The sequence below is a fragment of the Thalassophryne amazonica genome, chromosome 4 (assembly GCF_902500255.1).
Source record: "Thalassophryne amazonica chromosome 4, fThaAma1.1, whole genome shotgun sequence".
Taxonomy (NCBI): Eukaryota; Metazoa; Chordata; class Actinopteri; order Batrachoidiformes; family Batrachoididae; genus Thalassophryne; species Thalassophryne amazonica.
The window spans coordinates 57,822,955-57,964,765 of record NC_047106.1 but is presented as its reverse complement, the minus strand read 5'-3'; the positions used below and the strand labels follow the sequence as shown (position 1 = coordinate 57,964,765).

At 41.6% G+C, this 141,811-nt stretch overlaps 2 protein-coding genes across 3 annotated transcripts in view; one reads left to right on the top strand and one right to left on the bottom strand.

Moving 5' to 3' along the window:
• Positions 1–20,493: 20,493 nt before the first annotated feature.
• Positions 20,494–104,109, top strand: ssh2a (slingshot protein phosphatase 2a). 2 transcript variants are annotated; one of them, XM_034167940.1, is made up of 15 exons: positions 20,494–20,685; positions 42,801–42,844; positions 84,728–84,840; positions 87,151–87,215; positions 87,635–87,756; positions 88,788–88,853; positions 89,228–89,293; positions 91,039–91,233; positions 94,334–94,427; positions 94,583–94,711; positions 94,912–94,958; positions 95,108–95,254; positions 96,549–96,749; positions 96,828–97,722; positions 101,869–104,109. In XM_034167940.1, exons 1-15 carry the CDS (start codon positions 20,623–20,625, stop codon positions 103,564–103,566), a joined length of 3,945 nt encoding a protein of 1,314 aa, XP_034023831.1. In that variant the 5' UTR covers positions 20,494–20,622; the 3' UTR covers positions 103,567–104,109. The 2 variants fall into 2 exon arrangements, with proteins under 2 accessions (XP_034023831.1, XP_034023830.1); XM_034167939.1 differs by lacking the exons at positions 20,494–20,685; positions 42,801–42,844 and adding an exon at positions 70,467–71,006.
• Positions 104,110–124,411: 20,302 nt separating this feature from the next.
• ankrd13b (ankyrin repeat domain 13B) overlaps positions 124,412–141,811 on the bottom strand; it is a 219,567-nt gene continuing 202,167 nt past the window's right edge. Inside the window, exons 12-15 of the mRNA XM_034167937.1 lie at positions 140,118–140,306; positions 139,233–139,399; positions 124,919–124,995; positions 124,412–124,759 (exon numbers count right to left, since the gene is read on the bottom strand). Coding sequence (XP_034023828.1) covers positions 124,558–124,759; positions 124,919–124,995; positions 139,233–139,399; positions 140,118–140,306 — 635 coding nt within the window. The 3' untranslated portion in view covers positions 124,412–124,557. The remainder of the gene's footprint in view (positions 124,760–124,918; positions 124,996–139,232; positions 139,400–140,117; positions 140,307–141,811) is intronic.

The following is a 141,811-nucleotide window of genomic DNA, read 5'->3' as shown; positions in this document are numbered from 1 at the left end:
CTGTGAATGTGTCCGTTCTGTGCGAGTGGATGCGTACGTCAGTGTGCGCTGTTTGAGGCGTTTGGCCTTTTTGTGTGTGCATGCTGTGATGTGTGTATACTGTTCTTCAAATGTGTGCGTGCACGCGTGTGTGCGTCTGTAATGTGACCTCTTGTCTTGTTGACTGCTAAAATATCTCATGAAGGACGTAACCTCCCTGTTGCCTCTCTTGTACCTCTCAAGCTTATGTACGATCTCTGTCTGTCAATAAAAAAATTGTACGACAAATATGCCTGTATAGAAAAATATATACCTATAGAAAATATATGTCAACTAACAGATAATAAAGCTATATGGAGATGATATTCCTGAACAGCTGTGGTTGTTTTATTCACAGAAGGCTGACAGCCAAATTGTCTTTTTACCTGTATCTTGAAAATGTGTTCTCGTATTTATCTGTAATGATGCATTCAACATATTTTATGAGTATTTTTAATCACCACTGTCAACACGCCATCCACTGAAAAACTGGAGTGTTTTCAGGTCATGTAAAAATAACAATAATAATCTGAGACTTTGTGGAAGATTAATGAAATTAAGTACAGAGGAATGAAAATGGCGATTGTTGTCATTGTTGCTCTTTATAAGTGTGGTCCAACATGTTGTAAGAGACCAAATGGAATTGGATAATTGGATACTGATCTGTTTCATAACTGTTTTTACCCTTCTCACTACATCATCCACCTACCCAGTCAACCATCTGTCATCCATCTATCTCTCCAGCATCCATCCCTCAACCAGCCGGCCAAATAGCCAACTTATCTAACCAGTCAGCCAACCACTTAGTCAACAATCCATTTATCATCCAGCCACCCAGCCATCTATCCCTCCATCCATCCATCATCTATATAGCCATCTCTCATCCACCAATCCATTAATTTAGCCATCCATCATCTACCTATCCTTCAGCCAACCATTGACCACAGTCATCAATCTATCTATCATTTAGCCATCCATCATCCATCCAGCCACAATTTTCTATCCCTCCATCTTTCATCTATACAGCCATCTGTCAGCCCCCTTGTCATTAATCCATCCATCATACAGCCATCCATCATCCCTGCAGCAGGTCATCTATACATCCATCTGTCTGCCAACAATCTATCCAGTCAGCCACCTAACCATCAATCCATTCATCTTCCAGCCATCTATTCCTCCACCCATCATCTGCACAGACATATGTCAGCCAGCCATCCAATCATCCATCCAGCTATCTATCCCTGTATTCATCATCAATACAGCATCCATCAGCCAGAAATCTAGTCAACCTACCAACCAAAAAGCTATCATCCATCCAAACTGATGCCCAAGGCAAGATTTTATCTGGTGCCCCTACTTCACATCTAGTTAACCATCAGTTACTGTGCTCATACACTTATACAGAAATGGCATAGCTTGTGTCTTGTTTATTTTATGAACCAACAAAAAATACATACTGAAAAGAGTAAAAAAGTATCATAATACATATTATAAATGCAATTATTGTATTTATAATGTGAATTATGACATTCATGACATATTTAAACAAAAAATGTTTAACTTTTTCAAAGGTTTCGTTCAAAAGTCAAATGTGTCTTTTTGTACCACAGACACAGTTTACCCGTGTCGTTAGACTATGTGTCGTTGCTTTTTGTTGTCAGTCTTGTGCAGTGGTGTCAAAAGTACACACATTTGTTACTTAAGTAGAAGTATAGATACTGCAGTTTAAAAACACTGGTAAAAGTTGAAGTATCAACTTGACCTCTTTACTGAAGTAAAAGTGAAAAAGTATGTGCTCCAAAACCTACTTAAAGTATAAAGTAACCTTAAAAAAAAAAAAAAAGGGGGGGTAGATGACACTATATGAATTGAAAGCTTAATTTAAAAACTGATTCATTCTACATGTGGCCCAAGACCTAAAACCCAAAATTATCCCCCAACACCACCTGCATGCAAATGTTTCAATTCTAGAAGCTCTGAAATGCAATCTGGGACTATTCCAGACAATAAACTGGAGTAAGTGCAGCATCCATTTAGTGAAGGAAAAAACAAACAAAAAACCCCACAACTTTCCTTATTCAAATTCATTCCAGTAGTATTCTGCTGTTACTAGGATGCAGCAGTTTTCTAGTTTGGCAGATAGTTCTGGAGGAAATCACTGAAGAAATTAACAAATTGAAAATATGGTTTGACCGAAACAAACTGTCATTAAATAAGACAGGGATGAAGTGGAGGTGTAAGAGTCACTAGGTGTTCACAGGAAACATTTATTTATGTATGTATGTATTTATTTATGTATGTTCATTGTTAGTTGCTTTTATATTTTCTGTTGTGTTTCTATTCAGGTTCTTTTTGCCTCTTTCTCTAAAATTGTATATAATAATCATTAGATTATTAATATATAAAGAAAATAAATTTAAGAAATATTACAATTTGAAAACAAATGCACCCGAACGTGATGAGAGCTGCAGTTGCTTAATGCTAAGTTTTAACATTGAAAATGCCATAGACATGCTAACGCGTTAGCATCGCTCCCGTTTTTAAGTTATAAAATACATCTATCAGCTATTTCAGAAGACCATAACAGGTCGGTTTAACATAGAATAGGTAAATAATACTCACAGAAGTATGCTCTTTAGGGTTTTACCGGGGGAAATTAAGCAAAAGAAAGAAAGAATAAACGAAGCAATAGGTCGAAGCATTGCTTCAATCTGCGAACCACTGCTTCGATTGGTTCACGGTTCAAAGCAAAGCCGCGCTGCAGAAAAGTTGATTACAGGCGCACATGACGTGAAATATATATATATATAAACATTAAACTGAAGCCAAGAGTAACGAGGCTGTTTGTTTTAAAAATGTAAGGAATAGAAAGTACAGATACTTGTGTGAAAATGTAATGAGTAGAAGTCAGAAGTAGGCAGAAAAATAAGTAATGGAGTAAAGTATAGATACCTAAAAAGTGTACTTAAGTACAGTAACGAAGTATTTGTACTTCGTTACTTGACACCTCTGGTCTTGTGTTGCCTCAGTGTTTTTCATTTTCTTATTCTTCTTTCCTTCTTTTCCTGCCCTGAGCACCAGAGGGGCTTTGGTCTTTTTGACATCATGGCATATTACAGTACTGAACTAAGAATAAGATGATCCTGAAATACTTTCTGAAGACCTTTTTTTTTAAAAATGAAATGTTTTTATTTGAAAGTAATGTTAATAAAAGCACAATGAATACAACAAACAGTGGTAAAATGAACAGTCAAATGTGCATCCTTTGGATCCTCCGGTCATCATGTCAATCAATCAATTACACCCCCCCCCCCCCCAACTCCCACCCACCAATGGGAACTTTTTTATGGAAGCTTTCTGTACATGCAGGACTTTTTAGATTGGCAACTCCTCAAAAGATGTTCATAGAGTCCCTTGAAGAAATAAGGAAAGCAATTTCTGAGATTTTAAAAATGCTTATAAAAATACCACTGTGTTGATGGCCAGAGACAAATAAATCCTCACAAATACAACAGCATCATTCCAACCAGCGTTTCCTGCGTGCTTAGACCCTAGTTGTTGCCAAGTAAAAGTTTGTGGTCTGCGACTGCTGTGCACTCTGGGAACAATACAGATGAATGCTCTCTTCATTAAGATAAAATCACGCCGAGTGGAATTTGAGCAATGAAAATAAAGTGGGCCCATTTTTAAACTGAAATGGTAGGAAGGAAATGAATCCGAGGACAAACAGATCATCAAGTAGACAAACATGTGGCCAGCAGACAGGTCATCAGGCTGGCATCCCAGTTGATAACTCAGGATTAAGAAAACCCCAAGAATAACATCTTGGTCACATCAAAGGCAGGAGCAGGAACGATGTGCCAGACGTTGGCAGCCTCATGAACATGAACAGGTGATGTGCTGGGTCAGAGCCAGAATCAGTTGCAAATGAGACGTATCAGCCCTTGGCTGCCGTGTAGCCAGAAACAAGGGCAGGTGCAGGTGAAACACACCAGCCCTCAACCACCTCGTAGCCAGGAACCACTGAGGTGTGCTGACCCGCAGCCACCTTGGACCCAAGAACACAAGCAGGCACGGGTGAGGTGCACCCAGGAACAGGAATGGGTCAGAGGCTCTTCTGGGGACTGTGGAGGGAGCTGTATGGTTACCAGGAACCACAGTGATGACTGAAGTGCTGGAGGTGTTTGCAGCTGCAGTGGAGAGGTGGTTGTGGAAGAGCTGCTTAAGAAAAAAAAAATCCAGACCAATAAGTGGCACAACAGACGTGCTCACAACACAAACAGCAGCCTGCCTGGAGAACTTTTACTGATGGACTGTTCAGTTTTACTGCATCGTGATACTCCACTCTTTATCTCTACCTGGTCGGCACAGCTGAATAAGTTATTTATGTACTTTATTCATTATTTTACTCTTACTCCAGCTATATTTTCATCGTTTATTTTATTTGCATAGCACTTAAGAGTAGAAGTCAGTTGAAGCCCTATGAGCAGAAAGTTCTATGTTGTTAGTACTGTGTTGTGTTGTGAAGACTTTGCACATTTATGTGTTTGGGTGCATCTTCTAAATTTGCAGTAGATGTGTTTAAATTAAATTATTATGTGTGCTGAAGATTGCATTTGTATTCTCAATGTTTGTAAGCATTTTTCGATTTGTAAGAAGATTTTAGTATTTGTGTTTTCTGAGAGTGCAAATGTTGTCTTCATTACCTCCGTCAATGAAGTTCGAGGAGGTTATGTTATCGCCTGTTCAATTTTCAAGGTCATAGGTTAAAGGGCAAAGTCAGGAAAAATCTTGGAAAATTGGAAAAATCCCTATCGTTAACACAGAAGGAATTTTCAAAAATTCAGAACTTTGTCAAAAAAAGAAAATTTCTTTCATATTTGAGAGCGTTATGTAGAATGGTATCCTTTATCGACTGACAACGTTTGATCTGGATCTGATCCAGATTACAGATTTTGTGGACATTTGAATTTAACATTGAAAACCCCATTTAATGTATATTTTACATTATATCTCAATCAAATGTGCCCCAATCACTCTCATATTTGAAAATGAAGTGCAGACTGGCATTCGGTATCACCTGACAAAGTTTGATCTGGATCTGATCCGGCTTGTGGATTTTGTGAACATTTGAATTTAATATTGAAAAGCCCATTTGATGTACATTTTGCATTATATCAAATCAAAAGTGCCTGTTGTGAAAGTGTCGTGACACGGACCCACAACAGGGGGCGTTAATGAACGGACAATGGATAAGCCAAAAGTAACAATTTAATGTTGTGAATCGCACAACGACGTACAGACAATAACAATATGGTGGACTGTCAATCATACACCAGATGACGTGTGGGCAAGCTCGAAGATAGACGACGTCTGGCAAGAGAAGAGCCGGATCCCACACAGCTTCCACCACCAACGGATCTGAAGAACACCGGAGCCGCCAAGCCCTGCGCCCCAGGTGGCCGCTGTCTTCAGCAGTCAGACCCAGTACTGCTGGCAGAAAACAGAGACAGTCCTGATGAGTGTGAGTTCGCACACTCAGTAATCCCACAGTCAGTGTTCAGTAAAGGAGGGAGAACCTCCACCTCCAATCACACACTCGTGCAGCTCCTGTCTAACCACTTATCTGATTGGAGTGTGAAGCGAAGCCGTCGCTGATCACACCAAACGCCAATCCCACAGATAAGGCAAACACCACAGGATAACGGCTGCAAAAGAAGTTCAGATTATTACTCAACGTTTTGAGTCAGCAGAGAAAAGTACCTGAATGGTAGCTGATTTCTCGGCGAGGAGGTGGAGTTGCAGTCCGGCCTTTATGGTGATGGTGATGATGATGAATGAGTGACAGCTGGTCCTGAGGATGAGTGACAGCTGTCACTCCCAGTGGCTCTGGCGCCCTCTCGTGCTTGAAGCCCGCACTCCAAGCAGGGCGCCATCTGGTGGTGGTGGGCCAGCAGTACCTCCTCTTCAGCGGCCCACACAACAGTGCCTCAATCACTCTCATATTTGAAACTGAGGTGCAGACTGGCACTCACTATCACCTGACAAAGTTTTATCTGGATCTGATCCGGATTGTGGATTTTGTGGACATGGTAAATGGACTGCATATATATAGAGCTTTTCCATCTGCATCAGATGCTCAAAGCACTTTACAATTATGCCTCACATTCACCCCAATGTCAGGTTGCTGCCATACAAGGTGCTCACTACACACCGGTAGCAATAGGGGATTAAAGGCCTTGCCCAAGGGCCCTTAGTGATTTTCCAGTCAGGCGGGGATTTGAACCCATCAACACCTTAACCACTAGACCATCACCTCCCCCAAAAGCCCATTTGATGTACATTTTGCATTATATCTCAATCAAAAGTGCCATAATCACTCTCATTTGTGTCACTGAGGTGCAGACTGGCACTCTCAGTGAATAGACAAAGTTTGATCCGCATCTGAACCATATTGTGGATTTTGTGGACATTTGAATTTAATATTGAAAAGCCCATTTGATGTACATTTTGCATTATATCTCAATCAAAAGTGCCTCAATCACTCTCATATTTGAAACTGAGGTGCAGACTGGCACTCACAATGAATAGACAAAGTTTGATCCGCATCTGAACCGTATTGTGGATTTAGCGGACATTTGACTTTAACATTGATTTATATTTTGTATTATATATTAGTTCTAACAGGACTTTGACCTTTAAATTTTTTCCAAGGTAAAAATTTGTGGAATTGGAAACTCGTGTTGGCAGAGGTTTGCGCTCTGCGAACGCAGTGCTCTAATTTAGAAGTCTTGCTGCCCCATCATTCACTGTAGGTGTAATATTATGCGATAAACCTGAAAAACTGCTCTAGAAATGGTCATGCATCTGATTTTTTTTTCTTTTCTTTTTTTAATCTGCAGCTGTGCAGAGAGACAGAGACAAAAGCTCGCTCACTCTGAGCCGTAAGCTGATGTACAACAGATGTGCAGCTATATGTGTCCAGAATTTACATCCTGAGGTTGAGGAAAGATTGGTGATATCATTTCAGCAGATTTTCTTCCCCTTGCTTTGAGGGGACAGACATGAAAGTCAAAATGGACGGGGGTGTTGTTGTTTAATTGCAATCTGCTCAGATGCACACAATTTCCTCTGAGCGCCCTTCTCGTGGCTGATTGACACATCCCGTGTCTTCCACGTGTGTCTTATCGCTGTGGATCTATATTAAACAGTGCAGCGTGTCCCTCCACCTCTGCTCCATGTGTCGTCTCCGCCGCTGTCTGCCTGCCAGCGTCCCTTCTCTATCAGGCGTCTATCGAGGCCTGCGGCTCATTTCATGTTGTTTTCCAACCCTCGTATCGTTTTTATCGTTAAATTTGGGCGAGCCGAGCTGCGGCCAACGTTTTACTCGAATCTGCGCGGGTCTCGTGTTGCCTGTCTGAACTGTGATAGCCTCGCTGCTTCACTTTGACTTTCCGTTCCACAGAGAGACGGCGGGTTTGACATATCTTTTAACTCTCTGTCCGTCTGCTTCCCCTCAGTTCTCAGTATAAACATTTTTTGACAGCAATCCCAAGGGTCACTTTTTTTTTTTTACAGTAAAATCCTGGCATTTACCTCTCTCCTCCTCACTTTGTCTTCTGGCTCCCTCTCCCCTTTTTTCTGCTGATCCCTTGATACTGCTGCTGCCTCTGAAGAACAGGAAATGAAACTCTTTTTTCCCCTGCACAATCTGTCGCTCTCTCCCTTTATCAAACGAAAACCTTGAGCCCCTCCAGTGGCTGTCTCTTGCTCCCCTAATGAACTCATTTTGCACAAAGGCAGAATACCATCTTATCTCTGCAGAGCGGCTCCTCTCCTCTTTTCCTGACACATAAACACTCTCTCGCTTTTCTTCATTGCTTGTTTGTCCCACAAACTTAGTTCATATAACCGATGCCCAGATCCACTCGATGAGTCGTTTAGTCATCACAGGTGATTATAACTAGAGGGGGTGGACTAATCTGTTAGCTGTCACTAGTACAAACACAGGGTCGTCTTGTTTGGTGCTCAGCAGCAGTGTTGAGGTCATTACTCAGAAAAAGTAATATATTACACATTACTTACTACATTTAAAAAATGTAATGTATTATTTTACTTCTTTACTCTCTGTGGAAAATAACCTGTTTCACTGTGTGGTTGTGACACTGCACGCGCTCTGATTGGCTGATATCTGGTCTGATATGGGAAAATATCAGACCGGTAACCATGACAATGGGTCTGGAACATGTCTCCCATTTGTTACAAATCAGAAAGCTAAAAACGATTAGAAAAACCAAGTCGGACATGAATATACCACATAAATATCTAAACAGCATCGTTAAAAAAAAAACACACAGATTGAAAGGTTACCAGCTTATGACCCGACCATCTGTTAGCAAGTTCTTCATGGAGGTGAAGCGAACAGGTCTGACTACAAGACCAAAACCATCAGCACCTTTCATATTTGGGCAATACCGTAAGTTGGTGTGTTTATATTGGGTGTCCCAAAAAAATATGCAATATTTTATCAGCTAAGAAAATGGTCAAAGCATACGAGGTCTGTCCATAAAGTATAGGTCCTTTTTATTTTTTTCAAAAACTATATGGATTTCATTCATATGTTTTTACGTCAGACATGCTTGAACCCTCGTGCGCATGCGTGAGTTTTTCCACGCCTGTCGGTGACGTCATTCGCCTGTGAGCACTCCTTGTGGGAGGAGTCGTCCAGCCCTTCGTCGGAATTCCTTTGTCTGAGAAGTTGCTGAGAGACTGGCGCTTTGTTTGATCAAAATTTTTTCTAAACCTGTGAGACACATCGAAGTGGACATGGTTCGAAAAATTAAGCTGGTTTTCAGTGAAAATTTTAACGGCTGATGAGAGATTTTGAGGTGATACTGTCGCTTTAAGGACTTCCCACGGTGCGAGACGTCGCGCAGCGCTCTCAGGCGGCGTCATCAGCCTGTTTCAAGCTGTAAACCTCCACATTTCAGGCTCTATTGATCCAGGACGTCGTGGGAGAACAGAGAAGTTTCAGAAGAAGTCGGTTTCAGCATTTTATGCGGATATTCCACTGTTAAAGGAGATTTTTTTTAATGAAAGACGTGCGGACGGGTCCGCGCGTCGGCTCGCAGCCGCCGCGACGCTCCGCCACAGGAAAAACACCTCTGTTGGAAGCCTTAAGGACAAGTTGGAACATGTCCAGCTGTTAAACAATTTCTCATATACTCACTCCACTGAAAGCCATCAAAAGCCGCCTGGATTTTACAAATGGTTATCAACACGGAGGTGTTTTTCCTGTGCCACCGCACCGCGCCGGCTGCGTCCCGACGCGCGGACCCGTCCGCACGTCTTTCATTAAAAAAATCTTTAACAGTGGAATATCCGGATAAAATGCTGAAACCGACTTCTTCTGAAACTTCTCTGTTCTCTCACGACGTCCTGGATCAATAGAGCCTGAAATGTGGAGGTTTTCAGCTTGAAACAGGCTGACGACGGCGCCTGAGAGCGCTGCGCGACGTCTCGCACCGTGGGAAGTCCTTAAAGCGACAGAATCACCTCAAAATCTCTCATCAGCCGTTAAAATTTTCACTGAAAACCAGCTTAATTTTTCGAACCATGTCCACTTCGATGTGTCTCACAGGTTTAGAAAAAAATTTGATCAAACAAAGCGCCAGTCTCTCAGCAACTTCTCAGACAAAGGAATTCCGACAAGGGGCTGGACGACTCCTCCCACAAGGAGTGCTCACAGGCGAATGACGTCACCGACAGGCGTGGAAAAACTCACGCATGCGCACGAGGGTTCAAGCATGACTGACGTAAAAACATATGAATGAAATCCATATAGTTTTTGAAAAAAATAAAAAGGACCTATACTTTATGGACAGCCCTTGTATGTCTAGGAAATAAATTTATGGCTGGATAGAAAGCTGAAAGGTTGACGTTTTTCACACCAATGTCAATATTGGCCCTGCATTTGGTCAGTCTAGCATAAAGTCACTGCACCTGTTTGACACTCTTGGTCTGGTGCCAAACTCAATGATTTTTGTTCGCTGTAGTATGGTTAATCTTGGCATTTTCCTGAGTCTTGCTTGGCATCAACATAAACGTCAGGGTCTCTACAAGTAAAAAAGAAACATAAGTGATTAAGTTTGTAGCATTTAAGGGGCAAACCGAGTGTTTTAAATGTATATTTTTTGGGACACCCTATATAGTAGCCATATCATAAACAAATTATTAACCTCCCTTGCTCAGTCTGTACAGGATTATCAGACCTCTATGTTTTACGCTCGGCCCGTACTTACACCTCGGTGTGATATTTTCCGTACATACCTCGTGCTCAGTTAATAATCCTTTAACATTACATGTTAATTTTGCATTACTCAGAAACATCAGCAACCAGAAGAGCCTTTTCAGCCACAGACTGCTTCTTCCCAAGTGCAGAACCAACAGACTGAAAAACTCCTTTGTGCATCAGGCCATAAAACTGTACAACTCGTCACTCAGAGGAAGGAGGAGTAACAATTCAATTCAAAAACTTTATTGAACCCTAAAAGGGCATTTCATATCACAGTAACAGGAGGACAGAGGACGGGAAGGAGAGGAGCAGTAGTAGCCAGTAAACCGGTAGCGAGCAGTATTTCTGGTATTTATGTATGTGTATTCATATTTATATTTGCAAATTGTTTTTTACTTTCACTTTTGATACTCTGTGTGCTTATTACCTTGTGTGCTGCTATACAATGCTGCTGGAACCTCAGTTTCCCTGAGGGAGTCTTCCCAAGGGATCAATAAAGTTCCATCTAATCTAATCTAGACTATAGCTCTCCATTTTTGCAACTTTACAATATTGAAGAGATCCTTTTCTGTTTAATTAACCATCATTAAGGCCTGTGGAGCATTTAAGAAAAGACTCTCACTACTTCGTACATGCAGACATACACACACACACACACACACACACACACACACACACAAACATTTACTTCAGGCAGTTAAAGCAATTCCATTAAGTGTTTTGATTTTCAGATGGACAACATGTGAATGAGTGAAGTTCTTTTAATCCATGTTTTGCATCCACCGTTATATATGACTTTTATACCTTGAAAGCTTGGACTGTTCCTTAATTATTCCATCGAAATGTATACCAACAATTTCTCCCGTGCTCTGCTGTTGTTGTGAGCGGAAACTAAGTTACCGGCTCACCAGCAGTCACGTTCTCAGGCTGCTTTTCATGCTGCGTTCAAGGGAAACTACACATTTTCACACGCAGGGTAGTGTAATTACTGAATTTACAACAGTAAGGTGTTTCAGACAAATGTAATGTGATTAGAGTAACGTTACTTTGTAACGTTTTGCACCCAATGCTGCTCAGCAGTTGACTACATCAGATTAATTTTTTCCACTCTCATTCCAGATTTATCTTCCTGGATTAAGAAGCAAACTGGATGTTGATTTGGCAGAAGTTTGACACCAGATGCCTTTCCTGAAGAAACTCCAGATGTGCACGGAGAATGGCGTATGGGTGGTTTTGAACTGGGAACCTTCTGTTTCAGCAGTGAGAACATGAACGTGTTATGCACCACCATGCTGCCAGATTACCATTTGTACACCGTCACTCTGTTTTCAGGGGTCATAAATAATTGGAGAGTTGACTGATCAGCAGTGCCAGGTGTGGCCTGTTACCTCGTTATTCTGAGGCAAATTAAACCGTGTCGGCATTGTCTACAGAAGGCCTCACGTTGACTCCATGTGGTGAATTCGTAATTGGTACACTGTAAACATGAATGTTCAAACTGATGAAAAAGATTAAGTAGTGTAAACTCAAAGTTTTACAAAAACACTCTACTAACTTAAATATTTCATGTTTGTTTAACATGGTCTTGCTTTTTGAGTAAATTAAACTCAGAATTTTTGATTAACTTGAACTAATTGCATATTAAGTAAGCAAAACTTCAAAGCATAACTTAAGCACAACTTAAAAGAATTAAGTAATTATATATGAAAATATTTGAGTTGACTTAATGAGCGCTTCAGCAGAGGTGACAGCCAAGTGGTTAGTGTGCTTGGTTTCGGTAGAGAAAGTTCCCGGCTCAAACCCCACCCCTGCCATATGTCTCCATGTAATGTAGAGTTGTGTCAGGAAGAACATCCGGCGTAAAAACTTGTACTAGTTCAACATGCAAGATCCACCACAGATCTGCTGTGGTGACCCCGAGTAAAAAAAGGTAGCAGCCGAAGGGACTTACTCATATTTAATGAACACTTTCATTTAATTGTAATCATGAGGTACAAGTAGCATATAATCAAAACAGCTGAACAGCTTGGACTCCGACAAGGACGGTCGCGTTCCTCCCCTCTCCTCTCCTCCTTTCTGCTCTCTATCTCTGCTCCGACCTTCAAAGTCCCAGCTTCACAAGACTGTGAATTCTTCAAATTATGATTTGGATTAACTATGGAATTGATCAACTGGTCTCTCAACGCCATTGACACCATTTGTTTTCGACAAAGGAGATCAGGGTTTGGGGACCCTGCGTGCCCTGATGGAACCTACCCAGCGGGCTTTGCTCTCGATGCCTGAGAGAATGGAGTGTGACAAGTGGCTCCACTCTCTGTGGAAGACGTTGAGAATTCATTCGTATTCGCTTTTATGGTGGGAGGTTTGGTGCTGATTGGTTTGTGCGCTGCCCTGACCCACAGGAATATTAGCAAGACGGCTGCTTCCAGAATTTTGTCCCCTCATCAGTCCGTCATAATTAATGAGTTGGGCAATGCTGTGTAATCTCAGACTGCGTGAACTCTTGAACTCAAATGCAAAATGGATTCAATCTTGGAGCAAATCACTACATTGCAAAGGAATTGTACTGCTGAGGACCAGAGAATATTCTTCATAAATTTGGACTCTCGACGGTCAGGGGTGCAGTAAATAGAATTCTGTATCTCTCCGCCAAACATCAACATGGCAGCCTTATTGGCTCCTGAAGGCCAAATTCCCTGCTCTTCCCCCAGAAGGATCTACAGCCTTGGTGAAGGAATTTGCCCCCCCCCTTCTCATCTACCCCCCAGCCTGCTGTTGCCTAGCAACATCAGACTTTACACACACGGACAGAAACTGTCAGACTTTACACTCACACGGACAGAAATTGACAGAAATTTAACTCATCTGCACACGACGAATGTCTCCCTCCCTCCATCCCTATTACCCCCCCCCCCCCCCGTGTCTCTCCACTCCTCCACTCCCCCCACCCTGGCTTCCTCCTTGCCACCTCGAAGGCAGTGCAGTTTTTTACTGCTGCAGCCTTCAACCCCCAGGCTGGGTGGCGTGGGCCCCTCCTGCTGCGGCCTTCACCCACTTTGCCTCAGTTCGGAAGACGGACTACTTCAAGTTCAGTGCACATAAACAATGTCAAATGTACGAGGGCTGTCCATAAAGTATAGGTCCTTTTTATTTTTTTTCAAAAACTATATGGATTTCATTCATATGTTTTTACATCAGACATGCTTGAACCCTCGTGCGCATGCGTGAGTTTTTCCACGGCTGTCAGTGACGTCATTCGCCTGTGAGCACTCCTTGTGGGAGGAGTCGTCCAGCCCCTCGTCGGAATTCCTTTGTCTGAGAAGTTGCTGAGAGACTGGCGCTTTGTTTGATCAAACTTTTTTCTAAACCTGTGAGGCACATCGAAGTGGACACGGTTCAAAAAATTAAGCTGGTTTTCAGTGAAATTTTTAACGGCTGATGAGAGATTTTGAGGTGATACTGTCGCTTTAAAGGACTTCCCACGGTGCGAGACGTTGCGCAACGCTCTCAGGCGCCGTCGTCAGCCTGTTTCAAGCTGATAACCTCCACATTTCAGACTCTATTGATCCAGGACGTCGTGAGAGAACAGAGAAGTTTCAGAAGAAGTCGGTTTCAGCATTTTATCCGGATATTCCACTGTTAAAGGAGATTTTTTAATGAAAGACGTGCGGACGGGTCCGCGCGTCGGGACGCAGCCGGCGCGGCGGCACAGGAAAAACACCTCCGTGTTGATAACCATTTGTAAAATCCAGGCGGCTTTTGATGGCTTTCAGTGGAGTGAGTATATGAGAAATTGTTTAACAGCTGGACATGTTCCAACTTGTCCTTAAGGCTTCCAACGGAGGTGTTTTTCCTGTGGCGGAGCGTCACGGCGGCTGCGTCCCGACACGCGGACCCGCCCGCACGTCTTTCATTTAAAAAAATCTCCTTTAACAGTGGAATATCCGGATAAAATGCTGAAACCGACTTCTTCTGAAACTTCTCTGTTCTCTCACGACGTCCTGGATCAATAGAGCCTGAAATGTGGAGGTTTTCAGCTTGAAACAGGCTGACGCCGGCGCCTGAGAGCGCTGCGCGACGTCTCGCACCGTGGGAAGTCCTTAAAGCGACAGTATCACCTCAAAATCTCTCATCAGCCGTTAAAATTTTCACTGAAAACCAGCTTAATTTTTCGAACCGTGTCCACTTCGATGTGTCTCACAGGTTTAGAAAAAATTTTGATCAAACAAAGCGCCAGTCTCTCAGCAACTTCTCAGACAAAGGAATTCTGATGAGGGGCTGGACGACTCCTCCCACAAGGAGTGCTCACAGGTGAATGACGTCACCGACAGGCGTGGAAAAACTCATGCATGTGCACGAGGGTTCAAGCATGTCTGACGTAAAAACATATGAATGAAATCCATATAGTTTTTGAAAAAAATAAAAAGGACCTATACTTTATGGACAGACCTCGTATATGTGTTGTCTTTAATTTTGATGTGTGCCATTATTACGGTAAACAAGTAATAATTGTGGATTAATTGCTGTATCTTGTCTGAGGTAATTGGAGTATAAATGTAATTGCCCCTTTTTTGGGATCAATAAAGTTGTCTGAAGTCTGAAACTTTTAAGTTCTGGGGAGAATTGACTTTTAAGTTTATGAACTCAAAACTTTTGGCAACCTAAGGAACATCAGAAGGACTGGGAGACCACAGGAGATGATTTCTAGGTGAAGAAAAAGTCCTTCACAACTCATCAATTCCAGAAGAGTCTGAAGGACGTGTGCACATCACTGTCCACATCCAAAATCATGAAACACTTTCATGGATATAAATATAGAGTGTTTTCAACAAGATGCAAACCACCAATAACAGGATGAGAGTTTGTCAGAAAATACCTTTTTTAAAAATTTTACAGTTCTAGAAGTGCCAAAAGTTGAGTGGGCGTGGCTAAATTACACTTGAAATCAAACCTGGTGGGCATGATCACAACAGACATCTGAAGAGAAAAAAAAAGACTGCGCATTACACCTGAGGAGGGCGCTACAACATCACACCAAATTTCATCATCACCTTCTGAACCAGCTATAGAATAAAAATTGTTATTATTAATATTTTTTATGCAGCCACAAGCCAGGTGGAGAAGAGGAAATCCAAAGAGAAGCATTGTGGATGTTGTTTGTTATGTATTTTGACTATTTTCTTTCAGTTACTCAAGATCTGGTGTCTCTCTGATGGTTCGTCAGATCTTCAGCATTTGGTGACAGAAAAGCGATGCTGTCATCAACATCCATCCATCCATTTTCAATACCCGCTTACTGCAATTAAGGGTCACGAGAGGGATGGAGCCTACCTCAGCAGTCATAGGGCGTGAGGTGGAGAACACCCTGGACAGTCTATCACAGGGCCACACATAGAAGGACAGACACATTCACACACCTACAATCAATTTTGAGTCACCAGTCCACCACGCATGTCTTTAGGATGTAGGAGGAAGCCGGAGCACCTGGAGGGAACCCACGCAAACACGGGGAGATCATGAAAACCACACACAGGAAGGGCGGGAAGCGATCCCACAACCTTCTTGTTGTGAGGCATCAGTGCTAACCACTAATCCACCGTGCCGCCACTGTGATCATCAATGAAACATCAACTTTTATTTAGTTTTATCTCCCTTTGACAAGTTAAACATGTTGAGGTCTCACGTTAATCAGACTTGAATTACCTTGTTTTAGACCATTCACTGCTTTAACATTTCCCATAATCCCCCTGGCGACCCAGAATGCACCACAGCGCCAGCAGAGTTCCGGTGTTTCAAAGCCATCAATTCAGCGAGTTCATGATCGATTATGATGATGACGCGTTCTCCCAAGGTGAAAGGGTTAGAGGAGGTGTCGCACCTGTGATGGACTTCTGCTGTGCCCCGATGTTGTCTTGTTGTCCATACTTCACGAGGTGTGTTTGTGCCCAGAACCGGAACTCTGCTGAAACCGACCTCTCGCGTGAGTCACGGGCCGTGATTCACAACTGCAAAACAGCACATAGGTGTCCTGGATGCTGTGTAAGACACACCCACACTGTCTTTTTCATTCTAAGAAACCAACATTTCTCAACATTTTGCACCCAGTGAGTCAAAATTCCTCACTTTCTCCAGAAATGTTGGTTTTCATAATGCAAATTATAGAGAACAAATCCTACTTTTTTCTGGGTCAGGCTCAAAATTTGTCAATCGTCCCTTGGGGTTCCTGCTCCTCCTCCATGTGGTGGGAGGAGCATACAAAGCAGAAGCTGGTTTTCATTTAAAAAGATGGATGCAAAAACATATTGCTTCTTTGACACCTGAGATTTTCCTGTATTAATTTGAATAAATGCGTTGCCATGCATTTATTTTTCTCTATTTTTACAGTACCTACTTGTTTTCTGAAAAAGGTGTCTGACACCTTTAATGACTAACAGGAATCTCTGGGGCCCAAATATGGCATCAAATTTAAAAAAGAATATAAGGTTACTTAAAATCAAAAGATTAAGTCAGTTTGAAATTAACAGTACAACACAGCAAAATAACAACGCCTTCTTTAAAAGACAGTAAAAAAAAAAAAAAATCAGTCTTTAAAAGGCTGAATATCAGTGAAATCAATCAACAGCAGCAATAAACTGCACAGTTCCATCAGTCGAGGAAAAAGTTCAAAGCAAAGAAAAATGCTCATTATGGATGGGGTTATATCGCCTCCTATTGGTAGGATAAAGTATTACGTGATACATGTGCTTGTCTTGACCCCAGTTGGCCACTAGGGGAGCTAGAGCTCCATGATAAACAAAAGCTAAATGGAAGCAGATCTGAACAAAGCAGCATGTCATTAAATCAGTCACATATTCATCAAAAAGACTGAAAATCATTTCACTGTGCTTTTTAATATCTACATTGCACATTTTAATGATGTAACTAGAGCACCGCGCTTGCAGAACGCAAACCTCCGCCAACACTAATTTCCAATTCCACAAATTTATCCTTTGGAAAAAATTTTCAAGGTCAAAGTCTTGTTAGAAGTGACTTTTCATAAGATAAAATATAATACAAAATAAAGATCAAAAGGGCTTTTCAATGTCAAAATCAAATATCCACTAAATCTGCAATACAGCTGCAGCTCAAACGTGGTCTGTTCATTGAGAGTGCCAGTTTGCACCTCAGTGTCACAGATGAGAGTGATTGAGGCACTTTTGATGGAGATATAATGCAAAATGTACATCAAATGGACTTTTCAACATTAAATTCAAATGTTCACAAAATCCACAATCCAGATCAGATCCAAATCAAACTTTGTCAGGTGATAGTGAGTACCGGTCTGTACTTTACTTTCAAATATGAGAGTGATTGGGGCACATTTGATTAAGATATAATATAAAACATATATTAAATGGGGGTTTCAAGGTTAAATTTAAATGGCCAAAAAATCTGTAATCTGGATATCTGGATCAAACTTTTTCAGTCGATAAAGGATACCAGCCTACATAACGCTGTCAAATATGAAAGAACTTTAATCTTTTTCACAGAGTTATGAATTTTTGAATAATTGTTCACTGTTAAAGATTAGGATTTTTCCCACTTTCTAATATTCTTCCTGACTTTGACCTTTGACCTTGAATCACTTCTTTCTTGCCTATCAGGATATGAATGTTTAGTAAAAAAAAAAAAAAGAAAAATCATAACGATATACGAAAAATTGTGGTCTCCAGGCTGTTCACAAACAGACAGGCAGAGGTAATAATCATCTGTGAATGTACAGTAGTACAGCAGGTAGAGGAATGGCAGAGCTTTAAATCCACTAAATGTCTCACATGTTGTTGCCTCTGTTTTGGACAGAAATCCCTGAAGTCTGCTCTAATCCTAATTAGTCCATGAGGCAAAAGCCAATTTTTTACCCAAATGGTGCCACTGAAAAAAAATAAAATAAAATAAGGGGGGTGAGTGTCTAAAAAACAAAATAAAAAAAAAAACAAAACATTAAATCTGAGGGAAATTATCATGCTGCATGAATAGATCATTTCACTTGACAAGATGTCTTGAATTAAGATTGTGAAATCTACAAATAAGCACAACAAACACTTAGAAAAAAGTACACTGGTACACTGCAAATTATTTCTTGCTGAGATTAAAAAACTTAAATTTAGAAGTGGTAGATAACTTATCTTGTGTTAAAGGGTTAATTTGTTATTTTAAGTGTTTGTTGTGCTTATTTGTAGATTTCACAGTCTTAATTCAAGACATCTTGTCAAGTAAAATTATCTGTGCATGCAGCATGATAATTTCCCTCAGATTTAGTGTTTTTATCTTGTTTTTAGACTCCTACTCCTTTTTTTTTTTTTTTTTTTGCAGTGTAGTCTAGCCTCAGTAATGTATTGCTGACTCTGCCAGGGCGGTAGATGTTACCACGTAGGGGGTGAATGAAGAATTACACAAACACATTGAAAAGTATACCACAGTATGTGTCTGATCATAGGGATTCCAAAAATGTATAGCTTGGACAATCTATGACTGAATGTTATAGAGTTATGGAGTAAAAACAGCACAAATGGTGATAAATGTCAACTTCAGTCTGTACAGGGATCAAAAGTTAAAGTTGCTCAAATTTGAGTAAAAAGTGATGCAAACTATTGATTGAGGATTAATAAATAGAATCAAATGTCTGGTCTTCAAAGGTCTCAAACAACATCAAAGTCCATTGGATTCTATGACATATGGCATACATTATGCTGTAAAGCGATACATAACCATGACAGATGGTGCAACTATTACTTTTTAAGACCCAGGACACGCTGGAGGGATTATAGATTTCCCAGCTGTCTTAGAACCGCCTCTGGATACCTCCTCAGGAAGAGTTAGAGGACTTGGCTGAGGATCGGGAAGTGTGGGATGAGCTGCTTGGTCTGCTGCCACCATGACACAGGCCTGACAGGCAGCAGAAAATGAATGAATGAATGGAAGCTGGTAAGTGATTAATTTTGAGGCATGCTGTGGCAAATATAGTGAGTAACAAAATGTTCTAACTGTAACTAGTGTCAGTATTGACAACTGACACTACAGACCTGTGTGAAAGGTATCTGACTTATGTCGAGAGATGGATTATTTAAGTGTGGGGAGTCACCCAGTTTTAATCAGGTCAACATGAATCATTTGTGTGATATTACAGAGAAGAATTAATCTACTATAACCTCACAAAGGATTAACTTTTTAAGATATCATCAGATAGATGGTTATTTTTGACATATGGAGATAGACCGGTTATCTGCCTGGGTGGTTGCCACCAGGACCCAAGGTGGTTCTGTGGTGCTGTGGTTGTGGCAATACCACACTTGACATAACTTGAGAGCCAGAGCTTCCTGTTTTAATGTAGCACTGTGCAATGAAGTCAATTATTGTCCGGCAATGAAAAATGGTGGTGTTTCACCACGTCACCTACAGTCTGCAGCCAACCCCCCCCCCCCCCCCCCCCCCCCACACACACACACAGTTTTTCCAAAGAACTGACCTCTTTCTTTCCTTGTGACATATGTCACAGATGCCTTGAACAAGCTGTTTCATGATGAACTCTTGCATGTGGCATAGTAGTTTGTGCGTGCACATGCAAAATCACGTGGACTTAATGGTGTTTAGAGTCAAAAGTCAATCACATTTCAATCTAAAAGGTCAATAAAAATCTGTCTTTGCAGAACATGACCCCTTTAATATAAATTGACTCATGGTCAGTGACAAACTGACTGTGGCTGCACCAAACTGAAGCAGAGCATTAAAGATCTGGAAGTCATCAATCATTATGGAATCATGGCTGCCTGGGTGGTTGCCACCCAGGCAGACCGGTCAATTCCTACATCTCCAAAATACCCATCTATCAGCCGCAGATGAATCGTGGACGTCCTCTTGGGCCTTGGCATGCTGGATCATGCACAAAGAAACGGGCCACATGGCTAAAATGTCGACCACATTGTGCCAACGGTCGTCACTGGTTACGAGTTGCTACCATCTGGCCACATTTAACGATTTCTGGGGGAGCGTTTCCGATCCGCACTACTCCAGCTCAGGTGGGGGCGATAATGCACCAAAAAGCTGGTCTGCCCACTGTTAATAATTTGTAGAAGAAAATCGGGTTTTATTTTGAAATTTAAAATAAAAAAAAACACCTTTGTCTGTTGATGTTTGAATGTTGTAACTTGACGTCAGTTGATAACCAGCAGCAGCGGCTGCGCGAGCGCGGCTGAATTTCTCCCCAAAGTCATGCGGTGTATCTCCGGGCTTCTCTTTTACATATGAACGAGGTCTGAGCAGTATCTGCCGGGATGGCACTGGTCACCGTCCAGCGGTCACCGACACCGAGCACGACCTCCAGTCCGAGCGTGTCTGTGAGTAACTGCCCTGCTCAAGGGTTCCTGGGTGCAGCCGGGGTGGCTAACTTTAGCCGCTAACATCAGACTGTTTTACAGAGAGATTTTTACCCGAGTTATTAACTAATTCTCTTTCACATGATGTAAGAGTAGCTGTGAGCAAAAGTTTATTTCATCCTTTTCAGTTAAAGATACTGTACTTTGCGTGTCACTTGGTGTTGCCAGATATGGAAAGAAACAAGCAGCCATTTTTTTAAAACAAGCAAATCGTCGTATAACACATTAATTATGTAATTACGTAATTTTTAATATGGTATTAGATACACACACACACACACACATATATATATATATATATATATATATATATATATACACGAGGTCTGTTAGAAAAGTATCGTACCTTTTTATTTTTTTCAAAAACTGGATTTGATTCATATGTTTTTACGTCAGCCAAGCTTGAACCTTCATGCGTGAGTTTTTCCACACCTGTCGGTTGCGTCATTCGCCTGTGGGCAGGCTTTGAGTGAGTACTGCTCCACCCCTCTCTTCGTTGTTTCATTGCGAGGAAATGGCGGAATTCAAAAATTGATGAAACTGATGAATCGAGACAAAGGAACACCTCCGTTTCGGCGTGTTAGAGGACAAGTTGGGACATGCCTATCTCGGCTTTCAGTGCTTACCAGTCGAGTGAATATAAGAGAAATTGTGGAGAGCTGGGCATGTCCCAGCTTGTCCTCTGGCACTCTGAAACGGAGGTGTTCCTTTGTCTCGCTTCATCAGCAAATCCGTCGTGACGCGCGAAGCCTCTGCGCGGCTTTCCATGACAAAATCTCTTGTTAAAAGTGATAACCAGAGAAATTGCACACGACGGTCCCGGCTCCACACAGCGATCCGTTTAGAAATGATGTGGTGGTTTCTGCCTCTCGATGGTGGCTCGGAGCGCGCCGCGCCGCGCGCCATTGTGGGCCGCCCTTAAAGCTGTAGTAACACTTCTTATTCTCTGTGAAGCCTGTAAAATTTTCACAGAAAGCCAGATAAATTTTTGAATGGTTTCCAGCTGCCTGTCTCTAACAGTTTCTGAAAAAATTCTGATGGAAAAAAAGCCCAAATCATTACGCCATTTCCTCGCAATGAAACAACGACGAGAGGGGTGGAGCAGTACTCACTCAAAGCCTGCCCACAGGTGAATGACGCAACCGACAGGTGTGGAAAAACTCACGCATGCGCACGAAGGTTCAAGCTTGGTTGACGTAAAAACATATGAATCAAATCCATATAGTTTTTGAAAAAAATAAAAAGGTACGATACTTTTCTAACAGACCTCATATATATATATATATATATGTATGCCAGAAAATTATATGAAATCTAGGCTTCAATCTCCCATGTGCCTTCTGGTAAACTAGATTAAATTTCACATCTTTTTTTTAAAAGAAGGTCCTGTGTTCTAACTTCTGGTTATGTGACACCAAAAGTTGCATGATGCCAAGTTTCTCCAGTCACTACCACAGAAGCTTATAACTCCTGTCAGTTGTTGCCATGGGTGTCTTGCTGGCTTCCCTCATCTCTTTCTTGTGCACTCACTCAGGTTTTTGAGGACTGTACACAGATTTGCTGTGTACCATACACTATCATACAGCGTGATTGATGTAAACAAAGTGTTCATGTACTCCTCCCAGACTTTCAGAATTTTTTTTAAGTGGCTGTAAATGTGATGATTTGTAGTAACAATCCTTACATAATAGTCCAATTATTGTCTTCGTTCCTACTCTCACCTATGGCCATGATGGTTGGGTTGGACAGCTTTGTTGTGATTTGGCGCTATGTAAACAAAATAAATTGAATTTCATTGAATTGGGTTGTTGGGTCATGACCAAAAGAACTATATTGATGGGTGAATTGGAAGGAGCCATCTGAGGTGGTTTGGACACCTGGTAAGGATGCCCCCTGAGCGCCACCCTAGGGAGGTGTTCCAGCCACGTCCAGCTAGGAGGACACCCCAGGGAAGAGCCAGGACTGGGTAGAGAGACTATATCCGTGCTGGAGCTGTTGCCCCTGAGACCCGATCTCGGATAAGCGGTTGAAGATGTATGTACATAATAGTCCAATTACTTACTGCCGTTGAAAATGGATGGACTATGTACAAAAATGGCTGTTTTTCATAATGGTTAAATTTTAGGCTTATTGTCACATTGTGCCATGAAATATGGCCTAATTGTACATCTGTGTGATTTTACCTTTCACTGGCTGCTGGTTATTGTAGTGGCAGTGATTGTGTGTTGGGGTGGGGGGTCTGCATGGAGAGCAGGTTAGTGTAACAGGCCTGTCAGATGCTGTTACAAGCAGTGGAAGTGTCCCCTTTTCCGTTCCAAGCCCCCACCCATCTTCACTGCGTTTTTGATAGTGACTCCCCCTCTTGACATGAACCTTGGATGAGCTTGCGTGGCTGGCATAGATAAGACCTGTGTTCTCATATGCCTTCACCCTAAACTAGATAAATAAGATGGCCTCAGGAGAAGGATGACGACTGTTCTGTCAGACCTCACACTTTTATAAAACTTGACCAATGGCTGACAATTCAGATCTGAGTGTTTAACACAGGAGAGGGTGCATGAAGAGGTCAACCACATGCAGCAGAATGTAGCCGCTTATTTTGGTCTCTGGACCTGTTCCCTGATAAATACCAAACTACTCCCTGTGCTCATAAAAATATAGATGAGTGGGCGGGTTCGTCCATTCCAGTCAGCTTGTGTAAGCAATCACTCAGATATAGTAAATACTATCGTCTTGCAGTTTAGCAAATTAAAAGAGTACATCATGAAAATTAAGTCATTAGATGGTAATAAACTCTGATGCACCAGAGCAGTGGAAAACCCAACTATGTTTTGCCTCTGTACCATATATGTTCCATAGTATAAGTTGCAGGGTTTTTTTTTTCTTCTTCTTTTTACTAGTTTGGGAGGTCCTTTGTTTTATACTCCAGTGTGACTTATATATCAAAACCAACCCCCCCCCCCCCCCCCAAAAAAATCATGTATTTGTTCATAATAATAAAGCATATAATAATAAAGCAATAAATCAATGCATTAAACAAAAGAAACTCCAATAATGCAAGTATACTACAATAGACAAAAATTCCAAATTAAAGTGCTGATGAAAACGTATTTCTTGGCGTGTTTCAAACTCTGTGGGTCAGCAATACATGTTCATCTACATCAAATAACAACCCATATGTTGTCCGTTGCACATTTATTAGTCAGTGTTGCTTATTTTTTGGAATTTAAAAGTCTTTTTGGCACACACCACAAGATGAGGGGTTCTTGTGAAAATCTACTTTTCAGTTTTCTTTCTGTTTTCTTTTGTCCAAACTGTATCAAATAACAGCCAATATGTTGTCTATCACAACTTTATTTGTCCATCTTTTTTATTTTTTAATTTAAAAATCCTTGACTTAAGTAACAGCACACACTGTGATGTGCATATGTGCTACACTGCGCTCCTGTCTGTTGTTAACCTCCAGGGAAATGCTGTGTTAGAAACTGAGTTCCATATACAGAAAAAAATTGTGACTTACACTCCAGTGAGACCTTTGAGAGACATTTTTTGGCAGGTGCGACTTACTGCATTTTCTGGAGTGTAAGTCGTGTTTTTTTTTTTTTTTTTTTTTTTTGCTAGTTTGGGAGGTTCTACGACTTATAATTTCTGGACTAAAAACCGCTACTTTTTTCACACGCTTTGAACACTGCGGCTTTAACAGTAATGTGGCTAATTTATGGATTTTTACAGGCACTCTCAGAAGACGAAATACATTAATTGATGTTGTTAATTGATTTCCTGAAAGCTGCGCTCCTCGTGCAGTGTAAATTCACACATAGTGTAAATATAAGGTCTTACCTGTTCATTTTAGTGAAGAAAAGTCCCTCTCCGGCACTTTGCGACACAGTTGCGCCATCAGATCAGCGGAGCGGAGCCTTCTCCCCCCACCCTTCCCCACCTTGTCTTAGCGCAATAAGTAGAAAAAGTTACAGCGCCTCATTAATGTCTCATTTACCACAGACTCCATCCGATCCTGGCTGCACACGATGAAATCTCAAGAAAAAGTTAAAATTACTCAGTTCTCCATATGGAGCAGAGACACCGTGTACACGCTGGATGACGTGCGTGTCAATATTTACGGGTAACACTTCAGGGAAAAAAATCATTTCCGGTATGTATTTAATTAAAAGTTAAAAAAAAAAAATCTGTCTATCATCTTTCTGTGTAAATATCTCATTTTACAACAGGGAGACCCGCAGCTTATAGACAAGTGCGGCCTATTTATGTACAATTTATTTTTTCTTTTTAAAATTGGTGGGTGCGGCTAATATTCAGGTGTGCTCAATAGTCTGGAAATTACAGTACTTTGGATCCCGAAAAAGTACACATTCCTTATTAATTGTAATAATTATGACTATTCCCAGGAATGACTGGGAATCCGGAGTAGATCAGGAATAATTAGAATGACTTTCCCAGGAATCAAAACACTAAACAAAATAAACTCCAATAATGAAATAAAAATGGCAGTAAATGGTAAATGGACTGCATTTATATAGCGCTATTCCATCTGCATCAGACACTCAATGCGCTTTACAACAATGTCTCACATTCACCCCGATGTGAGGCTGCAGCCATGCAAGGCGCCCACAACGCACCAGGAGCAACTAGGGGATTAAGGACCTTGCCCAAGTGCCCTTAGTGATTTTCTGGTCAGTCTGGGATTTGAACTGAGGATCCTCTGGTCTCAAGCCCAATGCTTAACTACTAGACTATCACCTCCCCGTAAAAAGGCAGTCATAAAAAGTACACTACAGCAGTGCACAAAAATCACAAATTAAAAAGCTGATAGTACAGAAAAAGGGTACAACATATATCAATCAATCAATCAATCAACTTTTTTCTTATATAGCGCCAAATCACAACAAACAGTTGCCCCAAGGCGCTCCATATTGTAAGGCAAGGCCATACAATAATTATGGAAAAACCCCAACGGTCAAACGACCCCCTATGAGCAAGCACTTGGCAACAGTGGGAAGGAAAAACTCCCTTTTAACAGGAAGAAACCTCCAGCAGAACCAGGCTCAGGGAGGGGCAGTCTTCTGCTGAGACTGGTTGGGGCTGAGGGAAAAAAAACAGGAAAAAGACATGCTGTGAAGGGGGGCAGAGATCGATCACTAATGATTAAATACAGAGTGATGCATACGGAGCAAAAAGAGAAAGAAACAGTGCATCATGGGAACCCCCCACAATCTACGTCTAAAGCAGCATAACCAAGGGATGGTCAGGGTCACCCGATCCAGCCCTAACTATAAGCCTTAGCGAAAAGGAAGTTTTAAGCCTAATCTTAAAAGTAGAGAGGGTATCTGTCTCCCTGATCTGAATTGGGAGCTGGTTCCACAGGAGAGGAGCCTGAAAGCTGAAGCTCTGCCTCCCATTCTACTCTTACAAACCCTAGGAACTACAAGTAAGCCCGCAGTCTGAGAGCGAAGCGCTCTAATGGGGTAATATGGTACTACGAGGTCCCTAAGATAAGATGGGACCTGATTATTCAAAACCTTATAAGTAAGAAGAAGAATTTTAAATTCTATTCTAGAATTAACAGGAAGCCAATGAAGAGAGGCCAACACGGGTGAGATATGCTCTCTCCTGCTAGTCCCCGTCAGTACTCTAGCTGCAGCATTCTGAACCAACCTGAAGGCTTTTTAGGGAACTTTAGGACAACCTGATAATAATGAATTACAATAGTCCAGCCTAGAGGAAATAAATGCATGAATTAGTTTTTCAGCATCACTCTGAGACAAGACCTTTCTGATTTTAGAGATATTGCGTAAATGCAAAAAGGCAGTCCTACATATTTGTTTAATATGCACTTTGAATGACATATCCTGATCAAAAATGACTCCAAGATTTCTCACAGTATTACTAGAGATCAGGGAAATGCCATCCAGAGTAACGATCTGGTTAGACACCATGCTTCTAAGATTTGTGGGGCCAAGTACAATAACTTCAGTTTTATCTGAGTTTTAAAAGCAGGAAATTAGAGGTCATCCATGTCTTTATGTCTGTAAGACAATCCTGCAGTTTAGCTAATTGGTGTGTATCCTCTGGCTTCATGGATAGATAAAGCTGGGTATCATCTGCGTAACAATGAAAATTTAAGCAATACCGTCTAATAATACTGCCTAAGGGAAGCATGTATAAAGTGAATAAATTGGTCCTAGCACAGAACCTTGTGGAACTCCATAATTAACTTTAGTCTGTGAAGAAGATTCCCATTTACATGAACAAACTGTAATCTATTAGACAAATATGATTCAAACCACCGCAGCGCAGTGCCTTTAATACCTATGACATGCTCTAATCTCTGTAATAAAATTTATGGTCAACAGTATCAAAAGCAGCACTGAGGTCCAACAGAACAAGCACAGAGATAAGTCCACTGTCCGAAGCCATAAGAAGATCATTTGTAACCTTCACTAATGCTGTTTCTGTACTATGATGAATTCTAAAACCTGACTGAAACTCTTCAAATAGACCATTCCTCTGCAGGTGATCAGTTAACTGTTTTACAACTACCCTCTCAAGAATCTTTGAGAGAAAAGGAAGGTTGGAAATTGGCCTATAATTAGCTAAGATAGCGGGTCAAGTGATGGCTTTTTAAGTAATGGTTTTAATTACTGCCACCTTAAAGGCCTGTGTACATAACCAACTAACAAAGATAGATTGATCATATTTAAGATTGAAAGCATTAAATAATGGTAGGACTTCCTGAGCAGCCTGGCAGGAATGGGTCCAATAAACATGCCGATGGTTTGGACGAAGCAACCAATGAAATAACTCAGACAGAACAACCGGAAGAGAAAGAGTCTAACCAAATACCGGCATCACTGAAAGCAGCCAAAGATAACGATACATCTTTGGGATGGTTATGAGTAATTTTTTCTCTAATAGTCAAAATTTTGTTAGCAAAGAAAGTCATGAAGTCATTACTAGTTAAAGTTAATGGAATACTCAGCTCAATAGAGCTCTGACTCTTTGTCAGCCTAGCTACAGTGCTGAAAAGAAACCTGAGGTTATTCTTATTTTCTTCAATTAGTGATGAGTAGAAAGATGTCCTAGCTTTACGGAGGGCTTTTTTTATAGAGCAACAAACTCTTTTTCCAGGCTAAGTGAAGATCTTCTAAGTTAGTGAGACGCCATTTCCTCTCAACTTACGGGTTATCTGCTTTAAGCTACGAGTTTGTGAGTTATACCACGGAGTCAGACACTTCTGATTTAAAGCTCTCTTTTTCAGAGGAGCTACAGCATCCAAAGTTGTCTTCAAAGAGGATGTAAAACTATTGACGAGATACTCTAACTCCCTTACAGAGTTAGGTAGCTACTCTGCTCTGTGTTGGTATATGACATTAGAGAACATAACGAAGGAATCATATCCTTAAACCTAGTTACAGCGCTTTCTGAAAGACTTCTAGTGTAATGAAACTTATTCCCCACTGCAGGGTAGTCCATCAGGGTAAATGTAAATGTTATTAAAAAATGATCAGACAGAAGGGAGTTTTCAGGGAATACTGTTAAATCTTCTATTTCCATACCATAAGTCAGAACAAGATCTAAGATATGATTAAGTGGTGGGTGGACTCATTTACTTTTTGAGCAAAGCCGATAGAGTCTAATAATAGATAAATTGCAGTGTTGAGGCTGTCATTCTCTCAGCATCTGTGTGGATATTAAATCGCCACTATAATTATCTTATCTGAGCTAAGCACTAAGTCAGACAAAAGGTCTGAAAATTCACAGAGAAACTCACAGTAACGACCAGGTGGACGATAGATAATAACAAATAAAACTGGTTTTTTGGGACTTCCAATTTGGATGGACAAGACTAAGAGACAAGCTTTCAAATGAATTAAGCTCTGTCTAGGTTTTTGATTAATTAATAAGCTGGAATGGAAGATTGCTGCTAATCCTCCGCCACGGCCCGTGCTACGAGCATTCTGACAGTTAGTGTGACTCGGGGGTGTTGACTCATTTAAACTAACATATTCATCATGCTGTAACCAGGTTCTGTTAGGCAGAATAAATCAATACGTTGATCAATATTATATCATTTACCAACAGGGACTTAGAAGAGAGAGACCTAATGTTTAATAGACCACATTTAACTGTTTTAGTCTGTGGTGCAATTGAAGGTGCTATATTATTTTTTCTTTTTGAATTTTTATGCTTAAATAGATTTTTGCTGGTTATTGGTGGTCTGGGAGCAGGCACCGTCTCTACGGGGATGGGGTAATGAGGGGATGGCAGGGGGAGAGAAGCTGCAGAGAGGTGTATAAGACCACAGCTCTGCCTCCTGGTCCCAACGCTGGACAGTCACAGTTTGGAGGATCCAAGAAATTGGCCAGATTTCTAGAAATGAGAACTGCTCCATCTAAAGTGGGATGGATGCCGTCTCTCCTAACAAGACCAGGTTTTCCCCAGAAGCTTTGCCAATTATCAGTGAAGCCCACCTCATTTTTTGGACACCACTCAGACAGCCAGCAATTCAAGGAGAACAAGCGGCTAAACATGTCCCTTCCCGGTCCGATTGGGGAGGGGCCAGAGAAAACAACAGAGGTCCGACATTGTTTTTGCAAAGTTACACACCGATTTAATGTTAATTTTAGTGACCTCCGATTGGCGTAACCGAGTGTCATTACTGCCGACGTGAATTACAATCTTACCAAATTACGCTTAGCCTTAGCCAGCAATTTCAAATGTCCTTCGATGTCGCCTGCTCTGGCCCCCGGAAGACAATTGACAATGGTTGCTGGTGTCGCTAACTTCACATTTCTCAAAACAGAGTCGCCAATAACCAGAGTTTGATCCTCGGCGAGTGTATCGTCGAGTGGGGAAAAACGGTTAGAGATGTGAACGGGTTGACGGTGTACACGGGGCTTCTGTTTTAGGGCTACGCTTCCTCCTCACAGTCACCCAGTCAGCCTGCTTTCCGACTGCCCGGATCTGCCAGAGGGGACCTAACGGCAGCTAAGCTACCTTGGTCCGCACCGACTACAGGGGCCTGGCTAGCTGTAGAATTTTCCACGGTGCGGAGCCGAGTCTCCAATTCGCCCAGCCTGGCCTCCAAAGCTACGAATAAGCTGCACTTATTACAAGTACCGTTACTGCTAAAGGAGGCCGAGGAATAACTAAACATTTCACACCAGAGCAGAAAGTGCGTGGGAGAGGACAGGCGAAGCCGCCATGCTAAATCGGCTAAGAGCTAGTAGCTACGCAACTAGCGATTCCTAAAAACACACAAAGTGAATAATGTGTAAATAATTTAAAGGTGATTCAGCAGAAGGAGTGCCCCAATCAAGGCACCAAACAGGCCATGAAGCAGCACAGGCAACGCACGACAACAGTGCTAAAAGAGAAAAAAAAAAAAATAATAAATAAATAAAAAAATAAAAAACGAAAGCGTTAGCAAGCTAGTTAGCTTGCCAACGCTGATGAAAGTTAGCAGATAAAAGTGCTCCGTCGCGATGTTTCGACCCTTAGAGTTCTTCCTTAGGCGTTGGAGCACAGTAAAAAAGTAAAAAAAAAAAGAAAAAAAAAAAGTAAAAAGGTAAAAAAGTAAAAAAAGTCTTGAAAAAGACTGTTAATTCAAGTCCAAAGCAGCAGGTAGCAGTCTCAGTGTAAACAGTCCCAACAGAGAGCCAATTTTTCAAGAGGCTTCACCCCAATATATATATGGGTCTTTCCTCTATAAGTGGCATTTAACACTCTGCGACTCTCGTGTGACATATACTCCAGAAAATATGGTGTACTCCGGTCAGTACGGTAATATCCCATAGAAATGTGTGCCACCTGCTGGATGGTTTGTGGAAAATTTGGCACATGTCATCCCTTACCAAAAAAATAGTACTGATAAGTATATAAAATTTAACTGGAAGTATACTTGAAACATACTTGTATGTACTACTTTTTGGTAAGGGATGTGCTTGTCACTCATCTTACGCCAGCCTTCAGATCAGCATCAGCTAACAAATTCAGCTAGTAACTGTATGGAGAAACACGAAAACAGGACAACATAACGTAAACAGGAATTAAAGAATGGCTCCTTTAACATGGATATTTTTGACCATTACATAATATTGATGGCAACTGTTCTGGAACCTTTTTGAAACTTTTCACCACTTGTGTTTCAGAGTTCTTATTACAAGCACATGCTGTGCTAAGCGGGGGCCTTCTTACCTCACCAACTGTTTCTGTTTTGAAACGTGATTTCCCCCATCTGGTGTTGAAATCTAATACGACAGAATGAATGAACAGCTAGAGTTAAAGGTCTCTTACATTTATTAGCCTCAGAATAGCAGAAATCTACAGAAAGATGTGTTTCAGTGTCTCGTCTAATTCCTGAGATGTGACCTTTAATGTCTTTTAGATGTTGCCCTCTGATGTGTCATTGACCAATTTTGATGTGGCCTCTTTTTTTTTGTGAGAGGACGGTCCACTGAGTTTATCCACCAAGCTGGATTGAAATTGCTGTTGGTTTGTGCCGTGGCAACTCACCAACAATTCAAGAATCTTCCAAGGTCATCTTCTCAGGTTTTGCTGGAAGCATTTATAATTGAATATCTGTGTGCTTCTATTCACTGTGCAGAATATTATATTTCAGTTCCTCATAGTTTAGGAAATGGGAGAACTTTAAAATTTGGTCTCTATAAGCCACATGTGACCAAACAGCATTTTTTATTATTTTATTTTTTTAACTGTGAAGAGTGGTACAAATTTGTAGCCGGAAGTCCAGGCCCATTTGGCTGCAAATTTGGGGCTCTCCAGTGAAATTGATATTCTAAGGATCAAAGTTGACTATCATATACAGCATGAACCCTACCTGATGTTTTGATTGTAAAAAGAGTATGAATGTGTTTTTTTTTGTTGTTTTTTTTTATTTTTTATTGCACTTTGTCACATGTTATCAATCAACGTCAGTATATATACAGGTGTGTCCAGGCACAATCATTATGTCTGATGAAGGGCTAGGCCCGAAACGTCACCCTCTCTGGTGTATTAAAGATTTGTTTGGGAATGAAAAAATGAAGTAAAGATGAAAAAATGAAGTAAAGGTCGGCTGCGCGGATCTTTACTTCATTTTTGTACAAACAGCATTTTTCCCAACTTTAGGGGCTTGTAGTTTTCTCATGGAATAATCTACGAAGCTGAAATTGCAAACATTTATGAAATGACATCCACATTTTTTTAATTATGCCATCAGTTAGCCTCTATGATGGAGAGTTTTCACTCGGTAGGAAGGTTAAAAAATATATATATGTGTGTGTGTGTGTGTGTCCAAAATAAGCTAAATAAGATGAAACTGTTGGAGCCTCCCACAAAATATCCAACAAATTTGAATTTAATCCTCTTAACACAGTAATTATAAGGTTATCATCTGTTCCCAGGCACATTTTTTGTTAGGTGATGAATTCTAAACATTATAACATAAGCCCTTTTCTCTGAGGGGTCTCAAATGGAGAATTTCTGTCCCCTGATTTGACGATGTGGCTATGGTTTTATCATCTTTCACTTTTTTTCTAAAAATTTCCTTATGTAAGATATATGTTCTGACCAAATTAAATTATCTAATGCCCATGGCTTCATATAAAAACAAATGTCTTTTCACAGGTAGCATTTTGCATGATGGGTAGAAATGTAATTCTGCAACTGATTCTATGAATTAATGAGTGTCATCTTCTTTGGAAGAACAAATCAAAATGCACCAAATAAGTTTTGTAACTATGAATGGTGCATTAATCAGTGGTAAATAATAGTAAATAGTGAGATGTCCAGCCAGATCCACAGGATTAAAGGGCTTATTGTGGTTAGTTTTGTTTTGTTTTGTTTTGTTTTATCAGGAGATAATTATATTTAACGCATTAAAACACACTCCACAAAACCAATTGTTTACATTTGCGTGAGTCTTGTCTTCTTAAGTTCTTATGATGTTGGCTTCTTAAACCTCCGCGATCATAAGGTATGATACCTTATTTATGATGTTGGCTCATGATGACCTTATTATTTTTGTTTCGTATTATAACAATGGAAAAATAAGAATATGATAAATTGAAGTGCTGGAAGAGCAGAGTCTCTTTAGTAGGGCTTGTCTGTAGGGGTGTGGTTGCTTGTTTCTCTCAAATCTGGCAACATTAGCAAAGCACCATTTGATTTGATCATTTATTAGTCCCCATGGGGGCAATTCAGGTGCAGTCAGCAGTAAAAATTACATTACCTTCATAAAACCACATCATACAAATTCATAAAAAACATAAAAAAACATAAAAACACAGCAGAATAAATATACAGAACAAGAGCCCAGAAATAAGGTGCGAGTCAGTGTAGACTTAAGTGCAACAGTGAGTCCTTAGGTGTTGTTTAGGAGAGCAATGGCTGTGGGAATAAAAGAGTTTTTTAGTCTGTTGGTTCTGCATCTGGGCATTACCAGGCATCTGCCCGAGGGCAGAAACTTAAATTGTGGGTGCAGAGGGTGTGCAGAATCAGCCATACATCGCCATGAACACTGAAGAACATCTGTTCAAACATCAAATCATGGAATAGGAATATTTGCATTAAAATAGGAAAAAAGAACAAGACATACCAATGTGTAATAATGCAACAATCTGTAACACATTTTTTCTTTTTTCTTTTTTAATTAATTAATTATTTTTTTTGTAATAGCAGCCACATTTTGTAATAATGTAGTGCATTTTGTAATAAAACAACAAGTAAAAAATAAAAGTAACATTTTTATTTTATTTCATTGTGTACTCTGTGTGATGTAATTTCTAAATGATGATTCTGATGCATTTCTAGAATATTATTGTTACATATTGTGCTGAGCCTGTTTAGGCAGGGGTGGTGGCCAAGTGGTTAATGCGCTTGGTTTCAGTTCAGAAGGTTCTGGGTTCAGATACCACCCCTGCCACATTTCTCCATGTAATGTGGAGTTGCGTCAGGAAGGGCATCCGGCGTAAAACCTGTGCCAAATCAACATGCAGATGCACCTTGAATTTGCTGTGGCGACCCCGAGTGCAAACAAGGGAGCAGCCGAAGGGCCTTACTATTGTGCGAGCCTGTTTATTAGATTTATTTTCACAGTATTTTTTCCACATTGAAATGAAAATGTATTACAAGTTTTGGGTTTTGCTACATAATGCAGTGTTATTACACAGTGCACTGTTAGAAGTGCGTAACAAATTGGCCAATTGAGGTCGTTACATAAATGATGGATATTTGAGAAAGGCTTCGAGGAAACCTGAAGTGAGTCTTTTATGTAATGTAAGAATTTAGGACAGAGACAAAAATTTTACAGTTCAAAGTGTTCCATGTGGTACTGGATCCTGACCCATTAAAATGCCCTGGATCAAAGAAGGAACATGCACGAGTTGAAGCAGTGACCGTGAGACTTTGTAGTGTTTGCTGCTGTGAGGAGCAGAAATGGTTCCAGACTTGAGTTCAGCAGCTGCTTGTCATGAGACACCATGTGAGTGTCTGGTGCTGGAAGGAAAAGAATTCAAACGGAATGATATGGAAGAAAGGGATGGGGGTGAGCTGCGCACCATGTGGCCTCCTGGTGTGTTGTTACAGCAGCAGCATAATGCTGTTATGTGCATTATTTTCCTCCGGCACAGTCAGGAAAACTTATTTGACACTGATAATGTGCAGTCATCTGCCTCTCACCATGAAATCCTGTTTCTGTTTGCAATCAAAGCAATGTCTACATGTTCATTCATACTATAACATGATAACCACGGAAATGAGTCTGTATATTGTAACCAGGCTACAGTCCGGTTCATAAGTATTTGGACACTTGCTTGGTTTCGTGTAAGTTTGTCTCTGTACACCCTAACCTTAACCATAACCTAACCCTTCTCCTTCCCCCAATCCTAACCATAAACACCCAGACCCCCCACTTCATTTTTAATTTCATGCAGCCATCACGGAATGAATTAGAATGGATTTGTGCTGTCGTGATGAAAATGAGGCGCTTTTCATCATAATATCACAAACTAATAGATTAATGTATGTTTAATGCTGCTGAATCACAACTTGCCATGAGACCAGTTTGATATACGAGGTCTGTTAGAAAAGTATCCGATCTTTTTATTTTTTTCAAAAACCTGATGGATTTGAATCACAGGTGCTTGCATGAGCCAACCTTGAACCTTCGTGCGCATGCGTGATTTTTTTCACGCCTGTCGGTTGCGTCATTTGCTTGTAAGCAGCCTTTGTGTGAGGATGGGTGGAGTCTCTCGTCGTTTTTTTCTTTGCAAATAAATGGCGGAATGACTTCAGCAGCGCAACTGCATCAAATTTTGCCAGAAACTGGGCGACAGCCAGGTGGAAACCATTTGGATTATTCAGACGGCTTTCGGTGATGATCCTCTGGGCATCACACAGATTAAGGAGCGGTACAACCGGTTTAAAGACGTCCGCACAACGGTGGAGAGCGCGCCGCTGAAACGACCGGATCATTTCCAAAGTGAACGCTGTGATGATGTGGGACCGTCGTGTGACTATCCGAAAATTGCGGAAGAGGTGGACATCAGCACTTTTTCGGCACATTCCACTGTGACAGAAGATTTTCCCATGAAAAGAGTTGCAGCGAAATTCATCGGCACGAAGCTGATGGCGCAGCAAAAACGCCTCCATGTTGAAGCCTCACAGGACATGTTGTGACATGCTCACCTCTTCCACAGTTTCTCGGATAGTCATACGACTGAAAAGCCTCCGAAAGCCGTCTGAATCTTCGGAATGGTGCAAGAGCTGGGCATGTCACAACATGTCCTGTGATGGCTTCATCACGGAGGCATTTTGCTGCGCCATCAGCTTCGTGCCGATGAATTTCGCTGCAACTCTTTTCATGGCAAAATCTTCTGTCACAGTGGAATGTGCCGAAAAAGTGCTGATGTCCACCTCTTTCGCAATTTCTCGGATAGTCACACGACGGTCCCGCATCACCACAGCATTCACTTTGGAAATAATCTGGTCATTTCAGTATGTTGATGGCCGCCCGGAGCATGGCTCGCTCTCCACCGTTGTGCAGCCGTCTTTAAAACCGGTTGTACCGCTCCTTAATCTGTGTGATGCCCATAGCATCGTCACCAAAAGCCGTCTGAATAATCCGAATGGTTTCCACCTGGCTGTCGCCCAGTTTCTGGCAAAATTTGATGCAGTCGCGCTGCTCCAGTCGTTCCACCATTTCCTTGCAAAGAAAAAACGACAATAGACTCCACCCATCCTCACACAAAGGCTGCTTACAAGCAAATGACGCAACCGACAGGCGTGAAAAAAATCACGCATGCACATGAAGGTTCAAGGTTGGCTCATGCAAGCACACATGATTCAAATCCATCAGGTTTTTGAAAAAAATAAAAAGGTCGGATACTTTTCTAACAGACCTCGTACATTATGTGTGTGTAGTGTAACATTTGTCTGCTGCATCATCAGCTATAACTGCATGGTGGAGTGGAACAAAGAAGGCTTTTCGTACAAGAAAATCTATCAAAATCTAAGCTCGAGTCTCTCATGTGGAAAACTGTACCTGAAATTCCACTCGGCTCTGAAGCTGTGACTGTGGATGCATCAAATAAAATTTGCACTGTGCACAGTTTCTCCAGTCACAGCCACTGAACCCTTACAGCTGTCGTGGTTATATTACTGGCTTCCGTCACTCATGTCCTTTGTGCACAGCCACTCGGCTTTTGAGAACTGCTTGCTCACAGACAGATTTACCACAGAATACCATCAATATTATAATAGCCAAGTGGGCTCTATGCGTGCGTGTGTGTGTGTGTGTGTATGGCTTTGATCATGCAAAAACAGGGGAGAGCTGACATTTGCCGTTTGGTATGCTTATGTATTTTGGGTCAAGGATGAATGCTGCGAAAACAGAAAGCTGATAGGACAAATATTTTTGGAGAAATGAACAATTATAGGTAACCAGGAAACAATGGACATTGTGCTGCAATGCACCATGGGAGTTCGGGGTTTTGAGGTTTTAAATGTTGTTATTGTGGTTCATGTTAGTTTATTGATTTATTGTGTTTTTGTCATTGAATTGGTTTGTCAGTTTAGTTAAGTCTCATGTTGCCATCACCACGAGTGAGTTAAGTTTCATGTTGCCGGTACCATGAGTGAAAACTGTAGTGTGTTTGATGTCTTCCACCACCGTCTCTGTTTCTGCCGGTCTAAAATTAGAAGCACATGCTTGCGGCAGAATGCAGGAAATACAAAACGCTGTACATGCGTGTGTGTAACTTCAATCACAGAGAAACTGTGCAGGGCAGACGTTTGTCATTTGGTGTCTTTATGTATTTTGGGTCAAGGATGAATGCTGCCAAAATGGAAGATTGATAGGACTAATATTTTTGGAGAAGCTATGGATATTAGCTAACAACACTGAACAATGGATGTTGATAACTGCATTCTGGACTCACACTTCATTCCAGCAGGAGGCGGTAAATCATCTTTATATTAAAAAGCGGAGTAGCAGTTTGTGTTTTTATTTAGGAGCTCAATGTAAGTCGTAATATAACTGTAAATACATTGAAAATACACAGATGACACAAGAAAGTGAAAACACTTATTTCCTTGGGGTCCATTTATAATTCAAATGACAAAACGGTGCCAGGAACTGTGGGACGTGCACAGCACACATTTGCAGACTCATGGCTGTGAGGTGGGATTTTAGAATAAGGTTTAATAAAAAGCTGAGGTTGATACACAGATGAAAAAACAGGACAGTGGAGGTACAGACGGTCGTGAGGCGGTTGGCGTGGTCGGTAATGAGCAGAGTTCAAGCACGGGCAAATAGGTGTACAGGAGGAGGCAAAAACAGAGTCACAATCAGCAGGGTTTAGGCATGGTGAAGCAGGTTAAACAGGCTCAGACGGTCAAAACCGGCAAGGGTCGTACACGGCAAGAAACAGGCTATGGCTGAAAAAACACGAGAGGCTTGGAACGAGGCAGGATGCACAACGAACTCGTACAGAACAGAGCACAACATGGGACTTAAATACAGAGAGTAATCAGTGAGTGATGTGAAGCAGGTGCAGGGAGGAAGGCGTGGCCGGACGGAGATGGAGTGACAGGTGGGCGTGTCAATACAAGCAGCAAAGAGAAATGTGACGTGACAAGACACATTAAAACACTAATAAAATAAAGATACCTAATTCCAAATGTGAGAGGAACTAAGAGTTACAAATGCAAGAACTGAAAGAGATCAACAGAAAATAAAAGGCTATAATATAACAATGACTTAGGTGGAAAAACAGAATATGAACACTCAGGGTCAGACAGAAGGACAAAGAGAGGGAACAGACCAAGACTGGGGGACAAAACATGATTCTTACCAGGGTCAAAGCATGACGAATGGAAGTAAGAATAAAATAATAATAAAATAATAATATTAACAAGATCCCAAGCAATTTATAAATACATTAAGACAGTAAATTAACATTTGAAAATTATATGATTAACAGGAAATAAAAGGATTGAGTTCCTCTTCTACAAATTGTTGAGGTCTGAGGTTCTGAATGAATGAATGAATGAATGAAAACTGTTTATTTCAAACATTTGATACAACAACAAATACAAGATAGATCAGTGAAAACAACAACAAAAAAGTTCCTACTGTGTACCCAACATGTCCGAAAAGGGGTAGGGTGAAGCATCAGCTTATTTATCCCTACCCCTTCTTCCCCTCAACCAGTAATACCCTTTGCCACATTTACACATAGATTCCTACACACCTAAACCGATATATATATATATATATATATATATAGATATATATATATAACACATAATATACACCTACACATACCTACTTACATACAAAATACTATATATTTACAAGCTGAAGCAAAAACAAAAACACCCTAACCCTCAGTACCCTTCCTCCTCCCTATACCTAGAAAAAACATATTTTTGTACCGCTGTTTGAACTGGTTTCATGCTTGGACATTGCTTGAGCCCCACTCCCAATCTGTTCCACATCTCACCCCACAGGACAGGAAATACAGAAACCTTTTAATGTTGTTCGTGCCCATTGATGCTTTAAATTAATTTCCCCCTCAGACTGCAATCCCCTGATCTGTTAAAACCATATTTTTAATATTTGCTGGAAGTAAATTGTTTATTGCTTTATACACGATTTGTACTGTTTGAAAATGAACCAAGTCTGTGAATTTTAAGATTTTGGATTGTAAAAATAGTGGATTTGTATGATCTCTATAACCAGTATTATGAATGATTCTTATAGCTCTTTTCTGCATTACTGATAGTGATTGTGTTGTACCTTTATAAGTATTACCCCATACCTCTGCACAGTACTGTAAATATGGTAAAACCAGTGAGCAGTAAAGAATGCAGAGTGAGTTGTGGTCCAGAATATGTTTCGCTTTGTTTAGAACTGAAATGCTTCTTGACAGTTTACTTTGTATATGTTTTATATGAGTCTTCCAGTTTATCTTATCATCTATTATCACCCCCAGAAACTTATTTTCATGTACCCTTTCAATATCTACCCCCTCGACTTGTATGTCTGTATTACAATAGCCAAATAACATGTATTTTGTTTTACTTAAGTTTAATGATAATTTGTTTCTGTCAAACCATATTTTCAATTTTCCCATTTCTATACTGATCCTCCTCAGTAACTCCTGCAAATCCCCCCCTGAACAAAAAATGCTTGCGTCATCTGCAAATAATACTAATTTTAATATTTTGGAAACATTGACAATATCATTTATATAAATTAGAAACAGTTTTGGACCCAATACTGACCCCTGTGGGACGCCACAAGCATTGTCCAAGCATGATGATGTATATTCCCCCAACTTCACAAACTGTTTTCTGTTACTTAAGTAGCTTCTCACCCAGTGAGAAGCTACTTAAGTAACTACTTGTATGTTCTAAAAACATTCTGGACTTGCACGCTGTTCCAATTCATTATACAACCCCTGGCAAAAATTATGGAATCACCAGCCTCGGAGGATGTTCATTCAGTTGTTTAATTTTGTAGAAAAAAAAGCAGATCACAGACATGACACAAAACTAAAGTCATTTCAAATGGCAACTTTCTGGCTTTAAGAAACACTATAAGAAATCAAGAAAAAAAATCTGTGGCAGTCCAGTAACGGTTACTTTTTTAGACCAAGCAGAGGGAAAAAAATATGGAATCACTCATTTCTGAGGAAAAAATTATGGAATCATGAAAAACAAAAGAACGCTCCAACACATCACTAGTATTTTGTTGCACCACCTCTGGCTTTTATAACAGCTTGCAGTCCCTGAGGCATGGACTTAATGAGTGACAAACAGTACTCTTCATCAGTCTGGCTCCAGCTTTCTCTGATTGCTGTTGCCAGATCAGCTTTGCAGGTTGGAGCCTTGTCACGGACCATTTTCTTCAACTTCCACCAAAGATTTTCAATTGGATTAAGATCCGAACTATTTGCAGGCCATGACATTGACCCTATGTGTCTTTTTGCAAGGAATGTTTCACAGTTTTTGCTCTATGGCAAGATGCATTATCATCTTGAAAATGATTTCATCATCCCCCAACCATCCTTTCAATTGATGGAATAAGAAAAGTGTCCAAAATATCAAAGTAAACTTGTGCATTTTATTGATGTAATGACAGCCATCTCCCCAGTGCCCTTTACCTGACATGCAGCCCCATATCATCAATGACTGTGGAATTTACCTGTTCTCTTCAGGCAGTCATCTTATAATCTCAATTGGAACGGCACCATACAAAGTTCCAGCATCATCACTTTGCACAGTGCAGATTCGAGATTCATCACTGAATCTGACTTTCATCCAGTCATCCACAGTCCATGATTGCTTTTCCTTAGCCCATTGTAACCTTGTTTTTTTCTGTTTAGGTGTTAATGATGGCTTTCGTTTAGCTTTTCTGTATGTAAATCCCATTTCCTTTAGGCGGTTTCTTACAGTTTGGTCACAGACGTTGACTCCAGTTTCCTCCCATTCGTTCCTCATTTGTTTTGTTGTGCATTTTCGATTTTTGAGACATATTGCGTTAAGTTTTCTGTCTTGATGCTTTGATGTCTTCCTTGGTCTACCAGTATGTTTGCCTTTAACAACCTTCCCATGTTGTTTGTATTTGGTCCAGAGTTTAGACACAACTGACTGTGAACAACCAACATCTTTTGCAACATTGCGTGATGATTTACCCTCTTTTAAGAGTTTGATAATCCTTTCCTTTGTTTCATTTGACATCTCTCGTGTTGGAGCCATAATTCATGTCAGTCCACTTGGTGCAACAGCTTTCCAAGGTGTGATCACTCCTTTTTAGATGCAGACTAACGAGCAGATCTGATTTGATTCACGTGTTAGTTTTGGGGATGAAAATTTACAGGGTGATTCCATAATTTATTCCTCAGAATTGAGTGAGTCCATATTTTTTTCCCTCTGCTTGGTCTAAAAAAGTAACCGTTACTGACTGCCACAATTTTTTTTCTTGATTTCTTATAGTGTATCTTAAAGCCAGAAAGTTGCCCATTTGAAATGACTTTAGTTTTGTGTCATGTCTGTGATCTGCTTTTTTTCTACAAAATTAAACAACAGAATGAACATCCTCCAAGGCTGGTGATTCCATAATTTTTGCCTGGGGTTGTACAAGCTTTGCTTAATTTATTCCGACCCTTGAAAAAATGTCAGCTACCTGTTTTATGAACACTACCCAGTCAACATGCTAGTACTGTTTGTGTTTCTTGAAAGGTTGATGAAGCTCAAGAGATGAACTAACTTGGAAATGTTCACATATTCTTCCTCAAAGAAATCTGGTGGAGAAAGTAAGGATTTATTCCTTACTGTTGGAGTTATGTTTGTTTATCCAATTACTTACAGCCTCTGATAATGGAGGGATGGGGTATGAAACTGGCTAGAAATCCTAAATGAGTAATGACATGTTTTTTTTTTGATAAACTCTATTAATTAAAGCTGAATGTTGAGGCTGCAGTTGCATGTTGAGTGTTTAACTCCACCTTTACAAAGGCAAAATGACATTTGTGTGACTGTCCAAATGCTGCATACCCAGATTCATTATGGTGGCCTGTTTTCAGCAGTGATCAGTAGTGCATGAGTGGTGTTTTGTAATTGCCGTGTCATTTTTGCCTTTGAAATCTGCTCAACTCAGCATTTTCTCAGGCGTACCTACAGCTCAAGAATGTTCTCTTATTTCTACTGTGTCACCATATTTTCTGTTGAAGGCAGACTTTTAATGCATTGTGCATCATTCTGTCCGTTATGTTCAGGCCTCATTACATCTGTTTGGAGTGGACACAGAAATAGATGAAAATTCAAAATGTCTTCTGCAACTTGCCTGTTTGCCCCGACCTTCTGCTTCCAGTGTCTTTAGTTTTTAGTGTATATGCGTTTGTGCATCTCTGCGGGTGTTTTTAAAATCTTTTGCATGTGCACACTCTGGTGAAAGTTTCCGGAGTTAAGCGAGGGATTAATGAAAGGGACTGTGATTAAAAAAAAAAAATGTGTGTGTGTGTGTGTGTGTGTGTTTCAGTGGTGGGGGAAGGATGATTGCATTTAGGGAAAAGAGGGGCACGGAGTGGACAGCAGACATTAAAGCTGCTTCAGGCTTATCTGCGGTTCTTCTTCTCAGCCTGAGTTAGAACACCACAGTGGCCCCGCCTTGTGTCTGTCTGAAGTCACAGATGAAAGGCTCCATGTAGACGCCACCAGCAAATTATGAAGCCTTTTAACAGAAGGTTAATTGAGTCTGATTCGGCTGGTGATGCAACTGGAACCAAGTGTGCTTTAGTCAATGTCATATAAAGTGTTGCTTTCAAAATGACACTGCTGCCACTAGATGGATGCAGAGTGCTGCAGGAACATGATGCACTTCAGTTTAAATTGGACATTATTTCACATAAATAAACATTTGTTGTGTTTGCCAATCTTCACTTTTTTCAGCCCTCCCACACTGGTTGTTTATCTGTTGTGTGCAATTTATTGTGATGTATTCTTCTTTTTCTTTTTTTTTTTTCTTTTTTTTTTTTTGTCTACCTCTCTAGGAGTCAGGCAGCTGCGAAGACGAGCGGCGCTCCCAGGCGAGGAGGTGAGAGTATCTTGTTGTTCTGTATTACTGAATGTTGCCACTTCCAGTGTCCCGATGGAACAGTTATTCTCTCAAAAAGTGCTTGTGTGCCTGTTCACGTTGAGTCCACTAGGGGGAGACTGGACATCACATTTTGTGCAGGTGTTAGAATTCTCAAAAACTGCAGATGTGATGCTTATTTATGCTGTGCAGTGTTTGTAACTGGATCTATGTGTGTGCGCTTTTGCTCTTCTATGAAAACATTATGTACATGTAGATAACACTGACCCATATGATGGAAGTCCAACAAACCCTCTGGGCGTGTTGTTTTGACAGTGTTTGCTTGTGTGTGTCTCTGTGTAGTGAACGTTTTATTAACGTCAAAGTCCTGTGTGTATTTGCATGATTGCACCTGATGGTTTCGGGTGGAGTGCATGATTTGCTTTTCATGTTATTGTCCCCTTGCTTAGTTGACTCAGGTAGCTTTTGTCACTGTGCTGTGTTCTGGTTCAAGTTCCCGTACTGAATTTGAATGAAATGCACGTGCGTGCATGAAGACAGTACACGAGTTGTAAGATATGCAGTTGCGTTTGGCTGGACACCAGCTTTTATAAAGTATGTAAACTTTTATGGAGGTTATACGGAACATGCACAAGGTTCACATTGTGTAGCTGTATTGCTTTAGTGTTATCTGTGCATTTATCTATGTGACAGCCTGTCCATGGAGAAGTGAGCACATGGTCATTATACAAGGAATCAAACATCAAAGAATGCACTGCCTTTCCCATTTTTAATGGATTTTCTAAGGGCATTTGGCGATGACGCTAAGCTTTGAAGTGGTCTAAATCATCTAGCTTTGGCAATGTTTTGTGTGTGCATGCTTTAAAAAAAAAAAAAAGCTTTAATCAGTGTTATCCCACATGTTGTAGTTTTCAGCTCTTGGCATCTGTGTGGGTGAATGAGGCGCTGTTGTCAATAATTCTGAGGAGAAAGGTGCTAGGTGCTATATACATAGTCTATTTATAAAACGGCAGATAATGAGACATCGCATTGAAATGTGTCAGATATGCTCCTACCACATTCAGACTGCTCCTATTTTTCCTGTGAAACCAGCACAGACTGAAGGACTGGTCTGAGCCAGTGGTTGTCATCCTGCCAGATTTAGGCATCGGGTACACGATAAAAACTGAATGCCAAACACAAACTTTTTCATAGGACTTTTCAAAAAAAAAAAGAGAGAAAAAAAAGCAGTTTAATGAAGACTCAGACACAAATACACATCCACACTCAGATATCAATCTTGCTAACACATAATGTTTTTCCCTGCATGTTTTTTTTGGGGGGGGGTTAGGAGGATTACTCAAAAAATGCTCTACAATAGACTGTCGTCTTGTCTGGGATGTGCCCCGTCTCACACCCTATGAATGCTGGAATAGGCTCCAGCCCCCCATCACCTTTAACTGGAGTAAGCGGGTGTAGAAAATGGATGGATGGCATTACTCAGAAAGTAATGAGCTAGTTAACACGAAACTCTATGAGGAAAAAAATGGGAAAGAAACAGTTAAATTTCATAGTGATGACACTAGCGCTCAGAAAGTGCTTATTATGTTTGAAACTAGCTAATGACCTTGACTTGGGAAATGCAGTCTTTAGTATATTTTGGGCAACATGTCTTTACGTATTGACTTTAGAATATATTTAATGTGTGCACAATAGAGTATGTTTTCCCAGAAGACATTCATTGTGCTTTTCATAACAGCAATTACAACTACAAACCAGACAGGAAGGTTTGCAAAAGCTGCACTACTGAAATGGAGCAGGCCAAATCTCCTATATGTATCAACAAGCTACTTCAGAGTTCATTAGAAAACTTTGCACAAATGTACCTTGGAGAATTGTTCCCGTTTTTAAAAGTAAATGGTGACTCATTCATTAATTTTTGCGTTTCAGTTTCGAATTTTCAATTTAAATTTATTCTTATTTTATCAACTTTTTACTTCATTGCTGTAGTAGTAATCATATCTCTTGTATTTTCTATTTCTTTGTGTCAATGTTTTATATTCTTATAGTTGCCAGAATGGATTGAATTTCAAATTATTTTCATTTATATAGCGCCAAATCACAACAAAGTTGCCTCAGAGCGCTTCACACAAGTAAGGTCTGTGGTAAACCAGAAAATAGAACATTGCAGTAGTCCAATCTAGAAGAGACAAATGCATGAATCAGGGCCTCAGCATCAGCCATAGACAGGATGCGATGAATCTTCGCTATATTTTGTAGGTGGAAGAAAGCAGTCTTCATAATATCTCTAATGTGGAGGTCAAAGGACAACATAGGATCAAAAATTACTCCAAGGTTCCTCACTTCGTCATTGTGATGTATGACACATGAGCTTAGGCTAAGCGTTAACTGGTCAAATTGATGCCGATGTCTCACTGGACCAAGAATCATCATTTCAGTCTTATCAGAGTTTAAAAGTAGGAAGTTGCTAGACATCCAACTTGTCACTGATGCAAGGCAATTTTCTAAGGATTTTATGTGGATGAGATTACCAGCAGTTATTGGCATGTATAACTGAGTATCAGTAGCATAGCAATGAAAAGTAATCCCAGAACGCCGCAATATGTGCCCGAGGGGTTGGTCGCCCAACTGAGTTGGGTCCGCTCTTTTGGATCCTGCTCTTGTGAAGCACCTTGAGATGACTTGTGTTGTGATTTGGTGCTATACATTCATCCATTCAATCACACGCTCACTCATCTTCAACCGCTTAGTCCAGTTAAGGGTCTCGTGGGGCTGGAGCCTATCCCAGCAGTCACAGGGTGTGAGGCAGGGTAGACCCTGGATAGGACATCAGTCCTTCACAGATCACTTTTCCAGCCAAGGTTTACATCTCAGACCACACAATGGGTGGTCTGAGATAATGCAGATTAGGTGTCTTCAGGCAGTCTGACACACAACTGGGATTGAACCCCAGTCTATAGTGCATCTCAAAAAGTTAAAACAAAGTTTGATATTCAAACTCATTACATATAAACTAATACGTTTTTGTTTTTTATAATTATGGCCCACGGTCCAAAAAGAAAAAGTATTGAGAGAAGGATATTTCATGAGATCAGTCAAAAAAAATTATAATCCAGAAATGTTGAACTTCTGAAGAGTATGTTCAAATATTGAACTTTTGTACAACATTCAAAATGTTTTAGATGCACCTGTATGTTGGTAATCCAGCTCTTCTGTCACAGAGCCACCTGATCTGCTAATATGGTTATAAACATATGACGTTGCTAGTAAATGCTGAGGATGTTCAGATTATTCAATATTGCGTTAATGGCTATAGTTTATGGCTGTAATGGTGTACATTCTACACTACATTTCATTGATTGTAATGCACTCCTTCTTGAGAATAAGTTATTATGGCCATTACATTATCACTAAAAATTAAAAATTGTACAACCAAATCCATAGAAAATATTAATCCCTTGTTAGATAGTTCACATCCCGGAGTGGCATGAATAAATGTGACTGCAACTGGCCAGGTCTAAGGAAAAAGGAAACTACCTCATGGTGACTTTTTGACCGTAATGTAAGAATGACCATGTAATGGAGAGGAGTTTGTGTTCACATTCTAGGAAAGTATTTTGGGTTGAGTCACATTTTTCTGAATAGAAACATGGTGACACCGCTCCTGCACATGTGGGTTCAATAATCTATTAGGTAATCCAGCACACACATGCACAAACACATTATTGTCCTGTTTTACACTTTGGCTTTGAAACATGCCATTTTGTACATGCTCGCACACGCAGGGTGTAGCAGTGGCCTTGCTGAATGACCCCTAATGCAGATTACATAAGACCTGAGGTTCAATTACATGTGTGTGTCCCACCCTGCATATGGATCCAAATATCACGACAAGCCAAAATGCTATGACTGAGGGGAATGTTGTAGTTTTGAGCACAGTAATGTTTTCATACTTTTAAATTCTTCACAGTCATCTTTTTCACACAGACACACAAACAGTTGTCTGTCCCTCCAGCACTACACAAAGCATGGTGTGACATAACTTTGTGAATAATGAATCTGTGCCACTCATGGCTGCCAAAGGTACCGCCAGAGAGACTGTTTCTGTCGTGTTACAAAACCAACCTTTCAAGGTTTGTGCTTTTTAAAATTAGTTTTTAAATGGCTAACACTGGTGTCACATAGGATGAAACAGCAGGATCTCATGATCTGGTCATGTCCTTTCAGAGTGTACAGAGAGGTCCTGATTGCAGATCATAACATGCACTAGTGTACGACTACACTTTTTTTAACTGATCCAGTTTATAAGTGCATGACGAAGTGGACAACATTGATGTCGTCAGAGTAGGTGCTGCTCACGGTCTTTTACTGTCCTCTAACAGTTTTCGTTGTTCACCATTAGAGTAAACTGAGACAACAACAAAGAAATAAAGCCAGTGTGAGTTCAACCATGGATTGACATGTAGACGTTTCAGCTGTGGACATTATGAATGACTGATGATGGAGTTGCAAGGAGGATATCACAAGCTACTTAAACTCCACAAAGTGTACCTAGGCATTTTCCATTTCCTTGTGAAAACGGTGAACTTAGGTAACATGACAACTCTGGGGTTTTTTCAACATTCACAGTACTCCACGACTGTACCCATGCACCTTGAATACGGACTGGAAGATGAGGTTTCTATCAAGCACATGCCGAACAGTGGTATTCCCAATCATATTTCCTGTAGATTTGGAGTTATTTTATTAAAGCATTTCCTTCAGTGTTCAATAAATTAAAGAAAGAGACAAAAGAAACATTTGAGACAGATTCAGTTTACCAGATTAATTTTCTAAACTTTTCCTCTGGACAGAGTATAATCATGACCTACAAACCACATTTTAGTTATATCATCCGCAAACAAGAAAACAACAAGGCCGCTCCAGTAGCTTCTGCCCCCTCTGTTGATTGGCAGAGGTATAATACATTTTGAGTGCAAACATGACGTAAAACAAACAAATCAGTAAAATAAGGCGGATCCGACAAATAGTTGGTATTATTTTCTTGATAAATTACTTCAACATCAAATCAAGTGCTAAAAATGTGAATTAGTTTGCTGTCACTTAATTAAATTATTCAATTACTTAATTGATTTGACATTCTGATAGACTGGCCACCTGTCCACAGTGACTTTGCCTCTTACCCAGTGTGGTACCGGTGTCACTGACCGAACAGTCCCCCTGATGTGCGGTTCATGGATTATCACCTTGTTTTTGCTTAAAACTGCACTCCAGTCATCATCTAGCTCAGCGACAGATATCTGAAGCTTTAGTACAACAATCATTTCCACATAAATTCAGCATTATTTCATCATAAAAGGTGGCGGAAGCGATCAGAGTGCTGCGGCTAAACGACCTGCTAGCTGATGCGTTCACTGCGCGCTGAACATTTCAAAGCATCACAGAATTTCAGCTCTTTTCTGCTTCAAATGGCCTCGTTTCTGCATAAAACTGACTTTAGAATGGTTTAAGAGGTTTTTCCTTTATCATCTGATGGTTAATAATCCCATTAACCCATTTGATTGCTTTGGGTGAAGAGACTCCCTCTTAGACGTGCTGCTGTGGTCCGAAATGACGCATGTGCAGATGCAAAAGGCGGACCGTTTTTTAGGGCCAGACCGATGGAGGTGATGGTCTAGTGGTTAAGGTGTTGGGCTTGAGACCAGAAGATCCTGGGTTCAAATCCCCGCCTGACTGGAAAATTACTAAGGGCCCTTGGGCAAGGTCTTTAATCCCCTATTGCTCCCGGTGTATAGTGAGCGCCTTGTATGGCAGCACCCTGACATTGGGGTGAATGTGAGGCATAATTGTATAGCGCTTTGAGCATCTGATGCAGATGGAAAAGTGCTATATAAATGCAGTCCATTTACCGTTCGGTCTGCGGCACTGGCTCCAGAAGTGAAGAAAATTGTTTGCTCCAGTACTGTTACATTGTAACACACAGCCTGTACATTCACGTGACACTATTTATTTATTCATTTCCAGCTAAGTTCAGCTCTGACCCAGATGCACACAAGAAGAACAGGTTCATCAGGCCTGGGATATGATGACTCTGCACTGATACATATAGAGGTACAAGAACAAACATCAGGCCAAGAACAAATGATTTTGTCTCAGCCTGCAGAAACAAGCCTTTGGAATTTTGTCGGCTATTCCGTCATTACGTTTTAATGCTGCATATCAGACAGCTGACTCCTGTCTTCTTTCACCTGCTCTTTAAATATATTAGAAAGTGTCAGATTGTCTGCTTGAAGAACTGGCTTAAATCTTATTGTGGTTCACCATCATTCAAGCACACGTGTTGATCAATGACCATGCTGAAAGATGGATGAAAAAACTATTCAGACATTATTTTGTTCAAGTGCTGACCAGCTTATGGCCTATTTAACATACTCATAACATTGCCAAAATAACTACAATTAGGATTTAGATAGCCATACACAGAAGCAGTGTTTGTAGCTATGTCTTTTATATATGTGGGTGAAATCTGGCTTTTGGAACAGGGAGCAAAGATTTGGATTCTGCTGCAGGTTGGGTCAGAGAAGATATTGTACATATTTTAACTTTTGCTGTGAAAAAGCAAAGTTGCAGCTGTCATGATTTGAGCATAACCACACAGCTCTTCTATTATCGGAGGACATAAACCCAAATTATTACAATACAGTGGCATCCTGCTCAATTTTTTTGAATTAACCACAATCTTATCTGATTATGGAAACAGTTTTAGAAATAAGCAGCACAATATTCAATCATGACGATATTTAATTTCCATATATTTTTGATGAGACATGCCCCACATTGAATAAGAGGTATACAGTTTTTAATTCTATATATAGATAAGTCCCTTCGATTGCGCCCTTGTTTACACTCAGGGTCACCACAGCAAATCTGAGGTGGATCTGCATGTTGAATTGGCACAGGTTTTATGGCAGATGCCCTTCCTGACACAACTCCACATTACATGGTAAATGTGACAGGAGTGGGGTTTGAACTAACCTTCCGCACCGAAACCAAGTGCACTAAGCACATTGGCGCTCTCTCTCTCTCTCTCCATATATATATATATATATATATATATATACACACACACACACACATCGCTCATCTTCAACCGCTTTTCCAGGTTTGGGTCATGGGGGCAACAGCTCCAGCAGGGGACCCCAGACTTCCCTTTCCATGCCACATTGATCACCTCTGACTGGTGGATCCCGAGGCGCTCCCATGCCATTGTGGAGATAATCTCTCCACCTAGTCCTGGGTCTTTCCCGGGGTCTTCTCCCAGATGGATGTGCCTGGAACACCTCCCTAGGGAGGCACCCAGGAGGCAACCTTACCAGATGCCCGAACCACCTCGGCTGACTTCTTTCAATGCAGAGGAGCAGCGACTCTACTTTGAGTTCCCCGCGGATGTCGGAACTTCTTATCCGATCTCTAAGGGAGACACCAGCCACCCTCCTAAGGAAGCCCATTTTGGCCGCTTGTACCCGCGATCTAGTTCTTTCGGTCATGACCTAATCCTCATGACCTTAGGTGAGAGGAGGAATGAAAATTGACCAGTAGCTCAAGACCTTCGCCTTTTGGCAGTCTGTATGTGTGTGTATGTGTGTGTGTACATATATATATATATATATATATATATATATATACGAGGTCTGTTAGAAAAGTATCAGACCTTTTTGTTTTTTCAAAAACCATATGGATTTGAATCACATGTGATTGCATCAGCCAAGCTTGAACCTTCGTGCGCATGCGTGAGTTTTTTCACGCCTGTCGGTTGCGTCATTCGCCTGTGAGCAGGCTTTGTGTGAGCAGTGGTCCAGCCCTCTCGTCGGATTTTTATTGCAAATAAATGTCTGAACAATTTGGAGCTTTGCTGCATCAATGTTTTCCAGAAACTGTGAGAGACCTCCAGGTGGACACCATTCGGAAAATTCAGATGGCTTTCAGGGATGATTTTATGGGGATTACACAGATTAAGGAGTGCTCCAGCCGGTTTAAAGTCCGCCCACAGCTGCTGAGAGCGCGCCGCTCTCCAAGCGCCGATCGACAGGCTGAATCAACCAGATCATTTCCAATGTGAAGGCTTTGTTGATCCGGGACGTCGTCTGACTTACACAAAATGGCAGGAGACGTGGACATCAGTACTTTTTCGGCACATTCCATGTTACAGTAGTTTTTTCATGGAAAGAGAAGCGGAGGGATGTGCCACGGAGCCGTTCATGGCGTGGCACAAAACCACCTCCGTGTTGGTCTCACAGGACGGCTTTCAGATGGCTTTCAGATGGCTTTCAGACGGCTTTCGGTGGTTTTTCAGTCGTGTGACTATCCGAGAAATTGTGGATGAGCCTGGACATGCCAGAACATGTCCTGTGAGGCTTCATCACGGGCATTGCTTTGCGCCATGCGGCACCGCCACGACGTGCGGAATTCCTCCGCACGTGTCTCAATGTGCCGAAAAAGTGCTGATGTCCACATCTTCCGCAATTCCTGTGCTAGTCAGATGACGTCCCGGATAAAACACAACGTCCAGTTTGGAAATGAACGGCACATTCCACTGTTACAGGAGTTTTTGTCGTGGAAAGAGGAGCAGAGGAATTCCGCGCGTCGCGGTGGTGCCGCATGGCACAAAGCAACGCCGTGATGAAACCTCACAGGACATGTTCTGGCATGTCCAGGCTCATCCACAATTTCTCGGATAGTCACACGACTGAATAAACCACGAAAGCCATCTGAAAGCCATCTCAAAGCCGTCTGTGAGACCAACCACGGAGGTGGTTTTTGTGCCGCGCAATGAACGGCTCCGTGGCGCATCCCTCCGCTTCTCTTTCCATGAAAAAAAACTCCTGTAACGGGAATGTGCCGAAAAGTACTGATGGTCTACGTCTCCTGCCATTTTTTGTGTACGTCAGACGACCGTCCCGGATCACCAAAGCCTTCACGTGGAATGATCTGGTTGATTCAAGGCCCTGTCGATCGGCGCTCGAGAGAGCAGCGCGCTCTCAGCAGCTGTGGGCAGTCTTTTTAAACCGGCTGGAGCACTCCTTAATCTGTGTAATCCATAAATCGTCCCTGAAAGCCATCTGAATTTTCCGAATGGTGTCCACCTCGAGGTCTCTCACAGTTTCTGGATAAAAATTGATGCAGCCAAAGACCCAAATCGTTCCGACATTTATTCGCCATAAAAATCCGACGGAGGGGTGGACCACTGCTCCACAAAGCCTGCTCACAGGTGAATGACGCAACTGACAGGCGTGAAAAAACTCACGCATGCGCACGAACGTTCAAGCTTGGCTGATGCAATCACACGTGATTCAAATCCATATGGTTTTTGAAAAAAATAAAAAGGTCGGATACTTTTCTAACAGACCTCATACATATATATATATATATATACACTCAACAAAAATATAAATGCAACACTTTTGGTTTTGCTCCCATTTCGTATGAGATGAACTCAAAGATCTAAAACTTTTTCCACATACACAATATCGCCATTTCCCTCAAATATTGTTCACAAACCAGTCTAAATCTGTGATAGTGAACACTTCTCCTTTGCTGAGATAATCCATCCCACCTCACAGGTGTGCCATATCAAGATGCTGATTAGACAGCATGATTAGTGCACAGGTGTGCCTTAGACTGCCCACAATAAAAGGCCACTCTGAAAGGTGCAGTTTTATCACAGACGTCGCAAGATTTGAGGGAGCATGCAATTGGCATGCTGACAGCAGGAATGTCAACCAGAGCTGTTGCTCGTGTATTGAATGTTCATGTCTCTACCATAAGCCGTCTCCAAAGGCGTTTCAGAGAATTTGGCAGTACATCCAACCAGCCTCACAACCGCAGACCCCGTGTAACCACACCAGCCCAGGACCTCCACATCCAGCATGTTCACCTCCAAGATCGTCTGAGACCAGCCACTCGGACAGCTGCTGAAACAATCGGTTTGCATAACCAAAGAATTTCTGCACAAACTGTCAGAAACCGTCTCAGGGAAGCTCATCTGCATGCTCGTCGTCCTCATCGGGGTCTTGACCTGACTCCAGTTCGTCGTCGTAACCAACTTCAGTGGGCAAATGCTCACATTCGCTGGCGTTTGGCACGTTGGAGAGGTGTTCTCTTCACGGATGAATCCCAGTTCACACTGTTCAGGGCAGATGGCAGACAGCGTGTGTGGCGTCGTGTGGGTGAGCGGTTTTTCTGATGTCAATGTTGGGATCGAGTGGCCCATGGTGGCGGTTAGGGTTATGGTATGGGCAGGCGTTGTTATGGACGAAGAACACAGGTGCATTTTATTGATGGTATTTGAATGCACAGAGATACTGTGACGAGATCCTGAGGCCCATTGTTGTGCCAACATCCAAGAACATCACCTCATGTTGCAGCAGGATAATGCACGGCCCCCCGTTGCAAGGATCTGTACACAATTCTTGGAAGCTGAAATGTCCCAGTTCTTGCATGGCCGGCATATAACCAGACATGTCACCCATTGAGCATGTTTGGGATGCTCTGGACCGGCGTATACGACAGCGTGTACCAGTTCCTTCCAATATCCAGCAACTTCGCACAGCCATGAAAAGGAGTGGACCAACATTCCACAGGCCACAATTGACAACCTGATCACCGCTATGCGAAGGAGATGTGTTGCACTGCATGAGGCAAATGGTGGTCACACCAGATACTGACTGGTATCCCCCCCCCCCCCCCCCCCCCCCACCACTAAAACAAACTGCACCTTTCAGAGTGGCCTTTTATTGTGGACAGTCTAAGGCACACCTGTGCACTAATCATGGTGTCTAATCAGCATCTTGATATGGGATGGATTATCTCAGCAAAGGAGAAGTGCTCACTATCACAGATTTAGACTGGTTTGTGACCAATATTTGAGGGAAATGGTGATATTGTGTATGTGGAAAAAGTTTTAGATCTTTGAGTTCATCTCATACAAAATGGGAGCAAACCAAAAGTGTTAAGTTTATATTTTTGTTGAGTGTATGTGTATATATATATATATGTGTGTGTGTGTGTGTGTGTGTGTGTGTGTGTGTGTGTGTGTGTGTGTGTGTGTGTGTGTGTGTGTGCGTGTGTGTGTGTCTGCAGTGCAAATTTGGTGAGAATCTGTGAAGTAGTCGATGTAATCCTGCAAAGCCTTTATAAAGGGAAATCTTCATCCAGAATCTGGATCTGGATCCAGATCACTTCCAGAATTCAGTGGAGTCTTCTATGCCCCACTGTCTATTGTGGGGCCAATTTGGTGAAAAGGTTTTGATGTAATCTTGCTATCAGTAATTCTTCAGAGCTTATATAAAGGAAACTTGATCCAGAATCTGGATCTGGATCACCTCCAAAATTTAATGGAGTCTTGCATGGCCTAAAATCTATCTGTGTTGAAATTTTTGGAAAAACCGTGCAGGAAGTAATAATAATCTGTATTATAATAGCTAAGTGACCTCTGTGTGCGCGTGTGCATGCGTGTGTCTGAGTTTGATCACAGAGAAACTGTGGTGAGCTGACATTTGCCATTTAATATGCTTCAAGGATGAATGCCACCAAAACGGAACAATAGTTTTGGAGAAACTACAAATATTGGCTAATAACAGTGAACAATGGACGTTGATAATTACATTCTAGCTCGCATGCCAATGCAGCAGGTGGTGGGTGGTAAATCATCTAAATATTAAAAGTGTAAGTGCATGTGTGCATGATTTTATTTAGTAAGTTCAACGTAAGTGTGTTGTCATTTCGGCTGCTCCGGTTTTTGTTCGGGGTCGCTACAGTGGATACAGCCAGATCCGCACTGGTATTTGGCACAAGTTCTACGCCGGATGCCCTTCCTGAAGCCCCTTTCACATTGGTGTATTCGTAGAGCTGCGTATTGCAGCGTTGTGTTTCATTTAAATATGCCCAAAATGTGCGCATACTCAGCCTTTTCCGTGTTCGTTTCATACTTGCAGCTGCGTGTGTTCGCTTTTTAATGTGTGCACACATTCGCATGTACCTTGCCGCTATTTAAATCCAGTTCACTCCTGCTGGCTGGCAGAACAACATCACTGCACTTGGAAAACAGTGGACTGTATCAGGAGTTTTTTTTACAGCATTACTGCCACGATCAGAGCGTTTGATGAGCAGACCGACATGCAGCGAGTGCTCTTTTATTTTAAAGTCACAGGTTTGATCAGACCTGATCAATCGGGGCATTTGATGAGCGCATCGACATGCAACGAGTGTGCTTTTATTTTAAAGTCACAGGTTTGATCAGACTCTGAGAGAGAGACAGAGACAGAGTGAGAGTGAGGGAGAGCGCACGACCGACCTGCTGTTTCTGTTGTGTTTCTAGATTTCTGAGTTGACGTTCGATTCCCTGTTCTGAGCACACAGGTGCTGTGGGCTGTGTGATCATGTTCTCATGTTCTCCAGTTGATTCCTCTGGATGCAGCACTCAGTTTTTGGTTGTGTACAGAAGCGCAGTGTTGCACAGACTTGCATGCAGTAACGCTGTGCTGCGCAGACCTGCTTAAAACTGTGTCCAGCACTCTACGCCGAAGAAAATTAAACATGTTTAATTTCTTCTGTCCTACACGCGGAGTCCTCAACATACTGCTGCGTAGAGAGAAAAAACTCGACGTAGAGCTGCTAAAAGTGGGTGTAGAGCTGCTTATTGCAGCGTAGACGATACGCTGCAATAAGCAGCTCTACAAATACGGCAGTGTGAAAGGGGCTTGACACAACTCCAGTTTTACCTGGAGAAACATACACAGAGCCACTGGTATTCCAAAGAGGTCTCCCATCCAAGTACCAACCAGATGATGCACTGCTTAGCTTCTGAAATCTGACAGGATCAGGCTGGCACAGAGCAGACCGGCTCCTTAAGATCAACATAAGTACATAATATAATTGTAAATATGTTTAAAAAAAACATGGATGACACAATAAAGTGAAAACACTTATTTCCTTTCTGGTCCATTTAAAAATCAAATGACGAAATAGAAATAATAATAAAATATTGTAGAAGTTGTCATGAATCAAGGAGACACAGTTTCCCCATTTTGCCGTTTACTTCTCATGTTAATTCTACATTTTGTTCGCTTCGTCATCGTAGTCGTATCGTTATTCTTTATTCACAAGTCACACACATTTATACAGCTTGGCCCCACCTGTTACCCCACAGGAGTTCTGACAGAGAAAAGCACACGGGGGGGAGGTGTGCAGAGAAAGCTTTGTCATATGTACAAAAGGAATACACAAACGAGACAGGAAACATCTTTATATGCATAGGACAGAGACCAGACAATTACTTGACACTCAGGTAGGGGTCCTGTCGGCAGACATCAATTTGCACATCCAACAGGGGCACTGACTAGAAGTCATCAATATGCGCATCTTGGCTTGTTAACACATGTAAAGCTACAGTGACACGAGCATGCCTGTGACTCACGTAATCGCATGAACATCGTCGTGACGATCCCACCCGCCGTGTTCACAGCTGGACGCTGTTCTTTGTTCCACCGGCTGCCAAGTGCTCTGCGCTGGACACTGCGTATATAAAATAATTATTTTGTGGTGGATTAATCATTTTTTTCTGCAAATTGACCATTGACAATGGCTCTAATAGCATCCTGAATCACAGAGGTGGCTGCAGCCAGAGCCGTTCGTGCACGCTTGACTAACTATGTGCAGAAAGCATTTTGAGCCATCTAAAAGGTAATTATTTGTCATGTTTACATTGTCATGGCTTGATAAAACAGTTGCGTGTTCTTTCCTTCTTGTGTTCAGCTGTTAAAGTATGTTTATAACAGATTTAACTTCTTGTTATAATCCTCCAGACTAGTTGTGCTCTGATGCGATCCGCTAACGTCACCACTCGCTCTGTTCACTTCTTGTTTACTCCACTTGACGAGCTGCACGTAGTGTTGGAGATTAGATCAGACCACATAGCACGACATTTGTACGTGAAAGATTTTTTAACATTTTAAAATTCTCTGCGCAATAGCATGCACCGGCGCACCTCTCATGTCCTGTCTGCACCTGTTAAATCAAATCAAATCAATTTTATTTATATAGTGCCAAATCACAACAACAGTTGCCCCAAGGCGCTTTATATTGCGAGGCAAAAGCCATACAATAATTACAGAAAAACCCCAACGGTCAAAACGACCCCCTATGAGCAAGCACTTGGCGACAGTGGGAAGGAAAAACTCCCTTTTAACAGGAAGAAACCTCCAGCAGAACCAGGCTCAGGGAGGGGCAGTCTTCTGCTGGGACTGGTTGGGGCTGAGGGAGATAACCAGGAAAAAGACATGCTGTGGAGGGGAGCAGAGATCGATCACTAATGATTAAATGCAGAGTGGTGCATACAGAGCAAAAAGAGAAAGAAACAATGCATCATGGGAACCCCCCAGCAGTCTACGTCTATAGCAGCATAACTAAGGGATGGTTCAGGGTCACCTGATCCAGCCCTAACTATAAGCTTTAGCAAAAAGGAAAGTTTTAAGCCTAATCTTAAAAGTAGAGAGGGTGTCTGTCTCCCTGATCCGAATTGGGAGCTGGTTCCACAGGAGAGGAGCCTCGAAGCTGAAGGCTCTGCCTCCCATTCTACTCTTAAAAACCCTAGGAACTACAAGTAAGCCTGCAGTCTGAGAGCGAAGCGCTCTTTTGGGGTGATATGGTACTAAGAGGTCCCTAAGATAAGATGGGACCTGATTATTCAAAACCTTATAAGTAAGAAGAAGAATTTTAAATTCTATTCTAGAATTAACAGGAAGCCAATGAAGAGAGGACAATATGGGTGAAATATGCTCTCTCCTTCTAGTCCCCGTCAGTACTCTAGCTGCAGCATTTTGAATTAACTGAAGGCTTTTCAAGGAACTTTTAGGACAACCTGATAATAATGAATTACAATAGTCCCAGCCTAGAAGAAATAAATGCATGAATTAGTTTTTCAGCATCAATCTGAGACAAGACCTTTCTAATTTTAGAGATATTGCGCAAATGTAAAAAAGCAGTCCTACATATTTGCTTATATGCGCATTGAAGGACATATCCTGATCAAAAATGACTCCAAGATTCTCACAGTATTACTAGAGGTCAGGGTAATGCCATCCAGAGTAAGGATCTGGTTAGCACCATGTTTCTAAGATTTGTGGGGCCAAGTACAATAACTTCAGTTTTATCTGAATTTAAAAGCAGGAAATTAGAGGTCATCCATGTCTTTATGTCTGTAAGACATTCCTGCAGTTTAACTAATTGGTGTGTGTCCTCTGGCTTCATGGATAGATAAAGCTGGGTATCATCTGCGTAACAATGAAAATTTAAGCAATGCCTTTCTAATATACTGCCTAAGGGAAGCATGTATAAAGTGAATAAAATTGGTTCCTAGCACAGAACCTTGTGGAACTCCATAATTAACCTTAGTCTATGAAGACGACTCCCCGTTTACATGAACACATTGTAAATCTATTAGATAAATATCATTCAACCACCGCAGCTCAGTGCCTTTAATACCTATGGCATGCTCTAATCTCTGTAATAAAATTTTATGGTCAACAGTATCAAAAGCAGCACTAAGGTCTAACAGGACAAGCACAGAGATGAGTCCACTGTCTGAGGCCATAAGAAGATCATTTGTAACCTTCACTAATGCTGTTTCTGTTGTGTGGGCCGCTGAAGAGGAGGTACTGCTGGCCCACCACCACCAGATGGCGCCCTGCTTGGAGTGCGGGCTTCAAGCACGAGAGGGCGCCGGAGCCACTGGGAGTGACAGCTGTCACTCATCCTCAGCACCAGCTGGCACTCATTCATCTCATCACCATCACCATAAAGGCCGGACTGCAACTCCACCTCCTCGCCGAGAAATCAGCTACCATTCAGGTAATTTTCTCTGCTGAACAAAACATTGAACAATAGTCTGAACTCTTTGCAGCCGTTTTCCTGTGGTGTTTGCCTTATCTGTGGGATTGGCGTTTGGTGTGATCTGCGACGGCTTCGCCTCACACCCCAAACCAGATACGATGTGTGTGATTGGAGGTGGAGGTGCTCCCTCCTAACTAAACACTGACTGTGGGATTACTGAGTGTGCGAACTCACACTCATCAGGACTGTCTCTGTTTTCTGCCAGCAGTACCGGGTCTGACTGCTGAAGACAGCGGCCACCTGGGGCGCAGGGCTTGGCGGCTCCGGTGTTCTTCAGCTCCGTTGGTGGTGGAAGCTGTGTGCGGATCCGGCTCTTCTCTTGCCAGGCGTCTTCTATCGTCGAGCCTGCCCACACGTCACCTGGTGTATGATTGACAGTCCACCATATTGTTATTGTCTGTACGTCGTTGTGCGATTCACAACATTAAATTGTTACTTTTGGCTTATCCATTGTCCGTTCATTAACGCCCCCTGTTGTGGGTCCGTGTCACGACACTTTCACAACAGTTTCTGTACTATGATGAATTCTGAAACCTGACTGAAACTCTTCAAATAGACCATTCCTCTGCAGATGATCAGTTAGCTGTTTTACAACTACCCTTCAAGAATTTTTGAGAGAAAAGGAAGGTTGGAGATTGGCCTATAATTAGTTAAGATAGCTGGGTCAAGTGATGGCTTTTTAAGTAATGGTTTAATTACTGCCACCTTAAAAGCCTGTGGTACATAGCCAACTAATAAAGATAGATTGATCATATTTAAGATCGAAGCATTAATTAATGGTAGGGCTTCCTTGAGCAGCCTGGTAGGAATGGGGTCTAATAGACATGTTGATGGTTTGGAGGAAGTGACTAATGAAAATAACTCAGACAGAACAATCGGAGAGAAAGAGTCTAACCAAATACCAGCATTACTGAAAGCAGCCAAAGATAACAATATATCTTTGGGATGGTTATGAGTAATTTTTTCTCTAATAGTTAAAATTTTATTAGCAAAGAAAGTCATGAAGTCATTACTAGTTAAAGTTAAAGGAATACTCGGCTCAATAGAGCTCTGACTCTTTGTCAGCCTGGCTACAGTGCTGAAAAGAAACCTGGGGTTGTTCTTATTTTCTTCAATTAGTGATGAGTAGTAAGATGTCCTAGCTTTACGGAGGGCTTTTTTATAGAGCAACAGACTCTTTTTCCAGGCTAAGTGAAGATCTAAATTAGTTAGACGCCATTTCCTCTCCAACTTACGGGTTATCTGCTTTAAGCTGCGAGTTTCTGAGTTATACCATGGAGTCAGGCACTTCTGATTTAAGGCTCTCTTTTTCAGAGGAGCTACAGCATCCAAAGTTGTGCTCAATGAGGATGTAAAACTATTGACGAGATAATCTATCTCACTCACAGAGTTTAGGTAGCTACTCTGCACTGTGTTGGTATATGGCATTGGAGAACATAACAAAGAAGGAATCATATCCTTAAACCTAGTTACAGCGCTTTCCGAAAGATTTCTACTGTAATGAAACTTATTCCCCACTGCTGGGTAGTCCATTAAAGTAAATGTAAATGTTATTAAGAAATGATCAGACAGAAGGGGGTTTTCAGGGAATACTGTTAAGTGTTCAATTTCCATACCATAAGTCAAAACAACATCTAAAGTATGATTAAAGTGGTGGGTGGACTCATTTACATTTTGAGCAAAGCCAGTTGAGTCTAATAATAGATTAAATGCAGTGTTGAGGCTGTCATTCTCAGCATCTATGTGGATGTTAAAATTGCCCACTATAATTATCTTTTCTGAGCTAAGCACTAAGTCAGACAAAAGGTCTGAAAATTCACAGAGAAACTCACAGTAACGACCAGGTGGACGATAGATAACAACAAATAAAACTGGTTTTTGGGACTTCCAGTTTGGATGGACAAGACTAAGAGTCAAGCTTTCAAATGAATTAAAGCTCTGTCTGGGTTTTTGATTAATTAATAGGCTGGAGTGGAAGATTGCTGCTAATCCTCCCCTTTGGCCATGCTACGAGCATTCTGACAGTTAGTGTGACTCGGGGGTGTTGACTCATTTAAACTAACATATTCATCCTGCTGTAACCAGGTTTCTGTAAGGCAGAATAAATCAATATGTTGATCAATTATTATATCATTTACTAACAGGGACTTAGAAGAGATAAAGACGAGTTTACTCTCCAGCACGACATATTTCGTGCTAGTGCATGATTCAAAGGCATACTTGTGTCAGTGCACCTTAAGGCAGGGAGCACCCTGTAACCACGTGGCAACACTTTAATATGCACAGAGCAGGAAACACTGTAATGACAGGTGACACTCTTGTATTATTGATTTATTGATTCAGTTAATAAAGCAAATGGAAAGTTGGTATGGAAACATCTAAATAAGTTATTAGGACGAGATAAGAAACAAGTAACAAAAGATTTACAGCTCCAGATTAATGGTGCTATAAGTGACATTAGATCATTGTTAATGGTTTTAATAGATTCTTTATTGACTCAATTGAAGAATTAACACAGCGATTAAAATGTCCAGACATTTTATGTCATCCTATAGATACCAGTCAACCAATTTTCTGCATAAATGAAATATCAGTGTCTGATGTGTTAAAAAATATCAACTCTAACAAACTCAAGAGCCAAAGATACTTTTGGTCTGTCTAGTCATTTCTTAAAGTTGCACAAAGATTCCTTCGCAGGCCCGATTGCACATCTGGTGAATCTGTCAATAAAACAAAGTATAGTGTCAACAACATGGAAACTTGCTAGGGTTGTCCCCTGTGTTTAAGACAGGGGACAAAACAAAGCCTGAGAACTACCAACCAATAAGTATCTTGCCAATAATATCAAAAATAGCTGAGAAATGGTTTCCCACACAGTTAACTGATTATTTAAATAACAGTCAAACTCCTCTCCATCCAATGCAGTTTGGTATTAGGAAACATCATTCCACTGATACAGCCGTTTCTTACTTCCAAGAAACTGTGAAGCATCTGCTAGATCAGGTTGGCTTTGTGGGTGCTGTGTTCCTTGATTTGAAATGTGCCTTTGACACTATCAATCATGTTCTGCTTGCTAACCGACTTATTTCAATTTCTCTCATAGCGCCATCTCCTGGATGAAGTCATACCTGTGTGATAGAAAGCAGGCTGTACAAATTGCTAACTCACAGTCATCATTTCTTAAATGTTCTGCTGGAGTTCCACAAGGATCTATATTGGGGCCTATCCTATTTAGTTTATATGTTAATAATCTTCCTAATCTCTGTAAACATATAAATACACAATTATATGCAGATGATACAGTTCTTTATACCCATGCAAAAACGAAAGGTGAGGCAGCTGCAATTCTGCAATAGAGGAACATTTTCCTCTACTTGCACCCACCTTGTGTGTTTTTTAAGAGCTGACGTAACATGTGAATTTCTCCTCTGTGAGATCAATAAAGTTTATCTTTATCTTTCTATCGGGAGCCATGGTGCCAGTGTCCCAATGGCTTCAAAACTCCTGCCTGCACCTTAATACACTGTAAAAACAAAAAAGTTGTGTCAACTTAAAATTTCAAGGCAACAGTCTCCACTGGATTTTTTTGGTTTTGAGGCCAACTAAAAATCTTAAGTTTGAACAAACAAATAAGTTTTTGTTGAGATAACTTATTATTCATGTGTAATGTAACTTAAATTTTTGAGCTGCGTGTTGCGTTTATATTTTTGTTGAGTGTATGTTTATGTGACCAAAAAAAACCTTTTCAGGCCAACAATTTTAACTTTTCCTTTTTACAGTGTACTAAGAAATCAGTCTGCATGTTCTTTTCACGCAAGCCAGCAGGGGGTGTACAACCAGCTGTCTTGGTCAATGGGGGGATAATCTTTGATTCAAATCTAACCTTTAAGGACCATGTAAAGAAAGTGTCCAATATTGTAAAATTTAACTTGTCTAATTTTAAGTATATAAGACCATATTTAACTGTAGATTCAGCAAGGGCTTATATGCACTTAGATATTTAGCCACATCACTTATTGTTATACATGATCCCAGACAGCGGACAGCACTTTGAAGCCCCTGAAATCTCTGTTTAAGAGAACTTTAAAAGTTTTAGATAGAAAGCCTTTAAATTATCATTGTATTGTATTGTAACATTTTAAGTAAGTATAGTACTTTAGATTTTGAAAGTTATCAGATGTTCCTGGATGCTTGCCTGTTTTTTAAAGTTCTAAATGGGCTGGCCCCTCTGCCTCTAAAAACATTTATTGATAGGAAAAATAAGACATAGGACTAAATTTGGCCAAATGGTGGTGTCTATCAGAGGAACAAACTTATGGAACGCTCTGCCAGAGCACATCAGAAACTGTGGACAATACTCAACTTTCAAACAAGCTCTTAAAAATTGGTTGAAAACTAACAAGTCATGTACCCATAGATAATTATGCTTTTTCTTTTTTTTCTTTTTTTTTTTGTCTTTGTTAATTTCCAGACTGATCCTTTTATTGTAAATAGTTTGTTGTTAAGTTGTGTGTGTTTGGTATAATGTTAAATGTCTGTGTTGTCAGATTTATTGTTAAATGTTTGTACCTGCCTTAGGACAACGGATGAAATTTAGCTTCTGTGCTAATTCTGGCATATTTGTGTTGAAGCCTTTGCTGACGCATTGATTAATATGCACTGCCCTAATTCAAATAAATAAATAAATAAATAAAATAAAAATATGGAGAATTATGTCCAATACTTGATGAAAGATTGCTGCAATAATAATAATAATAGTAGTGTGCATATGAGAACAAGAACCTAGACAGTTTATAAATACATTAAGACAGTAAAATAACATTAAAAATGTACATAATTAAGAGGAAATAAAAGGGTTGAGTTCTTCTAAAAACTGTTGAGGTCTAAGGTTTTTAAAACATTCTGGACTCACACACCATTTCAACTCATTATAGAAACTTTGCATAATTTCTTATCATCCTTGAAAAAATGTCAGTTATCTATATAAGCACTACCCAATCTGGAGCCCGTGGATCCACACAGATTTTTATATATATATATATATAAATTATGCAAATAATGAATGTTTATGAGTGCAATGGTATGAATTTTTCACCAAATGAAATATTCATACCATTGAACAAATGAAAGAAAACATTCATTATTTGTTTAATGTAACGCCTACAAATTTCTAAACAGGAGAAAAGGGACGTTGACACCAAGAGGTTCCAAACACTCCAACACGACTTTTAAATAGCAGTCCAATCCAATCTAATATTGTTGTTTTCTTGCAAAAACAGTCAGATAGTTCAGAAACAATCCTGACGATGTAGTCCATAGATGATGCCATGCATTGACTTCTTCGTGTTCTTCTTCTGCTTTTCTCAGTCCAGCAAAAGTTTGCGATAGTCATTTGTCAAGCTCTTCATCCAGCATCGGTTCTATTTTAGCTAGATACGTCCCAGCGAATATTGTAAATGTCTTCAGATGGTTTACGGCATACTGGATTAGTTTTTTCTTTTGTGTTAGAAGAATGAACAGCCTCAATAAGCTGCTACGTGCCGTCATTGCTTGTGTGTAGATGCAGTGGTTGTAGTGTGCAATGGTACAAATCATATGGAACCAGAATTGCACGCTGAATGGAACACCATGGGAGATGGGACAAATGATTCATGTTATGTGACATACAAACCACCAATTGAATGACAAGGATCTATTCAGGTGTTATTTATATACATATATATGAGAGAGACAGACAGACAGAGGTAGCTATAGTGCATTTTACACATAAGTGGATGATCTGTATTTGTGACCAAAAAAACATGATGCACCCGAAATATTACCTACTAATTTCATATAAAATTCATGAAGAAAGTATATCTGTAAATACAATACAAATTTATCATGAACTGTGTGTTGTATGGCTGGGGGGCCTGGCTGCCTTTTTGTTTCTGTCTTTTGTTTTTCCTTCCAGGTGGCTTGCATTTGGGACTGAGTGGCTGTGTTGCTGAGGTTATCAGGACCTCACCCTGATCACCTGCGGCTCGTCAGGACTCACAGCTGAGGTGCATCTATATGGATTGGAACATGGTGGCATTTAAGACTGGAGTATACAGTGTGTATTTGCCAGAGACTCGACCTTGTGACCAGACGGGTGAGATCGTCGTCTCGGGAGCCATCTCATCAGTGGATGCAGAGAACGTCCAGGGTTTGATGCACGGTCTGTGAAAGAGGAGGGGGTGAGGTCTCACGCTCGTCAGCACACTTCCTGAGGTACGTTAGATTTTGTGACTAACATTTATACAGTCAGTAAATGTGGTGTCCCTCACACCTTTTTATATTGAGCTGTATGTTAGTCATGTATCGGCTTCCACTGCAGTGGAGTTTTGTGAACTGGATGTTCCATGCCTGCAGGTTGGGAAGCTGATTAGTAATCAAGCCAGGAAGTGTTTGCTGTTTGTACACCTTTAAGTGTTCTTTCTGTGTGTAGAGTGTGGACTCACATAATGGTTCCTTCTTTCACAGACTCGGTTTGTTGCGGCCACCTGGGGGGTGTCGGCGGGGTCCTTGGGTCCGAACAGCTTCTGGCTCCGGACCGTTAGCGCTGCTGGGAGCGCACCACGCCAGACTGCACTTTCTTTTGTTGTTTTTTGTATCACTGTTATGTATTAAATTCAGTTAGCCTTTGTACCGTGCTCTGCTTATTTCATACTGGGTCCTTCAAACGCTGGTCGGTTCTCCGAGCTGCGTCCGACACATAACACTGTGGACAGTATTGGTTATAGGAAAATTTTAACAAATAATGATTAATGTGCCATTGTGTGACAGACTTTTAGTAAACAAAAGTGAAGTCTTCCATATTATGAGTACAAATGTGAATCATATCTGAATTGTGTTTGCATTAGACTAATTTAAATAATGTCAGAATACCACAAATCTGTGTCCTTGAAAATGATGTTTGTTGACATGGCTATGATGCATCTAATACAGAAACGTTACTTTGCATGCTATAAAATGTATATCTCAAAATACAGTCTGTGTCACTTTAAACCTTGTAATTAGAAACATTGTTTAACATTTAATCACATCTTTACTTAGTGTTTTAAGATCAAGAATGGGCACCAATTTTCAGATTCCGTTCTCTTAGCTGCTGACTGTTCTTACTTGACACACATGCTTTTATCTTTTCTTTCTTCCAACAAACACGTCTTTGTCTTATCTGGTTGTCAAAAGGGCTCTTAGGTTTTCCAAAGTTAAATCCTCTTATCACCGCCAAGTGGGTTGAGTAGTCGGCAAACATTTGAACTAGACTAAACTCTTTGAACAGGAGCTGTATTGTGTCTCTGGATATGTTGGGAATAGCTTTGTAAGTGCATTGAAGTCATATGCAGGTAAAGTGTTAAAACCTGTTCCTTTCCTTACTGGGACATCTCATGCTCAAGATCGGGACATCGCACATATGGGAAACTTTTCTCTTCAGTCTGCTGCCAACGATCACTACAGTGACACAAAACGTTAACGCTACACACCACCGGTCGACATTTGACCTGCTGTGCTCCTGCTCTTCTCAGTAAGTAAGTTCCTTCGACAGCTCCCTTCTTTTCACTCAGGGTCGCCACAGCAGATCTGAATGTTGAATTAGCACAAGTTTTATGCCGGATGCCCTTCCTGATGTGACTCCACATTACATGGAGAAATGTGGCAGGGGTGAGGTTTGAAATGGGAACCTTCCGCATTGAAACCAAGGCGCACTAGCCACTTGTGCACCACTCTGTTTTCTCTGATAATTTGCTTAAATTCATGGAAATTCATCGGTTTGCAGTAGTTTGCAGGGAGTGATTTCTCTTGCCTCTGCTGATTTCCTGTTTAAGCTTGCAAAGCAGGCATTTCCCCATGATTCAAAGTGCAAAGAGGCTCCAGCAAAGGAGCAAACGATTTTGCAAGTTAAGGACTCAGCTAAACATCGCACTGGCAGCCTCTCATGTTTCCTCCTCAGACAAATAAGTTCCCTCCAACTCCTTAAATTTGATGATGTGGTAAACAGAATCACATGGCTGCAGCACATGCAGGACTGTTCTACTGATTTGTTGGTTGCAGCTGTAAGCAGATCATTGGGCAATCTGTGATGTGACTGTGATGCAAGACTTGTCCATGAGTAGAAAACTTGAGACATCAAGTGTAGTGTCACTACAGGATCCCAGCTGATCGTTTGATTATCACCATTTGAAAATAAAAAAAAATCATAGCCAGTGCTGTAACTGGTATTGTAATAATTACAATAAGTGGATGCAGATGTTATTGTAGTAAACCACTATTGTAATAGTTGTTAGTCTTGTAACCACAGTTACTTTTGTAATAATTATGTGAATTGCACAAATGCAGAGCTAATTCTAAAGCTACTGTAATAAATGTTTGTAATGTAACTAATGTCCATAAATATGAGTCTGTCCAAAGATTTTTACACAAATAACACTCTCTTTCAAAATATTTTTTACAATAGTGGGCCAAATTGCATGGAAATTGTTATTGTTTATGCAAATTCCTCTTTATGTGAATATGAGATTGTTCACAGATTTTTAAGGAATAACATGCATTATGGGGCTCTCCTTGAGCAATGGAAATGTGGCACAGTGCCAGGTTGTTACATTCTCAGCACCATCATGCCAGTTTTCAAGTTTAGGGTGTTTACTCTGTTTTCTCAGATAATTTTGCTTACATTTATGGAAATTCATCGGTTTGCAGGCATGCGGAGTGATTTTTCTTGTCTCCACTGACTTCCTGTGTAAGCTCGTAAAGCAGGCATCTCCCGATGATTCAGCATGCAAAGAGGCTCCAGTCATTGTGTCACCAACATGTGTATGACTATGGGGGCCCTCGGGGCAACAGCTGGTTATGTTCACCCTGGTTGAATGTTGTTGTTTGGTCTTATATGGCCAGGTTGGTGTGCTGAGAGATGAGACAGGTCACTCTCTGAGTGACCCAGGGGTTTACATTGATTGTGTTGCATTAGCTTAATGACGTTAACGTTGCCTGTTTGTTTTGTTGTGATTTTTTTCAACATTTAGCAACTCATTTAATGTATTAAATAAATTTCAATGTGTTTTTTGTAGGATTTTGGAATTGATTGGCAAGCCTGGGTCATTTGATGGAATGGTTGTTAGCCATTTCAGTGCCTAAACTCTGTAGTTCAAACAGAATGATGTTTTGGACTTCATTTGTATCACACAAAACTCTAGTCTCCAAATGAAAATGACTTCATAATAATATGTGTACTTGAAAAAAGTTGAGAAGCAGGTGTTCAACACACAGCAGGAGCACACAGGACAGAAAGAAAAAAAATCCACATTGTTGTGGTCCTTCCTCCTTCGTGTGTGTTTTTTTAATCAGGCAATAAACTGTGCAGTGATGTGTTCGTCATTCTTCATTAAACATGCATAAAAGTCTACAACATCCAATGGAGAAGAAAATCAAAACATCCACATTTTAATGGTGGTGCGCACAGACGACAGCAGCGCACTCTCAGTGCAGACCATGATGATTTATTTATTTAGTTACATCAAACCTTTTGAGGATTATATAATTACACAATCACATATTGCGATTGTGTGATTATCACATATCGCGATTGTGATGCAGTTAATTATGCCACTTAAATGCAGTCACAGCTTTACTTCTGGCTATGGCCATAACTATGGAACCACTGATCCTGCCCCTTGGTTTGGGAAGGTGGGTGGGGGTGGGGGGGGACAGGCCGAATTTGGGCCCAGGGCAGGGTGCAGTAGGTGGAGACCAGGGTGTGGCAACCGCGGAAATCAGGCTAGCTGGAACACAGTGTCATTTTCCAAACTATATCCCCACCATCAATCAGCATGGAGAAGTGATCCAAACCTTATATCAAACACCTAATCATTTAACATTGGGGGGAAAAATTAGATCAAGAAGTGATGTTTTGTTACTATAGTTCAAAAACACATCTTCCATCCCATGGCTTTAATTTATTCCGAACATTTTAAACAACCACCACAACCCAGATAGCAGCAGAAAACGAATGAATGAATTTAAAACATTATTGCAAACAAAAATTTGACACAAATATTGACAAATGTGAAAAGATCAATTATTAATTGACAGAAACATAAGGGTGATTCTTAGACTATGGGCACTTATGTCCTTTGATCATATTGTATGAAAAACAGAAAAAAGGTGAAATTTCACACTTTTATAGTTATCTTTACAATGAAAGTGTGTTAAGAAATTTGTTCTAGTAGTCTATGATGACTTTTTCACCTTTTTTCAGCATCATTATATGCAAATATTGCCGTTTTGTGCTTGTCCCACACCCAGACTTTTGATCTTCAATGATAAAAATGAATGGTAAAGAAACGTTTTTTCTAATGTTTTAAAATATCTGTGAATAAAATATCAGTAAAATAATCAAAACATAATTGGGGTATTCAGTGTCATACAACTGTTGTGATTTTTTTAAACAAAATGTAGGTGTCCCCCATTATTGCCGTAATTTCCACCACAACACTATAATGTCCCTTTAAACAGTTTGTATGAAAGATTGTTTGGGTAGTTTCTGTGGAGATAAACAGTGACATCAGAGCACATGTATATAGCGCCAAATCACAACAAACAGTTGCCCCAAGGCCTTTATATTGTAAGGCAATGGTGTGGTGGAAATTACATTTACAAGGCCAATAGTGCCCGTAGTTAAAGAATCACCCATAAGCTGAGTGTGCGTGTACGAGCACAGAGTCGGTTGGTGAGTGAGTGGGTTTGTCCATCACATTCAGGTTTTATAGGCAGTGACTCAAAAACAGTAAATGTTGTCATGGTGGAATTAATTAAATTAAGAGGACATGATGATGATGGCTGGATAGGATGCAGCGCCCACCTTCATGTGAACACCAGGTAACAGGTTAATTTAGCAATTATGGGGAGGAACATGATGCCACTATGTGGCCAAATGTGTGATGTAATGCACAACAGAATGGGAAAGTCAAACCGGAATTAAACAATAGAGGCTTTGCACGTGACGTCATAGGTCACATGCAGGGGGTGCCACGCGGAGCCAAAGGTCAGGTTTAGTTGGTCACAATACACTTGGCTGTGTAAACAAGCCATCTCAACTTGTCTTTCCTCTGTTTTTCGCCATTTTTTCCACTAATATACCATGCCGCTGTCACAACAGACATGGACAGAAAGATAATGTAAACTTCTACAGGATTCCAGTGGACACAGAGTTTTGGCTTTTGCTCAACAAACCCACAACAGCATAAAGAAAATTCAATAAAGTTAATGATGAACATTATCACTAAATACTCATAAATATGCAAGTCTGCAATCCTCCATTAACTTATTAAGTCCTGCATGTACTTAAATGTGCTATGATAACAGTGTCACTCCAGTTGTGGATATGGTTTCATTGGTATGTTTGTAAAAAAACAAACAAACACATTGTTCCTCACTTTTTGACAGTTTCTAACATTCTAGAGGTGAAATGCTGTAGAACGAGTGATGACGTGCAGTGCCGCTGCAGTGTAACTCTGTGTCCTGCATGTGCGCTCACGCACGTCGCTTTCGTCCCGATTGGCTCCCACATTTTCCCCCAAAGCACGTGTGTCCTGCTCCTCCTCCTCCTCCTCACCACTCCCGTGATTCCTCTCTGCCGCTGAGAGAGGACGGCAGAGTGCTAAATGACAGTGTCCTTTGGACGGGGAACAACTGTTTGGTTTTATTATTTTTTTAATGCAGATCACGGACTTTAACTCTTTCACGCAGGGTTCGGTTTCGCTTCGCTCTGACATTTTTTTTGTGATCAGCTGTGCGTGTCGGCAGCAGGAACATAATGTGCTAGAATCCTCTTATTTGTGGTTTATTGCATCAGAAATACGGTTCGGAAACGTCTCAACCACCCTTTTTTTTAGCGGAATCATTTGTTCTTTAAACTGTGTGACGAGCAGCAAAAAAAAAAAAAAAGGAAGGAAGTGTGTGTCTGAGCACATGGCTGTGAAAGCAGGCTGAGAGTTCTCACTCGGACCCGCAGCACCTCAACCCGCCCCTCCCTCTCTGTGCGCCTCTCTGACGGAACCAGAACCGGCATGACCCTGGGCTCGGTGTCCGGATCCAGAAGCTCGTCGACCGGCAGCTTCTGCTCCTGCTGCGGGGCGAAGATGGTTCAAAACTTCAGCGACGACGCTGTGGTGTCCAAGAATAAAATCAACCAACTGTAAGTTAAAGGGGAGAAAAAAGTAATGAGCCAAAGAGATTAAAAAATAGAGTTTGCGTTGGTATAGTTTTATTTAATTACACATATATTTGTGTGTGTGTGTGTGTGTGTGTGTGTGTGTGTGTGTGTGTGTGTGTGTGTGTGTGTGTGTGTGTGTGTGGAGAGAGTGGACACTGAGGTGGGAATATCTTGCTTCGGGTTGAAATGAATTCAGTTTGGGATTGGGTTGAGTTGTACTGCATGTGTTTGGGATGTGATTTGTGTTTAAATCTTTTAGTCTGTGAACTATGAGGTGCTGATGACTTTATCTCTCTTGCTGACACCTGCAGAGAGGTGTCATGTCCAAAAATCAAACCTGAATTTCCAATCATGTGGCTGAAATGCCCATTTATTCAGGCTGGCACAAAACACTTGTTGCCCTTTACAATATGTATTGCAATAGTTGCCAATCGGGTGTGTGTGTATGTGTATGTTTGCATCTATCTATCTATATATTTTTCGGGACCTTTCAGCCTTTATGACAGAAACAGGAAACACAGTCAGAGTAAGGGTGAGACACACAACAAAGAGTTACCGCCGGCCAAGATTTAAACCTGGGAACATTGCAAACTTCGGATTGCAGCAGGTGATACGCACCTTAACTCCTCACTCACAGGTGCCCCATTTTAGGTTGTTGTCTGTAGCACTAGATCACAGTAAAAAGTTGAATAATACACTTCTGTAAAGTATGTATATCACAAGTGACATTTTGAAAGGGGTTTGTGTGTGTTTTTACAGCCAAGCTTGTTTTGATATTTCTTTTTCTGTGTTGGGATGAAAGTAGAACTCTGATCCATCCCTTAGTTATGCTGCTATAGACGTAGACTGCTGGGGGGTTCCCATGATGCACTGTTTCTTTCTCTTTTTGCTCTGTATGCACCACTCTGCATTTAATCATTAGTGATCGATCTCTGCTCCCCTCCACAGCATGTCTTTTTCCTGGTTCTCTCCCTCAGCCCCAACCAGTCCCAGCAGAAGACTGCCCCTCCCTGAGCCTGGTTCTGCTGGAGGTTTCTTCCTGTTAAAAGGGAGTTTTTCCTTCCCACTGTAGCCAAGTGCTTGCTCACAGGGGGTCGTTTTGACCGTTGGGGTTTTACATCATTATTGTATGGCCTTGCCTTACAATATAAAGCGCCTTGGGGCAACTGTTTGTTGCGATTTGGCGCTATATAAAAAAAATTGATTGATTGATTGATTGATCCAAGCATAGTACCTCCTACTGTCGCATACATCTGCCTGGACGCTGCTTACACTAGCCTGCATTTGGCTTGTGAACGGCCTGTGCATCTTCAGTGCTGAATTTTATCTATGTTATATTTTTCATATCTCTTTGAAACAAAGGTGACATCAGACAACAAATACGCTGGTGGTATGTAGGTGATGATATTACATTCTTTCTACCTAGTCTATGAGTAGTTGAATTTGAATGATGTATTTTCTAGGCTAGAAGTAGCACCATAGTGCAAGTCCTATCTGTCGAAAAATGCAACATGAAGAGGTCGTGTTTATTTTTGAACCACTCATTTCCCTAGACTCAAGAATATTTTGTAACAATCTGGAAAGCCGACAATATTCAGTTACACGGTAGCTTAAAGAACATAGGCTAAACATCTTTAGGTTGCAGAATTATTAAGTCATCTGTTTGCCAATGACCTAGCCATGAAGAATCTAGATGTAACTGCACAAAGATAAAACTTCACTGCAAAGCTCAAACTGTAGATTATAAAGCGTTCATCTGAAAATGCTAATCAAGCAGCTGAAAGAACTTTTGGAGAGAAACCTTTCAGGGACTAATAACATTCTCGGGAATCTCTGAGACTGTGTAATGAGCAGTTAGAAACACGAAGGAACTTACTCTGCGGCACACGCAGACAGGTGGAATATAGTTTACTTTACACATTTTATTTAACACCCCCACCCAAAAAAAAAAAAAATTCCCCGGGGTGTCAGTTTAGTCCGGTTGGTACACGCTTGGGTTGCACAATTTTATCATTATACATGACGCGCTAAGAGGATGCATTTTGTAACACAGTTGCAGCTTCAGATGGCATTTCCTGGTGATGTCACTAGCTCTTACTCATCCTGGTGCTCCTTTTTTACCTTAATAAGTACAGTTTGTGCCTGTTTCACAGTGTAGATGTAGATACCTCATTGTCAGTAATTAGATTTTACAGACAAGCTGCATTGATCCACTGTCAGCATGTCAGGGGTGTTATGGGGCATGTCAGTGCCCTCTGTTAGTTTGAAACTGTTACCTTTGTTTTACATCTTAATATCATATTTAATTGATACTTAATAGTAATTTAAAAGAATAGGCCAGCCAGATACTTTTAAGGCCTGCTGAGGCTGTATAGTATCAAATGCCGCTAATGTATGAGGTCTCGCAGTGATCCAAACATTTCTACAGCTAAAGTTTTGGATATAATCTTCTTTGACGACACTTCATCTTTGAGTAGTCTGGTTTAAATGGGCTGTTTTTATTTTGCAACCTCGTGCTTGTATTGATTGCGCACTGATCAGATAAGTGAAGGCCCTACAGCAGCATTTAGCCTCATGAGCCAACAGATCAATAGAGTGATAAAAATACCGTCTCTGGCTAAAGTGTATTATTAATGCCAAGTTGTTTGATGTAATCCAAAGGAGTTTAGTCTTACAGTTGCTTTACTCTTAAATGGTAAATAGACTGTGTTTATATAGCGCTTTTCCATCTGCATCAGACGCTCAAAGTGCTTTACACATCAATGCCTCACATTCACCCCAATGTCAGGCTGCTGCCATGCAAGGTGCCCACTACATACCGGGAGCAACAAGGGGATTAAGAACCTTGCCCAAGGGCCCTTAGTGATTTTTCCAGTCAGGCTAGGATTTGAACCGAGGATCCTCTGGTCTCAAGCCCAATGCTTAAACCCTTAAGCCCTAGAGCCTGTTTCACCAAAATCACATACCCATTAGGGGTGTCGGAAAAAATCGATTCACGTCCGAATCGCAATTCTTATTTATTACGATTCTGAATCGATCCAAAATGACCAAGAATCGATTTCTGTACTACAGCGTCCCCCGGGGGGGGGGGGGGGGGGGGGGGTTTCGGCGTTCTTCAGACACTCGTGAGCTGCAGAGTTCAATGGCTGTAGCTTAGCATGGTGGACGAAGAGCTAATTCAGCCAGCACCGTCTTGGCTGAAGGCAAATTTTTGGGCGCATTTTGGATTTTACTGTTTGTTGCATAAGAAGGAGCTTGACATGACTTATGCAGTGTGCAAAATCTGCAAAATGAAAGTCAGATACTTCGGAAACACTTCAAATCTGCAAGCCCACATGCTACGTCATCACCTGGAGCTAAAAGAGGGGAGCAGCGGTCTCTGCCGACTACTGACCAGCGCTTCGCTAAACTGCCAGCCAACTCCGAACGAGCAAAGCAGATAAGTAAATCTACATCTAGACTCACTTGATTAACCTTGTAAAGCTGCATTTTCTTAAACATAAACATTTTTTAAGTAATATAACTATTTCTCAGAGCTCTTTGAATCGAAAATCGATTCTGAATCGAATCGTCACCCCAAGAATCGGAATCGAATTGAATCGTGAGTTGTTGAACGATTCACATCCCTAATACCCATACATTATGATTTATTTCTCAGCTTGTACAAGGTCAAAAATGCAAAGGTTTGGATCAGCGAAAACACAGGTCCTAGGGGATGTTGTGGATGCAAAAAAAATTAAAAGTAAATAATACTTAAATGTAAAGTAAATGAGGTTTTTTTGCCCAAATAATGAATTCCGATTTATGTCTTTATTTGCTTGGCATTTCAGCTGTGGTTAGTTGATATGTGATTGAAGTGGATACTTTTGTAGAGGAGACTTCGCTTGACATTTTGTTGTATAATAAGTGTATGTTGGTGTCAGCATTGGTTAGTTATGAGTGTTCAAATGTTCTAAAACAGGGTAAGTCCCCAAATTTGGGGACTCTGGGGTTAAGACCATCTAGCAGGGGTGGTGGCCAAGTGGTTAATGCGCTTGGTTTCAGTTCGGAAGGTTCTGGGTTCAAATCCCACCCCTGCCACATTTCTCCATGTAATGTGGAGTTGCGTCAGGAAGGGCATCCGGCGTAAAACTTGTGCCAAATCAACATGCAGATCCACCTTGGATTTGCTGTGGCGACCCCGAGTGCAAACAAGGGAGCAGCCGAAGGGACTTACTTACTAGGGTTAAGACCATCTCCTACTCTTCATATTTTAGGTTTTGTTAGCAGGTGTTAACAATTTAATTGACCAGGTGTTAAAGAGAAATCTGTCCTGCAGGATCGACCAAAGACGAGCCTGGTCTAGTGTTTTCTAACTATGACATGGACCTGGTTCAGATAAGCATAGCAAATTTCCATGTAGATTCAAATTTTTGCGTGTCTGGTGTGAGAAATTATGTTGTGGTTGCTGTGTAATGTTGTGGTTGTTGGGTAAACAGCTTACAAACTGATTGCTTTGGTTTTTTTACGTAGCTCCCTTATGGATAATTGTGTTGAAGTTAATTAGTAAACTGAACATTAAGTTTTTATTTGATCTGCAATCAGTAGTAAAGTGTGTGTGTGTGTGTGTGTGTGTGTGTGTGTGTGTGTGTGTGTGTGTGTGTGTGTGTGTGTGTGTGTGTGTGTGTGTGTGTGTGTGTGTGTGTGTGTGTGTGTGTGTGTGTGTGTGTGTGTGTGACTTTTCAAAATGAAGGTTTATGGGAAGAGGTTATTGTAAGGGCACGCACAGTGCATACTGGCAGTCGTGTGTCTGATAAATGGCAGCAGTTGTGGGAATTGTTTAACTTCCTGCTTTAGGAGGCTGCACTAGATGACTGTTTTTATTATCCTACCTTTGACCAAATGTGTTTGATCATAACATGGGATTTTTTTTCTTTGTTTTCTTTGTTAATGCCTGCGCACTAGAATGTCAGCAGGATGCTAATATTTAACTAAGGTCTCAAATAAATTACTCACCTCGGTGCAGTTTGTCGTTAAATGCTACCCGTCGCCAAGTGGCATCTCAAAAACCATTGTTATCGCTCCAATTTTGGAAATATCAGCCAACCTTTCTCTTTTTCTGCACTCATCATTGTATGTTGCTGTTGTGGCTTTCAGAGAAAACTGATAATACTGAAACATTGCAAGATGATGAAGAGTGCATGTTTGGGACCCGAGCGGTTAAACTGGGATATACACAGGTTGTATAGGCCAGTGTTTATGCTTGTGCACGTCACAGTGCGATGACTCTAAAATTATGTAGGCTGCATATAACCGCTTAGGTTTACCATATCTGTAGCTTCAGTTAGAGAGCTTTATATACTTCACCAGAAAGTGCATGTTTTTATCACGCAAATGGGAAAAGTACACTACTCAGAAAGTATTTTGTTCCTACAAACTGAAAATGCACAGATTGGGGTGGGGTGGGGGGGTATTCTTGTGACCATAACTCTAACAGTGCCTGGTACAAGCTTGATACTTACACGTACATATAGATATGCGTGCTGACCTGTGAGGGCGGGCCATACCAGTGACAAAGCAGTTATGAACCATTACACTAATAAAAGTTCCTGTTTGTGCATTAATGTGCATATTATTGAAAATGGCAGGACGTTACGCAAATCAGGTCCTAATATTTTAAAATTTAGGCTCTAGGGGAGTTTCTGCCTCCGGATCCCTTCCCGTCACTTTAATGTGGTGAGCAAACCCAAAGACTCAAAAGATTGACAGGAAACGGACTTCAAAATCAGATGTTGTATTAAAAAGATACCTTCACGGGATAAACAGAGAGTTGCTACAACAGGGCTGGATGTCCTGCCGCATTCTTCCACAAGAGATTCTTTGCAAAAGTGCCCTGACACTGTGCTCCACCTACATTTTAAGCTTGTTCTCGACCTGCACCCAGATGGGCGGGTGCGCGTATCAGTAGAGCTATGTGATTGGTTGAAAAGTGTTGCATTTGACGTTTATATGTGGTGACTGCTTGCGTTGTTTATCTGAAATGGTATGTTTCAAATCAAAACTGTGTTTTGTCTGTGTGGCGTGAGAAGTAAAGAACAGTATGCATCATGGCACCTGTTGCCCCAGAGGAGATATGAAGTTATCAAATGGTCATGAGACCACTGCCACTGGCTGAACTCTGAGTTTTAGGGGTGTGAGACGTCCTCAGAATTTTAATCTGTATATCTCACATAAAAAAAATTATATATAATATAAAAAATACATTGCTTAGTTTTCAACGCAAAAATATCATGAAGTGAATGCAGTCGCGGTTTGGCTTTTGTGTCTGTTCCTCTGTGTCCTGTCTGTACTCTGCTCTGCAAGAGGAGTAGGAGGACGGTGTCTTTGACTGTCTCACAGTGCAGTGGCAACACGGCGAGTAGTTTTACAAACATATTTTTAAAACATTTTTTTCTTTCAAAGTCTGTTCTGAGTGTGAGTGTCCTCACTGTGGTTCAACTAAAAACACAGCTGCTGACCCGTGATGTGTTAACAGCAAACATGAATGCTTTTTTTATGCAAATACATGGAGGATGACATAACATTCCTGCTCAGAGACTGCAAACCAGGTACAAATCCGGACAGAAAGAGGGCGTTGTGGGAGTCACGTGTCCTCCAAAGCAAACTCCTCCAAAATTTTGATGCATGTGACTAACATTTGACTGACAGGATTGCTCAAAGTTTGACTTTTTACTGCTTGAATATTAATAATTATTATAGCTTACTTTTTTACCTTGTCTTGTTCACATAATTTGTAAAATGTGGTTGATTAAACAGTTTATTCCCGCCAAGCTTTCTCGCTTTTTTTTTTTTTTCCAGTTTGCCACTCACACCCCTGGAGTTTACACACTACAACAAGATGTTTGTACAGATAAATAAAAAGACACAGGTGCTTCTGGAAGCTGCTGAGTTCAGTCTGTGGAATAAGATGTCTGAATGGCATCTGTATGTACAGCAGGTATTCAGTTGAATTTGGATCAAAAGGATGCTAGAAGTCCACACCAGACAGTGTGGGAAAGTTTGCAGTGGGGTGTTGCTTACCAGTAATGGGAAATTGATTGCGTTTATTTCACACTTTTCCATCTGATGCAGACGCACAAAGTGCTTTACAATGATGCATCTCGCACACCAGCATCAGCATGGTGCCATGCAATGCACTCACCTGCATGCTGGGACCAACTTGGGTTTAACAAACTTGCTCAGCGGCACCTTAGTGAGTTGACTGTCTGAGGGGGATCAAAGTGAGGGTTTTTTATGATCACAAGCCCCACCGCTCTTACCCCGAGGCCGTCACCTCACCAGAATCCACATGGAAACTCAATGATGGGAAATTGCCTTTAAGGCTTTGTTCCCCTTGGTACCGGCTGGGCTGAGTTTGGCCAGACATGCTTTAAAATGTGTTATTGAGAAGCTTCATGTCACTGGTTCCGTCTGTATGATTTGGCTATACTGTAAGCCGTGCTGGAATTTGATTCCCGTTCTTAGAATATTGTTGCAGGGTCACGGTTGTGTAGTTGCTGGAGGCAGCTACTGCTTGGCCTGTGGCCTGCAAACATCCACAGAAACTCAAGCTGAACTGAAGATTGTCCCTCGTTCATTCACAAACCGCAGGTCTGTATAGTTGTGCTTCTTGGTGTCTGAGCTTTGTGTGGCCTGGAATCTCTCTTTTCCTTTCTGACTCCTTCTGCCGTGGCTGCCCTCCTGCGTTCCTGTGTTTTCCCACCAAAAACTACAGCCTGGAATTCCAGTAATTTTTATTTTTAAGTTGTTTTGCCTTCATTTGATTATCGAGAGGAAGGACATTTGAAGAGTTTCTGAAATTGAGTTGGAGATGTTGCATTTGAGTTTTATCTACCGCTGTGGTGCTACATGCACTTTTCTTCATGGCCATCATCCATCTGTCCCCATCTTTTGCTCATGAAACATTTCTCATGAATGTGCCTCCCAGCATCCATGCCAAGCATGCACCCATTAACATGTGGACACACACACACACACACACAATCTAGCCCACTCTCCTATGGACCATATCTGTCTCCAGTGCAAACTCATAAGGTCTTAGTGGGGTTTGCCCCTGCATAGAGCCAGACACTATATTTATCCCACTCTCCTCCTGAGAGTGACTAATATGGGCACAGACTGGAGGGAGGGGTTCACCCACTTACCTCCCCGCTGTGTGGAGTGGTCCTTACATAGTGATGATTGTGTTTCTGACCGTTGCCCTGCTAAATTGTACCATTTTGCTTCTCCACAAAGATCTAAGAGGGCTACATGTCAAACCTTCATGTAAGAGAGTGTATGGCCCGCAGTACACATGTAAAACAAACCCACAAATATATGCTGTTGTCCAACTCGGCATGTAAGGTTAGTGGCCCCAATTTAAAATGATCCAAAAATATTTAATTTAAAAGCAATTCATTAAAAGTTTGAATGAGCTTCAAAATGTTTTCAGCTTTCAAAGTGGGGCATGGCTTTCTTAAGTATGGAAACAGCTGGGTTAATGTTTTTCAACAGGTTTCGTTACAATCAGTTTATTGTATTTGAGTTGTCTTTCGAACAGTACAGCAACTGAGATACAGTAAGTTGAAGGAACACATTAAAAATGTCTTTAAGGTACCATGATGCTGTAAATGCAAATAACTTCCTGAATATATGTGACCAAAATCATATTCTACTTCTAGACTGTTTCTGAAAATATTGCAACTAGATGAGGTATTGGTTACATCACCATCAAGGTGCCTGGAGTTTAAATCCTGGTCACACCAACACTCTCCAAGTCATAAATTTGCCTTTTTCCAATTTTGGGTTAAAACTTACTGCTGGCTTGACAGCCTTTCAGTCTATGGTGGTGATGGAGTGCCCTCTTATAGGTGAATGATGTCATGTGTGTGTCTGATGCCTCCAACTCCATCATTTCCTTTGTTGCAATCCTGGGATTCAGTTGGACCTTGGAGACAAAGGTTTTGCTTTGACTTTTTGACTTCTGACTTCTTGTATTTTTGTATAATTTGCTGTAGTAGGAATCTGACGTGAGGAGTTTGCACAATCTAGCTCTGGATGCTTTGGCCTAATTCCTCAGACTGTTTTAAAGCAGAAGAAGTCTGGTTCTACAGATAGATCCTTAAATGTAGCACAATTACCCTGCAGTTATACCAACTATACATATGAGTCTTTTGGCATTTGCCATGCTGTTTTTAAATAGGTCATTGTGTGTGTAAACTGGTGACCTGCTGAAAATCTGATACGCTTGAAGAAATTCTAAAAATTAGTTTCACAAAACATCTCATCTTGCAATCTTCAGGTGTTCTTTTATTAAAATGTACGAGTCTACTCCTTTATTTCCATATCTGCCCTTCAGTTCTTACAATTTTCAAACTGACCAAAACTATTCAGTGATTGTGGGATAGTTTTGTGAGATTTTCAGTAGTCAAGTAAAGATCTACAGTACTACTTCAGTATATATAAAATTCTGGGTTTTCTAATGGTACAGACATGGAAGTGAATATTTCATTATAAGAACAGCTACTAGTTTTCTCTTAATCTACTAATTAAATAGCTGGCTTGCCAATATGTAGACCTGGGTTTGAATTCTACAGCAGGAGCTACCTGTCTTTGTCCTTGGACAAGGCACTTATTCTACATTTTCTCAGTCCGCTCAGCTGTAAATAGTTGCTGGCCTCAGGTGGGGAAGCAGCCTGCGTTGGACTGGTGTCCCATCCAGGGGCAGTCATAGGCTTTCATCTTCTTGATGCTCTGACCTCCAGAGATAAGCACCAACACCAGTGGGCCTCAGGACGTATGTAGGACACACTACACTACATGTAAATGCCAATCTCAGTTTTAATCTGTCTTGAAGTTTCTCAGTAAGAGTAATCAGATCATGTTTAAGCTTCATTTTTATACATTAGTGGTGGGCTCTGGCTCCCATCAGAAAAAAAACATCTATGTACAGTAAGTTGCCTTGACTGCTGTGAATGCAATCTATCAATAGCTGAGACTTTTAAAGGACTACTGTATTTTTAGCAGCTGTAGTTGCAAAGTGTTCAAACCTCCCCCTCTGACACCAGTGCTTAGATTTCACTTTTTGTCCATTCATCTGTGTGCATCTGTTAGAGTGTGTGTGTGTGTGTGTGTGTGTGTGTATGTGTGTGTGTGTGTGTGTGTGTGTGTGTGTGTGTGTGTGTGTGTGTGTGTGTGTGTGCGCACGCGCACGCCCACTGCCCTATATGTGATTCTCACAGCCTGAGTGTTGTATTAGGTGACGCTGTACAGTAGCTCTGCAGTACATGGTCACTGTGACATACAAGTCTGTGTATGAGCAAACTGGGACATATTGGGAAAGGAATTATGCAAAAAGTAGGACAAGAATGGAAGACTTGAGAAGAGGAAGTGGTGGAGAGTGGCGGGAAATGGCCAGGTCAAGGGTGACTGGGTTATGGGAAGTATGCTCAGCAGAAGGCTGCAGTTTTTTTTTTCTCAGTTTCCCTATTTTATTTTATTTGTTACATCAACAGTCTCTGTAAAACACAGGAAGTGCTGTTGGATAACTAGACGGTTAGAGAGATGACATTGCAGAGGAAAGAGGAAGCCTGAGTGGCAGACGGCACTGGGCATTTTGGTCTCTCATGAAACTGAAGAATTGTTGAACCTAATGAATGGTGGAGGTTCACAGAGTTCAGTCTACCAGCCTCCAGGATCAGTTACCCTCTGTTTTGGATACTCAAAATAAGCTTATCATAACGTTTAAAAGATACACAGGGTACACACAGTTTTTCTATGTTCTAGTTTGTGGTTTGTAGGCCATGAAGCCACACATGTTTAAGTTTAACAGAACAGGTGAGCCAACTCCCTGTATCAGCACGACCAACCTATATCTGCAGTTTTTGTTCTTGATCCCTAAATGTCACCAGCATTTACATTAACTACTTTTTAAAAAAGTCATTCACTGGGGCTACACTGCTGTAGTAGCTGAAGGGGGGTCGGGGTTGTGCACCGCTTTAGCTGTACTTTAATGGTCTTATATGTGAAGGTGGGCGGGGGGGTTCAGTGTGCTGCTCTTCAGGGTTTAGCCAATTCAGGGAACATCTGTTAAACTAGTACTGGTATGGAACATGTCCAAAATTTGGGGGCATTCAGCTGGACTCTGCCACTGTGGCTGGACGCGAGGATGAGTTTGTTCTAGAATTAGTTACCCAGAGGCATCTCAGTCCAAGTGTGGGCTGGGCTGAGTTGTGGGAAATCTGAATGACAAAATCCCAGCGGACAAAATCCCAACAATGTCCCAGTGGACAGAATCCCAACCCCTTATTACAAAAATGGACAAAATCCCAGTCTCATTCCAAAGTCCCATCTCATTTGAGCCCAAACCTTATTATATTTTATATTGATATTTATAGTTATTCATGAGATTGGTATTTTGTCCATTTTTGTATTCGGAGTTGTAATTATGTCCACCTGGATTATATCCATTGGGATTTTGTCCTGTCACCGGGGAATCCAATTGTGCTCCAGGGGGGAAAAAAAACAAGCAAAAAAAGACATTTCCCAACAATTGTAGACTACATAGTGTGACTGTACCTGGGCAGGCGAGAGCTGTTTGGGGAAATCAGTAGAGTTGTTACTCAAACCAGCTGGAGGAGCTGCTTGTAAGTCTAAAGTAATACTGTGGTTTGTCTTCTGTGGTCTGCCTAAAACCTAGGTTGCACATGATCCCTTGAGTGGTTACAGGAAATAACCTTTTCTATATGACATTAGTGCATAGCAGGTAGCTGAGTGGATCAGGAGTTGGCCTGGCAACATGTAGGCCTGGGTTCATATCCCACTCATGCTACCTGTGTTCTTGGGCAAGACACTTAATCTGCATTGTCTCAATCCACCCAGATGTAAGTACTGGCCTCGGCTGGGGAAGTAGCCTGCGTTGGACTGGTGTTTGTGTCCAAGGAGAGTCTTAGACTCTCTTTTTTGATGCAGGTTTCAGGACATCTATAAGATACAAACTCATATTACCTTTTCTATTAGTCACGTGATGTGATGTTTGACCTTGGGTGGCCTTCAAAGGTTAAACTCAAGGTGATAACTGTTTAAACAGTTTGGAGATATGGATTAAACATGGTGGAAGGGTTGTGTATCAGTCAAGGATAAAGTGGCTGTACTTTGGACACAGTACTCAGATCCACATATGATGGTATCACTCAACCAGAAAGACTTCATTGATATGCATCGGACATGTAAGGCGCGCGGGTGTGGTTCTGTCTGAGTGCCCTTTCTTGCTGATTGTACTTTATAAGATGTGCTTGTGTTATTAACGTTACTTAATATAATACATTCTCACATTTTGTTTGTTTGTTACTCACAGAAAAGAGACGTCTACAATAAAATTTGAAAATTTGCTCAAAGTAAATTTAGCTAGAAAGACCACTGACCGCTGTAGGAGGTACAGAATTCGAATTGGAATAGAAGTTGACAAAAGCCCCCGATATCAGTCTCTCTGTGCACCCGTATTTTTGTTGTTAAAAGAACTGGTGGTGGCCGTACGTGTTTCAGACTGAACACCAAACGCAGGTGATTTGTTTGTACTGTGTCAGGACAAATGAGGAGGTTAAGCCCCTTCACTACATTCACGCTTGCATGCACACACTTCTGCACAGTCTTGGGAGTTTTGCAGTTGGTCATGACTACGTCATCTTTTTTTTGGGGGGGGGGGGGGGGGGGGGGGGAATGGGTGAATAGCAGTTTATGTACAAATACGCAAGAACTGGCCATCAGATTATATCTGTAGAAATTGCAAGTACAGTAATACACAGTAGCTCTGTTTTATTCAAATATTCTATGAAAAATGTTGCGTAGTTTCCATCTGTGTCACAGACATACATGCATATAGGTGGAAAAAAACATATTATGAGGTGATGCAACCACCCCCCCAACCCACCCCTACACACCTGTCGAAAAAGTGCTTCTAAACGGCTGCAGCTCGAGTTCCCTTCATTGTTTTGATGGTGTTCTTTTGGTCAGAAAATTCAGTTCAGTATGTTCATGTGCTGCCACTGTGGGACAGAACAAAAAGACACTGACATGCACATGTGCGCGCACACTGACTGACCACAGTCTGTAATGAGTCCTCAGTGCAGCGACCTCAGCCACACTTGATGAGATTAAGTGTTCTGAAGAGGAACAAAACCGTTTCAGTGCAACCTGCTCCGAGCGCCGTGTGCTGTGCAGCTCTTATCTGATAAAACGTGGTGGAGAAGGTGGCGGTCTTTATCCATCTTCCCTGTTGGATTGCCGTCCTCGACCCTCCCTGCTGGCAGCTATTAGTGTGAGTAAGTCTGCGTGTGGAATCCAGCTGTGTGGAGCAGCAGAGAACATTGTGTTCCGAGGTCACATACGGGCCCAGATCTTGTTTTGCCTCTATCGGACTGCTGGCTCCGCGTTCGGGAGCCTGTAGCTGAATGGAGCATTGTGGCACTCGCATAAATCCCTGACAACACTTTGCTGTTTGTTGTCACCACCATCTTCTTACTGTGAGATGCTGCGCTCAGCATGTGCTCAGGAATGATAACAGCTGACCTGCGTTTGCACGTCATTATTATGTAAATGCATAGATATGAATCCACAAATTCAACCACAATCCTCTGAAAGTGTGTGGATTTTTATTTATCTTATTTTTATGTATTTGTCTGTTCCAGCATCAGTGAGAGTTTCCTCACAGTTAAAGGTGCAGCACTTTTCCTCCCAAGGGGAAACAGCCCCACTCCGAATGCAGCGCCTCGTATCAGCCAGCGCAGGAACAAACACACAGGTAAACATTCTGATAGCATTCACGCGACAGCTGCAACATCTCCCAGCATGTTCCTTCCATTTAATTAATCAGCCTCTGGCTACACACATAGAAAGACAGGTAACTGGGTTATATTATGAAAAGTCTTCTTTTTAGCCACTTTTTACAGTTACACTTAGTCCATGTTAAACCTCCTGAAACTCTCCTGCTATGACCAGAACTTTAGCCTGGACCCTAACTCCTGTGTGAGGACCCCACAGTGTGCCAGTGGGTTTAAAAGACATGTTTTCTTAAATAAATAACAGATGCCAGATGCTTTAAAAACAGAAATTGTCAGATTTTAACATTTCCAGTGGCGTCTAAACTAAGCGTGCACTGAACAATTATATCATGAAAAATAACCAAATCTGAGCTTAAAATAATGAGATTTTATCAAAGTCTACACTATTGTAAATGTCTGTTTTAAAAAAATCACATGAAGACCATTTGCTCGATACAGATTCTGTTGGAAAATGAAATCTGTGCACTCTTCACTGCAACTGGGAACTGGTCTGGCAAGGCTAACCTACTCTTGGAATGCTCAGCACAAATCTGCCACTCTTTAAATATAAACATAGGAGGTGACCCAAAGAGGTGATATGTATTGCAAATATAACTTTGTAACCAAACCAAAATTAAGTTGTCAAGCTCCTATCCTAATCTGGAATCGCATATGTTAATGTCTTTTTTTTTTTTTTTAAACAGACCGTGCCCAAAAGTAGCTGAAGGTTAATGCAATCTGGAATAAATGCACTTCATGCATTTATTTCCTCTAGGCTGGACTATTGTAATTCATTATTATCAGGTTGTCCTAAAAGTTCCCTAAAAAGCCTTCAGTTAATTCAAAATGCTGCAGCTAGAGTACTGACAGGGACTAGAAGGAGAGAGCATATCTCACCCATATTGGCCTCTCTTCATTGGCTTCCTGTTAATTCTAGAATAGAATTTAAAATTCTTCTTCTTACTTATAAGGTTTTGAATAATCAGGTCCCATCTTATCTTAGGGACCTCGTAGTACCATATCACCCCAATAGAGCGCTTCGCTCTCAGACTGCAGGCTTACTTGTAGTTCCTAGGGTTTGTAAGAGTAGAATGGGAGGCAGAGCCTTCAGCTTTCAGGCTCCTCTCCTGTGGAACCAGCTCCCAATTCAGATCAGGGAGACAGACACCCTCTCTACTTTTAAGATTAGGCTTAAAACTTTCCTTTTTGCTAAAGCTTATAGTTAGGGCTGGATCAGGTGACCCTGAACCATCCCTTAGTTATGCTGCTATAGATGTAGACTGCTGGGGGGTTCCCATGATGCACTGTTTCTTTCTCTTTTTGCTCTGTATGCACCACTCTGCATTTAATCATTAGTGATCGATCTCTGCTCCCCTCCACAGCATGTCTTTTTCCTGGTTCTCTCCCTCAGCCCCAACCAGTCCCAGCAGAAGACTGCCCCTCCCTGAGCCTGGTTCTGCTGGAGGTTTCTTCCTGTTAAAAGGGAGTTTTTCCTTCTCACTGTAGCCAAGTGTTTGCTCACAGGGGGTCGTTTTGACCGTTGGGGTTTTACATAATTATTGTATGGCCTTGCCTTACAATATAAAGCGCCTTGGGGCAACTGTTTGTTGTGATTTGGCGCTATATAAAAAAATTGATTGATTGATTGATTGACTTAGAACTGCAGAATAGAACTAGATGTAGCTGCTTCATGGATTGCTTAATAACGAGCTACTCTAGTTGCTGGGGTACCGAGGCACCTGTGCCGTGGGATTGAGCTCAGGGAATCGCAGAACAAATATTAAAAAGACACTTTATTTAAAAGTGCACCCTGTTAAATTAAACAGCAGCTGATACTTTTCATCATTAGGTCTTAAATTAAACTTCACTCAAGCAGTTTCAACGCAAAGCAGATACATTCAGTGCAGCTTGTCCCATGTTATATAAAACCTGGCTTATTTGCTGATTTATGTAACAAAAAAAAAAAAATCTTCAAGAATACAGTCAAAGCATTTTCTGACAGAAAAGTATCTGCTGTTTGTGGTTTAAAACCACAAGCGTAGATACAGCCATTCAGTTTAGCAGCGTGAAGTGGGTCAATTACTATAAACAGCATCAACAGCTCTTGCAGAGTAGTCATCATGTTCTTCTGATCTCTTCAAAAATAATGGATGAAGGCCTCTGTGGATGTGTCCAACATGAACACGCTTAAATCTGACCACAAGGGAAGTAATGGTTTTGCTTCAGCTTTTACATGGAAGGAATGCATTAAAAAGAAATATCATGATGATGCCGAAATGCTTCCTTGACAGGTGACCTCCAGAAACATCTTCAGACCATGTTCACTGTGCTGCGACCCGAGGACACCATTCGACTGGTCAGTAATGCTCCTTCACATGGAGGACCACACATACGTATAGAAGACATGCCTCTTTGGGCTTTGGGTTTACAGTTCCATGCTCTTCATTCTGCACATATTTCACGTATGGCATGTTTGACTGATGTCATTCGGCACAGTTTTCAGCTGCACACGTTACAAAGTAGATTCTGGGTAAAGCTCTCAGCTGGTACAGGTCTGTCTGTGCAAGTGGTGCAAGCGGACATCCAGTGTAAAACTTGTGGCAACTTAACCTGATGCGCTGTGATGACCCAAAGCAAAACATGAGCCTCAAAAAGACATTAGCGTCGTTAATGCATTCATAAATCAGAGGGACTTATCAACAGTTTCTGTTATTTTGTGCCACTCTGTATTTGGTTCATTTCTTTCCTTCTCTCATTGCTGTTATTTGTTTGCAGGCTGTACGTCTAGAGAGCTCCTACCCTCAGGTTACTCGCTACATGGTGGTGGTTTCAACCAGTGGAAGACAGGACACTGAGGAGAGCATTGTGCTTGGCATGGACTTCCTTTCTTCTGATAGGTCTGTATGACAGCAACATGACCGTAATCTCATTAAGTCACACGTGAGATTGATTGTGATCATCAATGTGTGACTAAATTTCCTTCTCAAAAGTGCACGTTGGAGGCTTTTACTTATTCTGTTTCCTTAAGGCTGAGTTAAGTGTCATATACTTCAGAATTCGAATGAAAAGATGAATGTAAAGTTATTCTCACATTTGGCACCACTCTGTGCACTTTAGCTAATTGCACCAAGCAGTCCGTACCGGCCTCGTGTTGCCAAGGGTTTCTGATCCTGCACACCACTCAGCAAAACTCCAGACAGGTGGTTTTTGTTGTTTGTTTCTTTGTGTTAGAGGTCGATCTTGACTCTTAGCAGTCTCATCCCAGCCCACACTCAGTTTGGAGCATCCCTGGACAGATGTGGGGCAGCTTAGTAAAACTGTAGGTCAGGGGTGGCCAAGTTCGGTCCTCGAGAGCCACCTTCCTGACACTCTTGGTTGTATCCCTGCTCCAACACACCTGAATCCAATGAAAGGCTCATTAAAAGTCTGCTAACGAGTCTTTCATTGGATTCAGGTGTGTTGGAGCAGGGAGACAACTAAAAGTGTCAGGAAGGTGGCTCTCGAGGACCGAACTTGGCCACCCCTGCTCTAGGTGAACTCGTACTCGACTCTTTGACTGTTTCTGTGTTGGGAGGGAAAATTGCACAGGGAGTTGTGCTGGGCCACCCCGAACAGAGCAGAGTTGAACAAAGGTGGCCCAAGAGTCTGGCTGTGCTCCCAAAAATTCTTAAAAAGCTCAAAACCAATGCAAGATTAACTAATGGAGACTTTTGCTAAGCAGCAGATTAACAAGCTATGTGCCTTACTAAGCATTCTAAAAAATGAGAAGGTGATTGGTGTGTCACAGGGACTCATTCAGAATGTTTTAATAGGTGTTTTGTATGTTCTTTCTTCCTGTGTGTTGTCCTGGATACATCCATGTATTGTGTCAAACCAGTGTCTCTTGTTTTGCTGCCCTCTTTTTTAACATGTTGTTCTTCTTGCTCAGCTGCTGCACGGTGGGTTTGGTTCTACCTTTGTGGAGTGACACGCTGATCCACCTGGATGGAGACGGGTAAGACCACACCCAGCCCTGCCTCCTCTTAAACCTCCCTGGGGCAAACGACTGCTCCGATTTGTTTCCATGCTGCTTTCGTAACGACACGCTCAGTTGATAACATTATATACAATTTTTTGACTTTAATAATTCACTGCATGTAGAGATGAGTGGCTCATAACTTTGAACAATCCTTTTAGGTTGTTGTAATATTTGGGACGTGACGATTGAGATTGATTTTACTGATCCAGATTTCATAGTGTTACCTTTTGGAAATATATTGAACCACAATATATTCTGACTTTCATTTTGACTTAAGATACACGTTTTGTTGTTGTTGTTGTGGTTAGCTGTGACGTCATGACTGAAGTGCACCCCCCCTCTCTCCACAGTGGTTTTAGTGTGTCAACAGTCAACCGAGTTCACATTTTCAAGCCTGTTTCTGTCCAAGCCATGTGGTGAGCAACCTTTATTTTGTTATTTATTTGTGTACAGACACCGTAAGAGCAAGAATAATGATTAATTCTCATAGTTTCCAGCTGAGGCTGGCAAAGGATAGTTATAGTATATATATGTTTACCCTTTGCTATGTCCATTTTGGCTAGTGGTGTAACACATCATAGTAAGTAAGTAAGCTTTATTTATAAAGCGCCTTTCACAGACCAGGGTCACAAAGCGCTGCACATGGCATACAAAAATAATCTAAAAATAACATACGAAAACAATAAAATACAATATTAGGCTAAAAAGCTAACTTAAAGAAATGCGTCTTTAGTTGCCTTCTAAAAGTATCTATACAATCCAGAGAACGAAGGGCACAGGGAAGCTCATTCCATCATAGTCCATCATAGTTGACCCGTGAGCTGTACCTTCTGTAACCCCCCCACACACACAAAGTTCTGCATGTGTGTGAACCATGGATTAAATGCCGAGTTTCATAATAGTGTCATTTTTGTATCATGACTTGTTTTTAAAGTGATAAACTCACATTGTGAAGCTGTGCGTACATATTGTGCCGTCATGAACGCAGCTTGTTTAAAAACAGACTCGTGGTCCTCTAAACAGCTTGCTCCGTGCTCATTGCACCTGAGGATTGAAACACAGAAAGAATCTCAAAAACCTCAGGAATTGAGGACAAAGTGTCTGTCATCTCTTTCCTGTGCAGTCATGAGCCCCTGGAGCTAACCGAGTACCACACTTGAAGAGTGTGTGCAGCCAAGCTGGCTGAATCTCCAGAGATCCAGAAAACAAAAATTCCTGACTTTTTTCGAGCGAACCAGTGGATAGGACTAGTGTATTTATCCTGAAAGGGTTATAAATAGTTATTCCTGTTATCCTCTCACCAGACTATGTAGATATCCTCATCATTTTAAAAAAGAATTTGAAGTTATAAATTTAGATCAGTTTTGCTCTATTTCTTTTTTTCTTTTATTTTTTGCTTTTCATAATTTCGACAAAGGCGGTTTTTAATATTAATAATTATTTTATGTTAAAATATTGTGTAAAACATTCGGACAACTTGTTTTCCATTCAAGTCCACGGGCAAAGTTCCTTCTTATCATTGCTCGTTAAGTTATTTTTAAAAATGGAAAGCAGAGAAGTATTTGTCTTTTTTGTTGATCTGAAAATGATCCAATCCGTGAGTTAAAAGCCATGATCCAATTTGAAGTGTGCATTTTTGTGATCCGTGACACCCCTAGTGCCAGCATACCTGCAAGAGGTCCTTCTTAGGCTACAAACATCAAGACCTTAAATGCATTGTATTATTCATGTATCCGCACCTCTGTGCTGATTTTTGACTTCCCACCTCATGTCAGTTTTCTTATCTTCTCTTGTTACTTTCTCATTTCTGTGCTTTTCAGTCATTTTTCATCTCTCCTTGTCTTACAGGGCAGTGCTACTGTAGCTCTTCATTTCCTTTTTCTTCTCCTTTCTTATTATAATATTAGTTATTTGTCACTTCCTCAGCCTTTCCTCCTCCTACAAAGTCTGTTATTAATTATTAGTGTTTTCTGTCGCCTCCTCCTCAGCTTTGTCTCTCACACTAAATATTCAGCACATCTGCCACCTTTCATGTTTACTTATTCTGGTGTAATCTGTCTTGGATGTTGCCTCTCCTGATTTAACACTCTGAGGTTTTAGGCCATCTATAATTTTGAAAGAAATGCCGTATTTGATGTGTCCCCGCTGGTTTCTGCCTCAGGTCAGCCCTCCAGTCACTGCACAAAGCCTGCGAGATGGCCCGCTGCCATAACTACTACCCAGGCAGCTTGTTCCTGACCTGGGTCAGCTACTACCAGAGTAGGATCTCATCTAACCAGTACTGCATCAATGAGTGGAATGCTATGCAGGATGTCGAGTCGTACCGTGCCAATTCGCCAGTTTTCTTCACAGACCTGTGAGTGGAGGACATTCTTCACACCATACATTCAACCAATGTGATGAAATGCGTTTCTCGTGTTTGTGGATGCACTTTATCCATATTTGACACCTCTACAGTACCTTTTTAATTCTATAGAGTTAAAAAAGATTTAAATCTGATTTTAATGTTGTTTTTAGGCCTACAGCTGCTGTCCTTCCATTTCCTACATTAACATTTTGCTTGCAAAAGCTACTATAAAAATTGAGTGTAGCACTACAGATTCTGGAAAACAATGCATTTGATTTAATGTGTTCGAGGACACTGTTGTTCTTTGTAGTGTACAGTCAGTATTGCTTGTACACCCACTTGTTTGGTCGCACAAGAAATGGAGGAAATACTTGAGACAATGAAGCTTCTACACGTGAGCCTGACTTCTGCATTTGATAAATTATGTACCAGTAGTTTGAGCTGACATTTCTTCACAAACAAGGATTTTTGTTTTTGTACTGATAGAACTCACACAAACGTCTACATTTAGTGAAATTTCACCCGACCTGCCCTAGACAGTTGTTTTTCAGCATGTTGTCACTGATGTAGTGCACAGGAAAAATAATGCATGTACACTTGTGGACTTTTGTGCATGTATTCAGAAAAACACAGCAGTAAAGTCTTGGACAAATGCATAATAAAAACCCCTGTAGCTGTATTTTTTGCAGTGCCACAAATTAAATATACAGAGTTACATGTTCACAACAGCACAACCTGAGTCCTTGTCACATGTGGTGGTGTGTTGCTACAGCATGCATCCCATTTAGATTAGGGCAAGTTATTAGTTGTGGGTGACCTGGTTCTAAGAATTGCACTTGTTTGCTTTTTATCAGCTGTGAGTGGAGAAAAAAAAACACACATGGGCACAAATTAAAGCAATCGTCTGTGCGTGTGTCGGAGCAACAGCTGACTTGTGTGTGTAGACATGCACACGGCTTCTTAATCTTTGTGGTGCAGCGCTGTCAACAGATTAATAGCCGAGCCTAGAAAGAACAGGGGACAAGACGAACAGGTGGATTTATGTCTTCATGAATGTGATGGAAATTCCCCTCCCTGCTGTCCAGTCATGTGCTTCTAAATGTGTTTGAAGTGTGTCACAAACAAAACGAGTTCATGGCGGCTCGAGTGTCCAGAATAACCAAGGCTGTAGCAGTCTTATGGAAAAATAGAACCCAAACAGACAAACAGGTAGAACAGCAACACAGACACAGTGAAGGAGACCAGGACACAACCATCCATGATGGAAGGAAGACATGGGGACAGAAAGAGAGGAGACATAAAAATCTGTCGGATGTGTTTTGCTTTTTCCCTTCTTTACGTCGTATTCCACCTTAAACTTGTCATTCAGGAAGTGACCCCGTTTGTTGTCTGCCTCAGAAAAACCACACACACTCCCTTTGTACACAAGTACACACTTTTTAACCACACACATTTAAACAAACATAAAACGTCTTGTCAGGTTGATGCCCAAAAAACCCCACATGACTAACCACCCAGTGGTAGTTCACATGTGAGTTTACCTATTTGTTTATCCAGTGAAGGAAAGGTTACAATGGCAGGAAATGGTTTGGAACAATTTCTTTTAGACATGTTGCTCACTGTAAATTCCCGCAGGTTTTCCATCTCAAGAAAGACGATTAAAACATCAATATTGTATAAAATTCTCATCCTGGAGTCAACATTTTTCCTCGTTTTCTCAGGTGTGTCATTGCTGTCTACATTTTGTGGTTTCTTCAACCACCCATAAGTCCCTCAGGCAGACTGAAGTGAGATTGTGTCCCGAAATGTTGGAAAATGATGCTGGATGTGACTCAGTAGCACCTGTTCCGAAACAGTGGATAGGGTTTATCAAGTATAACTGGTGTAAGGGATCACAAAAGAACAGTCATCAGATCATTTTTCAGATCACAAAAAAAAAAAAAAAAAAAAAAAAATGGAGGGGGGACAAATGTAACTTTGCTTTCCATTTTTAAAAATAACTTATAAAACAATGGAAAAAAGGATGTTTTGTCTGTGATCCTGAATGAAAACAAGATGTCCAATTTTTTTTAAATATAATTCTAATGAAATACATGTTAAATTAAGTTGTGATGATGAATAAAAATAAGCTTTTATCAAAAGCTTAAAGAAATAATGCAGATCTAAGTTCATAACTTCAAATTATTTTTCATAAGATGAAGATTTCTGCATTGTCTAGTGAGGGGATAATAATGATAATAAATTTGACAGCACCTTCAGGATAAAATAAATACATTAGTCCTTCTGAAGAGGCACAGTACTTGGAGAAAAAGTAATTTTGTTCCAGAGCTCAGGGGACTTCTAGCTGCTCCCAGCCTTCATCTCACTCACTGATCTGAAAAATCCCAGTGATCAGGGAGGGCATTCTGTCCTTAACTCCTGACATTTTGGAGTGATTCTTATATATAAAATATATTTTCCTGACTCATATTGATTTTGGTGCAACTCTACAGTCACATTTACATAGGTATTATTTTAAAAACAATTCACAATAATGGTACGTAAACCTGTATTTTACACTAGTATGGAAGCATTGCAATTAATCCGCAGTTCATATTTGTGCTGAACCGTTGGGGGTAGATCCTGGATAAATTATAGTCTGTTACACCACTACTAACTGTGGTTACATGCTATTTTTTGGTCACGCTTATTTGCTTTGTAGTTGATGTGTACAGTTACTGTGATAGAACATTTAAGGAGTAAAATAAACTACAGAGGGAGCCTAATCACAGATACAAACCCAGGATGTATTGAAGTGTAGGTGTGGTCGCTGTGACATCCAAAGACTCTAATAGTCTCACAGCAGAGGGGTCAGACACAGAATACTGACGTGTCAGGCCAACAATAAGGGTATTCTACAGGAAGACGTTTGTGGTTCATCTGTGGGCCATGCTCTCAAGTTTTGTGTTAATGCTTTGGTTTCTGCAAGTTAGACAGTGTGGCAATTCTTTTGTAGAACAAGGAATCTCATTAAAACTGAAATCAAATGTGAAGGTGGTTCTTTGTTTTGAAACCCAAAGCAGAATGTGTTTGAGGCTTTTTTTAAATAAAAGTATTTGTGTATGTGCAGACCCACAGAGAGAGAGCGTACAGAAAGGCTGATCAGAATGCGCCTTCGAGAGATCATAATGCAGAAAGACCTGGAGAATGTCACCTGCAAGGAGGTGAAGACGAGATATTTATGTGAAATTTAAAAGTGATCATTTTCTGTCTTCATAAGTACAAAAAAGTCTCTTTTTTTTCACATTATAGTGTAGAAACAGAAATGAAAACATCAACAGTCATGGTGCATCACCAGATGTTTGTGGTCCTTTCCCAGATCCGAACAGAGCTGGAGATACAGATGGGGTGCAACCTGAGGGAGTTCAAAGAGTTCATAGACAACGAGATGATCATCATCTTGGGACAGATGGATAGTCCTACTGAAATATTTCAACATGTTTACCTGGTAAGAACCCAGGAAACCTGTGGGATCTCCTACATCTCCACATGATCTGTTTGAATTGTAGATCATAGCAGATTTTTGTCATGTTATTTCCTTTTAAGTTGTATATCTGGATGAACAACCCTTCATTGTGTTTTCACTGTAATGGTACCATCAAGAATTTCTGCACATGTTCATATTGACTGGATCCATGTCATCTCCAGGGCTCTGAATGGAACGCCTCTAACCTGGAGGAGCTGCAGAACAGTGGGTAAGGAAGCTGTCATATTTTGTCTCATTAAATCTATTTTCATTAAAGCTTACTGAAATGAATCCAACTGTGGCATTAGCTAAGCCCTCCCCGTCTGATTGACTTGTATGTGGTGCAGCAGGTCAACCTTCTTCCTGTTCCTTGTACAGAGTACGCTACATATTGAACGTGACCAGAGAGATAGACAACTTCTTCCCAGGGATGTTTGAATACCACAACATCAGAGTTTATGATGAAGAGGCCACCAACCTGCTGGAGTACTGGAACGACACCTACAAGTTCATCACCAAAGCAAAGTAGGAGCAAAAACACACACACTCAGCTGTCATTAGGTTCTAAGTCCAGTTCTTATCAGCCAGCTGAACTCCACAACCTGCCAGCAGGTTTGAAAGGTGTGTTTTCCTTTCAAACTGTCCCAAAGGACACCATTTATCACCACCTGAGACTGTAAAAATAGAAGTGGTCAGGTATTCAAGTTTCCAATGGTCTTTGACCTAAACATGTCTGCCAACTGATTCCATTTGGATAACTAGTCACATGCAATCTGAAAAAGTGTCTGTGTGTGTGTGTGTATATATATATATATATATATATATATATATATATATATATATATATATGGCACGCCTCAGTACAACTGAACCCTTGAATAACTCAGCTGAGACAAACTACTAAAATTCAAATGTGAATATTTTTGTTTTTGTTTTTTTGTTTGTTTTTTTTTCCCCTTCTCTCTGACAAGATATTTTAGGACATCATCTCGGGCTTTGGGAAAAACTGATCAACATTTTTCACCATTTTCTGACATTTTGTGCATCTGACAGTTAATTGATTAATAGAGGAAGTAATCAGTAAGTTAAATGAATATGCAAATTGTTAGTTGCAGCTCTGTTCTATGTTAACACTGTACAAAAAAGCTTTTAGCTGTGGTTATGTTTTTTTTCTAAAACAATGCAGGACTTTGAGGTGCAGTGAAAAATTAGCCCATAGTGAAGAAAATGTGACCAAAAAAACAAACTGCTTGGGGTTCAGGGAGTACACACATTTTCAAGAAAGATTTTTTTTTTAAAACCATTATTTTATTTTATTTATGTATTTAATGAGCTATTTCCTAAAATATTTTCAGTCCCCGGTGGAGGTTACAGGACTGAGTACTTACTGCTGCTGAGATGCAAACTTATCCTGGCCTAGATGGGCACCTATAACCAAAATGTCAACAATGTCTCACAGTAATAACAGTGACGTGGTTCATCTTCAAAGGGGAACGCATAAACGAGGTTTAGCCTGTTATACAAACAATGTTGACTTGATCTTAAAAGGACTTGCAGAATTCACAGGGTTTTATGAGCCCTTATTATAGGATGATATCAAGCAGTACCAAAAAGAAGTGAATCGTACTTGCTGGGGGAAAAATAGATTTAAAAAGTCTAATTTGGAACTGGTAGTCCCAAATTAGAGCCAGTGGTTATGAGGTTGTGCAGTCACGTAACTTCTATACTGGTGCTTTCATTGTAAGATTTTCAGCGGCTTCGTCTGCATAATAAAATGTTTTCTGCTATATGAGGAAAACTGTCCTCTTGTCTTTCCCAGAAAAGCCGGTGCCAAGTGTCTGGTTCACTGTAAGATGGGGGTGAGCCGCTCAGCTTCCACAGTGATCGCTTACGCCATGAAGGAGTACGGCTGGGACCTGGACACTGCTTTCGACTACGTTAAAGAGCGGCGAACCATCACCAAACCAAACCCATCCTTCATGAAACAGCTGGAGGAATATCAGGGAATCCTGCTGGCCAGGTGTGCTTTCATAGGGAGCAACTGGACAGTTTGATTTTGCTGTTATCACATCAATCTAAAACTTGTTTTCTTTCACAGCAAACAAAGGCATAATAAGCTGTGGCGCTCACGCTCTGATGGCAACCTGTCAGATCACCCAGAAATTATATGTAAACCCTCCTCGCACTCCCTGAGCCACTGTGACTCTCACATCAACAACACCGCCTCCTCTGCCGCACTGCATCACTTCCTGGGTGTGGCTGTGCTGCATGCGCTTGGTGCTGACTCTCAGGACTCTGGCAGAACGGCCAGTTCACACTCTTCTGACCCGCATATGTGCTCCAACGGTGTGTGTGAGTCACCAGCAACCGAGGAGGTGGATTCAGATTGTGAGCAGTGTGAAGACGCGGACAGTTCAGCGAACGTGGCCGTCGCAGTGCCTACTCTTGTACCTCACCCTCCAGCATCGCTCCACATCCTACCCCCTACTCCCGAACGCCAAAGTGCTGAGATTGCTCCTCCCACGAAGATGTCCAGTTCTTTGCCCAAACATGACCTCGTAAAACTGCCGCTTCCTCTGTCTGAGCGAAGCAGCTCAGACGAGCTCTCGTCCCTCACAGTGGGCTCCAGTGACTTGGACAATTTGGAGTCCGATTTAATCAGCGACACGTACAGTCCCTTCAGCCCGGAGAACACCAAACCTCTCACCCTGGTGCTTTCCTCTAGTCCCAGTGATGACAACAACAACCCCAGTGAGCCACAGACGAACGTCGCTTTGGACAGCCGTGGTGAAGCAGACGGGTCCTCCAACCACAGCACCGACAGCATCGACTTCTTTAGCGCCAGGGAAAAATTTCTGGGTTTGGCTCAAGATGATAGAGCTTGGACACTTTCTGACGAGGTGCAGCAGAGGACTCTTCTCTCACCTGTCCCTCTGGAAAATGAAGAAACCAAGAAGGAGAAAGAAGATTTGCAGGGGGACGGGATGGCACAGGTATAGACCCATTCAGCCTCTTTGTTCAGCTGTTTTTGTTTTGTTTTTTTGTTTGTTTGTTTTTACTCATGGTTTTGTCTTTGTAATTTAGTTTGTTTAATGCAGAAAACATCTGAAGCTTTGCAACCCACTGCATGTAGCAAACTGTTTTTTTTTTAAACTGCATCATTAAAAATAACTTGTATTGCATTTTCAAACATACTTTGACCTAAATGTAATTGTTAATGTTAAGCACAAAGCTTAACATTAACAATTACACTAAGATGATGTACATAGTACAAAAAAATAAGGCACATTGTAACACGCAATTCATCTCCTATCCCCGCTTACTCCAAAGAAGGATCACGGTGGAGCTGAAGCCTATTCTAACAGTCATAGGGTGAGAGGTGGGGTACACCCTGGAAAGGACGTCACATATAGACAGACAAACACAACCACACTCTGGTCAGTTTTAAAGTTTCCACTTCACAACCTGCATGTCTTTGGAAGTGGGAGGAAGCCGGAGCACCCAGAGGGAACCCACAAAAACATGAGGAGAACTTGCAAACTCTACACAGAAAGTCCCAGGACCATCTTGCTGTGAGGCAACAATGCAAACCTCTAAAGCCCCGTTTACACATAGATGGTAAGAGCCCCCGGAAGCGTCCCAGAAGAGTTTTTGGTCGTCTTAAGGATCAAACGCCGTTGTTAACGCCGGCACTAGGGGGCGTGGCTTAGTTCCGGCTTTACCGGGAATCGTCGAAAAAATTATTCAACATGTCGAATAATTCCGGGAGCGCTCCTGGAGAATTCGCGTGACAACGGAGACAACGTGAACAACGGCGTTTGATACTTTTTAATCACCGTTTCATCCTGCCCCTTCCTGTAGTGCCGCAGTTTACACCGCCGTAATTGGTGGCCGGCGTTGTATCCCTAATCAACGGCGTGTAAAATGGCAATAGAGCCCACATCGGCGTCCTCAAGGGCGTTTTAACCGGCGACAGAGGCAGACAAAACAGCAGCGCTAGCAGACAGTACGCCGTTCTAAATGCCACCTCCCGGTTAACGGCGTTCCAAATGGCCGATAGGCGGCGGTCAGTATAAAAATGCTAGCGCGCTGCATGCAGGCCCTCTCACTCGCAGCCAGCTCCAGATATTTTTGCAGAGAAGCTCCAATATGCCTCCTAAAAGAAAATTGGCAGCGGCAAGGACTTACCAAGAGGTCTGGTTCAGAAGCAGAGGGCAGGCCTGTGGTGGAGGGGGAAAAGGAAGGAGAAAAGGCTGAGGATGATCTCCCTCCCCCTGAAGTGACAGAGGCATGTATTCCTGCTGCTTCAGCCTATTATACTCTGGGGGCGGTGCCTATATGCAAAAGTTCCTGGAGTAACGCAGGATTTGCCTGGATAAAACCAGCGGCACACAGGGCATTATCGGCGGCAGCAGAACACCACCGTTCTCACGCGCGTCTTAACCTGCGATTGTAAAGGATAGAACTGGGTATTAACCCCCGTTGCCTGACGTGTGCCGGATGCTACGGCGTCAAAACGCCGCTTTATTCGGCGGATTTAGCGGCGTTTTATCAGCGTATTTGCGGCTAGTACAGCGGTCAAAACGCCGGCGAAATGCTCCGCCCCTTTCCACCATGAAAACAGCTGGAACTACCGCGAACTTCAGTCTACGTACTACCCGCTGACAAAACCGTCTGTGTAAACGGGGCTTAAGTCACCATGCCTCCTAAAATTTAACATGTATGTACATTAGGGTGGTCCCGAAAAACAAACTTCAGATTTTTAGTGTTTCAGTGTGCTTCTTCATTTTTTGGTTCCTTTAGGGGTAAAAATAAATTGGGTAAAATTTCATGAGATTTGAAAAATATTAACCACTGTCACCCGGCCCCTGTTTTTTATGTGTGACTTTCAGTCTCTAATATTCAGTGTGGTGCTATCAGTGGATTACTCATAGTCGGTTTAATTCTGTTGTTCATGTAGCTTAAATTCTCAGAATGTCTCAGTGGGTGTTTTAATTGGCCACGACTCTTAAATTCTTCATCAGAAGAGACGAAGCGCTGCTGTAGAGAGAATATCAGCAGGAGGAGAAAAGCAACATCAACTATGAAACTAGAAGAATACGAGACCAGAGAGAACAAGCACGTTGTTTTCCTTCAGGATCGATTGAATTTCAGTCACGTTATTTCTTCTGCGGATGTACACCAGACAGCACAACACTGAAAAATAGATAACAACTGACACATTGTAGAACTTGTCTAGCTTGGTTTGCTTCCTGTGAGGTTTGGCTGGTTTGTAACTCTTATAAGTGGGTGTGGCCTAATGTCACGCTTTGTTTTTCAGTAAAGATTCTAAATATAAGTACTTGTCATCTCAGAGGACAAATACTAGTGATCACGTACAGTGGGGAAAATAAGTATTTGACCCCCTGTCAGTTTTGCAGGTTTTCCCACCTACAAAGAATGGAGAGGTCTGTAATTTTTATCGTAGGTACACTTCAACTGTGAGAGACAGAATCTAAAAAATTTAAATCCAGTAAATCACATTGTATGATTTTTAAATAATTAATTTGCATTTTATTGCATAAAATAAGTATTTGACCCCCCGAGAAAAACAGAGCTTAACAATTGGTACAGAAACATTTGTCTGCCATTACAGAGATCAGATGTTTCCTGTAGTTCTTGACCAAGTTTTCACACACTGCAACAGGGATTTTGGTCCACTCCTCCATACAGATCTTCTCCAAATCTTTCAGGTTTGGAGTTTCAGCTCCCTCCAAAGATTTTCTATTGAGTTCAGGTCTGGAGACTGGCCAGGCCACTCCAGGACCTTGAAATGCTTCTTATGGAGCCCCTCCTTAGTTGCCCTGGCTGTGTGTTTGGGGTCATTGTCATGCTGGAAGACCCAGCCATGACCCAACTTCACTGCTCTTACTGAGGGAAGGAGGTTTTTGCCAAAATCTCGCAATACATGACCCAACCCATCCGCCCTTCAATACAGTGCAGTCGTCCTGTCCCCTTTGCAGAAGAGCACCCACAGAGTATGATGTTTCCACCCCCATGCTTCATGGTTGGGATGGTTTTCTTGGGGTTGTTCTCATCCTCTAAACATGGTAAGTGGAGTTGATTCCCAAAAGCTCTATTCTGGTCTCATCTGACCACATGACCTTCTCCCATGCCTCTTCTGGATCATCCAGACGGTCACTGGTGAACTTCAAACGGGCCTGGACATGTGCTGGCTTGAGCAGGGGGACCTTACTGCCCTGCAGGATTTTAAACCATGACAGCATCATGTTACTAATGTAATCTTTGTGACTGTGGTCCCAGCTCTCTTCAGGTCATTGACCAGGTCCTCCTGTGTAGTTCTGACCTTTCTCAGAATCATCCTTACCCCACAAAGTGAGATCTTGCATGGAATCCCAGACCGAGGGAGACTGACAGTCATCTTGTGTTTCTTCCACTTTTTAATAAATAATCATAACAGTTGTCTTCTACCAAGCTGCTTGCCTGTTGTCCTGTAGTCCATCCCAGCCTTGTGCAGGTCTACAGTTTTGTCCCTGGTGTCCTTAGACAGCTCTTTGGTCTTGGACTTGGACAGGTTGGATTGTGATTGATTTGAGTGGGTGAACAGGTGTCTTTTATACAGGTAACAAGTTCAAACAGGTGCAATTAATACAGGTAAAGAGTGCAGAATAAGAGGATTTCTTAAAGAAAAATTAACAGGTCTGTGAGAGCCAGAAGTCTTGCTGGTTGGTAGGGGGTCAAAAACTTATTTTATGCAATAAAATGCAAATTAATTATTTAAAAAATCATACAATGTGATTTTCTGGAGTTTTTTTTAGATTCTCACAGTTGAAGTGTACCTACGATAAAAAATTACAGACCTCTCAATTCTTTGTAGGTGGGAAAACCTGCAAAACTGACAGGGGGTCAAATACTTATTTTCCCCACTGTATGTCTCCAGAGTGGACAGTTGACACAACAGCACAGAGAAAAACAAAAAACATGAATCCCACTCTATCGTCGACTCAAGCTCTGATACATGTCAGTACTGGACATGAAAATATAGATTTTGTTTTTTTATAATTTTTTTTTTTTTTTTACTGACAACATAAAAATTAATAAAATTGTGTATTTTGTTTTCTGTCATTCTGTTCTCTCAGACTCCACCCCATGCTGAAGATAACACCAGTGAAACTGATCCGGAGCGTCCGAATAACCACGACGGTGGGAAATCAGTCCGCCATATTGTCACTGAGCTTGAAGCCATATGCCAGCCCGCCTCTTGCCTTCTTTCTCCCGCTGCCGCCTCCTCGTCAGCCCATCTCGTGTCTTCTCAAAGTTCTCAGGAGGAGACAGAGACCTCTGTAGTCACCCATGAGTCTTTGACCCTACCTTCACAGTCACCCACCACTCTGCCAAGTGACCGGCGGTCAGGCTCAGTGCGGCGAGCCACTCAGCAGCTGGAGGAGAAGCTGAGACAGGAAACAGAGATGGCAGCGTCACAGCGATCCCCTCTGCACTCCCCGACTTCTGAACACCCTCCTGCCCAAATGTCTCCCTGCCACCTGAACTCTGGCAGCCCTTCCCCCGACTCTTCTCTGCACTCCGCAGGGCAAACGCCTTCATCAGGTCCTCAGACATTTCAAGGTAAAAATGATTCGGTATCGATTAATGCTGATCCCAAAGACGGAGAGGAGGAGACGATGTTAAAACAAGAGCTTCAAAGCCCTGCCTCCCCCACAACGGACAACTTCCAGCACACTTTGTGCTTCTCTGATATCGGCCAAGGTTCTGGTGCTGCGCCTAACGTTGTGCCGACATCAGTGGATAATCACACAGCGACAGAAGCCCAGGCTTCATCTGGACTGGTGGCCACCACCAGTCAGTCAGAAGGATCACTTCTGCTTACCTCAGCTCCATCCCAGAGGCAGAGCCCACTCAACCACCAAAACCCACAGGTCACATCTCCATCTCAGGCCTCTTCCAATCACATCACTCTGCAAGGAGTGACGATGCAGGAATCAGACACAGACCCCGGGCCGGGTTCCGGTGTGCAGAGCAGGCGAGTGGGCTGCGGCCCCGGCTGTGATGCTTTGAACCGGCTGTCTCATGGCAGCCAGGAGCTGGAGAGAATCCAGCAGACGCTGAGGGAGCTTCAGGCGTTCCTCCAAGAGGGTGTCGGCCTCAAGACACCTGACAACAGCCACGACCCGGAGACGCCTCGAGTGCAGAGAGAGACGATGGACACGCAGCCTGCACCTTGTAAAGAGACCATTTGTGAACGTGTCCATCTTGGACTGGAAGCAGGTCCGCGGCCCCGAGAGAGACCGGGGAAGAAATGCCTTGAGCCAAAAGGGTGGCACGGAGCCGCCGAGCTTGAAGCTCGCATTCGCCAAGCAGGTCTCACTCCCCCCTCTCTCATGAAGCGGTCCGCCTCCTTAGCTAAACTAGACTGTCTGGAGCTGTCAGCCAGTGACCTCAGTGACTGGGACATAAGGACAGGCACACACAGGACATCGTCCTCAGAGCACCAAAACACTTTACACATGTCCCCGTCTCCTTCCGACGACGCCTGGAAAAAGCAGCGAGTTTTTCCTCAGACCTCATATGTTGAAAAACTACACGACGCCAAGGATGCTGACGGCGCATCCTCGCATCCATCGCCGTTGTCCTCATCCTCAACCTGTCACCAGAGAGACCGCATAGACGAGGCGGAGAAGCCAGGTGACGGGGGCAACGGAGCTCTTGCTGCTCCAACAGCACGCCAACAGGGCAGAGGACACACGTCACGGCGTCCTCGCAAAGCGTCCGCTGACAAAAGACAGCGAGCCATCACTGTGCTTTACAACACCATGTAACCTCACCGCCGAGAACTGGAAAGGGACACGACTGGAACCGCACATGTGTGAATGCAGCTGCGTGACGTCTGTGCCGACGTGTGTGAGTGAGTGAGTGTGCGTGCACGAGTCCAAAGCATGTAAGAAATGCTGAATGTCTATTTGCGTGTAAACCACTGGACATGTTTTGACTGGAGTTGAGATATGTGTGTATACGGTAATGAATACGAACGTCCAAATTGACACTGAACCATTGTTTTTCTGTGTGGCCCTGATTTGGCTATTTAGTTCCTAGAACTACAGCAAGTGGGGGCTGTTCTCAAAATATGCACTTTACTACTTAGAATCACAAGGCGTTTTATTTTGGAGTCTTTTCTCTGGACATGTTTTTGGGTTTTTGTTTGTTTTTGTTTTTGCATTGATCTCAGTGGGGGCGTGTCTTCATGTGCATTTGTGTTTTCACAATTAACAGATGTCTTTATTCAGATTTGTAAACCAGCAGAAAGCTGTTTGTTTTTCAGTCCCTTATCCGTAAATAAATGTTTTTGAGTTTTGTTTGACGGCTGTGATTCTGTACAGTAAAATTCTTCTTTTGGGCTGTTTGATTGAGGCACCCTCATGAACCATGTCTTTGAGTTTATTGCCACCTGCTGGATAGGCAGAGAGCTGCAGATTTGGAAATGTCAAGCAGAAAGTGGGTGAAATGACTTTTTTTTTTTTTTAACTCCCCCAATGAAAGCCAGAATTTTTCTTCCTGAAATGACCTCAGAGGTGCGGTTCGTTCTGAGTGCGTCTCTGCGGGAGCGCTTTCTGTCAGTGCACAGTTGGTTTCAGGCTGACATTTTCACCACTGTTTGATGTGGGTAATTAAACCAGAGATGCCACTGCGCTGCACATCAGACACACTGACCTAGAAACTATTAAATGTGGATGACATTTTCCAGACTGAAAAAATACTGGACAGAAAGATCACAAAATAAATTAAATCTGTGGATTCTAAAGCACAACTAAATCTTTAGTCTCTGCACACTCGTGGCACTGAATACTTGAGTGTGTTTGATGGTGGGGTAGGTACAAAAAAGTATGTTGGCACTTGGAACAAGTCGACTGAGCTCAGGAATTATATTGAATTGTGGAATTCTTAGTCTTTGAAAAAGCCCAGGCATGTATCCTCCCGACATGCAGTGAGAAGTGGAGATGGGTAAATAATAAGTCTGTCCTCTACAGGTTTACACAGTAACTCAAGGAAAAAGAAAGTCTTGTCACTCACTAAATTAAAAACAAAATGGTGGGAAATACTGGTGAACTTTGATGCAATAGAGGAATCGAAAAAGTAACTTTAATCTTGCATATGGAGCATTCTGTTGACGTGTCTGCCACCTGCTGCATGGTTTGTAGATGCTGAATTAGCAAGTGTAGTTGTCTGTGAAACAGTTTGTGTGCAGAAATACGTATGCTAACGATAAGTAAAAATTTCTGATTCAGTGAAAGAAGAGTTGCAACATTGCCAACTAAATAATCATTTCATTATTTGGAGGCTGCTTTTTATGTAAAGATTCTTTGATTTCAACTTTTTAAATGTGAATTTTTCTGGTTTCTTTACTCCCTTCTGACAGTAAACTGAATATCTTTGGTTGTGGACAAAATATTTGAGGGCATAATTTTGGTCTCCTTTTTTTCACCATTTTCTGGACCAAACAGCAAATGGTTTAACCCAGAAAATAATCACCAGGTTAACTGCTGAAAAAAATTTAGTTGCAGCACAATGAAATATTTTGGATTTTATTTTACTATCTCAATTCTTACATTCTTAATTTTTGTCACTTTATATGCTGTATGTTCTAATTTTTAAAATTGTAGAATAGATACATTTGACAAAATATGCAAATACAAGTTTGAAAGTTATTGGTAGAAATTTAGCTTGTAATTTAACCAGGGGAGGATTGACTAATCCAAAAATAATGGATTATTTTAAAAAATAAATACATCAAAAATAAAATATATATTAATCAATTGCAAAAATGATAGTTGCAGCTCCATTTAGCAGCAATTTCTAAAATTTAAATATTGCAGTCATGACTCCTCACAACCCTGCAGACTTAAAAACAGTAAGGTGGGAGAATGTGTTGAATGGGGTCTGACAGTTTCCACGCTAATTTGAGAAATAAACTATTATTTTGTGATTAACAGTGGTTACATTTTCAGACTCACCACCATAAGTTCACTCAACTTTGCAAAAAGGATTTTTTTATGAATGTAGCCGAAGCAGTATGTGTATGTTTTAAAGTTGCATGGAACTCAATGAGATCTTCAATTTGAATTTTCAAATTATTTTCATTTATATAGCGCCAAATCGCAACAAAGTTGCCTCAAGGTGCTTCACACAAGTAAGGTCTAACCTTACCAACTCTGAGAGCAAGCACACAGGCGACAGTGGTATGGAAAAACTTCCTCTGCTGATTTGAGGAAGAAACCTCAAGCAGACCAGACTCAAAGGGGTGACCCTCTCTGCTTGGGCCATGCTACCAACACAATAGACAATACAGGAAATTTTGGGAGCCCATGCCAGTGCACATAGGATGGAAGGCCTGCAGAAGAAGACACCACACCCATCTGGATGGAGCCACACCTTAAAGAAAAAATAGAATCAGGTGGCAGAACGACAGGATCAGATGGTGATCAGATTCAACAAAGGATCAGATGGCGGAAGCTGAAGGAGGAAGACTGTTGTGTGAAATTTAGCGAGAAGGTGAGAGAAGCACTGGTTGGAGGGGAAGCAGTTTTGGACAACTGGAAAAGTACTGAAGATGTGATGAGGGAGACAGCTAGGACAGTACTGGGTATGCCATCTGGACAGTGGAAGGAAGACCAGGAGATTTGGTGGTGGAATGAAGAGGTCCAGGAAAGCATAAGGAGAAAGAGGTTGGCGAAAATGTTTTGGGATACTCGGAGAGATGAAGAAAGTAGACAGGAGTACAAGGAGATGCGGTGTAATGCGAAAAGAGAAGTGGCAAAAGCGAAGGAAAAGGCATATTGCGAGCTGTACAAGAAGTTGGAATAGTAAGGAAGGAGAAAAGGACTTGTAACTATTGGCCATACAAAGGGACAGAGCTGGAAAGGATGTGCAGCAGGTTACGGTGGTAAAAGATGCACATGGTAATGTGCTGACAAGTGAGGAGTATGTGTGCTGAGAAGGTGGAGGGAATACGAGGGCTGTCAATAAAGTAACGGTCCTTTTTATTTTTTTCAAAAACTATATGGATTTCATTCATATGTTTTTACGTCAGACATGCTTGAACCCTCGTGCGCATGCGTGAGTTTTTCCACGCCTGTCGGTGACGTCATTCGCCTGTGAGCACTCCTTGTGGGAGGAGTTGTCCAGCCCCTCGTCGGAATTCCTTTGTCTGAGAAGTTGCTGAGAGACTGGCGCGTTGTTTGATCAAAATTTTTTTCTAAACCTGTGAGACACATCGAAGTGGACACGGTTCAAAAAATTAAGCTGGTTTTCAGTGAAAATGTTAACGGCTGATGAGAGATTTTGAGGCGATTCTGTCGCTTTAAGGACTTCCCACGGTGCGAGACGTCGCTCAGCGCTCTCAGGCGGCGTCATCAGCCTGTTCAAGCTGAAAACCTCCACATTTCAGGCTCTATTGATCCAGGACGTCGTGAGAGAACAGAGAAGTTTCAGAAGAAGTCGGTTTCAGCATTTTATCCGGATATTCCACTGTTAAAGGAGATTTTTTTAATGAAAGACGTGCGGACGGGTCCGCGCGTCCGCCACAGGAAAAACACCTCTGTTGAAAGCCTTAAGGACAAGTTGGAACATGTCCTGCTGTTAAACAATTTCTCATATACTCACTCCACTGAAAGTCATCAAAAGCCGCCTGGATTTTACAAATGGTTATCAACACGGAGGTGTTTTTCCTGTGCCGCCGCACCGCGTCGGCTGCGTCCCGACGCGCGGACCCGTCCGCACATCTTTCATTAAAAAAAAAATCTCCTTTAACAGTGGAATATCCGGATAAAATGCTGAAACCGACTTCTGAAACTTCTCTGTTCTCTCACGACGTCCTGGATCAATAGAGCCTGAAATGTGGAGGTTTTCAGCTTGAACAGGCTGACGACGGCGGCTGAGAGCGCTGAGCGACGTCTCGCACCGTGGGAACTCCTTAAAGCGACAGAATCACCTCAAAATCTGTCATCAGCCGTTAAAATTTTCACTGAAAACCAGCTTAATTTTTCGAACCGTGTCCACTTCGATGTGTCTCACAGGTTTAGAAAAAATTTTGACCAAACAACGCGCCAGTCTCTCAGCAACTTCTCAAACAAAGGAATTCCGACGAGGGGCTGGACAACTCCTCCCACAAGGAGTGCTCACAGGCGAATGACGTCACCGACAGGCGTGGAAAAACTCACGCATGCGCACGAGGGTTCAAGCATGTCTGACGTAAAAACATATGAATGAAATCTATATAGTTTTTGAAAAAAACAAAAAGGACCGTTGCTTTATTGACAGACCTCGTATTTTGAAGAACTGATGAATAAAGAAAATGAGCGAGAGAAAAGGCTGGATGATGTGGTGAGAGTAAATCAGGAAGTACAAGAGATTAGTAAGGAAGAAGTGAAGGCTGCTTTGAAGAGGATGAAGGGTGGAAAGGCAGTTGGTCCAGATGACATTCCAGTGATGGCATGGAAATGTCTAGGAGAGATGGCAGTAGAGTTTCTAACCAGATTGTTTAATAAAATCTTGGAAAGTGAGAGGATCAAATCAATTTTATTTATATAGCGCCAAATCACAACAAACAGTTGCCCCAAGGTGCTTTATATTGTAAGGCAAAAGCCATACTATAATTGCAGAAAAACCCCAATGGTCAAAACGACCCCCTATGAGCAAGCACTTGGCGACAGTGGGAAGGAAAAACTCCCTTTTAACAGGAAGAAACCTCCTTCAGAACCAGGCTCAGGGAGGGGCAGTCTTCTGCTGGGACTGGTTGGGGCTGAGGGGAGAGAATCAGGAAAAAGACATGCAGTGGAAGAGAGCAGAGATCAATCAGTAATGATTAAATGCAGAGTGGTGCATACAGAGCAAAAAGAGTAAGAAACACTCAGTGCATCATGGGAACCCCCCAGCAGTCTAAGTCTATAGCAGCATAACTAAGGGATGGTTCAGGGTCACCTGATCCAGCCCTAACTATAAGCTTTAGCAAAAAGGAAAGTTTTAAGCCTAATCTTAAAAGTAGAGAGTGTGTCTGTCTCCCTGATCCGAATTGGGAGCTGGTTCCACAGGAGAGGAGCCTGAAAGCTGAAGGCTCTGCCTCCCATTCTACTCTTACAAACCCTAGGAACTACAAGTAAGCCTGCAGTCTGAGAGCGAAGTGCTCTATTGGGGTGATATGGTACTATGAGGTCCCTAAGATAAGATGGGACCTGATTATTCAAAACCTTATAAGTAAGAAGAAGAATTTTAAATTCTATTCTGGAATTAACAGGGAGCCAATGAAGAGAAGCCAATATGGGTGAAATATACTCTCTCCTTCTAGTCCCCGTCAGTACTCTAGCTGCAGCATTTTGAATTAACTGAAGGCTTTTCAGGGAACTTTTAGGACAACCTGATAATAATGAATTACAATAGTCCAGCCTAGAAGAAATAAATGCATGAATTAGCTTTTCAGCATCACTCTGAGCTCTGTTTCTGAGCTCTGAGGATGCCTGAGGAGTGGAGATGAAGTGTGCTGGTCCCTATTTTCAAGAACAAGGGTGATGTGCAGAGCTGCAGTAACTACAGAGGCATAAAGTTGATCAGTCACAGCATGAAGTTATGGGAAAGAGTAGTAGAAGCTAGGCTTAGAAAACAGGTGAAGATCTGTGAGCAGCAATATGGTTTCATGCCAAGAAAGAGCACGACAGATGCAATGTTTGCTCTGAGAATACTGTTGGAGAAGTACAGAGAAGGCCAGAAAGAGTTACATTGTGTGTTTGTGGACTTAGAAAAAGCTTATGATAGGGTGCCAAGAGAAGAGCTGTGGTATTGTATGAGGAAGTCTGGAGTGGCAGAGAAGTATGTTAGGGTAGTGCAGGGCATGTACAAGAATAGTGTGACAGCGGTGAGATGCGCAGTCGGAATGACAGACTCATTCAGGTGGAGGTGGGATTACACCAAGTATCAGCTCTGAGTCCTTTCTTGTTTGCAGTGGTGATGGACAGGTTGACGGATGAGAGGAGGAGGAGGAGTCCCCATGGACTATGATGTTTGCAGATGACATTGTGATCTGTAGTGAGAGTAGAGAGCAAGTTGAGTGTAGTCTGGAGAGGTGGAGATATGCTTTGGAGAGAAGGAATGAAAGTCAAGACTGAGTACATGTGTGTGAATGGGAGGGAGCCCAGTGGAATAGTGCAGTTACAAGCAGTAGAAGTGATGAAAGTAGATGAGTTTAAATATTTGGGGTCAACTGTTCAAAGTAATGGAGGGTGTGGTAGAGAGGTGAAGAAGAGAGTGCAGGCAGGGTGGAGTGGGTGGAGAAATGTGGCAGGAGTGATTTGTGACTGAAGAATATCAGCAAGAGTGAAGGGGAAAGTTTACAAGACAGTAGTGAGACCAGCTATGTTGTACAGCTTAGAGACGGTGGCACTAAGAAAAAGACAGGAGGCAGAGCTGGAGGTGGCAGAGCTGAAGATGTTGAGATTCTCTTTGGGAGTGACAAGAATGGACAAGATTAGGAATAGACATATCAGAGGGACAGCTCAGGTGGGACGGTTTGGAGACAAAGTCAGAGAGGCAAGATTGAGATGGTTTGGACATGTGCAGAGGAGGGACCCAGGGTATATAGGGAGAAGGATGCTGAGGATGGAGCCACCAGGCAGCAGGAGAAGAGGGAGGCCAAAGAGGAGGTTTATGGATGTGCTGAGGGAGGACATGCAGGTGGTTGGTGTGACAGAGGAAGATACAGAGGACAGGGTGAGATGGAAACGATTGATCTGCTGTGGCGACCCCTAACGGGAACAGCTGAAAGACAAAGAAGAGGTGGCAGAAAGACAACAAATACAGTATAATTTATCAGCATTTAGCAACAAGAAAAACAAGAAATAAATAAGATGATCGCTGGCCACTAGCCCTAAGCTTCACTAAAATAGATAAAGTTGAGGCCACGGCCCGCTCCATTTCCTAATATGAACAAAGCAGCCAGCGAAGCTCACTCATGGTACAGGGCATCCTAAACAGGATGTGCCAAATTTCAAATCCACTGTAAAACAGGAAATATTCAAATGTCAAGCACTTCCTGGACTGACAGATGAGATCCTATGGAATCTTGCGGGAACTTAGTGGCAAGCTCACACTCAAACAGGAAGTGCCAAATTTTTAGTCACAGTGAAACAGGAAATGTCAAATGTTGAACACTTCTTGGCATGGGTGGATCTAGAGCGGAGGCCAGGGTTTCACTGGACTCCCCTGAAATCTGATTGGACACAGATGATTGACATGTCACGGCACCACACATCTGGTTGAAAGAGCTGCATTTTGAAATTAGTGAGTCACGTTGACTGCTAGGTTCCTCCTGTCCAGTAGTTTGTGCTGTGTACCACAAAATGCTGTAATCCACCTTGGTAGAAGAAGAAAAAATATTTACTTCAGATTTGATCTGAACACATTGTTTGAACTATGGACTTCTAATCACACCAAACTTATATTGGTGAGTAAACGACTGCATTTTATGCCAGAAATGAGGTCCAGGTGGTTAAAAGCAGCATTTCTCCTTTAATTCGGGTTGCCTTATACACATGTTTAAGCAAACAGACAGCAGCTGTTTCATGCTCTGTTGGTTTATTAGTGCATCAGATAACTGAAACAATCCTTCAAATGGTGATATAAGCATCAAATAAAGCACAAATACAGCTGGAGCAAAATTAACGGAGCAGCTTTAACTTTTGACCCCTGTACAAACTGAAACTGACCTTTGTCACCATTCTTGCTGCTTTTACCTCATAACTCTGTAGCATTCAGTCACAGATTGTCCAAACTATACTTTTTAGGAATCTTTATGATCAGGCAAATCATGTGGTGTAGTTTTCTATATGATTGGCGCATCTTTTAATTTTGATCCCTGTGTAATTCTTCAATTGAACCCTCCCTGGCTGCCTATTGAAAATTCAAGTGGCCAATCAGGTTTTTTTTTTTTTTTTTTAAGAGTTCATGTCTATGGATTATTTGTGCTGAATTTGATGCTTGTATCACCATTTGCAGGATTCCACTCTAAATATCCTCTTATCTGCTGCACTATATATGAGATGTAAGATGCTGCTCCTCAGTATTTCTCAGATGCCCTCAATAGTATTTGAACACTTGGTATTTCACTCATTTTAATTTATTCCATTTCAAATATTTTTTTTTTTATTATCTTCCTTAACTCAAACTGAAAGCAAATCTGTACAACTTGATATAAATTAATTAAAAATATAAAATCTGGCTTCCTGATGAAGTGGTGTAGAGGAGGATTTTCTTAAAAAGAAGACCTGAAAGTTCAGCTACAATTTGACAGAAAGTACATTTCAGATAAAACCTAGATTTAATGTTTTGGTGAAAGAAATTTTTGTATTTCTTCACAATTGATGTAAATAAAGTCCAAGGCATATTCAGTGACTTGGAAATGTTCATGTTTCCATCCCCTGACTTGTCTGAAGAAATCTGGCAATAAAACTGATTATTATTTACAGGTTTTATCAAGTTTTAGAGATTTGCTTTCATTTTGAGTTTGAGGAAGATCATTTTAGAACTTTTTATTCTTTTTTTCTTTTTTTTTGTATTTCTTCTATTTAAAATGGCATAAACAAATTAAAATGTGTGAAATTCCAAAGTGTTCCAATACTTTTGGAGGGCGCAGTATCCTAACCTTATGATGAGTGCAAAATGAGTTTGGTATTATTACCGTTTTGTTTAAGAATGTTAAATTTTCACTGTTGCTGCACTTTGTGTCAAATCATAGTCATATCATACGTCATACTGATATGAAAATTCAGTAAGGTATATCTTCTATTATACATTCCAAATCTAAGGTGGAACTCTACTAGTGTTTACTAAGGTACACCTAAATATCTTAAAAAAAGAGAGAGAGTAGAGCCACTTAGGTGCCTGGTCTTGAGAACCAGGGATGGTAGGTTGAAAAGCTTTTTTATCCCATGGGAACTCTCTCTACCCACCTAAGCGGCTCAAGAATATGGACAGCATATTATATATACGTAAGTGACATTTACATGACAATTTATATGACAATATTGAGATACGATAATTTGGCCATATTATAAACCCCTACTGTCAACTCGCTGAAAACTTTGAATATTAATTTACATCTACATTAAATAATGCTTAAAGTGGCAGGGGGCTAAGAGGGCTGTAATTAGGTGGTCAACTGAAAACCAAAAAAAAAAAAAAAAAAAACGCTTAAAAAGGCGGGGAGTTGTTGGGGGGGCGGGGGTGGAGCTCCCCCAGAAGCTGAAAGGTTTTAGTCATGCTCATGCTCCCAAGAACCATTTTACTGAAAAAAGTCTGATGGACCTGAAGGACCTAAAGGACATAGTTAGATGGTGAGGAGCTTTTCCAGGCATGTGAGAGGCAAATAAAGAAAAATCCTTTAAAAGGTGGGGGGTCTGTAGTGGTGCCCCCCCCCCCAGAAGCTGAAATGTGTTTGTCATGCTAATGCTCCCCTGAAGCATTTACTCAAAATAAAATCTGAAGGACCTAAATGACATGATGAGACGCTGACGAGCTTCGCTCGTTCATGTCTGCAACATATGCATATTAAAATAAATTTAAAAGAGTAAAAAGCATAGTAACATACTATGCCAATATGCTAGCCATACAAAAGGGAAAATAAGTGCGTCTTAAGTTCGGACTTGAAAGTCTCTATAGAATCTGACTGTTTTATTGATGCAGGGAGATCATTCCACAGAACAGGGGCACAATAAGAGAAAGCTCTGTGGCCAGTAGACTTTTTATTCACCCTAGGGACACAAAGTAGTCCTGCACCCTGAGAACGCATAGCCTGGGCCAGTACGTAGGGTTTAAGTAGGTCAACTAGTAGGGAAGGGCTAGTCCATGAATAATTTTATAGATTTTATATTATCATGTCCACTTCTTTCATTTTCAAAGCCCCCAATGCCACTGTTGCATGCCTCCCCCCCCCAAAAGTGCTGCTTCACATTCCATCTTTACTGATATGCCTCCACTCAATTTCAATCTTTTACACAAAGTGGGACATTAACATGACTTTGTCCTCCAGGAACATCTAGAGCGGAACATCCTGCAGTTAACAAAGCTTCACCAGCATCCTAATAGGCCTGTGTTTATTTGATGTTTTAATGATTTGCATGTTCTAATATGCAGACATGGCCCACAACAGGTTCACTGTTCCTCACCTGTGTCTATCAGAACTCAAAATTTCCAGTGCTGAATATGCAATAATTTTTAGAATTACAGAAATTTTGTATACGCACTCAAAGGCTCATTAATCCTGTGCTTACTGTGGTAACTGCATTAATGATTTTAAAAAGAGGCTTCATATCACTAATGTCTACAAAAGACCAAGGGCCAATGACAATTATACATCAAGCTACTGTGACATTTCAGGTCTGCAGTCTGGTTTGATAATTATGTTTTCAGCAGTAGTCAGAAAAAACAGGAATATTCAAGAAATAATTTATAATTCTTAAGCTAAAACCTTTATCTTTTAGATATACGTTGATTTTAAAGAGAGAGCTATTGGGCAAGTATTTTCTTGCCCCAAATCAAATCTAAGCTTGTATCTCAGATATACCTTCTGTCAAATTGTAGCTAAACTTTCAGGTCTTCTTTTTAAGAAAAATCTCCTCTATACCACTTCATCATATATGGATACAAAATGCAAAATATGAACAATTTCTTCAATCACAGCTACAGAAGCCTATAACTTTTGTATTTATTTATTTTTTTTTAAAGTTTAAGTTTCCAACTTGCATGTCTTCTCCAACACGGAGAAGAATGTGCAAATTCCACAGAGAAAGGCCACAGGTGGGAATCGAACACATGACCTTGCTGAGGCACCTGCTGACCACTAATCCACCATGCATTCTTCTCTGTTGTCTTGGTTTCTTTCCTCACTCTTCTCCTTCTTGCACAGTCACTCAGTTTTTGAGAACTGTCTACTCCACACAGATTTACCATAGAGTGTCATACTGTTTGTATTTCTTCATAACTGATCCAAGACATATTCAGTGACTTGGAAATGTTCATGTATCCATCCCCTGACTTGTCTGAAGAAAACTGGCAATAAGACTGATTATTTACAGGTATTATACCAAAGTATTCCATAACTTATGCAACCCATCATCTTGGCTTTTAAGTTGTAGAGATTTGCTTACAGTTTGACTTTAAGGAAGATCATTTTAGAATTTTTTTATTTTTTGCAGTTTTTGAATTTGAAATGGCATAAACAAATTAAAATGTGTGAAATACCAAGTGTTCCAGTACTTTTGGAGGGCACTGCAGATGAGATCCCTTGCGAATCCGCTGCAGCAGATTTCGATGTGGTCCCACTTTGAACAAGAAGAACTGCTTTACTTTAAAAACAGGTCAAATTTGTAAAGCTGGAGTAAAAGAAGTGCAGCAGAATGCGGCCTGTGGTATGGCTGAGATTGGCATCTGTCTTCACATTAAGATCCTCTGCATCTTGATCTCGCCAACAGTTTCACCTTGTTTCATATCTCTGTCCCTTGACAGGTTCCCACCCGCCTGCACGGCCGTGTTTTCACATTCTGATGGTTTTCATGTCAGACCCAGTCTGCTGCATTTGCATTTAGAGTGATGTAATTTACTCTCACACAGAAAAACAGCCCGTTGTTGTTCTCTGTGGTTTTTCTTTTAGGGTTTATGCTCCAAGCTCTTGCGTTCCTCTGCTTGTCGAGCTTAAAATAACAACAGGCAACCCCCCCCCCCCCCCCCCCCCCAACTGGATCCATCCTGAGGTGCTGAGATCCATGTCGCAGGATGACATGGTTGAGGTGGAACCTGCTACAAACACATCAGCAAGAAGACATGCTACTCCAAAAATGTCTTTATTGGCTCTTTATCTGACCTAACATTTAAGCATACATCATGAAAACTTCACTGTTTCTCCTGCAGAAATAAGAAATCCTTTTTTAAAAATTAAAAAATAAAGATTATCATTCAGGCAAGCTTGACTTTGAGTCATTGAGGAGAGAGAAGTGATTCTCCTCATTTTGTGCTGAAAGTTTTACAATAAACTTCTTTTAAAATAAGGATGGAATTTAAAAATGAGCAGTGGCGATCAGATTGTGGTCATTCCTCGCCTCTGCCAACAAAACAGAATAGCCCAGAGTCCAGAAATCATAACGGGTTCACACAGGTGCTTTTTGGGTATCTGGACTTTCATTTATTTCCGAAACACCCCTTATTCCATTTAAGGGTCACGGGGGAGCTGGAGCCTATCCCAGGTAGGCATTGGACAAGAGGTGGGGTCTAGAGAGACCTAGTCCATCGCAGGGGCATATTTTATGAAATTATGGAAATAATTTATTTCCTTTGGTTTCTGTTTTCATGTGACTACACAATGTGACTTGCATCAACATGCTTGTATCTTTGTGCCCACATTATTTTTTCTAGTCATTAAGACACGTACACATAATACTTACATGAACTGACCAAATATATTTGGTGGTTTGACATTTATATATATATATGCATATTCATTTTGGTGTTTTTTTTATAAAGCCCTAACTATAAAGCTTATAGTTAGGGCTGGATCAGGTGACCCTGAACCATCCCTTAGTTATGCTGCTATAGACTTAGACTGCTGGGGGGTTCCCATGATGCACTGAGTGTTTCTTTTTATTCACCTCTTTTTGCTCTGTATGCACCACTCTGCATTTAATCATTAGTGATTGATTTCTGCTCCCCTCCACAGCATGTCTTTTTCCTGATTCTCTCCCCTCAGCCCCAATCAGTCCCAGCAGAAGACTGCCCCTCCCTGAGCCTGGTTCTGCTGGAGGTTTCTTCCTGTTAAAAGGGAGTTTTTCCTTCCCACTGTCGCCAAGTGCTTGCTCACAGGGGGTCGTTTTGACCGTTGGGGTTTTTCTGTAATTATTGTATGGCTTTTGCCTTACAATATAAAGCGCCTTGGAGCAGCTGTTTGTTGTGATTTGGCGCTATATAAATAAAATTGATTTGATATTTGAACATTAAAGATAATAAAAGCATTCTTACCTCTGCTAGCGCAGTTGGAGGAGGTTATCACCCCTGTTTGTTTGTTTGTGAACAGCCTGGAGCCCACAACTTTTCATGTTATGAAATTTTTACTGAAGATTCTTATCCCGATAGGCAAGAAGTTATTAAATTTTCAAGGTCATAGGCCAAAGAGCAAAGTCAGGAAAAATCTTGGATAATTGGAAAAGGCCCAAGCTTTAACACTGAACAAATTTTCAAAAACTCATAACTCTGTCAACAAAGATCAAATTTCTTTCAAATTTGAAAGTGTTATGTGGGATGGTATCATTTATTGACTGACAAAGTTTGATCAGAGTCTGATCCAGATGACAGATTTTGTTGCTATTTAAATTTAACATTGAAAACCCATTAAATGTACTTTTTTACATTATATCTTAATCAATCATGCCCCAATGACTCTCATATTTGAAAGTGAGGTGCAGTCTGGCACTCACTGTCACCTGACAAAGTTTGATCTGTATCTGATCCGGATTGTGGATTTTGTGGACATTTGAATTTAATATTGAAAAGCCCATTTGGTGAACATTTTGTATGATATCTCAATCAAAAAAGTGCCTCAATCACTCACATTTGTGATAATGAGGTGCAAACTGGCACTCTCAATGAACAGACTAAGGTTGATCCACCTCTGGTTTGTATTGCAGATTTTGTGGATGGATATTTGATTCTTTTTAACATTGAAAGCTCTTTTGATCTATATTTTGTATTATATTTTAGCTTATGAAAAGCCACTTCTAACAGAACTTTGACCTTGAAATTTTTTTCCCAAGGTAAAAATTTGTGGAATTGGAAACTAGTGTTGGTTTGTGCTCTATGAGCACTGTGCTCAAGTTTGTTTTGTTTTTGAACTGTATGTGCAACTGTACATTAAATGTTGGCGGGACATTTGGAAATGCAAATGGCTCTTGTCTTGGTTTGAGGAATACTAAGCATCAAGGTTTATGAGGGCAGAATACAGTTAATGCATTAACTGCATCATAGTGAGCCTTAGAACTTTCAGCCTACCCTCGCACACCTATTCTTTAGTGGGTGAAGCCCTGATATTGCTGGTCTCTAGGCTAGACTGGAGTCAGAAACAATCTTACAAAAGTGCAAACCATGCTAAAATATTGTGCACGTACAAACTCATTCAGTCATGTCAAGTGAGATAATGTAAATACACACAAAATCTCGCATTTCCTATAACATTTACGTATCACAAACAAGTCCTTTAACTGTACATGGAGGCCTCCAAAAACATCATCCAGCGCCCAAACCTTTACGTCTGTGCTCCACAGGGTCTCCTGCAGACTAACATCAGTATATATTGTGCTCAAATTAATCACTACACACCTACATCCAATAACAGTCATTTTTTGATTCATCCACAAAGTACAGTACATCTGGATTTTGTGCAAATCAAAATAAGAAAAAAAATAAACATACTCCTCCTCGCTTTAAAAATGTTTAAATTTGAGGAAGTCTGATGGGTTCTGTCAACATTCAGCTCTTATAGCAAGAGTTTGTCACTTTCACAGGAGCTGTTTGTTCTTAAGATCACAGTAACAACTGAAAACCTTGACGTGGCGTGCATCAGCGCTGGAACACAGCGAACACGCTAGATTTTCAGGATAGGCGCTGATCTGGTGACCCCTGTGTTGCCGAGCTGGTTTTGAAATGTGTGTGCCCACACAGATTCAGACAGGAACATACACGCAGAAATCACTCACAAACAACGACATGGCTGCAGTCAAACAAGGAGGCCTTCCACCAAAACATGCTTGTTGTATTGATGTCTTATTGTCTGTAAACTGATAATTGGCCAAGAGAGTGGACTTCCTCTCTGGCTGCCAACTTATGGCTTCATGAGAAAGGTCTAGATGATTCTGGGATCAGACTACACAACCTTTACAGGTAACATCATGTTGACTAACTCAACTTAGTGATGGCCACATAAGGCCTCATGAAACATTTGTTGGTTTTATCTGAGCTCACTAGATGGCAGTCTTTCACAGCAAACTTTTGAACTCTTTTATAAAAAGATACAGCCATCTAGTGGGCTAAAAAAAAAAAAAAAGCTTTATGAGGTCTAATTTCGAGGCCTAATCATCAGAGGTGGAAAACCCCGGCTTCTGTGAGTAAAAGTCCAACCACGTATTGCTTCTACAAGTGCACCTAAAACAGGTGATTTCACTGATTAGCTCATGTACCTGCCTGAAGAGTGGTGCTAATCGAATGAGCTAGTTTGCTAGGTGGATGGAACCAATACATGTTCAGACTTTACTCATTGAAGACGATGTTTTCCACCTCTGCGAATCGCAAGCATTTTTGATGACCAGTGTGCATTTGCAAAAGTGATCAGCAGGTGGCGCCACACACTTCAGTGACCACAAATACCAAGAATGAAAAGGGTCGCACAAGATACTTGAAAAATAGATTAAATAAATTAAGGACCGTCTCCCACTGCTGATTTTTCATACCCGATTGGCTAAATCTAAAATATCAACAACAAAAAAAATATGATATTCAATCTGGGCGTGAAAGTGGGTGTAATCATTGGTAAAAGTAGCATTGTAGAACACTGAGAAATACGGAAAGTTTCAAACATGTTTAAAAAAATTGTGAAAAAAAAAACATGAATGGGTGATTCTTAGACTACGGGCACTTATTATGTCCTTTGATCATATTGTATGAGAAACAGAAAAAAGGGGAAATTTCACACTTTTATAGTTATCTTTACAATGAAAGTGTGTTAAGAAATTTGTTCTAGTAGTCTATGATGACTTTTTCACCTTTTTTTTAGCATCATTATATGGGTGATTCTTAGACTACGGGCACTTATGTCCTTTGATCATATTGTATGAATAACAGAAAAAAGGGGAAATTTCACACTTTTATAGTTGGGTGATTCTTAGACTACGGGCACTTACTATGTCCTTTGATCATATTGTATGAAAAACAGAAAAAAGGGGAAATTTCACACTTTTATAGTTATCTTTACAATGAAAGTGTGTTAAGAAATTTGTTCTAGTAGTCTATGATGACTTTTTCACCTTTTTTCACCATCATTATATGCAAATATTGCCGTTTTGTGCTTGTCCCACACCCAGACTTTTGATCTTCAATGATAAAAATGAATGGTAAAGAAACATTTTTTTCTAATGTTTTAAAATATCTCTGAATAAAATATCAGTAAAATAATCAAAACATAATTGGGGTATTCAATGTCATACAACTGTTGTGATTTTTTTAAACAAAATGTAGTTGTCCCACACTATTGACGTAATTTCCACCACAACACTGTAATGTCCCTTTAAACAGTTTGCATGAAAGATTGTTTGGGTAGTTTCTATGGAGATAAACTGACATCAGAGCACATGTATATAGCGCCAAATCACAACAAACAGTTGCCCCAAGGCGCTTTATATTGTAAGGAAATGGTGTGGTGGAAATTACATTTACAAGGCCAATAGTGCCCATAGTTAAAGAATCACCCAGTTATCTTTACAATGAAAGTGTGTTAAGAAATTTGTTCTAGTAGTCTGTGATGACTTTTTCACCTTTTTTCAGCATCATTATATGCAAATATTGCCGTTTTGTGCTTGTCCCACACCCAGACTTTTGATCTTCAATGATAAAAATGAATGGTAAAGAAATGTTTTTTCTAATGTTTTAAAATATCTCTGAATAAAATAGTAAAATAATCAAAACATAATTGGGGTATTCAATGTCATACAACTGTTGTGATTTTTTGGGACAACTACAAAATGTAGTTGTCCCACACTACTGCCGTAATTTCCACCACAACACTGTTATGTCCCTTTAAACAGTTTGTATGAAAGATTGTTTGGGTAGTTTCTATGGAGATAAACAGTGACATCAGAGCACATGTATATAGCGCCAAATCACAACAAACAGTTGCCCCAAGGCGCTTTATATTGTAAGGCAATGTTGTGGTGGAAATTACATTTACAAGGCCAATAGTGCCCGTAGTTAAAGAATCACCCGAATACACTCATTTAACTAATGTGAAAGTGGACGAGCAAGCACAATACGTAGTAATCGAGACAGAAGTCTCCTTCTGAATCTCCTCTGCAACATGAAAAGCATGGTGCACTCTTCAACATAAGATAGTTCTGATATATAATGTGGGGAAACGCTGCATTTTGGTCAAGCGCAAGCACCTGCACAAAAAAACGATCGTGTAATGGGGCTTGTGCATACTCAGGTGTATTTGGAAATAACTGCTACATTCATAGATAAGTGGCTATAAAATAGAACGTAATATGAATTTTGCCTTACTATTTAAAACAAATAATCAAGCCAGATTTCCACAGTTTTGAACTGGGATGGAAGCTAGGGCCAAAAATCAGCAATGGGAGATTGCCCTAAGTTGTGAAAGTGGAATAAGTTCAAGACCAGCACTCACGAGATCAGGATGACAACTACTGAGCCAAACTTTCAATGCAACACCAGTCTTTGTCAACATGGTATTTACCCTGGGAGCCAGTGGTATTGCAGTGTATTACAGTAAAGACAAAATAACTCAGAAATGGCTGAAAAGATTCTCTCCACACATTGCGGTAATATTCTCTGGATGATTAACATTTGGAGCAGATCAGTCAAAGGTCAAAGTCGACAAAAATATAGTCTAAAAAGACACTTCCCAGAATATCACTGCAACCAATAGGACTAGAGAGACCATGTAAAGCTTATATCAATCATTTGTAATCAAATGGTAAGGGTGACATTATTATGTCACAAAAACACAGTAAATTATAATGTAAATGTCCAAAAAAAAAAAAAAAAAAAAAAATTTCCAAGATATCTAGAGAAGAGATCCAACACTGATATCAATCAGTGAATTATTCATTATGTGGTATAAGTAATGTCAAGATGACATCACTAAAATGTCATGAAATTATGTTACTATTGTCTGAAAAACACTGTGTGCACGTACAGGATTTGCACAGCCTTTCTGATACCTTTCAGTAGTGCTACAGTTCACTGCAAATTCAAATATTTTGAATAGAAATATTGTTGTTGCAGTTATAATTTCTAAACTTTGGCTCCTTCTGGCTCAACAAAATGGTTGGTTTGGCAAAAAGCCTGCAGTGGAATAATTTGGTCCTTGGGACATTGTCTGGATTGAGCAGCACAGTTAGCTGGACAGAAGTGATGTCATAGGTGCTGAAGGTGGATCTGGTGTTGCTGAGGTGTAAGTACTCGTGTTTTGGTTGTCTGTGTTGCCTGTGTTGTGTTGATACTGTAAACAGTGACGCAAAGCAGTGATGTTCATGATGGTTGTCCTTTCTCAATCATTTTGATGTCACCATCTACCCTCGAACACTTCACCATTCAAAAGCACTCCAAAGAGGTCTATTTTATATCTCACTGTTCCATTGGAAGTTCTGATCGGTATTCAATATATCAGGACAGAAAATGTAGACTCGGTATTCTTTGGCTTTGGAGTTGTGCAATCTGTCCATGAGATCTCGAGTCAACCAGCAAAAAATAAATAAATAAATAAGAGTGGAGGCAGAGCTCACATCTCCTTTCTTTTTCATGGCGAGGGCGGAAAATGAGTGACTTGGAGGCAGAGGACTCGGAAAAGTGAGGGAGGAAATGTACCGACCACATAACTGAAATCAGGAAGGAGAACGTTTGACAGGACTGAATGTGGTGCTTTGTCCTGAAAGTTCTCAACTTTTATGATACAGCCTGAGCAGCTATTTTGAGTGCTGGTCTTAAAATTTAAGGAACTGAGCATCACAGATGTGTCAGTTTTCAAATTTAGAAAGAAAAGGTGAAAATAAAATCAAACTTTTCTTTTTGTCAGGTCCTTACAGAATATATACATATATATATATATATATATATATATATATATATATATATATATATATATATATATATATATATATATATATATATATATATATATATATACTTTAAGCTTATAGTTAACTGGGCTGGGTCAGGTGACCCTGAACCATCCCTTAGTTATGCTGCTATAGACGTAGACTGCTGGGGGGTTCCCATGATGCACTGTTTCTTTCTCTTTTTGCTCTGTATGCACCACTCTGCATTTAATCATTAGTGATCGATCTCTGCTCCCCTCCACAGCATGTCTTTTTCCTGGTTCTCTCCCTCAGCCCCAACCAGTTCCAGCAGAAGACTGCCCCTCCCTGAGCCTGGTTCTGCTGGAGGTTTCTTCCTGTTAAAAGGGAGTTTTTCCTTCCCAGTGTAGCCAAGTGCTTGCTCACAGGGGGTCGTTTTGACCGTTGGGGTTTTACATAATTATTGTATGGCCTTGCCTTACAATATAAAGCGCCTTGGGGCAACTGTTTGTTGTGATTTGGCGCTATATAAAAAAATTGATTGATTGATTGATTGATATTTTGGTTTTGCTCCCATTTTGTATGAGATGAACTCAAAGATCTAAAACTTTTTCCACATACACAATATCACCATTTCTCTCAAGTATTGTTCACAAACCAGTCTAAATCTGTGATAGTGAGCACTTCTCCTTTGCTGAGATAATCCATCCCACCTCACAGGTGTGCCATACCAAGATGCTGATTAGACACCATGATTAGTGCACAGGTGTGCCTTAGACTGTCCACAATAAAAGGCCACTCTGAAAGGTGCAGTTTTATCACACAGCACAATGCCACAGATGTTGCAAGATTTGAGGGAGCGTGCAATTGGCATGCTGACAGCAGGAATGTCAACCAGAGCTGTTGCTTGTGTATTGAATGTTCATTTCTCTACCATAAGCCGTCTCCAAAGGCATTTCAGAGAATTTGGCAGTACATCCAACCAGCCTCACAACCGCAGACCACGTGTAACCACACCAGCCCAGGACCTCCACATCCAGCATGTTCACCTCCAAGATCGTCTGAGACCAGCCACTAGGACAGCTGCTGGAACAATCGGTTTGCATAACCAAAGAATTTCTGCACAAACTGTCAGAAACTGTCTCAGGGAAGCTCATCTGCATGCTCGTCGTCCACATCGGGGTCTCGACCTGACTCCAGTTCGTCGTCGTAACCGATTTGAGTGGGCAAATGCTCACATTCGCTGCCATTTGGCACGTTGGAGAGGTGTTCTCTTCACGGATGATGCGAAGGAGATGTGTTGCACTGCATGAGGCAAATGGTGGTCACACCAGATACTGACTGGTATCCCCCCCCAATAAAACAAAACTGCACCTTTCAGAGTGGCCTTTTATTGTGGACAGTCTAAGGCACACCTGTGCACTAATCATGGTGTCTAATCAGCATCTTGGTATGGCACACCTGTGAGGTGGGATGGATTATCTCAGCAAAGGAGAAGTGCTCACTATCACAGATTTAGACTGGTTTGTGAACAATATTTGAGGGAAATGGTGATATTGTGTATGTGGAAAAAGTTTTAGATCTTTGAGTTAATCTCATACAAAATGGGAGCAAAATCAAAAGTGTTGCGTTTATATTTTTGTTGAGTATATATCTTTTAAATGCGGAAATATTTTGTGTCAAGTTTAATTTCCAACACTCTACTTGACAGGTGGCACCACTGCTGGTTGACACGGTGTAGTGCGATCCCAGAATTAAGATTAAGGAAGAGAAGGAAGGAGGCAAAAGATGGTGTTTACTATCAATCACTTAAAGCGTGTGCTTAAAGTTTGAATGTAGCCTTCAAGGCTACATATCACCAGCCGTCCTTCTCCCCATTCAGGTAGACCGATCCCTTCAGATGCCCATTGGGCCAATCAGCTTTCATTTCTCCATGAGTGACAGCTGAATGATGCGCTGCAACTCCTCTTCTTCCTGTCGTCTTTGACGCTCCGCCTCCTCCTGCTCCCGCACAGAGATCTCCATGGCGATGCGCAGCTGCTCGTTGTAGCTGCAGCTGGTCGGTTGCTTCTTGTTGGGGGTGGAGCAGAGGCTGGTGGGTGGGCGGGGCTTGTGCTGTGGGGTCCTGACCAGAGAAGGTGGGGGAGGAGTTTGAAACTGATCAAGAACTTAAGCACGTGTTCAAGAGTTTGGATTTTTGGTGGATGGTATTAGATGTGGAATAAGTGTGAAGTGGCAGAGTCTGAGAAGAAGGGATAAAAGAAAGAGAGACTGAATCACTGACCGATCCAGACGACTCGGGTCACAGGGGAGGGGATGTGTTCCAGGTTTGCTATTGGTCAGTGCCTCCCAAATGGTCACCTAGAAAAGTGACACGTGGACAGAGAGATTAGCAGAACATCATACCAGAATCCTCACTGAAATTATAGTTTCAGTGTTGCTTATGGCTAGATTGGATTTCTTGAGAAGCTAGAACAGAAATACATTTTCCTTCGACAGTATTAAGTTTACGTCAGATTTATTTAACACACTAACAAAGACGTATTTTACCATAATACACTCAGGGGCCACTGCCTTCAGTTCACACTGCCAGTTCCAGGCTAAGAACCCTTTTAGCTTCAGAATTGCCTCAATACTGTTATGTGTCGGACGCAGGCGGAGAACCGACCAGCGTTTGAAGGACCCAGTATAAAATAAGCAGAGCACGGTACAAAGGATAACAGAATTTAATAAACATAACAGTGATGTGCAGAATTACAAACAAATAAGTGCGCGGTCTGGCGAGGTGGAAAGACGGTGCGCTCCCAGCAGCACAAACGGTCCGGAGCCAGAACAGTTCGGACCCAAGGACCCCGCCGACACCCCCCAGGTGGCCGCGACCAACCGAGTCTGTGAAAGAAGGAACCATAATGTGAGTCCACCACTCCACACACAGAGAGACCACTCAAAGGTGTACATAAACAGCAAACACTTCCTGGCTTAATCACCAATCAGCTTCCCACCCTGCAGGCATGGAACACCCAGTTCAATTCTCCACTGCAGTGGAAGCTGATTAAACGACTAACATAACAGCTCAATATAATAAGGTGTGAGGGACACCACATTTACTGACTGTACTCATGTTAGTCACAAAACCTAAAGTACCTCAGGAAGTGTGCTGACGAGCGTGAGACCTCACCCCCTCCTCCTTCACAGACCATGGCATCAAACCTGGTACGATCTCTGCATCCATGATGATGAGATGGCTCTCTAGACGACGATCTCACCCGTCTGGTCACAAGGTCGAGTCTCTGGCAAATACACACTGTGTACTCCAGACTTAAATGCAACCATGCCCCAATCCATAAAGATGCACCACAGCTGTGAGTCCTGACGAGCTGCACATGACAAGCTTCAGGTGATCAGGGTGAGGTCCTGATAACTCAGCCACACAGCCACTCAGTCCTGAACGCATGCCACCTGGAAGGAAAAACAAAAGACAGAAAACAGAAACAAAAGGCAGCCAGGCACCCCAGCCATACAACAGCACCCCACCCTCACGGGAAGCCTCCCGGCGACCACACAAACCTGGCCCAGGAAAAACACCCCCCTCCAGGGACCATGGCTGGAAACAACTGAATCTTCATGTAACAGAACTGTTGACGTCTTCACCTCTGACTGCATCTTTGCCTTTGTTTCTGTCATTCAATTTGCACAGGTGTGGCCAGGAGTTCTTGAACCTGTGCGGTCAGCCTTTGTCCAACCTTGTTTAAAATCTGTTTAGTCATAAAACAAAAAAAACAAACACAAACAACCAAACCACCCCCCCCCTCCCCAGAGGACCGTCCCATCAAACCCCGGGAAGAGGAGAAAAGAAAAACACAACCCAAACTTAAGTTTGCAAACAAAAAACACTAACACCCCCCCCCCGACGACATGTAGGGACCAACACCCCCCAGAGGACATCCCGCCAGCTCCAGGAGTAATAACCACAGCCGAGGTCCCTCTGGGATCCAAAGTCACCCACGGGGACTCCCAGCGCCTCCCAGAGGACCGTTCCATCAAACCCCAGGAGACGCCCCCCCTCATGACTAACAGACCCAGCCCCGGCCGTCTATGGCTAGATGGACCCACAGCCCTTTCCCCCCCAGAGGACACCACATTCACACCCTGAGGGCGGAAACTGGGGGGAAAAACAAAAGAAAAAAAAACCATACAAACAAAACAACCCCAACCCCACCCCCTCGGCGCAGTGGAAACTGGAAGTACGTCCAGTGTCACCAACCACGACTGTACCCCAGAAGTCAACCAGGAGGAGTGGAACAGCGGTAATGGCAGACGGCACAAAACAGCGCCACCCCTCCGACTTCCAAACCAGCCACCAGCTGTGGGTATATTCCACTGCCCCAAACCTCAGCTACGCCGATGGCAGACGGCTCAAAGGTGCGCTGAAGCCGGAGGTGGAACAGGGAATCAACAAAAAAAAAACAACACCCCGAACCCCACCCCCTCCCGGGTGCAGAGGTTATCTGGGAAACGCCCAGCATAACCGAACTGCACCACTCCAGCAACGCCGACAACCTACGGCTCACACGGCTGGAGCCAGAGGAGAGGAGAGGGCACAACAAAAAAAAAACAAACAAAGAAAAAAGAAAAAACAACCCAATTACCCACCCCCATCACCCCCCAGAGGACCGTCCCATCAAACCCTGGGAGGTGAAACCAAAAGAAATAAAAAGAAAGACTAACAGACCAACACAAGGTCACCTGAGTCCTGTCCATACTCCAGACAGCCTGCAAGGTCACGACCCCAGAACACTAATAGTGTAGAAAATCCCACACAAAAACCAACTCAAAAAAACACCCACAAAAAATGAATCAACACAAAACTAATAAGTGACTTATACCGTCAAGCTCAAACAAATGGAACACACCTGTTCCACCTTAAGAGCTATGACGGTAATGTCACTCAGTCACCAACAGGGGGAGCCAAAATGCTAAAAATAAAAAACCCCTTTGGTAACCGAGAAAACAACTCATGCTGCTTTCCCAGTGCGCAGCTACGTGTAACACACAACCAAAATGTGCTTCAACTAAATTACGCCGGAGCTGACACAACAGACGCAGTAGCTATCTTCACCCGGGGAAGCGGGGCTACAACTGTAACACAGGAAGCACAGCGACCCGTGCCACAGAACTCCGCCGTGCGCGTTCACCCATTACAGACACACTCATGCAGCTCCCGTTTTACCTCTTATCCGGTCGAAGTGTGACGCGAAGCCGTCGCTATTCACACTCCACAACAACCCACGGATAAGGCAACAACACAGGAACACGGCTGCAAGAGAGCTCAAATCACTATTCAATAATGGGTTTTCCGACACCCACCATCCAGGCGGAGAGCACCCGCAACTGGTCCGGATAACTTCTGACGTCTGCTGCCGCCTTCCCGGCACAGTACCGCCTCTGCTACCGCTGGGTCCGTGATGTGTGGCCAGAGACTACTGTTATGTGTCGGACGCGGGCGGAGGACCGACCAGCATTTGAAGGACCCAGTATAAAATAAGCAGAGCACGGTACAAAGGATAACAGAATTTAATAAACATAACAGTGATGTGCAGAATTACAAACAAATAAGTGCGCGGTCTGGCGAGGTGGAAAGACGGTGCGCTCCCAGCAGCACAAACGTTCCAGAGCCAGAACAGTTCGGACCCAAGGACCCCGCCGACACCCCCCAGGTGGCCGCGACCAACCGAGTCTGTGAAAGAAGGAACCATAATGTGAGTCCACCACTCCACACACAGAGAGACCACTCAAAGGTGTACATAAACAGCAAACACTTCCTGGCTTAATCACCAATCAGCTTCCCACCCTGCAGGCATGGAACACCCAGTTCAATTCTCCACTGCAGTGGAAGCTGATTAAACGACTAACATAACAGCTCAATATAATAAGGTGTGAGGGACACCACATTTACTGACTGTACTCATGTTAGTCACAAAACCTAAAGTACCTCAGGAAGTGTGCTGACGAGCGTGAGACCTCACCCCCTCCTCCTTCACAGACCATGGCATCAAACCTGGTACGGTCTCTGCATCCATGATGATGAGATGGCTCTCTAGACGACGATCTCACCCGTCTGGTCACAAGGTCGAGTCTCTGGCAAATACACACTGTGTACTCCAGACTTAAATGCAACCATGCCCCAATCCATAAAGATGAACCACAGCTGTGAGTCCTGACGAGCTGCACATGACAAGCTTCAGGTGATCAGGGTGAGGTCCTGATAACTCAGCCACACAGCCACTCAGTCCTGAACGCATGCCACCTGGAAGGAAAAACAAAAGACAGAAAACAGAAACAAAAGGCAGCCAGGCACCCCAGCCATACAACAAATACTTCATAATATACAGTGAGGCAAATAAGTATTTGATCCACTGTCGATTTTGCGAGTTTTCCCCACCTACATTCTGTCTCCCTACTGGGAGACAGAATCTACAAAAAAAAAAAAAAAAAAAAAAAAAAAAAAAAATCTAGAAAATCACATTGTATGATATTTAAATAATTAATTTGCATTTTATTGCATGAAATAAGTATTTGATGCAATCGAAATAGACTTTAATGTTTGGTACAAAACGTTTGTTTGCAATTACAGAGGTCAGACGTTTCCTGTAGTTCTTGACCAAGTTTGCACACTGCAGCAGGGATTTTGGTCCACTCCTCCATACAGATCTTCCCCAGTTCTTTCAGGTTTCATGTTTCAGCTCCAGGGGCGTAGCACCAAATTCTGGGCCCTAGGTACTAGCTATATTGAGGGACCCCCCTCACACTGTTATATTCTTTTTTATGAACGGAAACACCAAATTTCTAATGCGTAGCCACACCAGGTCTAAATCATGTATACCTTAATCACAACTGGGAGTCAGAACCTTTTTTAAAGTTGGGCGAACAATACTGAGTTTGGGGGGGGGGGGGGTGGTCTGGGGGACCAAATTGCAGCATTTTCAAGAAAAATGGGATGAGATATACCCCAATATTAACTTGACTACAAATTAGGGTTTGGGATATAAAATCTATAGTCACAGCAAAATATCTAATTTAACACAATTTGTGTGTGTGCATGTATTTTTGTAGGCAGGTGAGTGTGCAACTGGACTGTGGTCATATTATATCCCACAGCAGGATAATGCATGTTTTTTCTGTCATTGTAATAAAACAGACTTTTCCAAATCTGCACATATATAATGAAAGGGACAGTGCTAAATGCACGCAGTTATTTTTAGCATTTGGGTAATTAATTTGCCATAAATGTGCTAACAACCAGTGGAAAGTCAGGGGAGACTGGGTCAAGACATTTGATTTTCTTGCAGCAGAAGTAAGCTGTCCTGCTCCTGTCCTGCTCTTGTCCTGCGTGTCGTCACAGCAGCCACTTGCTGCTCCGTGTCCCCCTCCCTCCCTCCCACGTGGACTGTGTTCCCTGTGGGGGGAGATGAGCAGAGCTGCGGCTGCTTGTTTAGTTATTTTGCCACCAAAACCGGCGTGGGTTTATCGTGTCTTTCCCTGTTAAACTGTGAATTTATATGTTCTTAGTGCTGATAAGGTTCCTGCGTGCACGTTAAGATAGTTTTCGAGCTCACCTCTCTTCTCAAGGAATTTGGTTAGCAGCTGTTTTCCCTCATTTAGTTTTCTTTTTCTCTTTTTTGAAATCCGGATTTTTTTTTTTTTTTTAGTAAAGACGTCTTATTTCAGCCTAAAAACCTCTCCTCGTGCTGTCAGATCCCGTTTGGGATGTGTGTGTGTGTGTGTGTGTGTGTGTGTGTGTGTGGGGTGCCGCCTGTGCGCCTGGACTAAACCATTATACAACTGTGCAGGGGTGGAAAGGGCCCTGAGAGATCTTTCAATATTATTGTTAGAGCAGAATCATGTTTCGCAACATTTATACATTCATTCTAATTATATTCTTTTACAACATGAATTGTATAGACATTAATAAAATGCAACACAAAAATGTATTTAATGCCAGTTTTTTGTGGGCCCGCTCCCATGCTCTGGGCCCTGGGTACCTAGTACCCTTTACCCCCCCAGTCCGATGCCCCCATTCAGCTCCTTCCAAAGATTTTCTAGTAAGTTCAGGTCTCCTTATTCTCTGGCTCTCTGTGATTTTTGGCTGTTCAAAACAACACTAAAGGGGACTTTAAGTCGCGAGAAGACTTCATGCAGAAAGTGACGGCGCGGCTGGACTCCATTCCAAAGACGACTTCCATAAATGCTTCTGTCAATGGCAGAACCGCTAGGAGAAGTGTGTGTGAGAGAGCAGGGATCCTGAAGAATCACAGGAGTGTTCTGTTTAATCAGAAAACCCTGAATCAGCTGAGCAGAATGAGCGGCTGCGGAACTTCCAGACAGTTGCTGTTGCTTCATCATCAGGTGCTTTGGCACAAATTTTGCTCACACCCTTCATGTGCCAAAATCCTCTGTTAAACTGGAGCCTGTGCTAATCCCCACATCTGGTGATATGACGGTCATCATTACCAAAGTCCGTAATCTGTCAGTCATTTGGTCATTTCCGCTTGTGAATGGCCTCAAGTCATTTTACCATGAAAATCCAATGAAGGCACAGTACATGTACAAGGTTTCCTTCACCTGTCCACCAAACGACACCTCGCATGCTGCAGTTGTTTGCGTGGGATAAAATAAGGTGGGATACATTTCGGATGAACCTCATATGATTTTTAGGGCTTACAGATGTTTCTGCCTGTCCTTTCATGAAAATGATAGCTGACTTAAGAGTTGGCTGAACTAAATTTAGTGGAAGCTATTTGCTCCACTAATAGGTTTCAGAGTTACCTGAAGAGTTAGTCTGTGAACAAAAAGATGGTTTTACTAATTACCTGTTCACTGGTTAGCTGAACTGTGCCCACCACTGATTGAAGGGAAGAAATTAGCTCAAAACTGATGCATTCTATGGTAAAAACAGGCTTTATAAAACATGGAAATTCAACACTTAAAACCTCCCTCACTTCATATGCTGGAGTGGTAATTAACAGTGACCTGTCTGGTGTGAAAAAAGCAGCGGCACTGAGAAAGAAGAAACCTCTGGCAGAAAACCTTCAGCTGCAGCCTCACTTCCCTCTCGCCTACTTTCTCCTCTTAAATGCAAGGTAAGTAAGCTCTCAGTTTACTTCAGGACCTGTCCCACCAAATCTATTTATATTTCTCCCTCTGTACCTTTGGAAGAAACCAAAAGACTATCAGTACAGAAATCTCTGGGATTTCAGAACAGCGGCTGTCCTCAGCCAATGCTGGGGACAATGACCCGGTGCTGCACATATCATGCAATTTATTGTACTTATTGATTTTCCTTCAGTATTGATTGTTTGTATATATTTATTTTGGATTGTGAGGAACTGTGGGCTCAAACTGTGCACATTTACCACAGGCTTCCTGGGTTGCTCCTGAGTGTCAACGGACCTGGACATGTGCTGGCTTGAGCAGGGGGACCTTGCTGCCCTGCAGGATTTTAAACCATGACAACGCAGCGTGTTACAAATGTAATCTTTGTGACTGTGGTCCCAGCTCTCTTTAGGTCATTGACCAGGTCCTCCTGTGTATTTCTGGGCTTTCTCACAATCATCCTTAGCTCATGAGGCAAGATCTTGCATGGAACCCCAGACCAAGGAAGATTGACAGTCATCTTGTGTTTCTTCCATTTTCCAGTAATTGTGCAAACAGTTGTCTTCTCACCGAACTGCTTGCCTGTTGTCCTGTAGTCCATCCCAGCCTTGTGCAGGTCTACAATTTTGTATCTGATGTCCTTAGACAGCTCCTTGGTCTTGGCCATGGTGGACAGGTTGGAGTGTGATTGATTGAGTGTGTGGACAGGTGTCTTTTATACAGGTAACGAGTTCAAACAGGTGCAATTAATACAGGTAAGGAGTGCAGAATAAGAGGGCTTCTTAAAGAAAAATTAACAATTCTGTGAGAGCCAGAATTCTTGCTGGTTGGTAGGTGATCAAATGCTTATTTCATGCAATAAAATGCTAATTAAGTATTTAAAATTTCATACAATGTGATTTGTTTTGTTTTTTTTTAGATTCTGTCTCTCACAGTTGAAGTGTACCTATGATAAAAATTACAGACCTCTCCATTCTTTGTAGGTTGGAAATCTTGCAAAATTGACAGTGGATCAAATACTTATTTGAAAGTAGAATATGCCAAATTTTTGCACTATGAAATACCTGACAAATGCACCTATATTTAAGTAGGTAATGTAGAAATTTGTTTTCAATTTAAAATTAAATATAATAATAATCATCTCATGTATCATCTCTACCTATGTTGCTCATCCATACCTTTTATTTTTTGGAAGACTTATGCCGCGTTCACATCAGATGGCAAGCGAGCAAGGGCAGCAAGAGGTTGCCATGTAATCCCTATGGAAGTATGCGTTGTGGCGCCACAAAAGCCCAAGCCACGCAATGCAACGTGATGGATGCGAATAAAGCGATTTTGAGCGATTGGTGCATTTGTGACGTAATATTGCATTGCATCGCGTCCCCCTCTTCCCCAAGTTGAAAATCTGAACTTTTTCATCTTGTCGCACCGCGATGACCAATCAGGGATATGTAGTGACGTGGAGATGTCTGGAGTTTATACTTGATGTGGACATGTCCTGTCTCTGGCAGCCAGCCTGTGAGCAGGACTTTTGTCCTTTATTTAACACAATTATGACAGAGTTTGAGGGAAATGCGATGAACTGCAGCAGCCAGTTTTGTTGTTTTTTTTTGTTCACGTGCGTGCGCGAACGAATCGGCCGTGAAGATAATTTTATTAACTACACAGATGTATAATAAAACAAATGGTGACTGGTTTATAACACAATTATGACAGAGTTGGAGGCCACATGGGGTGTGCAGCCAGTACATTCTGAGTGCCGGTCCCAAGCCCGGATAAATGAGGAGGGTTGCGTCAGGAAGGGCATCCGGCATAAAACAAGCCAACCCAACTATGCAGACTAAGAATCAAATTTCCATACCGGATCGGTCGCGGCCTGAGTTAACAATGTCCGCCACCGGTGCTGTTGCCCAACAGGGTGCTGGTTTCTTAATAACATTTACATTTACTCTGATGGACTACCCAGCTGTGGGGAATAAGTTTCATTAGACTAGAAGTCTTTCAGAAAGCGCTGTAACTAGGTTTAAGGATATGATTCCTTCTTTATGTTCTCTAATGCCATATACCAACACAGTGCAGAGTAGCTACCTAAACTCTGTGAGTGAGATAGAGTATCTCGTCAATAGTTTTACATCCTCATTGAAGACAACTTTGGATGCTGTAGCTCCTCTGAAAAAGAGAGCCTTAAATCAGAAGTGCCTGACTCCGTGGTATAACTCACAAACTCGCAGCTTAAAGCAGATAACCCGTAAGTTGGAGAGGAAATGGCGTCTCACTAATTTAGAAGATCTTCACTTAGCCTGGAAAAAGAGTCTGTTGCTCTATAAAAAAGCCCTCCGTAAAGCTAGGACATCTTATTACTCATCACTAATTGAAGAAAATAAGAACAACCCCAGGTTTCTTTTCAGCACTGTAGCCAGGTTGACAAAGAGTCAGAGCTCTATTGAGCTGAGTATTCCTTTAACTTTAACTAGTAATGACTTCATGACTTTCTTTGCTAATAAAATTTTAACTATTAAAGAAAAAAATTACTCATAACCATCCCAAAGACATATCGTTATCTTTGGCTGCTTTCAGTGATGCCAGTATTTGGTTAGACTCTTTCTCTCCGATTGTTCTGTCTGAGTTATTTTCATTAGTTACTTCCTCCAAACCATCAACATGTCTATTAGACCCCATTCCTACCAGGCTGCTCAAGGAAGCCCTACCATTATTTAATGCTTCGATCTTAAATATGATCAATCTATCTTTGTTAGTTGGCTATGTACCACAGGCTGTTAAGGTGGCAGTAATTAAACCATTACTTAAAAAGCCATCACTTGACCCAGCTATCTTAGCTAATTATAGGCCAATCTCCAACCTTCCTTTTCTCTCAAAAATTCTTGAAAGGGTAGTTGTAAAACAGCTAACTGATCATCTGCAGAGGAATGGTCTATTTGAAGAGTTTCAGTCAGGTTTTAGAATTCATCATAGTACAGAAACAGCATTAGTGAAGGTTACAAATGATCTTCTTATGGCCTCAGACAGTGGACTCATCTCTGTGCTTGTTCTGTTAGACCTCAGTGCTGCTTTTGATACTGCTGACCATAAAATTTTATTACAGAGATTAGAGCATCCCATAGGTATTAAAGGCACTGCGCTGCGGTGGTTTGAATCATATTTATCTAACAGATTACAATTTGTTCATGTAAATGGGGAATCTTCTTCACAGACTAAGGTTAATTATGGAGTTCCACAAGGTTCTGTGCTAGGACCAATTTTATTCACTTTATACATGTTTCCCTTAGGCAGTATTATTAGACAGCATTGCTTAAATTTTCATTGTTACGCAGATGATACCCAGCTTTATCTATCCATGAAGCCAGAGGACACACACCAATTAGCTAAACTGTAGGATTGTCTTACAGACATAAAGACATGGATGACCTCTAATTTCCTGCTTTTAAACTCAGATAAAACTGAAGTTATTGTACTTGGCCCCACAAATCTTAGAAACATGGTGTCTAACCAGATCCTTACTCTGGATGGCATTACCCTGACCTCGAGTAATACTGTGAGAAATCTTGGAGTCATTTTTGATCAGGATATGTCATTCAATGCGCATATTAAACAAATATGTAGGACTGCTTTTTTGCATTTGCGCAATATCTCTAAAATTAGAAAGGTCTTGTCTCAGAGTGATGCTGAAAAACTAATTCATGCATTTATTTCCTCTAGGCTGGACTATTGTAATTCATTATTATCAGGTTGTCCTAAAAGTTCCCTGAAAAGCCTTCAGTTAATTCAAAATGCTGCAGCTAGAGTACTGACAGGGACTAGAAGGAGAGAGCATATCTCACCCATATTGGCCTCTCTTCATTGGCTTCCTGTTAATTCTAGAATAGAATTTAAAATTCTTCTTCTTACTTATAAGGTTTTGAATAATCAGGTCCCATCTTATCTTAGGGACCTCATAGTACCATATCACCCCAATAGAGCGCTTCGCTCTCAGACTGCAGGCTTACTTGTAGTTCCTAGGGTTTGTAAGAGTAGAAAGGGAGGCAGAGCCTTCAGCTTTCAGGCTCCTCTCCTGTGGAACCAGCTCCCAATTCAGATCAGGGAGACAGACACCCTCTCTACTTTTAAGATTAGGCTTAAAACTTTCCTTTTTGCTAAAGCTTATAGTTAGGGCTGGATCAGGTGACCCTGAACCATCCCTTAGTTATGCTGCTATAGACTTAGACTGCTGGGGGGTTCCCATGATACACTGAGTGTTTCTTTCTCTTTTTGCTCTGTATGCACCACTCTGCATTTAATCATTAGTGATTGATCTCTGCTCCCCTCCACAGCATGTCTTTTTCCTGGTTCTCTCCCTCAGCCCCAACCAGTCCCAGCAGAAGACTGCCCCTCCCTGAGCCTGGTTCTGCTGGAGGTTTCTTCATGTTAAAAGGGAGTTTTTCCTTCCCACTGTCGCCAAGTGCTTGCTCACAGGGGGTCGTTTTGACCGTTGGGGTTTTTATGTAATTATTGTATGGCCTTGCCTTACAATATAAAGCGCCTTGGGGCAACTGTTTGTTGTGATTTGGCGCTATATAAATAAAATTGATTGATTGATTGATTGATTGATTGAAAGTAATGGAGAGTGTGGTAGAGAGGTGAAGAAGAGAGTGCAGGCAGGGTGGAGTGGGTGGAGAAAGGTGGCAGGAGTGATTTGAGACCAAAGAATATCAGCAAGAGTGAAGGGGAAAGTTTACAAGACAGTAGTGAGACCAGCTATGTTGTATGGCTTAGAGACGGTGGCACTAACAAAAACACAGGAGGCAGAGCTGGAGGTGGCAGAGCTGAAGATGTTGAGATTCTCTTTGGAGTGACAAGAATGGACAAGATTAGGAATGAACATATCAGAGGGACAGCTCAGGTGGGACGGTTTGGAGACAAAGTCAGAGAGGTGAGATTGAGATGGTTTGGACATGTGCAGAGGAGGGACCCAGGGTATATAGGGAGAAGGATGCTGAGGATGGAGCCACCAGGCAGGAGGAGAAGAGGGAGGCCAAAGAGTAGTTTATGGATGTGCTGAGGGAGGACATGCAGGTGGTTGGTGTGGCAGAGGAAGATACAGAGGACAGGGTGATATGGAAACGATTGATCTGCTGTGGTGACCCCTAACCGGAACAGCCGAAAGACAAAGAAGAAGAAGTGGAGAGCAAGAAACTGCAGCAGCAGCCAGTTATTTGTTTTTTTTTTTTTAATTGTTCATATGTCCCCGTGCGAACGGGACAGGAGGTCCTCAAACTGGGCCCTGGAGAGGTGGAAGTACCGCTGAAAGTGGCCATCATCCAGACGCAGCTCCTGCAGCCAATGATGAATTTGTGGCGTCCGGTGTGAATGCAGCTCAAGCAGAGCGACACACTGGGTGATGGTGGCGTGTCCATTGCCAGGCAAGGGACGCGAATTTGTGGCATCGCGTGGCGTCCAGTGTGAATGCGGCACAGCAGTCCTGTTCACTAGCTGGCCTGGTCCCTCATGTGTTCTTCCCAGGTCTTCCAGTCAGTGGAGCAGCTCTTGAGGTCACACTTCAGGAGATCCTTGTAAGGTTGGCATGATGGTTTTATAAATGAGGATTTTCATCTGGTGTCAAAGATCTCTGTTGTTGAAAACAAGAGTGCAAAGCCAACTGAAGGCAGTTTCTGCAGACTTGAGTCGGTGTTGGATCTCGTGGTTGACCTCGGCATTTGATGGCACATGGTTACAAGGTATATAAAGTGGGTCACTTTCTCCAAGACATCTGTGCTGTCTCAAAGCAGGAAGTGGCCATGCTGGGTGGTGGCTGATACAGGATCTCTCTCTTCTTCAGATTAACATGAAGACCAAGCTTGGTGTAGGCTTGGCTGAAGGTTTCCAGAATTTTCTGAAGACTTTCTTCTGTAAAGGATGACACACTGCTGTTGTTGACATACTGGAAGTCCAAGAGCAAATTGGTGGTGATTTTTTTCTTGGCTCTCAATTGGCTCAGGTTGAAGAGCTTTACATCCATTCGGTACACAATGTCAATTAATGTTAGAGTGATCTAGAGATGCCTGTGCATGTGTTTGTTTAATGTGGGAATGTCATTGCATGCCAACAAATTTAAAAAGATTCAAGGATTCAAAAGAATTTTATTGTCATATGCACAATGGAACATGTTCCCTGCACAATGAAATGTGTTTACTGCATTTAACCCATCCTAATTGCCAGTTAGGAGCAGAAGTCGCCTTTAGGTGCCCGGGGACCAGCTCCAGATGTATGTCCTGCCTTAGGTCAGCAACAGGGCTGAGCAAACCATGACCGGCCTCATGACGACAAACGACACAAACAACACACATAAGCCGGCCCGGTACATGAACACATAAAAATACACGGTCCTTGACAGTTCTTTAGCCTGGACCAATGGGTGGGATATCTCAGACAATTGGGGACTGAGGACCTCCTGCAGTCTTCATCCACCGTCACGGCCATTTGGTGACAAGCCATCACCTAATTGCAAGTTGAGGACTTCTTGTTTCACAAGAACCCTATTAGCCATCTTGTGTTCAGGGTTCCTGTTGGGTCTTCATGGTAACTGTAGAAGCCACAGGACACACAAGGTCCCTGCTGTATTTTACCCCTACTTAATCCATTACCCAGGTGCCGCAACACGGAAGAGGAGTTGAATTTTGACACCCAATAATAATGTATGTGGCATAATGTGGCTAGATGGCATATTGCAGTTCAGTTTTCTTTAAATTCTCTCTCTCTTTTTTTTTTTTTTTTTTAAATGCACCATTATATAGTGGGCTAAGAAAAAAGCAAATGCTTCACAAGGCCTCATCTGGCCATCGCTAATAGTGAGATGCTGTATCAACAAAAGGTCCTGAAATACAGCCACTAAATCATAAGATTTCAAATACTTTAGGTGTGAATCAGGGAGACAGATACCCTCTCTACTTTTAAGATTAGGCTTAAAACTTTCCTTTTCGCTAAGGCTTATAGTTAGGGCTGGATCGGGTGACCCTGGACCATCCCTTGGTTATGTTGCTTTAGACGTAGACTGTGGGGGGGTTCCCATGATGCACTGTTTCTTTCTCTTTTTGCTCCGTATGCATCACTCTGCATTTAATCATTAGTGATCGATCTCTTTTTCCTGGTTCTTTCCCTCAGCCCCAACCAGTCTCAGCAGAAGACTGCCCCTCCCTGAGCCTGGTTCTGCTGGAGGTTTCTTCCTGTTAAAAGGGAGTTTTTCCTTCCCACTGTGGCCAAGTGCTTGCTCATAGGGGGTCGTTTTGACCGTTGGGGTTTTTCATAATTATTGTATGGCCTTGCCTTGCAATGTGGAGCGCCTTGGGGCAACTGTTTGTTGTGATTTGGCGCTATATAAGAAAAAAGTTGATTGATTGATTGATTGAATGCATTTTATACATGTAATGGTTGTTCCATCGCAGTCAGCCCACCTGGTCGTATTCAGAGCCTGCCTCCAGCAGACTCTGCTGTATGGCGAATTGCAGAAGGTCCTCCTCCTCCTCCTCCCTCATGCTGTCTCTCTGTTTGCCTCCAAGCATGGTGTATCCAGGCGGGGGCTCGAACACACATGGGGGAATTTCTCCCAGGCGACATGACACTGCAGCACCCACAGAGTAGGCAAAAGGCAAGAGACAGTAAGGTGTGTTACATGAGTCTAAAGGACACTACAGCTGACTAAAGGTGGAGAGTGGGGCAGGAGAGAAGTCATTTCTGAACAACAGAATAAGATACCACAAAAAACAAGCAGGTTTTTATGTATACAGTACCAGTCAAAAGTTCTGACACACTTTTCCATTAACTGAATGGGAATTCTGACTGGTAGTGTGTAATAATAGAGGTTGCAAGCAACAAAACTCAGTTCTTTAGAAACAAATTCTTCAGATTTTATTGTTGCCAAAACACTTCATGGCAGGTTTATTTTTGACTATAACTCAGAATAGATACTTCGGGCAAGATATTATCAGGGAAATTCCAATGGGTAAGCACAACAAATTATATCTCCACATGACAGCAGAATTAATGTGGCATTAATTGTGATCAAGTGACACAACAATGAAAGGAAAACAATCAGTTCACACACAAAGCTCACTGCCACTTCACCTATAAATAAAGCTCAGAAATCTTCTGAACTGAGCCTGGTCAAGGTTCTGCATGAAATGTGACGGTATGTTTTTATAAAAACAAATATATAGTTATACACCTGAAAATAATCTGTGGTGTCACTGATGACATCACAGCGCAGAAGCATCACATCGCTGCCAGCAGAGCAACATACAACACAAAGCGCTACAGTATGCAGACGAGCATATTCTCACAGATGGAGCTGGAGCTGGAAACACTGGAGGAGTCGCTTCCTGGAGAGGGCGTGTCTGTCCTCGCCACATCCCTAGGCCCGTCCCTCTCCGCCCCCATCTCAAAGTCACCCCGGGCGCCGGTCACCTCCTCGCATCCGTTCAGGTTGCTGAAAGTGATCCTGGCATTGAGGATGTGGTAAAGGGGGATCTCTGCAGGAAGAAGAGATTAAAAAGCTTTAATATATTTAACTTTTATGTTTTCTGGTATGAAATAATTGTCACTATTCTATCAGTTTAATTATGCATCATTAAAGCTGTTATTTTATTCCATCAGCTAAAGTGGCATTCATTGTTTCAAAATATGCATCCTGGAAGCTCAGGGTTTGAAACGTTGTCCATTCCTTAGAGGGTTCAGGAGCATGTCTATAGTAAACTGGAATGTTCCGTCATTGGGGCATCACCTCGTTGTGCTCATGGTGTGATTTTCAAGATGTCTATAAATTCCTTTTCTCTGTCAAGAATGTTGACATACTTTGGTTTTCCTGTGACGCCCATAACATTTGTTGTAGGCAAGGCAATAGGCAAGGCAAGGCAAGTTTATTTATAGAGCACAATTCATACACAAGGAAGTTCAAAGTGCTTTACAATTACATAAATTTATAATCAGATATAATCAATTCAAACATTGTCAATGTTGTCATTCAAACACTGATTTGAACATTGTCAAAGTGTCTAACCATTTCTGGAAGTTTATTCCAGATTTTAGCTGCATAAAACTGGAACGCAGCCTCTCCGTGTTTAGTCCTGACTCTGGGAACCAACAGGAGACAACTTCCTGAGGTTCTCATTGCCCGAGACAGTTCATATGGTTCTAACAGGTCACAAATGTACTTTGGGGCTTGACCATGAAAAGATTTGTTAACAAGCAGAGCTGTTTTGAAATCTATTCTCTGAGCGACAGGAAGCCAGTGCAAAGACCTGAGCACTGGGCTACTGTGGTCGTATTTCCTGGTTCTAGTCAGGACTCAAGCAGCAGCATTCTGAATGTACTGCAGCTGCCGGACAGCTCGTTTAGAGAGACCAGTAAGTAAGCCATTACAGTAATCTAATCTACTGGAAACAAATGAGTGAATTAATCTCTCTAAGTCTGGTTTAGACACTACATTTCTAATCTTAGCAATGTTTTTCAAATGGTAAAAGGCTGTTGATGTTATTGATTTAATATGGCTGTTTAGATTCAGGTCTGAGTCCATGATTACTCCTAGATTTCTGACCTGCTTTTTAGGTTTTAGAGACAGTGACTCAAGGTGGCTGATAACACCTTCCCTTACTTTCTGTGGACCAAAAACAATGATCTCAGTTTTGTGTGAGTTTAGCTGGAGAAAGTTGTTTTGCATCAAAACACTTATCTGTTCAATGCAGCTACAGAGTAAATCTACAGGCCAATGTTCACCTGCCGTCAATGACATGTAAATCTGAGTGTCATCTGCATAATTGTGGTAGGACACATTGTTGCTGCATATTAGATGACCCAATGGAAGCATATATAGATTGAACAGAAGGGGTCCCAAAATAGATCCCTGGGGAACTCCACAGGTCACAGCCATTTTATCTGAGACAGTTACCAATTTCAACAAAGTACATCCTGTCCTCCAGGTAGGACTTAAATCAGCGTAGAACAATGCCTGAGATTCCCACCCAGTTTTCTAACCTCT

Excerpts from the sequence above, each read along its gene's own strand:
- ssh2a (XM_034167939.1), top strand. The coding sequence starts at position 70,879 with ATGACCCTGGGCTCGGTGTCCGGATCCAGAAGCTCGTCGACCGGCAGC. Across the intron at positions 84,841-87,150 it reads GCGCAGGAACAAACACACAG|GTGACCTCCAGAAACATCTT; the intron begins GTAAACATTCTG and ends CTTCCTTGACAG. Across the intron at positions 94,959-95,107 it reads GAGGAGCTGCAGAACAGTGG|AGTACGCTACATATTGAACG; the intron begins GTAAGGAAGCTG and ends TTCCTTGTACAG.